The sequence below is a fragment of the Ctenocephalides felis genome, unplaced genomic scaffold, assembly GCF_003426905.1.
Source record: "Ctenocephalides felis isolate EL2017-DRISC unplaced genomic scaffold, ASM342690v1 CF-g0.4_SCAFFOLD_03571, whole genome shotgun sequence".
In the NCBI taxonomy this organism is placed as follows: domain Eukaryota; kingdom Metazoa; phylum Arthropoda; class Insecta; order Siphonaptera; family Pulicidae; genus Ctenocephalides; species Ctenocephalides felis.
This window is the reverse complement of record NW_020539725.1, coordinates 68,655,729-68,799,907: the sequence shown is the minus strand read 5'-3', so window position 1 is coordinate 68,799,907 and position 144,179 is coordinate 68,655,729. Positions and strand designations below refer to the sequence as shown.

General features: G+C 28.0%; 3 protein-coding genes across 3 annotated transcripts; 2 read left to right on the top strand and 1 right to left on the bottom strand.

Annotated features, from left to right (window-relative positions):
- The first annotated feature begins 18,344 nt into the window (after nt 1-18,344).
- LOC113386624 (myosin heavy chain 95F-like) lies at nt 18,345-28,391 on the top strand. The gene is made up of 20 exons (XM_026624392.1): nt 18,345-18,528; nt 19,540-19,613; nt 19,691-19,820; nt 19,896-20,060; nt 20,168-20,430; nt 20,506-20,655; nt 20,715-20,974; nt 21,073-21,230; nt 21,295-21,459; nt 21,823-22,046; nt 22,617-22,811; nt 23,308-23,532; nt 23,622-23,829; nt 23,900-24,141; nt 24,214-24,434; nt 25,674-25,764; nt 25,835-25,974; nt 26,038-26,158; nt 27,804-28,143; nt 28,237-28,391. The coding sequence occupies exons 1-20, from the start codon at nt 18,345-18,347 to the stop codon at nt 28,389-28,391; spliced, it is 3,711 nt and encodes a 1,236-aa protein (XP_026480177.1).
- Nucleotides 28,392-31,999: 3,608 nt separating this feature from the next.
- Nucleotides 32,000-45,374, top strand: LOC113385083 (mitogen-activated protein kinase kinase kinase 15). The gene is made up of 24 exons (XM_026622892.1): nt 32,000-32,224; nt 33,076-33,272; nt 33,365-33,559; nt 33,650-33,822; nt 35,550-35,828; nt 36,574-36,744; nt 36,823-36,935; nt 37,037-37,353; nt 37,431-37,600; nt 37,667-37,844; nt 37,908-38,108; nt 38,189-38,339; nt 38,497-38,711; nt 38,844-38,939; nt 39,055-39,194; nt 39,578-39,712; nt 40,864-40,956; nt 42,790-42,889; nt 42,976-43,179; nt 43,255-43,519; nt 44,142-44,286; nt 44,423-44,575; nt 44,699-44,905; nt 44,983-45,374. The coding sequence occupies exons 1-24, from the start codon at nt 32,188-32,190 to the stop codon at nt 45,200-45,202; spliced, it is 4,155 nt and encodes a 1,384-aa protein (XP_026478677.1). The 5' UTR covers nt 32,000-32,187; the 3' UTR covers nt 45,203-45,374.
- A 6,399-nt stretch (nt 45,375-51,773) lies between these two features.
- On the bottom strand, nt 51,774-112,645 carry LOC113386623. The gene is given in 27 exon segments (XM_026624391.1): nt 51,774-52,064; nt 52,137-52,293; nt 53,475-53,621; nt 53,732-53,881; nt 53,997-54,108; nt 55,020-55,173; nt 55,238-55,422; nt 55,619-55,861; nt 55,985-56,188; nt 56,299-56,475; nt 56,605-56,778; nt 56,956-57,050; nt 57,164-57,346; nt 57,553-57,688; nt 57,771-57,943; nt 58,125-58,277; nt 59,564-59,695; nt 59,959-60,209; nt 60,510-60,650; nt 62,052-62,128; nt 62,131-62,243; nt 64,555-64,681; nt 67,272-67,386; nt 69,862-70,037; nt 71,830-71,913; nt 71,985-72,202; nt 112,506-112,645. Coding segments are annotated over 27 exon segments (4,308 nt in total).
- Between the last annotated feature and the right edge of the window lie 31,534 nt (nt 112,646-144,179).

Genomic DNA, 144,179 nt, shown 5'->3' with positions numbered 1-144,179 from the left:
AGACATTTGAACTAACCGCATATATAATTCAAGAATAAATTTTAATAATGAAATTAAACAAATTTGATGAAAAGTTAAAGCAAAAGTTTGAAAATCAATACCTACACTTTTGGCTAATTTAGATTTCTGTAATGATGAAGAAAAGTAAATTTATTGAAGCATAATAAATAAAAATCTCAGTAAACTATTTTAAGCATCAGACGATGACTTGATGTATGGAATTCTTATTAAAACATAATTTTTCTACAACCGAAAAATCCAAAAAAATAAATATTAAAAAAAAACATTTTCTTTTTTCAATTATGTAATATGTATTGTAAATTTTAAGAGCACAGCTTAAAAAAATAATATTTTTCATTCAAAAATTTGTTAAAAATAGCTTTCCAAGTTTGTTCAATAATTTTGTTGTTACTACTATGTAATAAAACAAGTTTCTGGGAAATGGAACATATAATTATTTAATTAAAACCTATCAAGGCGTTAAATCTTATAAATAGTAATCATCATGTCGGAAGTCCAAACAGTTGTTGGTGATAAGAGAAAGTTAACAAAATTAAGAGAATTATATACATATTACACTTAGTGCAAACAGTAATAAAAATTTGATCCTATTTAAACCATTGGTATATGATTATAATGATATATCATTTTGAAATAATTTTAGTGATTCGTCGAAAATATGAGGTACAACAATTTGGGTTGTATTTTAATAGAGTTCAGAAGTGAATAAATAAATATCGCAATGAGTTTACTATTAGTTCAATAAACGACATAACCTCAAACATTGGTTAGTTAAAATTATACACATGATTGCGAGTATAGAATCAAGGACATCACGTGACAAGACAATTTCGACCAATCATATCAACGCGTTTCGAATGATCACATCGATGACCAATGACGAATCAGTATTCGTAGCGTAACGCATTTCCGTTGCATTTTCGTTGAGTCACCCTCTAGTCGCGCATAGAAAAACTTTATTATAATAATTAATTTCAACAAGTTTTGGGCAAACTAGAATAAAACCTAATAAATCCCAAACTAGATTTTATATCATTTATACAAAATGTTTTATCTATCCTGCATGCATCGTGATCGTGAGAGTTTGAAATTACAAACCAAGAAGAAGAGAGCAACTGTTAAGTAGTGTGTTACATTCGTCAACCGAAACGTTTTTGGTCTCTGAACACACGAATCGCTGAAATAAGGCACTTGTGCATAAAACAAATCTGTTTTCTTTTCTTACAAACATACAACTAAACTGTCTGTTCAGTAGTTTTTCGAAGCAACGGAGCAACTTTCTACCAGCGCACGAGAAAAAAGAAATTTCAACAGATTTCCGGCAAGTAAATGATAATGATAATGGTTGATTGGGTTAAAATTGGAAGACAAAATATATAGTAATTCTAATTTATGTTGCATTAATTGTTATCTTTGTAGTGGAGTCATGCTGGTACACCACTGATTTTTTATCCAAGATAATCCTTCCAACAATATCCAATTTAAAACCACTCCAGTTGCGATATTTTTTATTGTTCCATTGCATTATGTAAATAAAACACAATGGAAACAGTTGAACACATGTATTACATTTTCCAGTTCAAAATAGTTTGATGTCGAAATAACCATTGTACGTGCTCTTTCATCTGTGGACATATGTGGAGAACAGAACACAAACTACAAACTACTTCTACTGGGTAATATATTGCTTATTAGCAATAGTTTATATTAAACAAACTCAGATTGAGCAATTAGTTTTGATCAGATAGATAATGAGATGGTTAGTAGAATATAAATGTAAGTAAACAACAATGCCATCGTGCTTTAAGGCAAATTGCTGGAACTATACCCAAAATTATTTTTTTAAAAAAATGATTAAAAAAATTTTTTAAGATTTGAAAAAAGTAGATTTTTGAGAAATTTTAAATTTTTGAAAAAATGGCTTTTTTTAAAAAAAAGACTGAAAAAAATTACTTTTTTAAAAAAAATGAATTTTTGAAAAAAAGATTTTTTTTATATTTTGAAATATTTTAGAAATTTTGAACATTTTTTTCAAAGCAATCGCACTGTTTTAGCTGCATAGAGACGATATATCGAAGCGCGTAAGCGCCGCGTCGCAGTCTAACGGACAAATGATTTTACGGAACCCATAGAAATGTAAACAAAATTGATACACGATTTTAAAATCTCTATAAAATATTTGATTATTTGATGTTTAATGACCATTTTTAACCTCCAAATGGTATTTTTTTTTACTTTTTGTACTAGATTTTCAAAACCTCTAGACCTACCTTCCCAAAAATTTAATCATTTCTTTTAGTAAAATGTTTTTGAATTATTTAAATCGGACGCTCCGTTATCTCAAAAACTGAAATACAATTTTTGGCATTTTTTTCACATATCTCCGAAACGTTTAGAGCTGCCTTTGCCAAAAACTAATCAGCACGTCTCCTTATCAATACAAATCGAATGTTTTTTAATTATACAAATCGGTTGATCAGTGTTACCGAAATCTTCGACGAAAATTTGTATCCGCACACACACATACACATACATACACACACATACATTCATTTTTTCTAAGGTATGCCAAAATGTTCAGAAACCTCTAAAACGTAAAAATACATAAAAATTTTATAAATTTAATTTTATAAATTTTTGCGATTACTATAACTTACCCTATGGGAAGTTAATAAAATGAAGTAAAGTTGCTTAAGTCGTACCCCATAACAATATGACTTAGTGCAATTAAATTAAAAGAAAATCTTCGGTGCTTAAGAAATCTCTGTATTTAGTCAGATTATTATTGTCAATGGCCGATTTTTTTTGTTGAATTAGGTATTTCTGCAGTAGAATTCAGTCTGAGCTTAACTTCTAATCGAGTAGCACAAAATGCTCCAAAAATTAGTATTTTAATTTCCCTATGACCCTTTAAGTTTGAAATCTTTCAGCTCAATATTCAAACATATATGTTTAAACTGATAATAAAACATATATGTTTAAATATTGAGCTGTAAAAATATAAGATTCACTTATATTCTCCTTTTCATAAAAAAGTCAAAAGAATTTAGTCAAATCGTTCTTAGAATTATTACAGTCATCTCGTTCTGGCTTGATGTTGAGTTCTGGGATACTCTGTATTAGATATATTAATATTTATGTATTTAATATATGTATGTTTATCTTGTTGGTGTGAACTATACTTTATATATTCAAAAGGCGTTGATTTTATTGCAGCTTGCAATAAAAAACACACCTGTCCCATACTATGACTCACATGCAACAAAATAATAAAGTAAAAAATACAGACAGACGCCAAATAATTGTTTTTACCTTTTTCAACATTACTTATTTTTAAACATCTGTCTATACTAAAAACTGCTTGGCAGATCTTACATGCAACTCAACTACAAAATTTCAAATATAATATAGGAAGCGCAATTTTAAGAAGTTGCAGTCTAAAAAGGTCTATTTAATTTAATTGATTTCAAAAATGTAAAACTAATTTTGTATTTGAAATTCGCGGAGTTAAGTTAAGATTGCAATAAACTAACAATTCAAAGTTGCAATTTAATTTCTATACAAACTATAATGAAGGATTTTTATTACCATCTGATTATTATCAGGGCAAAGAATTCCCAGCTACCAGAACCAATCTTCGTATGTCATCTTGATAATAAAACTACAATTAATTAATCAAATTAATTACTTTAATAATCATATCCGATAATGATGTTTAATAAAAAAAATCTCTTCACAATCGATATAAGTACCGTTGTTGGTATTATTATTGCATTACTTGGAGTTACGGATAATTTGTTAGTTAATTATTGTATTAGGTTTACAGTTTTAATAATAAATTACTATCATCTTTTCTTTGTGGCATTTAATAACGACTGTACTTGTGTTTTATGCAAAAAAATTATAAATTATAAATTAATATTGGCGGTAATAGTAACAGATTTTTTTTGTATATTTCTTGTTTGATCATCTATATAAGACAGTAGTTAAAATTATTCAGAAATACTATAATTTTAATAATCTTTATATATTTATGCAACTAAGATGAATTACTAAAAATTCGTTTTACTTTTAGTTTTAGTTCCAAATGCTTCTAAAATCACATATATAGAGTTTTTCTTCCTTCATTTATAGATATGAAAGTTTAAATTTTCTTTTGTGAGATCATGCACTTGTATAGAAGATTTACTTTTCACACTTTCTTGTAAAACCTTTTAGCTTTTATTTTTATAGAATAACATCTTTATAATTGTTCTAAATTAATAAAATAAAACATTTCTAATTGTGTTCTCAGAACTGGTTATAAATAAGATACTAGGGCAATATTTTCTTCATCAGAAGCATAAATTTATTTTATATGCTGAAAATTGCTGCATAAAAATTGTTCAAATTGCACAAATATAATTCTATTTGAATTTATTATCAACAACTGTTATTTTTATTATTTTTGAATATTTATTGATACAAAAGTACCAAAACAATTCCCTAACTATTAATAATAATTTCTTTAGTATTCTTCGAAATTGAGAATATTTCATTTATTATTTATTGTGCAAATCATGTTTTTATAATTATTTTCTTCATGCACCAAACCGTTTATAATTCTTGTAAAGTGTTGTAAATCATAAAAACTTTCTTCTGTTTCCATAAATTTTGCTTTTCATATACATTAATAAATGCGTAAATTTATTATAAAAGCGTATATGATTCAGTAATAACAAAAAAGAAAGTTTGTAAAATAAGAATCAGATTTACTTTTGTTAGAAATATTATAAAAATGATTTGATTAATACGGTTCAATGTAATGAAAATAAACAAAAAAAATAATAATTTTGTTCCAAAATATATAAATTAGTTATAAAAGGAATTATGGAGAACTAAATCTCATATCATAACAGCAAAATTATTATATGCAGAATAAATTTATAATTTAATATTTTCCGACAACATTTTTATATACTTAAATATAGATAGAGAATCAATAATAAATAGTACATACTAACAATGAAACTGCAATACTTTCACAATTTAATTTGCAGCTATATAACTGTTTCAAAATTTCAAAACTTATCTCTTCCTTATATCGTCATTCGTCATGTTTGTGTTAAATAATAATTTTGAAGGTTATTTTAGAATCAGAGCACCTACTGATTTATTTTCAATTATTTTTTTGTATTTTTTTCTACCTTCATTTTTTCAGCCAGCTTGATATCAAGCAGTAGTAATATTTAATTTCACTGGAAAATTTTAATCACAATGTTTTAATAAAATATCAACACTATTAGAAAAGGGGCAACCATCGAATTTTCTTTTTCTAGAAAATATCATCATAATTAGAAAGAAAGTTTTTTGGGTTGCCTTTTTATGAAAAAAATCATATTGTAATATATTATAATTATTTATAATATATTATAATTATTATTATTATTTTAAAAATTGAAAATAGAGTTCTTTATTATGTTTTTTGTGATCCCACACTAAAGGGTAAATCTTAAAAAAAAATTAAATATCTAAAAGTATATGAAAAACGTAGTTTAAGCAATATACGTATATTTTCCTTCTATTTGAAGTATAATAATTTATTTATTAACCAATTTATTTTTAATTATTTTTGTATAAATTTTCCAAACTTTAAGATAATTTTGTTCTTTACTCAATTTCGGACAGCTTGATATCAAGTAGTAGTGATATTTATTTTTACTGGAAAATGTAGAATTATTGTCGTTTTTGTGATCCCACACTAAGGGCAAATCTGAGAAAAACAGATCTCTAAAAATATCTGAAAAATGAAGTTTAGGCATCATAAGTATATTTTCCTTCTATTTCTAACAATAAGTATATCAGCTGTTCCTGACCTTTAACAAGCTTAGCGAACGTTCAGAAACCATATTGATGCAATCTTATACTCTTTGCCGTTCAAGCCTTTCAAAAATATCGGTAAACCAGTATTACATTATTGCAAAACTACAAATATTAACAACATTACTCATTCACTCACTCAAATGTTAAATAATATTATCGTGATCATCTTTCCAAACTGACAGAAAAATGATTTAGTTGATACAGGGAAGGTTTATCCTTGACTTTTGCTCATTTCCATACGATAGTACTCATATATACATATTTTTATATATTTCTTGAGCTGCATTTAATTGTCATTTTTTGAACAACTTTGGTATGATAAGTTTTTTTTTAATTACTATATGCTACTAATAACTAGAAAGGTAATCCATTAGATGCACTTCTCTATATTTGATTAATTATTTTAAGAAGCCAACCAATAGATGTTTTTTCTTTCTTGTGATAATATTTTTATTTTAAATATTTTCAACTTTCTGCTCATATGTTAGAAGGGTCTATTTTTGTTTAAAAATATTTTTGAACTATATTTTCAAGTAAAAATGTTCATCACTACTTGCTTGATGCAAATTAATATAAGATTTCAACCTGAGCCATAACACTTTCCTTAACTTAACTTAATATTAAAGTTATTTAGGAGTAAAAGTATACAGTATCTTGTATTGTCATTTTTTACCATTTAGTACTTCAATTCCTAAATGAAAATGAATGAATTTTAAATTTAATAAGATGTCAAAATGCAAGTTCTTGTCTTTTTTCTTCTTTTCTTTTAAAATCAGGAAACATTAAATTAACTTCAGCTCCAAAATTTTGTCTCGTGAAATAGGATTATCTGTAAATTCGACAAAAGACTTGAAATTTTTGGTCTTATCATATAATTCTGATAATACTCTATGAAAATGGAATTCCATTTTTTTTTTGATTTTATAGATATAAAGTTCGAATTCTTTTGGACGTGGTATTAGCAATAAATATTTGTGTATCATTAAATTCAACTTAATGATATTATCTATTGGTAATAAAACATGAAAATATTTGTTATATTATATATTAAAAATTGATATTGGGATAGAACAGATTCAAAATTTCTGTAATATTTTTTATCGGTGCAGCAATTGTAAGCATTTTGGTATTTATATTTCTAAGTGAAAACCGATGTCAGTACTGCTCGACATCAGACTGTCCATCGAATCTGGAACTTTTGATTCAAACTCATAGTTTTAATAACTAATACACGGGAAAACCTCATTATGACATCAAATCAAAAAAAATATTTACCTATAAATTTAGTACTAATTTTACGAAATTAATTATAAATTAGGTGCTTCAAGTGAGGCGATTTCCACATAAATTTATTTATTATTATTGTTTTCAATTAATGAGCTGGTTTAATAAATATATATTAAGTGTGTACGTATGTGTGTGTGTGTGTTTGTGTGTGTATTTATAATTTACCTTATCAATTGTACTGGAAACGTCTGTCCAGATAAGGTGTTAATTTGAATTCAGTTTAGTATAGAGTACCGCAATATACGAGGTTGTTAAAAATTGGCAAAGTTTGCGATAAGATTGATAATATGATTCATGAATTATTCTACTCTATTGTAAAAATATTTATTGTTAATACTTGGGTAAATATATTATGTAACTTTACTTTAACTAATAAAAAATTAATTCAGGTAAATGTTACGTATGATAATTATTATTAAAAATCATTCAGCAACTTAAAGCAAATTTCAATTTAATTTTAGGTATGAGATGAACATTTCGAAAAATCGAAAAAAATATTCTATATATTTATATGAAATTTACATATTTTCAAATGGTTTATATTAATTAAAGAGAATAATATTAGACATACAAAAGCAACTTATTAAATTATCTTAACCGAGGCCAATTATTAAGAGAAGTCATCACATTTCTTTGGACTCGTTAATTTTTGATTATAGTTAAATTAAAAAAAAAAAATCTATTATTGTTTTATTATTCACCAGGATGTTTTTTTAGTTGTTACTATTACTTTCATTGCCGATAGTTATATAACCATAATTTATTGTTAATTTCACGGATTAATATTAAGATTCATGTTTTACCTTACAACCGGTACTTAGCATTTGCAGTTTCATTTCCATTGTTAAAATATTTTTTTGATATAAATAACATTTTTTGGTTAATAAGAACAGACAAATATTTCTACTTACCTTTTCCCAAAATTTCAAAAAGCTTATCATCATAATTCCAATTCGAGCATATTATTAGTTATACTGTAAATTAATTTGCCAAAAAAGCTTTGAGAAGACAAAAAATAAATTTCTGAACAATTGTTTGATAGTATTTTTTTAAATAAAAACTGTTATAAATAACATTTTTGGGTTAATAAGAATTAACAGATATTTCTACTTCCTCTTTCCTAAAATTTCGAAAGGCTTAACATCATAATTCCAATTCGACCAAATTTTTTATTATCGTTTATATTGTAAATTAATTTTCCAAAAAAGTATTTAGAATATAATAAATAGACTTCTGAATAAATTTTTGATAGTATTTTTTTTTTATTTTGCCCAAATATTTTTTTTTATATTTTACCTCGCCATAATACTGGAAGCTTCTTATTTTTGATTTCAACCGTTTATTCAAAATTTTATTTATACTTTGATACAATTTTAAATTCAACAATTTCTTTTGACAATTTTGACTGCAAAATAAAATAAATAGAAAATTATTTTATACCAATTAATTCTACAATGATACTACACAATGATATTAATTTATTTAAAAAAATATTGAAATATTACACACAATGATACAATGATAAAAAATTATACACAATGATACTGCACAATGATATTAATTTATTTAAAAAAATATTAAAATATTTATTACATTGTGTTAAGAATTAATGAATCTACTGAAGCACAAGTGTACTGCGTTTCAAAAAAAATATTCAAAATTTTGCATTAAATTGAAGCTCAATATTTTTATAGCTGACACAGATAAGCGTTTATTTTTAGTTAAAAAATAATACATTTCGTATATTGAAAAGTTTCAGAATTATTTATATAATGTGCCTAAAAATATTTGTTTTGAACTTTATTTGTTAAAATGTTAAAACTTTTATGTATCTCAAAGTAAAAGCTTACACAAGTAACATGTATTTACATTGACTTTAGAACTTTATTTCAAGTTTAGTTCAAACACACTTATCTAATTAATTAAGTGCTTCAAATTTTAGTACTGGGAATTGTTTGTTGTCATCACTTCAAATAGTCAAGTTGTAGATAATAATTTTGTAAAATTTTATGGCTTGGAAATAGAAATGGTTTTTTGGCGTAATTATTAGTAATTGCATATTACTCTTCATTGCATATTACTCTTTGGAACCAAAGTGGTAATTGAACTAGTAATTGGTTTTGGGAATTCTCTAATTATAATTAGATTTTCATGCTACTTTTATGATATAGTGATTCTTGTCTTGGTCTTGATCAATCCTATAAATATTTTTTTTTTTGCTTTGGTCCATAATGAATAATAAGAATTATCTGAATAATAGAACCCTCACAAAACAGAAATATATTACTTTTTGGATATTTCTTATTTTAAATATTTTTAATAGTAATTAATTAACGAGTATTATTCAGCGACTTTTTGAAAAAGTAGAGAATAAATATGTGATTTACAGTTGGTGGATATTTCCAAGATTCGATTTTCCAGGTGTTTTGGATTAGTTTATAGTTTAGTTAAGGTCAATTGAAATGTATGAAATTCGTCGTGGTTTGAGTTTGAGAGACATCATGGAAAATAGAGAAAATAAGAGTTCGTTGAACTGTTGTGTGTTCGTACCATGGAAGAATGGGTCCATATACCAATACAACACAAAACAACTTTTATAGAGGAGACTAGAGTCAGTTGTAACACAATTTTGGTGAACACTTTCTTTCCACAAACATACATATAAAAGTATTAAGAAAATTCAAATTATTATTAAAAAAATATAGACAGTATCTATGGAGTATTATAGTACAAGATGAAACCATTTTCTAGTATTTTTTGAATATTGAGCTCCAGATCATACAAAATTTAATAAAACGTGAATATTTCAGTAATTCAATAATTGATTTTTTTTGAAAAGTTGCTGTTTCTTATATACTTTACTATGTTTGAACATATTTTTGCACTAATTTATAATATTCTCATTAGATCACAGATAATGAAGTATGAGACAGTCAAATTTATTTTAATTGCTTTATCAATTTAATGCATTTTTTTGCTGATTATTTGTATTATGAATGTGTTCATTTTAACCCCAAATTCCCCTATTCTGATTCTGAATATCACGGCCCATGTAAAAGTTCATCGTTCAGCCTTTGCACATTTAAATCGCTGACATTTTATTGAAAAAGGCATCGCCATTATTTTTTCAAACATTCACTATTTATTACTTATTAATAATTTACTATTTTAATAAATGTCACTATAATAATCAACCGATTTTGAAGCATTATCTTTCATTACTATTACATATTTTTCCATGCAAAAATATATGTTTAAAATTTAAGATTATGCAAAATGATCTCAGCAATGCCAGAGTAATTTTTTTCTGAATAGTATTATTCATTATTTTATTTTTCTCAATTAAAAAACTTTCTTAGAGTCTATAGAACTTTCATTGCTATTACATATTTTTACATGCAAAAATTTATAGTTGAAATTTAAAATTATGTAAAATGATCTCAGCAATGCCAGAGTAAAGTTTTCTGAATAGTATTTTATTATTCTCAATTAAAATATTTTCTTAGAGTCAATTTGTGCTAATTAAACCTTAATTTAACATGAAATTTTATATTGGAGGCGTATTCAGAAAAAAATTAATTTAAATATTTATAAAAAGCAAAATATGTTATTACTTCATAAGTTTAAATTGTTACTAAAATTATAATTGTTTTAGCCCAATCATACTTTAGGAAAAAACATTCTACTAATAAAATATAATATTAGGTAAATTTAGAGTGAAAAAGCTTAAAATGCATTTTCTCTTTTAGGCAAATTACTTGAGGCACTTTGGGCCTTAAATTAAATAGATGAAATAGTTATCTAATACTTTATGATTTATGATTTTATTTATATTATTTATTGAGATTTTTATATTGAGAACTGATTGAGAATCATTTGATAGAATAGAGCGGTAATGCACAAGAAATATCTGAAGAGTTATGAAACGAATAAAAGATCAGAACTGTACTTATATATTCATATAGGATATATATATATATATATATATATATATATATATTTATATATATATATATATATACATATATAAAAATCTCTATCGTCAAATCTTTCCCATGAGCAATTGAAATTGTTTCTGAAATCAAATTTTGCTTTGAAAAATTCATATTCTAAATCAGTTTCTTGTCTTTGCCAAAAAATTACTAACTTTATTATTGATTAATATTGATTTTGATATAAATTGATGTATTTTTTAAAGTCTATTAAATTTAATAAAATAAATTAGATCAAAGTTTTAAGTAGTGCAACAAGATTTGATATTAAAATCCAGTCATAGAAGTTTTTGAGTCATTATTTGGTATGAGAGAAAAATAACTATACTTTAAGAATTATTTGGCAAATGCATTATAAATTCGGTCAAAGTAATAAAATAACTTAACTTATACCAAATTGATGTTTCATTAAATACTGGAAAATAGAAGGCATTTCAAGAAATATTAGATTGCACTAAGGGTATTTATAAACCTAGATTCTATAATAAATCTAAAGAACATTTAATTACTTATTATTTATTATTTAATGCACATTTCAAATCATCAATGGTATTATAAATTAAACACTATTTTTCCTATTGTCTTTATTAAATTAATTTTATTATTGGATTAATTTTTTTAAATCACATAGACGAAATGCCAAATTTATGCTTACATACTTTTTTCCAAATGTTGGTCTCAAAGAATTCAAAATGACTTGAAACGTCAAGAAAATAAATTTTTCTGGTGAAAGTATAACCTTGTCCAGAAAGTCCATAAGGATAAATTGAAAAATAACAAGTTCGAATCAATTGTATTCAGATACATATCATTATTTTTGCAAAAAAAAAAATTAATATAAAAACATTGTATTTTTGCAAGTTATATATAATATATATATATTTTTCTAAACACGTGTTTCTTTTTAGTTTCGTTGATATGATAAATATTATAAACAATAGTGAGAATTTTTCTATTCATAGTATACTCACGAGTCGATTATGCTAATGAAAAATTTGAATTTTAATTTCTTTAAGTTACGTGGCAGAATAAAAATAAGCACAGACCGGTTATATGAGACATCGATGAAAGTAAAATTAAAGAAAGCACATTTCTTTATAAATAGATTCAATGATTTTGTTTATAAATAAATCATAAAATTAATTTTATTCAGATATGCAGGAAATTTTTATAATAATAAATTGGTAAAAGAATGATGGTTATTTTGATAAATCACAGTAGGAAATTTATGGTTATTTCAAAAATTTATTAGCGACTAGATGACACGATAGACGTTGTCCTGTACTTATGTTTACAGTTCAAAAGTTCTAATTTCTTTTAATAACCTATACTGATATTTATCAATTAGTTAAAAATTATTGTTTTTTTACACTATAGTCTATACCGAAAAGAATATACATCCACCCATATGGATCCTAAATGTATGTACAACTGCTTTAAATAAAATGATGAGTATTTGCTTTTTTGAAAACAATATGAAACATTTTTCTCTTATAATTAATTCTTTCATCGATATCCGGCGTTATTTTGAAAAAAAAATGAAATTACACCACTGAGAGGGATGTCATCCCCCCAGGAAATGGCAAAGGAGTCTAAATTATTTTCACTTTTGATCTTGAGAGTGAGATAAACCTAATTTCAAAATTTCATACAAATTGGAGCACAGTAAAAAAAATCAGACCCAAAACGCTCCATTGACTTGAGTAAATATTCTGCATCCGATGGCAAAAATATGAAAATACTAACGTTTGTATGTGGAAAAGAAAAGGGCTGTTTTTAGGGTTTTCCCGGTAATTATTCGATTTTTTCTCGCCTTAAGAACCATCTTTGGACTTAAACGAACATTTCAAAAAAAGAATTGGCCAAATTGGTCCAGGCGTTGTTGAGTTATGCGCTTACCAACACATTTTGCGATTCATTTTTATATTATAGATGCCATATATTTTTAACTAAATTGTCTTGTATAGAAGTCATATATCATAAAATAAAAAATAATAATATATTTAACGATCCCAAAGTTATGTAACAATCCTTTCGAAGCTCGTACGCCCATATAAAGAAAAGATCGATTTTTCTCTTACTAACAAGATATCCTTGAAATCATCTTCCCATAAAGGGTTACTCAAAGTTGAATAGTCAATTTACTGACTGGTCTTGACCATGTATGAAACTTATATCTTTGACAGTTCCGATGAAATAATTACTTAATTGGCGTTCCTATACTTTTTATTTGAACTACTCAACCGTCGTTTTGTTTCTTACACGAACGGATATGCGTTGTTATAAATGCTAATATAATAATTTATATATTTGCACGCACAATAGAGATTAAGGAAATTTGAAGAGAATATGGAGAAAAAACTTGGGAAAGAAATTTTTACATCCGTAGATTAGTGGTTAAAGTTATGGAGTCAATAGACTTTTAAAAGCCTTATAAGACTGAGGCTGAAAAATGGTAGATTTTTGTTCTCGAAATCGTCGACAAAAAATTGTATCCGCACATACATGTACACACACGCACGCAAACACATACACACGCATATATCCATTTTTTCTAAGGTAAAAATGTTGCCAAAATGTTCTGAAACGTATAAAAATTTCCATTTTCGATTTTTTTGCAAAAAGTGGTTTTCTACCAAATCAGATATTTTTGACTTGGCTCATGAAGAACTTCTTACACACGACTGACATAGTAAATACCGTGTTGACCTTACAATATAGCAATATACTGTAAATTAGCTAACAATATATAGATAATTTCTCATAAATTATTCGATACTTTGTCCATGTATTAAGATTTATCTGTTATTCCGATGTGTCATACTTTTGTGTTTGAATCAAATCGGTCATAACTGTTTTTGACTTTGACTTCTGCACATTAACAGTTCGTTTTTATGAGCACTTGAAATATCCGTTAAATATATTATTATTTAAGATTAAATAGAAAACCGACGATTCTCAAAATTGAAGAATATACATTTTATTTCATTATTAAGTAAAAGAAAAAATTCAACTAGTGGTGCATCGTGCATTAAGGCAAATTGCTGGTACTTTCCGTACCGAAAACTAAATTTGAAAAAATAAAATTTTTGGGAAATTTTGAAATTTTTGTAAAAAAGTGACTTTTTTGAAAAAATGTTTTATGTTATATTTTGATTTTTTTAACTAAGTTATAGTAATCGCGAAAAATCGAAAATGAAAATTTTTATATATATCTTTACGTTTCAAAGGTTTCTGGATATTCTGGCATACCTTAGAAAAAATGGATGTATGTGTGTTTATGTGTGTGAGTGTGTACGGATACAATTTTTCGTTGACGATTAGACCTGGCTTCTCCAAAATTCAATAAATTTTTCATCTTGTCAATACAAGTAAAATGTTTTTTGGATTATTCAAATCGGTTGATCCTTGTTTCCGAAATCGACGGCGAAAATTTGTATCCGCACACACACACATATACTTATATTTTCATGAAATAAACTATGATTCATATGGAATTGAATTTATGCGCAATTGGTGTTATATTTACATATTTATATATATCGACATGCTATTAGGGTATTTAATTGCAATTATTTTATATTTGTGAACAGGTGAACAAAATAAACATTTCCGATTCTTATCGGAAATATATTCTTAGAATCCTATTTAAATGTTAGTTTATTATTATTATTTAGAAATTTCTCGTGTAGTTTTCCATATTAGCATTTGTCATTTTTATGTATTTAGTCATCGAATAGTGCGCAGTATTTACATTATGACGAGTATATTCGTCAACCACAGTTAACTGGTAAAGAGTAATATAAATTTAAAAAAAAAAATGATCAAAAATTTTTGTCAAAAGTCGCTTTTGTAATGTGATGAGTCAACATTTGAAAATCACAAATTCAAAAGCCATTTTTCGGATTTTTTTTTATTTTTAATTTTTTTCTTTATTTATTTATTAATTAATCTTATAAGCTATTGTGACACAAAGAAGACGAATCAAAAGAAAAATAGTAAAAATAATAATAGTAATAATAATAATAATAATAATGATAATGATAAGAAGAAAAAAAGAAAAAAAAGAAAGTAATAAGAAGAAAAAAAGAAAAAAAAGAAAAACAAAGAAGAAATAATTATCTAGAGTTCACTCCAATGAGTGAAGTCTAGTGTTTCATTTAAGGTCAATTTTTTTTCGGAATCAGCGGAAAAATAGGTTTCAAAACTTCTCTAGTTGGTTAAAAATATTACCACTTTATTATTTTGCGATTTCTTTCGACTACAGCTGATGGACGGTGTAAAAAAACTACTTCCAACAGTGTCCTAGTATATTATTAAAGTCAGTTGTTAATTGCCAAGTTGTCCCTAATTTTTAAGCTCATATGCACCTGTTAATAGCTCTTTTACAGTCATTTCTCTATGTAACATAAAAGACGTACCGTAATCTCGGTACGGTACAATACACCAACCGTACGAACCGTACCTATTTATTTTCATTATGATGTTTTGAAACGCAACAGGTTTTGTTTTAATCATAATAAAACGTTTGTGAACAGTTACTTGGCTCACTGAAATATATCTATATGGGACGAGGATTCAAAAAAAAAACTAGTTGGTATTGGTATTTTGCCTTGAGGCAAGTTACATGAACTTCCCGATATGTGTAAATAATCTTAATAATCGACTTAATCAATAATAAACAAATTAATTTATGAGTGATTAAAAGTGTTCCGAGTGGATTTATAGCACATAATTGAAAACGAACGAACACGTTAATTTGGAGTAATTTCTAGAAGCTTATTTTCAAAAATCAACAATTTTCATAATTGAACCAGTTTCCGCAGGAATGGTTTAGTATGTTCATTAAGACCAAGTATTCTATCGTTACACCAAGTAAATCGTCTAATTTTAATTTTAACAAACGTCCAAGTAAACGTTTAATTTTACTCATTTTCTCAAACTTTGATGAATTTTTAAAATTAAATAACTCATCGTAAAGCCGTAATATTTCAGTAAGTTCTATAAAACCATGATATATATCGCCAAAAAAAGTTCCATAAAAATCGGCTTGATTTTTTTTCAAACAGTTAATTACAAGAAAACGGCTCACCTAAAACTAATCAGTATCATTCCCGACTAATATCTTTCGAACAGTTTTTGATTTTTTAATATCAATTCGGTAGAATGAGCTTAAATGTGGACGAAAAGTTTAACACATTTTTGCAAATTACAAAGAAACGGCTGATCGTCGCACAAAACTGACAAACGATAGCCCTCATTGAGATACATTAAATGGCTTTTTTTGTGAAATCGGTTCAGGCGTTTTTGAGCAAACGTCGATGAAAGGTCTAATTTTGACAAACGCTAAAAAAACGATACCAATTTTTGCAAACTTTGACGAATTTTAAAGTTAAAGGAGGAAGACCATGATATCTTACACAAAAAAAAACATGAATATCGTTGAAAAAAAAAATTAACACTTTATCACAAGAAAACGGCCCGGCCGATCTCTACCAAAAATAATCAGCGAGATTCCCAACCAATATCTTACGAACGGTTTTTCAATTTTCATAATCGATTCAGAATTGTTGGCTAAAACGCGGACGAAAATTTTTCACTTTTTTGCTATTTATAAAGAAACGGCTTGGCTGATCGCCGCACAAAACTGACAAACGATAGTCCTCATCGAGATACTTCGAATGGCTTTCAAATTTATGAAATTGGTACAGCCATTTCTAAAAAAACGTCGATTTACGGCAAAAAATTTGTTCACATACACACACACGCATACTTTTTCCAAATTTGGTCTCATTCGATTCCGAATGGCTTGAAACGTCGAGAAAACATTAAATTAGCGAATTGGATTTTTTGATGAAATCAAAAACTTCTCCTTCGGGAAGTTAAAAAAAACTTAATCCAAGGTGTAGACGATTTTTGTCCGTTGTTTCCAGGATAGCGCTTGAAAATTTAATCTTTAAAAAATAAATATTAATTTATCAAAAATTAAGTAAAGATTCAAGTAAAACTTATTTGCTACTGTACAAGATGGCATTTAAGTAAAAATAAATACATCATACAACAATTTTGAATAATGTTTATTAGTAATATGGTAACACTCGTGATGTACATATTTATTAATGCCAACCAATATACACATTTATATATAGATAAATTATAAATTATATATTTATAATAGCATTAAAAATATGTAATATTTAAAAACAATAATGTAATTAAAGTCATACTTCAAGTATGACATGATCGGTTTGTCATTGTAATTAGCATTTAGAAATGAACGTTCATTAGAGAAATGAATTAAATGCTGATTAATAAATTCTATAATATTCGTTTACACCTAAACAAATATTGTTTTCGCAACTTCACTTATCATGTAATTGTGCTTGAAGAACTTCATGTAATTAAAATTAACATACATTCATTGACTGTTTGTGTTTTTTTTTACTTTTTCGCTGGCGATATAATCTCATTCAAAGAATGCTGTAATATCTGCCTTGCCTTAAATATTTTTCATTTTTTTATATTATTATTATTATTATTATTATTATTATTAAGTATTTTTACAATATAAGTATTTTCTCTTACAAATTTTTAGGTATTTTGATGAAAGAAATATTTTGTTTCACAATTTTTGTAGTGTTTTTAAATTTTAAGTTTTTAGTTAACTAATTAATAAGTCTTTTAACAATAACAATCATATAAAAATAATAATTATAAAAAATAGTAATTTAGAAGTATTTTTGCAACAGAAGTATTTAGTTTAGCGAATTATGTTATGACGAGCATTGTTTTATTATTTTTAAGGAACAGGTTAAAATATTCTTTCGATTCAGGCATTTTTCATTAAATCAAGATTTGTACTACGATGTAACTTTAAAATGTTTATTTATTTATGCCGATTTCCTTGTTGATATCGGTACGCATACAACGACAGATCTTCATTCACATACACGACGACTAATCACAATCGACCCGTATAGAAATGATCTCATCCAGAGCGAATGACGAACAGTTCGGACGTAACGGGCTTTCGTTGCATTTGTACGGATTTACACCCTAGTCGCGCCTAAAGAAGTTTTACTTCAAAAAAATTCACATAATAAAAGCAAAATTACTATGTTATAATGTACAATAATTTTTACATTTCTATTTTTTTCTTCCAGATTTTAAGAGCTAGCCACAATGCTGGACCGACAGCTGGTTTGGGCACGTGACCCGGAACACGGGTTCGTGCTCGGACAAATCAGCGAAATTTTGGCCCAAGGGGCCGAAATCAAACCCACAGACAGCAGACTGCAGAAACGAGTTGTGCCTTTTGAGGACACCTATCCTGCTCAGGATAAACAGGAGGATGTCGATGATAATTGTAATGATATAAATATATTTTATTTTATGTGAAATTTATATATATATATATATATATATATATATATTTATTTATATATATATATATATATAAATTATGGTGGTCCTTAACAAGAATTTCTTTGCTCACAAAGGCGCCAATGCTTCCAAAAGGATAAAAAATGAGTCTCTAATCGTATTAGCTCTTAATATAAACATTTAGATAGAGCGCACGTCAATTGAAAGTTTCTTATATTTGTTATTAACATACGCCATTAAGTAAATTCTTGCGCTATCTGTCGTGAACTCAAATATTATGACACATAAGAATATTTATAAACCACTTAACCTCTAATTAAATCCATGTGGGCTGTTCTATAATATTTATTTATCATGGAATCAAGATAATAATTTTGCTGCAAAATTAATCTTGATTCCATGATGAATAGAATTTAATTAATTTACATATAAACAAGCAAAAAAATATCTTATGATAACAGAATCTTTGAAGATGCACTTATCATAACATTCTTCTTTGCTTGATTATATGTAAAATACGCCGGATCGCACAGCAAAAATAGACTTCACAGAATAGAATAGATTTAACAGTTTTCATTACCAAGAAACAATAAAAAAGAAGCATAATATACCGTTGCCATGACAACGCTATGCTATAAGCTCTGTTACGGCAGAATTGCCTCCATCTTTGACCTCAAGTGTGTATTTCATATCATACTGTTTGATATTGAGCTGGCTTAAGTTGGAATTCCATGACTAATTTTTTCTTGCTCAAATTTTTGACTGATCATGATGGGTTCGGAAATCTAAATAAATCGCTATATTCATTTTAATTATATATTTCTAGTATGATTCCATATCATACTGCTTGATATTGAGCTGTCCGAGATTGGAATTTTGGGTTTATTTTATGCTAGCTCGCAAAGTTCATCTTGACGTTAGCTATTTTATTCTATCTTTCTTATTTTGATTATTTTATTTAATATTTTATGTTAATTTACGTCTTCCGTTTTAGGTGAGTTGATGTTCCTAAATGAGGCTACACTTTTACAAAATATAAAACAACGATATGGAAAAGATAAAATATACGTAAGTTTTACAAAAATTGATTCAAATTAAATTTAATATACTAATTTTGTTTTTGTTAATTTTATTTATCATTTTAGACATACGTAGCAAATATATTGATTGCAGTCAATCCCTATAAAGAAATTAAAAATTTATACTCCTCCGAAACTATAAGAAGTTATCAAGGAAAATCTTTAGGGAAAATGCCACCGCATGTTTTTGCTATCGGTAAGAAAAAATTTAATAAATCGCAATTAATTCATCACTACTATATTTAAAAAAAAATCCTATTTTCATTTTTAGCCGATAAAGCATTCCGAGACATGCAAGTATTGAAGCAATCACAATCAATTATTGTATCTGGAGAATCTGGTGCTGGCAAAACTGAGTCTACAAAATATCTTTTGAGATATTTATGTGATTTGTGGGCAAAAGCGGCTGGACCTATAGAGCAAAAAATATTGGACGGTAAGAAAAAATTTTTGGTTACGCGACGACCCGGTTGCGTTGGCGCCCGGGTCGTTGAGCCGATATTAAGTTTACTTTATGTATTACCTATATTTTTTATTTTTTAGCCAACCCGATTCTCGAAGCTTTCGGAAACGCCAAGACAACCCGCAACAATAACAGTTCGAGATTTGGTAAATTTATAGAAGTCCATTTTGATGCCAAATGCCAAGTCGTAGGCGGTCACATTTCTCATTATCTTCTGGAAAAATCGAGGATTTGTGTCCAGAGTCCGGAAGAAAGAAATTACCATGTATTTTATATGCTTTGTGCAGGTGCTCCTAAAGAACTGAGGCAGAAACTCAAATTGACTAAACCTGATGATTATAGAGTAGGACTTATGACATTGATTTATTTACGTACATAATTACAATTACATACTAATTGATGTTGTTGATTTTTGCAGTATTTGAAAGGTGGATGTACACAATATTTCACAAATGCAACTACTGAAAAACATTTGACACCTGAACAGAAGAGCAAGGCTATGATTGCTAATGGTGGTTTACGAGATCCTCTCTTGGATGATGTTAAAGATTTTCAATTGTTAGATCAGGTATTAGCATAATAATATTTATATATGATATATTAGGTATAATGTCATTTTTTTACCAGGCTCTCAAGCGAATCGGTCTATCAGACGCCGAATGTTTCGAAATTTATGCCCTGGTGGCAGCGGTTCTGCATTTGGGCAATGTTTGTTTTGAAGAGACTCCTGAAGACACCAGAGGCGGATGTAGGGTTGCCACATCTTCAGAAACATCTTTAACCATGGCTTCAGCACTTATTGGAGTTGATGCCTTTGAAATGAGACAGGCTCTGGTGTCCAGAGTTATGCAGAGTAGTCGAGGAGGTGTTAAGGGCACTGTTATAATGTAAGTAACCAGAATAAAAATTTAGGAACAAACAATAAAATTATATCAAATATTTGTAAATTTATCATACGGTTGTGTAAAAATATTTTACATTACAGGGTGCCTCTGAAAATAAATGAAGCCAGCAATGCAAGAGATGCCTTGGCAAAAGCTCTGTACAGCAATTTATTTGACCACATAGTAAACAGAATAAATCAAAGTATTCCTTTCAAAGCTTCTTGCTACTATATTGGTGTATTGGATATTGCTGGATTCGGTAATTAAATTTGGCAATTTTAACTTAAATGTTAATAATTAATGAGAATTATTATCATTTTCAGAGTACTTCACCGTTAACAGCTTTGAGCAGTTTTGCATAAATTACTGCAACGAAAAGTTGCAACAGTTCTTCAACGATAGGATTTTGAAATCCGAACAAGTTTTGTACAAGAAAGAGGGTTTGAATGTTCCGGAGATTAAGTTTACTGATAATCAAGATTGCATTGGTGAGTCGAAACTTAATATACTTATAACTCAAGGATAAATTTTAAACGAAATAAGATAGATAAAATTCAAAATTAATCGATAATAACAACGCAAACCGAAAATTTTTGATAGTACAATTTTATATTGCATGTCAAAAATGACGGACCTGCACACTTCTGTTTACTGCATCACCCTGCGGGAAGTATGCAGGACAGTTTACATGCCCAATCGAGATAAATAAAATATTTTAATATCGTTCAAGATTCTATTGAAAAACGCCCGCCTGATACAAATATCTCTTAGCTTCCCTATTTCTTCCTGGGAAAATATTTTCAAACGATTACTCTGACATTTTTTTTGTTATATATTAATATTTTTTTTAGATCTTATTGAGAGCAAGAATGGCGGCTTATTCAACCTGCTAGATGAGGAATCAAAATTGCCAAAATCAAATTCGGCGCATTTTACCGAAAGTATTTTTGCACGTTGGCCGTCGCATTTCCGACTGTGCAAACCTCGGACATCCCGTCTTAAGGCGCACAGAGAAATCAGGGATGACGAGGGATTTTTGATCAGACATTTTGCTGGAGCTGTATGCTATACTACGGTAATTAGATAAATAAATCTTTGTCTGCCAAAGGCAAATTCAACAAATCGATTTCTCTTTCCATACTTTTGCTTAAATGCTTGCTGCTTTTGTGCTTCGGCTTTCAGTTCCCTGTATTTTTTTTTCTTGCATAAGTCATTAACCACCTACATTTTTCTTCTTCCTATTTTTTTAGTCTTTCTAAATTTCTTCCGACGACGTCGTGCAGGAGGCACTATTTTTGCAGAAAAAGTCCGATCCAGTTTCCCTTCCTTTTTTCTTTTTGCCTATTTTCTAAGAACTTCTTCATTTGTTATCTTGTCTGTCCTCTTTATCTTCTCCATTATTCTCTAGCACCACATTTCAAAACTTTCCAGATAGTTTTTTTTGGCCTTTCTAAGAGTCCATGTCTCTGGTTCGTAAAGAACTTACTAAAATGAACAAATTATTTACATACTAACTACATGAAGAAGAAGTTTAGGTTTGCAGCAGAAATTCAATTTACTAATTATTCCTTGACATGTCAATTTATTCTGAATTTTTTGAGACCGAAATTGGATAATTTCTAATATTTATTCATTTATTTTTCAGAAACAATTTATAGAAAAGAACAACGATGCTCTCCATGGATCTTTAGAAGGTCTGGTACAAGAATGCAGTAATCCTTTGCTGAAAAGGATATTCCGTACATCAAATGCTACAACGAAAGGAAAACTTACTTTCATCAGCGTTGGATCCAAGTTTAAAACACAACTTAGCGAACTTATGGAGAAACTAAATAGTAATGTAAGTAAATTAATAATAATATAAATTAATAGATAGCAAACATAGATGCTTTGCCATTACTTCAATTTTAATTGTTTTCGCACTTCATAGAAGCACCACTAACTGTAGCACGTAAATTTACCCTTGGGTCTAATTGCAGATATAAATGTATGATGTGGAAAATACAAATCCGATTAATTATTATAGATTTTGTTTGAAAATAACTATGAATTTGGGCACCATAGACCCTCTGTTGAGTGCGGAAGCTACTAAAAACTGCTTAAACAAATTTATTCTTAACATTCTTCATTCCCAAAAAATATTTTCCTTGAATCTTTCAGCGTTGTAAAAATCAGTCTGATTCAAATTTTTACATTTTTTAAACTAAAACTCTTTAGGCGCCACTAGGGGGTAACTCCGTGAAAATGCAACGGAAATGCGTTACGCCATAAATACTGATTTGTCATTGGCCAAGATGGCATTGTCACGTGATATTCCATTTTTTTTTATTTTTTAGGGTACAAATTTCATAAGATGCATAAAGCCGAATAACAAAATGAACGACCATGAATTTGTGGGCAGTCTGATATTAACCCAACTAAAATGCTCAGGAATGACCAGTGTCTTAGAATTGATGGAACACGGATATCCATCGAGATGCCAGTTTGAAGATTTATACAAAATGTATGAAAAATATTTGCCACCTGAATTGAAAAAGTTGCACCCGAAAACATTCTGCGAGGTAAAAAATAATTGATAATTATAAAAATGATTGAATTTGAAAATTTTGCTTACTTCATATTTATTCTTTATTTTTTTTCGAATCTTTAGGCAATGCTGCATAGTTTAAATTTGTACGACAAAGACTACAAATTCGGCATAACACGCGTTTTCTTCCGACCTGGTAAATTTGCTGAATTCGATCGTATCATGAAATCTGATTCCAGCAATTTGCAAGAAGTCATCAAGAAGGTACAAAAGTGGTTGGTACGGTCCAGATGGTTGAAGGCTATTTTCTGCGCTTATGCTGTCATTAAAAGTAAGCTTAAAAATCTTTATTAAATAAAAAAAATATCTTAAATCAATCTACCAGTGTATTTTTTTTCTAGTGAAAAACCGAATGAATTATCGAAGCAAGTGTCTTGTAAAGGTGCAGAAGACAGTACGTGGTCACCTGGTTAGAAAACAGCACCAGCCTCGAATACAAGGTATCAAGAGAATTAAAGCACTACATTCGCGTTTGTTTGAAATGAAGAAAGTCATCAGCCAACTTAAGAAAGACAAGCCATCCAGAGAAGATGATGTTCAAAAATTACAAACCAGTATTGATACAGCTATAAGAACTATTAAGGTAAAAGAGTACCAAGAAAGTGGAAAAGTGGCCTTTAATCCATATCTCTTTAATTGTTTGTCTTTTTCCTAGGGTGATTCCAGTATAAAACCATCCACAGTAGATGACATGTATAATAAGTTAAAAACAACAGTGGATCAAGTAATGGGTCTGCTCCAAAAGCAAATGGTGGAGCAACGTAATGCTGAGGAGCAGGAACGTTTACGCAAGATACAAATGGAAATTGAAGCAGAAAATAGACGTAAGGAGGAAGAGCTCAAAAAGCAGAAGCAGGAAGAAGAAAATAGGAAAAAGTTAGTATCTACTTACGTTTTATAAATCTTGCAAACTAGTCCATTTTTACAAGTCCGATAGACGCTCTTTTTGGACAAGTTGTACTACTTAATAGATTTTTAGCGTCGTAATAAGTCTTGTTAACTTGCCGAAGGAGACGTTAATTTTATGTTTTCTCGACGTTTCAAGCCATTCTGAATCTAATGAGACCAAATTTGGAAAAAGTATGTGTGTGTGATCTGCAATTCTGAATCGATTTTGAAAATTCAAAAACCGTTCGAAAGATATTGGTTGGGAATCGTGCTGATTAGTTTTTGGTAGAGATCGGCCGGGCCTTTTTCTTGTGATAAAGTGTTAAAAAAAAAAATTCGACGATTCTTATGTTTTTTTTTGACGGTAGATACCATGGCCTTATAGATCATACTAAAATATTACGGTCCTACGACAACTCGTTTAACTTTAAAAATTCGTCAAAGTTCGCAAAAATTATAGTTTTTTTGGCTAAAATTAGACCTTTCATCGACGTTTTCTCAGAAACGCCTGTACCGATTTCAGAAATTTAAAAGTCATTTGATGTATCTCGATGAGGACTATCGTTTGTCAGTTTTGTGCAACGATCGGCCGAGCCGTTTCTTTGTAGTTTGGGAAAAAGTATTAAACTGTTCGTCTGTTCGTCTACATTTAAGCTCATACTACCGAATCGATTTAAAAAAATCAAAAACTGTTCGAAAGGTATAAGTTTTAGGTGAAAAAAATTTAAGCCGATTTTTATGAATTTTTTTTTGACTATATATATCATGGTCTTATAGAATTTACTGAAATATTATGGCCTTACGACAAGAAATTTAATTTTGAAAAATTCGTAAAAGTTTGAGAAAATGAGTAGTTTTTTTAGGTTTGTTAAAATTAAAATTAGACAATTAACTTTGTATAACAATTAGATTTTACTAATTTGTATACATTAGATTACTTGGTCCTAATGAACATAAAACCATTAAAACCCTACGGAAATTGGTTCATTTTTTAAATTATTTATTTGTGAAAATTTGCTTTTAGGAAATACTCCGAGTTAACGTGTTCGTTCGTTTTCAATGATGTGTAATAAATCCACTCGGAATACTTTTAATCATTCATAAATTAATTTATTTTTTATTGATTAAGTCGATTATTTACACATATCGGGAAGTTCATGTAACTTACCTCAATGCAAAATACTAATACGAACTATTTTGAATATAATTTTGAAATTATTTTTTCAGAAAAGCAGAAATCGAAGCTAGACGAAAACAGGAGGAAATCGAGCGCAAGAAACAAGAAGCTGCTGATAGAAAGGCTGCCGAGGCTTTACAGGTATTTTTTCGGGATTTTCTTACAAAATACCTTTATTATTCCATCTAATTTTTACAATTGTTTTTCCCAGGCTATGTTAGAGAAAGAAGCCGTAGAAGACAGACAATACAATGAGCAATTAGAACAAGAACGCCGAGACCACGAATTAGCAGTCCGACTCGCCCAAGAATCCAATGGCCAAGTTGATGACTCGCCACCATTAGCCAGAAGGTTGGTAAATATTGTACTATGAAAATCTAAGTAAAAATATTTTATGAATATGTTTTTTATCAGATCGGAGCAAGTTCGTGCCCAACAAGCACTGCAGGCCAAACAGAAGTACGATTTGTCTAAATGGAAATACTCTGAATTGCGGGATACTATCAATACCTCATGTGATATTGAGTTGTTAGAAGTAAGTCATAATGAAACTAGTTTTGAACCAAAAATGATCACCCCATTAGAAACTGATTCCATTTTTAACTTCCTGTAGGGTAGTCATAGTAATGGGCCGAAAATCGAAAATGAAAATTTATGCATTTCTCGACGTTTTGAAGGTTTCTGAACATGGGGCATACCTCAGAAACTAAATGGATGTGTGTGTATGTGTGTTTTGTATGTCCGCATTTTTCCGTTTACGTTTTCGGGCGCACGGATCAACCGATTTGAATGGTTAAAAAAACATTCGATCCCTATTGATAGGGAGAGCTGATTAGTCTTTGGCAAAGGCAGGTCGAGCCGTTACGGAGATACGGAGCAAAGAGTGCAGAAAATACAAATCGAGTTTTTGAGAGAACGGAGTATCGGATTTGAATGATCTAAAAAACATTCAATTTGTAATGATTGGGAGAAGAGGTGATTAGTTTTTAGCAAAGACCGGTTCCGCCATTTCGAAGATACAGAGCTAAATGTGCAAAAAATGGCAGTTTTTGAGTGAACTAAGCGTCCGATTTGAATGATCTAAAAAAATTTCTGCTTGCATTGACAAAACAATTGCTTTTGAGGATAAAAAATATTACGTCTTTTTTTATTTTGCATAAAATATTTTTGTAATTTTGGATTAAAAATTCAAAAAATTACCCAGGCTAAGCACAGCCTAAGCGCCACTGTGGTACAAATGATTACCCAAGTCCGTTTAGACTGTTTATGTACGAGAGCACTTTTCCAATTTTGTGAAAAAAACTATTGAAAAATGTGAAAATGCCGCCAATCTAAGCACAGTATAAGTGAAAATGTCGCCTAGAATTATTTGCAAATTATTTGCAAATTATTTAGACTGTGACTATACGGGAGCACTTTTTCAATTTTGTGTAAATTTATAAAAGCAACTATTTTTTTGAACTTGAATTCGAAATGAAATGACGATTGTTAATGTTCTGGAGATAAATTGATTTATGATTTACATTTGATTTGCTCAGGTATAACAAGATAGCAAAAATAATGAAAGTTACAGTATTTTTTATAATATATTTGAAAACGTTTAAAATTACCCGAATATTTTATTACGGTATGGGAAGTTCCAGCAATTTGCCTTAAAGCACGATGTTATACATCACAATAGTTTTATTTTGATTACTAATAAGGTGACCATACGTCCCGGATTTCCACCTTGTGTCCCGGGTTTTTCTTAAGGCAATATTTGTCCTGGATTTTGATTTTCTGTCGGGGATGTCCCGGTTTTTCGAAAATAAATAATTAAATTAACAAAAATTAAGAAAACTAACAGATGCTATTTTTTTCAAATTAATTATGAAGAAAATTGAATAGAACATATAGATCGAAAAATATAGGATATAATATCATAGATAAAGAAGTATTGCAAAAAATAGTCGAAGTATAAAGCTCTTACTAAAAGTAAGCGATTATGATAAAAAAAGATTCAATTAAAAAAAACTGTTTTTTTTATTGTATCCTTGAACAGCATTCAGTATATAAACGACTAACACCCCTCCCCCCCCCCGCTGACGTCTCGGATTGTCATAACTAAAAATTGCCGTCCCGGATTTGTCTTTAAAAAATATGGTCACCTTACTGTATTAATCTAATTCCTTTACCACCAGGCTTGTAAGCACGAGTTCCACCGTCGCCTAAAAGTCTACCACGCCTGGAAGGCAAAAAATCGCAAACGCAGCACCATGGACGAAAACGAGAGGGCTCCTCGTTCGATAATGGACGCTGCCAAAACTCCACCGAGGGTTGTCAACAGACCACAAGAAAATGGTGTCGCCAACGGTGTGACTACTCATAGGTACTTTAGAATTCCCTTCATGAGACCAGGACAGGCCAAGAATGGACAAAATGACGGGAAACGCGGTTGGTGGTACGCCCATTTCGATGGGCAGTATGTGGCCAGGCAGATGGAGATACATCCTGAGAAGACTCCTATACTTTTATCGGCAGGTAAAGAGATGATAGAAACTAGTTGATCATTTTTGACCTCCAGTAAAATTTTTAAATTTTTATTTTATAAATGATCATATTTCTATTATCAAGGGACGGATGATATGCAAATGTGTGAATTAAGTTTAGAAGAAACAGGATTAACAAGAAAACGAGGTGCAGAAATTTTGGAACACGAATTCAATCGTGAATGGGAACGCAACGGCGGTAAACCGTATCAGTGTGCAAGCAGCCGACTAAAAAGATGAATGAGTTGTATATATAAGATAAAGTATAAACATATTTAATTTTATTTAAAGAAAGTAAACTAATAGAAAAATCGTTATATTCAACACATATGCTTTTATTACACTGTAGGATAAAAAATTCAAATTATATATATTCTGTATAAAAATATTTATAAAAGTATATATTTATAAATAAAATTATTTTGGTTCGAGATTATAATGATGGAAATTTTAAAATAGGTGAATTTGCTATTTTTAATTTTAAGTTCTTGAAGTCTAAATTGGTTGACATCAAAATTGGAAAAGCCATTTCATGAAATTGAAAAATTATGATTATTTTTTATAATTAACATATAAGAGCAAATTTTTTTGTCAATGGCTTCCTCACAATTGATGATACAATTTTGGCAATTCAACTTTATGTAGTATGTTAGTGGGAATCGTAATTAACTTGATTTTTTTATGATTTTAATGAAACTTTGCATAGTGATAGATGATTTTAAAAATATTTTCATTATTGTTTATAAATATAATATATTCATTTTTGTAGAATCTTCAAATATGAGAATTATATATATTTTACCAATTATTAACATTATTAAAAATTAATCAAATTAGACAACGATTTAGTCGTATTGGAATCCAATTGGACTAAAATGTGAATCATAATGGATTGTTAGTAAGTGAGTAAAAAAATTATTAATTTGATCTCAATATAGTATTATAGGTAATTTTGTTATTTAGACTCAAAATTTATATTATTTAATTAAAACATGAATTCAAATGGGACAACGATTTAATCGTATTGGAATCATATTGGATGGAAATGTGAATATTGTTGGATTGCAGGTAAGTAGAAGAATTATAAGTTGAATTAAATGTAGTATTATAATTATTATAAATAATGTTGTTATTTATACTCATCATTTATATCATTTAATTACAACATAATTGATAATTATTCCTATCTATTTTAACAATTTTTTTTAAGAATTATTATAATAATTGGATGAGGATTTATTCATATTGGAATCCAATTGGATGGGAATGTAAATCATGATGGATTGCAAGTAAGTAGAAAAGACAAGTTTTTTTTTAAAGATGAATAATGATTGTAATATATTTTATACTTTACACTCACAGTTTCTTAATTATTTTTGTTGTAAAAAGAAACTTCAAGTGATTATTAAATTAATTAAAAATATGCGATAGATTTTTTTTTTAATCTGCTATGATTTTTTTTAATTATTAATAGAAGAAAAATAAATATAAATAAAACCAATAATAATATTATTCAAGTTTCAAATAGTATTCTAATGATTTTAATTTTTTTTTTTTTTTTTTTTTGCATACTTTTATTGTCAATCAAAATTAAATACACTTTTTAAGACAATGTGATGTTGGTTTTAATGCATGTAAGAGATTATCTCCTATGAGATATCTCTCTTTTATATTTTTATTTTTGACATTTATTTAAGGTCGAATGGCCATTTTTTTTCAATCTGCGTGTCGGATATTCCTCGCTTAACTCTTTTAAATAAGTGTTTGGGTGACCTGGTAGTTTTTCATGGTATCTTTTGCTCCTTTTTTTTAACATTTCATTAATAGTTTTTATTTTTAAGTCTTTATGTAGGGTGTCATTTGTAACATACCAGGGTGCGTTCACAATGCATCTTAAAATTTTTGATTGCGCTACTTGTATTTTTTTTATATTTGTATTGCTTGCGCATGCCCATAGCTCAATGCCGTATGTCCAGATTGGGATAATTATTGTTTTATATATAAGGAGTTTGTTTTCATAGCACATATTTGAACTCCTGCCAATTAGCCAATACAACTCTTTAAACTTCTTCTCTATCTGTTTTCTTTTCATTTTGATGTGCGTTGACCAGCTTAATTTTCTATCGAGATGAATCCCAAGGTATTTTACACTCTCATATTTCGGTATTTCTATGTTGTTTATTTTTACGCTTGGGCAGTCTAGGGTTCTTGTTGTGAAGGTTATATGGCTAGATTTTGTTTCATTTATTTTAATCTTCCACTTATTGAGCCACTTTTCAAATTCAGAGATATATTGTTGAACTTTTGACGTTGCGACGGATGCATTTGTATGAGTTCCCATGACAACTGTATCATCGGCAAAAGTTCCAATTATGACATTGCTGTCAGTTGGAATGTCGTGTGTATATATGAGGTATAAAAGTGGCCCTAAAACACTCCCTTGTGGAACCCCCGACTTGATGTTACATAATTCTGATGTTTCTGTTCCAACTCTAGTTCTGAATAATCTATTTGTTAAGTAACTTTTCAATAGTAAAAATATCTTGTGCGGCAAAGAATTTTTTATCTTGATGAGTAGGCCCTTTATCAAATGCCTGTTTGACATCGATAAAGATTGCTGAACAATATTCCTTTCTTTCTATTGCCTTTTGGATGCTATTTACTATCCTATGGCATTGTTGTATTGTGGGTTTTTAATTTGACACTCTTTTTTACTTTAATATTTTTTGACTAAATTTTTCTCAAGAAGTATTTGCTATAAAATGTTAAATTTGATCAAAAAGTCCATTACTCAAATTTAGGCATTTTATAAATTATACTCAAATTATTTAATAAATGAATGAATTAAATATGTTTCTATTACAATAGGAGTATTAAATATATGATTTTCCCCAAAAATTTTATTAATTTGGTTGAAAATAAAAATATTTTCCTTGAAGAATATATACAATTTATATATATATATATATATATATATATATATATATATTTATTTATTTTTATTTGTGCAGATACATAGTAATTGCAATATTACAAAAATTATATATGATACTATTATTACATAAACTTTGAGGCCAGTTTTTGTATTATTATTAAGGGCAACTTATTTATTAAAATATTGGCAAAATAATGATACTAGTTAATAATTAAAATTTAATTTAAATAAAATGACGTTTTCTTAAAAACTGAGTTAACGTTTTTGGCACTTTTTGCTCTGTATCTTCAAAATGGCTAGACCTGCCTTCGCCAAAAACTAATCAGCACGTCTCCTTATCAATAGTAATCGAATGTTTTTTGAATTATTCAAATCGGTTGATCGGTGTTCCCGAAATCTTTGACGAAAATTTGTATCCTTACACACACACATACACATACATGCACACACACACATATCCATATTTTCTAAGGTATGCCAAAATGTTCGGAAACCTTTGAAACGTAAAGATATATAAACATTTTCATTTTCGATTTTTTTGCGATTACTATAACTTACCATACGGAAAGTTAATTATTAATTTTATATTGATACATATTGATATATCATAATCTTGCATGCATCTTATGACACAATGTACTAATATATATTTTTCTCTATAAAATCTAATTTATATTTCACGATTTTCTTACATTTGAATTCCAACGGTCTTTTTGCTGGATTCTGATTGGTCGGCCATGTTAGGTTGTTTACGCCTACGGCCGCAACAAGAGACAAGAACGTAAATAGAAAACTCGCCTGTTTGTGGGCGACACTTCTACTTACAAAAAAATAACATTCCTTTCTATGGACTGGAATTAAGTACATATTTATTATTTTCAATTTCATACAACCTTTTCTAACGTTATACAACAATATGTCAACAGAATTTACTTTTATAATTGATACAAATGAATGTGAACAATGATTTCGAAGTCGTGAGATAGAGGATTCAGTAACAGTTGTCAAAATATTATAGTGGACTTAATAAAATAATACATAATGTAATGGAGTGATTGATTTGCAAAGGTTAATTTGGAGCTATTTAATGTATTAAGGACAATGAATAAAATGCCTAACCCACCTGAGGACTTTTCAGGTAATAAATGATAATTTATAATCAAGGTTATGTATGTGTTAATTAAAATTTGAGTATTGCATTCTGCATTATGTGCATTATATAGACATAAATTACATAATTATCTGTCACATTAACAAACTATTTAATTTTATTGAGATGTACTTTTTACTTATTGTTTATTCGACAGTGGCAGATTTGGTTTTTTGAACATTTACTCACTTTGTTGGAAAAAATTTAAAGTGGCAGATAAATCTCATCATCGAAAAGGTTCTTCTTATGATTGTTACATAGTAAGCAATGTGTGCTTCAAATATGTTCAAACAAAATATAATACACATAACCGTTAAATTGTTTTAGTTCTGGAGTTTTCATTGTCTTACATATTCATGTTTTAATTGTCATTGTCAAGCTTTACTTTAATCTATTTTAATATTTGCTTCAATTATAATTTATTCGTTATATGCAGTTATGTACATATTGCTTTTAATCTATATGTTTTATTATACTTGTTTATTTCTTTTAAAATTAACAGTGACATAGAATGCTTTCTTTGTTACTTGTAGCTCAATCATTTGATAATGGTTCACCATCCTCAAAGAGGTTCTTATGATTTTTACATAGTAAGCTATGTATGCTACAATTAATACACATAACCGTTAAAGTATTTTATTCTTGAAGCTTCTATTTTCTTACATATTTATGTCTTGATCTGCGTTTTGTAAGTAATTCATTATTTTAAATTATAGAAAGCATCTTAATACTTAATTTCATTTTTATATTTGCTTCAAATATATTTACAATATATTCACACAATAAAATTTTATGGTATGGATTATATTAATGAATTAATAATTCCTTTTTTTTTGTAGAATATCGGAGTGGCACAGACAGTATAAGCAGCCACAGCGATATTTCTGGAAGCACAGTCCAACCAATTAAACCGAGAATGGATGTCGCTTGTGTGATAGACCTGCATCAGACAGAGAACTTATTTCAGAGAAAAAGTGCTTTCGAAGATGTCAAGAGGGCCTGTTTGTCGGTCAATGCTAATTGCCATCATGTTCAGGTAATAAAAATAACAAAATAAAATTAAAACCTATAAGATAATGTATTGATTGATTTAATAATTAATTATTGTATTGTTTCTTTTATTCTTAGTTTGAGAAGTTGGACTTTGGTGAAACAAATGTGTTGGATTCCTTTTACAATGCTGATGTTGCTGTTGTCGACTTAAGTGTTCAAACACAGCAGAGTTCTATGTTTTACCATTTAGGCGTAAGAGAAAGTTTTGGGATGAAGGAGAATATTTTATTGTATAATGATACTGATAATGATTCAACAATTCGAGTAAAGGTAAAGAAATTTGACTCTTACCAACAATTAATCATTTTGTAACATTTATATTTTATGTGTTTTTGTTATTTTCAATTTTTATTGTTACAGTTATCATGTGGATCATATACAATTTTAACTTATAAAGTATTAGATTGTGGTACATGTGCCATAACGAATCCTGAAGCGATTGCTAAATTCACAGGAGATGATGCGACTGATCAAAGACTGAACCTTTCTTCCAAACTAAAAAGACTTTTGCAAGATGTTGAAGTACAATCCAAGTAAGTAGATACATAATTATCATAATAACATTTATATTGTAATCACTCTATTTTCCTGAAAATTGTACCAATAGTTTCTCCTAATTCTGTATACTATCAACCATTACCTAGTTCATAGCTAACTTCATAGTATTAAGTGCTATCACAGAGCCATCTATTGGCTCTGATGGCCGTTACGTATAAACTTATTACAAGCTTAATATTAGAATATGGAACCTTATTATATTCACACTTCTATTGTAATCACTCTATTTATCTTTTTGAAAATTGTACCAATAGCTTCTCCTAATTCTGTATACTATCAACCATTACATAGTTCATAGCTAACTTCATAGTATTAAGTGCTATCACAGAGCCATCTATTGGCTCTGATGGCCGTTACATATAAACTTATTACAAGCTTAATTTTAAAATATGGGACCTTAATATAATTACACTTCTATTGTAATCACTCTATTTATCTTTTTGATAATTGTATCAATAGCTTCTCCTAATTCTGTATACTATAAACCATTACCTAGTTCATAGCTAACTTCATAGTATTAAGTGCTATCACAGAGCCATCTATTGGCTCTGATGGTCGTTACGTATAAACTTATTACAAGCTTAATATTAAAATATGGGACCTTATTATAATTACACTTCTATTGTAATCACTCTATTTATTTTCTTGAAAATTGTATCAATATCTTTTCCTAATTATGTATTCTATCAACCATTACCAAGTTCATAGCTAACTTCATAGCATTAAGTGCTATTACAGAGCCATCTATTGGCACTGATGACTATTACATATAAACTTATTACAAGCCTAATATTACAATATGGGACCTTATTATAATTGCACTTCTATTGTAATCACTCTATTTATCTTTTTGAAAATTGTACCAATAACTTCTCCTGATTCTGTATACTATCAACCATTACCTAGATCATAGCTAACTTCATAGCATTAAGTGTTATCACAGAGCCATCTATTGGCTATGATGGCTACTACGTATAAACTTACTACAAGCTTAATTTTAAAATATGGGACCTTATTATATTCACACTTCTATTTTAATCACTCTATTTATTTTCTTGAAAATTGTATCAATATCTTATTCTAATTGTGTATTCTAGAAACCATTACCTAGTTCATAGCTAACTTCATAGTATTAAGTGCTATCACAGAGCCATCTATTGGCACTAATGACTATTACATTTAAACTTATTACGAGGTTAATATTAGACTATGGAATCTTATTATATTTACACTTCTATTTTAATCACTCTATTTATTTTCTTGAAAATTGTATCAATATCTTCTCCTAATTCTGTATTCTAGAAACCATTACCTAGTTCATAGCTAACTTCATAGCATTAAGTGCTATTACAGAGCCATCTATTGGCTCTGATGGCTACTACATATAAACTTATTACAAGCTTAATATTAGAATGTGGGACCTTATTATAATTACACTTTTATTGTAATCACTCTATTTATTTTCTTGAAAATTGTATCAATATCTTTTCCTAATTCTGTGTTCTATCCACCATTTCTTATTTCATAGCTAACTTCACAGCATGCCGTGCTATCCCAGAGCCATCTATTGGCACTGATGCTCATTGCATTATGTGCTGTTCCAGAGCCATCTATTGGCACTGATGCTCATTACATTCAAATTTACTACTAACTTCATATTAGAATATATTGTAATATAACATCTACTTAAATTTTATTGTAGAGCTCACTTGAAAGAAAAATTTCTATCCGACCTGAGAAAAGCAAGAGAGCAATATTCAGGTGCTGAATTATCACGAAAATTAAATAATATGCGCAAGAGGCTGGACGATCCGAATGTATTATGTGGAGAAGTTGTATTAAATATGTTGATATCATTTCGTGAAATTCAAGATTATGATGCCATGGTGCAATTGGTCGATGATATTAAGACTATACCGAATAAGAAAGATTATACTTTGAAACCTGCTGTGTGTTATCTGTATTCTTTCGCTTTGAATAGGTGAGTTATTAGTAATATTACAATAAAACAATATCAGATTATATAAATAAAAGTAAGTATATTTACTGAAAGCACTCATTAAATGTAATATTTTAGTCTTACCCTCTTATACTTTTTTTTTAATTTCAATAAGTATTACAACTGTTTAACATCTAGTAATATTGATAAATAATAACATAAATTTAAATAAATAAAAGTGCAAAGGATAAAATTTACATGAAAATAATATCCGTAATATGATTTAATATAAAATATATAAGCAAATAATAATGAAAATAAAATTAATAAATGATATAAATAAAATTTCTGAATAATAAAATAATACTAGAAAAATAATAAAATATAACAAAATAATAATAATAGAAATAGTAAGATAATAATAATAATAATAATAATAATAATAATAATGTTAGCGTTTACAAATTTATGAGACCATTGGGAATTTTTCGTTTTAGTCTTGTTGGGCGTTCTATTGATATAACATTAATTTTTATAATTTATTTCATTTATTTATTTATTTAACACCCATGGCAATAATTTATTATTCAATAATTTATATTTTGATCAAATATAAGAGAGTCATTTTTGAAAGGAGGATAATAATTTCAATTTTATAATTAAAGAACAAAAGAAATAAAAGTAATTTATTTATTACAATGTTTAGAAACTGGTTAATTTAATTTGTATAATTTTGTACCTTTTATTTTGTTATTTGTTAATGTGTTATGCTTTATTTTTATTTCAGGCGAAACAAAGAAGGTGATAGAGAAAACGCTCTAAAAGTTTGCGTCTCGGTGCTGGACAAAAAGGAGTATCAATTTCCTGATATGCTTTGTTTGTGTGGAAGAATATATAAAGATAAATTTGTTGAATCTAGCCATACCGATACAGATAGCTTGAAAAATGCTATCAAATGGTAATAAAATATACCATAAATATATAAAGGATATAATAGATTCTTTTATAAAATTTTAATTCAGTTGTAAATTCATAGGTATAGAAAAGGCTTTGAAGTTCAGCCTAATGAATATGCAGGGATTAATTTAGCTACACTTTTAGTTATTGATGGATGTGAATTTTTAAAGTCGGATGAATTACGAAGGATAGGTGAGTGATACGAGACAGCTTTATCAAATTAGTTAATTAAAATTTTTGATACAATTTTTTACATCCTAACTCTACTTTTGCTATATTTTTCTCTTTTCCAGGCATGGTTTTAAACAATCTCATTGGCAAAAAGGGCAGTTTAGCGTCTCTTGAAGATTACTGGGATGTTGCCACATTTTTTGAGATTTCTGTTCTAGCCGAAGATTATACAAAAGCAATTCAAGCAGCAGAATGCATGTTCAAACTGAAACCACCGAATTGGTATTTAAAATCCACCATTGGCAACATTAGACTGATCGATAGATTTCGGAGGAAAGACGAAGATGCTAAGGAGTCTCATGAGGAAAAAATCTTCAAATTTTGGATCGATTTTTTTGTAGAAGCCATTGAACCTACTGCTGATAGTATCAGATTTCCGGTAAGGGATAATAGATTCATGTAATAAAATTCATTTAAATTAAAGTTGAATTAAATTTTATTATTTTTCTATTATAGTTGGTGATTCTCGAGCCGACCAAAATTATAATGCCGAGTTATATTAATGTTAACTTAGGTGCAGAGGAAAAATCTTTGCAAATTTGGAATTATTGTTTGGACGCAATGAAAGGAAATTGCAGACAAGTGCATGAATGGCTTTTTACAGCGAATTCTATACGCAGCGTCAGGTAATTTAATGTAACTAACTTCTTAATATTTACAGATTTTGTAACTTTTATTTTTTTAAATTTTAGCTTGTACAAACGCGATGAAAGATGTATATTCTTATACGTAAAACAGAATTGTGACGATTTTCAAATCTATCTGCCGTCAGCGCAATGTAGAGAAAGATTTTACGATTTAATTTTACAAATGACTGAGGGAATTATACAAACGCCCCTGGATTCAGATTTGAGCACTGATCAAATTAAGGTAAGTTTAAATTTATTTTTGTTTACTATATATCTAAATATATATTATTTTTATTTATTTTAGTATGAATACGAAATGGACGATCAAGGCAAAAGGATAATGTTAGGCAAAGGTACTTACGGTGTAGTTTATGCAGCAAGAGATTTGAACACCCAAGTTCGTATTGCTGTTAAAGAAATTCCTGAAAAGAATCTCGGAGATGTTCAACCTTTGCATGAAGAGATCAAATTGCATTCTCAATTGAGGCATAGAAATATTGTTCAGGTAATGATAAAAATTATTATAATTCATATTTTTCAATAGTAAAGAATAAATTTTTGATCTTGATTATAATTTTATTCTAGTATTTGGGTTCAATCTCAGAAGACAATTATTTTAAAATTTTTATGGAACAAGTACCTGGAGGTTCTTTGTCTGCTTTGCTCGGTTCGAAATGGGGTTCCTTGAAGAAAAACGAATCGACAATTGCTTATTACACTAGGCAAATATTAGAAGGTAAATTAGAACAATCACAATTAACAAATGAACAATTACAACTAAAATCGAAAAATATCAACACAACACTTAATTTTAATGCTAGTATTTGTATTTTTTTTATATATATATTTAGAGTTAAGTTATTTTGATTTTTTTATTTTATTTATATTTTTAGGTTTGAAGTATCTCCATGACCAAAAAATTGTACACAGGGATATTAAAGGAGACAACGTTCTCGTTAACACATACAGTGGTGTAATTAAAATAGGTGATTTCGGTACATCAAAAAGATTGGCTGGTATTTGTAAGTCTACGAAAACATTTACTGGAACTCTTCAATATATGGCTCCTGAGGTTATTGATAAAGGGCAGCGTGGATATGGTGCTCCTGTGAGTAATAATTGAATAGTTATCTTCAATTGTATATATTTTATAATCAAATAAAAATCACTTTATATTTTTGATATGTAAAATACTGTATTAAAATTTAGGTTGATAATATTTTTTGTATTTCTCCTTTAGGCTGATATTTGGTCCCTTGGTTGTACGGTAGTTGAAATGGCTACAGGAAAACCACCATTCATAGAACTCGGTTCACCTCAAGCTGCTCTTTTTAAGGTGACAAATAATTAAATATTTTACATGAACTATATTTTTATTAATATTTTGTTTGTTATTTCAATTTTCTAACAAGATCGTGATGTATTATATTATCAAATTAATAATTTTTTAGGTTGGTTTTTATAAAACACATCCAGAAATACCAGCCGAGTTATCTGAAAGAGCTAAAAAGTTCATTTTACGATGTTTTGAACCTGATCCAGATAAAAGAGCAACGGCTATGGAACTTTTAGAAGATCCTTTCTTAAATGAGTGAGTGAATATTTTATTATTATGCTTTTATTATAACAGTTTTCCTAAGATGAAAATATGCAGATGAGAGAAAAATATAGTTTGTCACTTGTATAATTTAATAATATAATCTCATATTTAATCTTCTTTAATATAAAAGATTAAACATTCAATAATTTCAATAATATAAAAATCATATTTATAAATTGTTTGATGAAGTAAATTTTACAAAAGCATTATTTTAGAAAAATCTGCATTATTTATATTTTAACTTCAAAATAGTTAGAATAAAAATAAATTTGTATTGAACAAATGGTTGTTAGGTAAAGAATAGTATTTTTATTTAATTTTAATATCTTAAGCAGTTACTTATAAATCTATTATTCTTTTCTTGTCAATTTTAGAAAGAAGAAAAACAGATTAGGGCCATCAAGCGAATTAAATAGAAGCATCTCAGTTCCAGCAGATAAAATTTTGAAACAAAATTCATCGCCTCAGTACACACCGAGTTGCAATACTCCAACGACACCAGAAATTGAGTAAGTTTTTTTTAAAAAAATAAGACTAATTCATATTAATTTTAGAAATTTCACAAAATTCATGTTTTTGCAATTCTATGTAGATAGCAATCATGCTTTATAATAAATCATTTAGAGTAGTTTGCTTGTAAATAGGCTTTGGTCTTTAGAATTTGTTGTTAATTCATTGCATAATTTTCATTTTTTTAAACCATAACTATAAAAAATGTTATACATAACGACGTCTTGCTTTTTTTATTTATAATTTGAACTAATTACGTGGATTTTATACTCAAGTTTTTAACAAAAAAAGATTTATGTTTTTAATATTCTTAATTTATCATTTTATACTAAGATTGATTTGTTTTTAAGATAATTATTATGCTAATAACTTAAATATAGGGGTCAATACTTATCTTTATATCTTGGTACTAAAAACTGTGAAAAACAGGCTTAAATGAAATGAAATAAGATATCGTTGCCATAACGCTTTAAATTGGCCCCATAATTTAATAAAAACTTTGATATTTAATTAATAACAACAAGTTAGCGAAAAGCACTTTACTAAAACCATTATATTAAATCTACTTTAATTAATATTAAAAGTTGTAAATAATGTTGTGTTTGTTCTGATATTTTATTAAACAAACAAAAATTTTAAAGGTTCTAGTTGATATTTGTTTTCTATTTTTAATATTAAGCAATTTATAATTTTGCCAAAAGTTTTGGATCATGATTTTCTTTCTTTCTTTTTTTATTTTTTAATTTAATTTGTTTTTTTTTTCTTTTTTATTTTTTGTTTTTTATTATTTTTTTTTTTTTTAATTCTTTATTTTTTTTAATATGTTTTTATTTTTCCTTTTTTTTTTTTTCTTTGTTTTTTTTATTCTTTCTTTTTTTTGTTTTATATTATTTTTTTTTCTTTTTAGTTATTTTATCTTTTCTTTTTTTCTTTTTTTATTTTTTTTTTATTTTTTGAAAAATAATGGATCCTATTCAACAATCATTTCATTTTATACATTTATACATGGGGTAGTTTTTATGTTTCCTCATGGATAATTTTTCGTTCTATTATGGAGAAAACAATATCGACCAGTGTACCACTATCATTGTTTTAAGTTGTTTTGTTGCTTATTTGTGTATGTTTTGTTTTTTCTGCTACTTCTGAGCAGTTTTGCAACAACCAGATCGAATCCTGACACCACAGTCAGATCGGCAGTCTTACTCACACCAATATCAATGCCTGCCACTGTCACTTATAGCAGGTAATATTAAATGAGGAATAAAAATTGAATTTTTGATTCAAAACTCATTTTAGTAGGAAGGCTGGTATATTAATATAGATTTATGATTATCATATCGTAGATTTTTAGTTCAATTAGTGTATCGAGGTCTTTATAATCCTTTGAACAATAAATTGGGATTTTTTTTTTAATTTCATATAGGTATATGTTTTATTTAAAAATTACAATTAGAGATTTTGTAGAAAATTTCACATTTCTTAATATACACATTTTATTTTTTTTAGATTGCATTTTATTTAATAAGTTCCATTACATAATAGTTCTTATTATTTATTTAGTATAATAATATTTATTGTTTTACCGTAGGGTAAGTTTAGTTATAGTAATCGCAAAAAAATAGAAAATGAAAATTTTCATATATCTTTACGGTATGTGTGTGTGTCTGTGTGTGTTCGGATACAAATTTTCGTCGACGATTTCGGGAGCACGATAAGGAGACGTGCTGATTAGTTTTTCTATCCGTTAGACTGCGATACGACGCTTACGCGCTTCGATATTTCTTCGAGATTGCTTTGAAAAAAAGTTCAAAATTTTCAGAAAAATTCAAAGTATAAAAAAATTTTAGATATAAAAAACATTCAAATTTTTCAAGAAGGTTAAGTATTTCTCAAAAAATCTCAATTTCAAAGTTTTCAAAAAAATTTAAAGGTTTTTTAAAAAAATTAATATTTGGTACGGGAAGTTCAAATTTAAAAAATTTAAGTTTTTAAAAAAAGTCAAATATTGTCAAAAATTTAAAAATTCTCAAAAATCTTAATTTCAAAGTTTTGAAAGAATTTTAAAGGTTTTCTAAAAATTTTAAAAATTTTCATATTTGGTACGGCAAGTTCAAAAGTTCAAATTATTCAAAAAAGTCAAATATTTTCAAAAATTTTAAAATTCTCAAAAATATCAATTTCAAAGTTTTCAAAAAATTTTAAAGGTTTTTTAAAAATTATGAAAGTTTTTTAATATTTGGTACGGAAAGTTTCAGCAATTTATCTCAAATCCGCGATGCCATGCACCATTAGTGTTAAATATCTTCGAAGATAATATACGAGGTCTGTTCAAAAAGTACCCGGAATTTTCGTTTTTTCAAAAAAATATTTATTTATTTGTCTACATTAATGTGGTCCCCTTCAAAGTAGTCCCCCCCAGATATAATACACTTATGCCAGCGTTTTTTCCAATTTTCGAAGCACCCTTGATATTCACTTTTTGATATGTCCTTGAGCACTCTCAGCGATTTTCTTCAATCGAGGAAAACCGCCGTCCTTTCATGGGTCTCTTCAACTTTGGGAATAGGAAAAAGTCACACGGAGCCATATCTGGTGAATTTTTGCACTTTGCAACACTTTATTTCATTTTTTACGCAAAATTTAATACAAATTCTTTGACTTTTCAATTCTTCCATTGTAAAAATCGCCGAGCTCAGAAAAACACGTCGAACCTTAGCGACTACCACAGACAAAGTAAACAGTGAATATAGCTGAAAATTTCATCATACTTTAGGGGCATGTATACCAACACAATAAAAAAAAAAATTTGACAATCAGACACTCCAGACCCGCGAAATTTAATTATTAGTAATTCCGGGTACTTTTTGAACACACCTCGTAGTTTCAGCAAAATAATGAGAACTTTTAAAATTGTTTTTTTTTTATTTCAAACTAATTTTGGTCTAAAAAATCTTACATGTAATACAATTTTTTTATCTGTTAATCTAAGCATTTTTGTTGGGCTTTATTACATTTAGATTAAACTCATCTAATCCCTTTGTTCGATATCTAATTAATAATATAAAAATAATTTTAGCGTGATGAGCACACCATCAATAGAGATAGACTTAGAAAATGATACAGTTGATAGTACGAATGCCCGAAGGAGTTCATCAGGAGCTCTGCTCTCTCCAGAAGTATGTACAATTAGAAAGTGAATTATATAAATCACATCAGACATAATTAAATAAGATAAGTTATTCTAAAAATTTATTTTTTTCAGGTTGAGTTAGGTTCAGGACGAAGCTCATCATCCGGTGCACCAGGCTTGGGCGAAGCACAAGAACAAGATGGGTTTTATATGCTGAAGAAGGATTCTCAAAGACGAACTACATTGACCGGTATTTTAAGAAACGATGAAGCAAAAATATGTGACGAATGGTACATCAGGATTAAAAAAGACAGACCTGATACTGTACTAAAATTGGTCAGTATAACTAACAGATAATATAATTTTTCGTGCTGTTTTTTTAATAATTAATATTTTTTATTATCTTTACAGTCGCATTTAGAGCTTCTAGTTCGTTGCTTGCGTTCTTTCATCATGGACCAAAATCGAGAAGTTATCGAAACAACAATGACCAAGTTGAAGGAAGATCTCGATTACGACGCCACTGCAATTAATCAATTGCAATTGTCGATTTATTTGTTTCAAGAATCCGTGAATGAAGTTTTGCGGTCTTTGAGTATCAAACCTCATTGGATGTTCGCTCTGGATAATTTAGTTAGAACGGCGGTGCAGGAAGCTATCACCGTTTTATTGCCAGGTAACAATTATAATAAATAAATAAATATTTATATATATATATATATACGAGATATATATATATATACTAGCTGACCCGGTAAGCGTTGTTTAGCCCTAAAAAATTTACCCACTGCAACGCATTTCTTGTATAAATATCCTTGGGGTTTATTAATAATTATTGCAAATGCTGCCTTATCTGAAACTGATCATATTTAAATTGAACTACCGCGCTTTTTAATAATTCATTAATTTTACGAAGCAAAATCTAAGCATCTGAACATTTTTGATGGTACAATCCTGTGAATCAGATTATACAAGATTTGGTCGATAATTTGAATTTGATCTGTTGTCAATATCTAAGAATTGTTTTGAAAACGTTTGAGTGGATAAATTTTTGGTTTTCAAAATTTTTATCAAAATACTATTACAAACTTTATGACTTCGCCATTTAAAAATTTTATTTTGTACCAGTACAATGAAATTACGATTAGTAGATAATAATGAAAAATATTTTATTAAATTTATTTATTAATGGGACTATATGAAACAAAATTCCCGATTTTTTTAGGATATTTTATCATTGAAACTTTTTTTTTCGAGATATTGATTCACTCTAAACTTAACATTCTTTATTCCATTAGAATTGGGTGCAAATTTAGCCGAACACGAAGATTTAAATTCAGGCATCAGCACTGTAAACTCTGTAAAATCGAGCAAAACTGTAGATGCTTTCACTGATAGAAAATATAAAGTTCTTTGTCAGGAGCAGGATGAAGAAAATACAAGGTAAATTTTATTGGTTACGATTATATACAGTTATTAATAAAATTGTACAAAATTTATATTATTTTCCATAATTTCTCATATTTTTTATCTCAATTATTTTATCTTAGCTACATAACTCATAAATATTTTATTCTAGATTATTGCAAGAGCTGTTAGAGTGTAAAAGAAATTATGGAATTTTGCTAAAACAGGGTATAGCTGAAATGAAACTACAAACACAGCTTCTGCAGCAGGATGTCGAGCACATTAGTATCAGTGGACCAAATATTAGAAGGAGTCACTCACAGGGGTACGAGGGATTTAAAACGGATTTTTTAATTGATATATTTATTATTAATAATTATTTTGATCATTTTTTCTGTAAATAAATTATGAATCATCACTCGATATTTAATTTGTGTTTTTTTATCAGATATGAGAGTATGGTGTCAGATTCTTCATCAGGAGTCCCTCACATAAGCATAACACCAGACGCTCTGCCCGAATCAAAAATTGGAGATTGGTTACGGACTATAGGAGTTGATTTTCATCTAGCAGAGCGATTTTTGTGTGAAGATTATACTTTAGATGATGTTTTGCATCATATGGGACGATGTGATCTCAGGAGGCTAAATCTCAAGTAATATCATATATCAAAATATCGAGATTCAATTATAAAATATCAGCAGCTTTTTCACCTTTGTTTTATCATTTTAGGGGAGGTGTTGAACTACGAATTTGGCGAGCAATACAGGATCACCGCCAAAACAGTCGTGATCCTGTACCTGCGCCGCCTATCAGGTTGTCCAGGTTGAACTCACAAACTAACAATCAACCTGGTAAAGTCAGGCACATGCCATATGCGGCAAATTGCCATTGTGAGACTTGTGTGAACCAGAATGGTGTAAACGGAGAAGATAATGAGGATGTCTTATGACAAGATGATGGAATTTTTTCAACGTGGTGTCAATTGCTGTGAAATAAAGAGTCTGTTTATATTTACTGGGGATACTTAAATATGCAGATACTAAAGGTGAGTTGAATTAATCTCGAATTTAAATCAAAATCAATATTTTGATGGTAATATGTACGTAGAGTTTCAATCGCTGCGTGTAATTTCTTTAAAAGTATTTTTATGCTAACTAAAATTATAGTTTAGAAACTAGACTTGCATAAAATCTCTTCATACTATTGTACAAATTCTTAATGTTTTATTTATTTTATAAAATTCATAAAACAATATACAAAAACTACTCAAATTTTCAACCAGTGAAATAAAACATTTATTCTGTAAATTAAATAGCAATTATGTAATATATAAAATTAAATAGTTTATTGACTATCATCAATATTGGCCATATATCATGACGTAATGAATGTTCATCATCATAATAAAGAATATTCTTTGTTAAATGAGTCCTTGTATTGTTAAATAGTATGTGAAATGAATAATGAATGATTGAAAGTGTGTGAAATATAAGTAAAGCAATGTCTTTTGTTAAAATCGCTTTAAAATTTGTTTCAAAAACTTTTATTAATAAATATTTGCTGATATACGTATTGATTTGATGTATTCACATTGGATTTACTATCTTAAATTAGCTATATTTTAAATATAGTTAATTTATAATAGTAAATCTTTCCAATATCTAAATTTACAATTTCTAAATAGTTAAACTTTCAAATATTGTGCGTGAGTTTGTTCATAGTTAATTTTTACCATATATAAATACTTTAAATAATGTTAAACTAAAAATCAAGTTTATATTTGGTGAAATTTCATACAAAAGTTATTTTGATCAGTAAATATAAATTTATTATATATGAGCTTTAAAATACGTATTTAAATATAGTCGTACTACAATTTCTTTTGAATAAAAACTAAACAAAATTAACTACTTCTAATAATAATAGTGCATTAATTATTTTTATTGTGCGAATAAGTCAGAGCTTAAAAAAAGTACAAATCGTTCACAAAGTCACACACACACATATATATATATATATATATATACGTTGAAGGTGTTTAAATTTGATGTTGAAATGTATGATTAATTTTTTGAAGGGCGTAACATTAAGTAAAAAATAAATAAAGTAAAGATTTTTAAAGCATTTTCATTGTTTCATATTTTTCGAAATAAAATTTTACGTCATCGTCAGTGGTTCGACAATTTTGAAAAAAAAAAACAGAAAAAGTAACGTTAAAAACTAAATATAAACAGGGTAAGAATAAAAAAGAGAGAGATTTAACTAAATAGACAGACTAATAATATCTAAATCTTAACACTTATACTTATAAATAATAAATAAGTTTAATTTTTTTGAACTTTGTAAACATTCTTTTAGATACTGTAAAGAATTTCAAAAAGGGTTGCAGAATGATGACACACAACCGTGTCGAAACGTATAAATAAATTATTTGTTATTGATTTGTTTTTTTTTATTTTGACGATTGGCTGAAAATCAACTTTCAAGAATATGTTTCAACATCAAACAAAAAAATCTAAAATTAATATATATATATATATATATATATATATATATATATATATATATATATATATTAATGCAACTTTTATCATTAAAATGAATATTTATGCTCAGAGTCAGTACAAAATGTGTAATTGCATATAAGAGTCTTCCCAAGACTAATATCTTGTTAAAAAAAATAAAATATAGTACCTTATTAAGATGCCTTTAAACTCAAACAGATTAAATATAGATATATTTTATAAAATACTATATCATAAGCACAATATATATTTTATATGAATCAGTCTGTTGTAAAAGTGATAAACGTAAAAGTTATTATCTACAAGTTATTATTATTAGATTCAAATCATATAAAATCAATATATTTGCAAGTTTTATTTAGACCTAAAGAAATGTTTTGTAAGTGAAAATAGTATTGAGTACAACTTATTACTTATAGTTATAAAATATTACAATATTGTTAGTTGTGTTATTTTATAGTTTATTTCAATAACAACTAAAACTGTTGTTTTAATACATCTAGCTCTTTTCGTGTGATGATATTAAAACAAATTTATTACTAATAATTAATCTCTAAATATAGATTATATTATATTAGAATTATGGAGTTTAATATTTAAGATTTTCAAAAATTATCTCTCGATGATTTTGAAATGCTCTAACAAAAATGAACTGATCATAAATTCTAAAAGTATTTTTTGTTTTGTTTTGACTGTTGTGTGATATATATTTTAGATGTTTATGAAAATGTATGATTATGCAAATATTTTGCAAACCTATATGTTTTTAAAGTTGACTGTTTTTCTTTGAGTATATAATACAAGCATTTAACCGAAGTAATGTATTTTTATTGAAAAGATTGTGAGATTCTTTCAGTTTTAAAAATATGTTGCAGATAAGATAATAAGAGTAAATATTTGAAAATCAATTATTAACTAGTGGTGCATGGCACCATGTCTTAAGGCAAATTGCTGGAACTTTCCGTTTTGTAATAAAATATTTGAAGAATATTAAATGTTTTCATATGTGTTATGATGAATACTGTAACTTTCATTAATAGAATAGCTTATAAAATGAATGATTACGTTTATAAAGGTTTACATGAAAAGTGAATAAGCCAAACTATCCTTGCATTTAAATATTTTAGGATTAAAATAATGGTGTTCGATTTATTTTTTATTTAAAATTGGGCGCGCACCCTTAGACTTTTTTTTCTTTATGTTATCAACCTGATCTGTCAAATTTTAGTTCATCAATTAAAGTGAAGTTTGCACAACGTGCTTTGTTGAGGTTAAGACAAGTCTAGAATAACGATTCAGGAAAAGTATTATTATCGAATAGTTCATTCTATTTTAATATAGTGCAGTAGTGTAGTGTTTTATTTAATTCCATGTGGTTTGTTGTGAAATATAATCATTTTATTTTAATGTGTGAATTATGAGAAGAATTGGATGCATAACACATGACAACAAATGCGGATGTCTCAGGTTAGTGAATACAAATATATGTATATATGTCTTTTTATACAGGCCTTAATTTGTTTCTTTTGGTTGAAAAATGTCTACCAGCATGTAAATTTTATAAAACGTAGGTATACGTGATTTTTATGGTGTAAACGTAGATACTTTATGATTAATGAACATTATGTGAAATATCCGAAATGGCTGCCTCATTTTGTACAAATATTATAAAAATAGTATTAACAGGTTTGCGGACAGTAAAAGTTTTCAGCAAGGTAAAAAATTTACCGTCATTTTATTTTTAGATAGTTGTGTTCGAAATTTGATTAAACACTTTTTATAAGGTCAATCAGATTATCATATTTTAATCGTTGTATACTAGATGAATGCTATAGCATCCACGTCAAGTTTTACGCTTGTATTTTACGCAATGTACTTGCCCATGGTATTTAGTGACTACGGAAAATAATAGGATAATTCGAAAATACTAATATCATATTTTATTCGTTATATACTAGATGAATGCTATAGCATCTACGTCAAGTTTTACATTTGTATTTTACGCACTGTACTTGCCCATCGTATTTAGTGACTACGGGAAAAGATAAGATAATACAAAAATACTATTATCATAATTTGACCGTTATATACTAGATGAATGCTATAGCATCCACATCAAGTTTTACGCTTGTATTTTACGCAATGTATTTGCCCATATGGTATTTAGTGACTACGAAGAGGTAAGGTATTACGAGAATACCTAAAGAATCAGTCATTAAAAGTTATGTGAAATTATATCCAAAATAATTTGACTTTAAAATTTGAATGCTATGGCATTCACAGCCGCGAAAGCGTTAACTTCTCTTCAGAATCGAATTGGAGTTAAATTCATTTATTAAGCCCTGAAATGAAACGCGATATTTAAAGTTACAAAATAAATTTTATTGTGACATAATAATATCTTATAAATAAAATAGTACAAGATTACATAATATATATTACAACAATACAAGCTTATTTATTCTTAACAAGCACTTAACACTTAAAGACTATCTTTTGCAAACTATAAAACTAAACATAATTATAAATATACAACTTTATATATACAGACTTACACATGGCATTCTTATCAAATATATCATAATTATAAAAAAATATCATAGAATTAAATTATTACATTAAGTAAATAATGCCTTTTTATAACAACTCTGTTATTTACTGTGTGCCACTCAATAATTATAATTAATAATTATAATAATATTTTATCAGCAATTTTTCATATTGACTTTTTTAGGCACAAATATTGATTAATTAATATAAAAGTGATTATAATTTATAAAGTGTATTTACAACATCTTAAAATCTAAATGGTAATACGTATATAATAATCAAATGCAAAAATCTTTTGGAGATGATGTCAGAAAAAAATATATTATAGAAGATACAAAATTTAGATGAAGACTTTTAATAGGCATTGATAATTTTGCATTGTAAAAAATATACTTCAAATAAAGTTTGAGTAAATGTTTTTTAGAATTTTTTGTATGTATATAAATTTAACAAAAATGAACAAGCAAAGTATCTGTTTGTTTTAATTTCATATTTTCTTCATCAATATTGGATTTATAAAATTTCCTTTAGCAAATAATGATTTTAAGTGACATCATCTCATATTATACATTAACAAAACATTTTGTTAGTATTTATTTATCTTTTTGGAAAAGACATATTTTTCACCTAATGTTCAAACATAATTTATACAGATATCTAGACAAAAATTCTAAAAATTTGAATTTACTTTGATTTATTATTAGAAAATAATAAAGGTAAAATAAAAGGTAATATACATTTTAGTCGAATACGTTTGAGGCAGTGTAGATTTTATAAAAAGTTCAAAAAACTTACATTGTTTTATCTTTAAATTTGAGATATCTTAAATTAAGGTCTTTTCAATAATAAAAAAAAATATATTCGATGATTTCACACCACAAATTTCCATTAAAACTAATTTTACTAGTCAAAATGATTTAAAAAAATATTGGCTATTTAAGTACAATTTATTAAAACATTCTCACTATCGCCAAGGTTTTTTTTGAATTTAATTCATTTATAGTAAAACCCCGCTAAGACGATTTTTCAGAAACCAGACCAAAAATTTTCAATACTCCGGGAAATTATATTAAAAACAATCGTCTTAACGGGATTATACAGTATCCTTTTTTTTTACTCAACTTAAATCTTTGAGACTCAAATATTTAGGGGCCAATTTTCAGTATAAAATAGTTAAATCTATGTTTCAAAATGCACTGCAAAAGACCGGCAAAAGCGTATTAAGCCAGAAATTATATTAAACACGATCGTCTTAACGGGGTTCTACGGTATCATTTTTACTTAACACAACTTTAAACTTTGAAGCTCAAATATTTATGGACCAATTTTTGGTATAAAATATTTAAAACAACGTTTTAAGCGGGAAATTATATCGGCAATAATCGTCTTAACGGGGTTCTACATTATTTCTTTTACTTTCTTTAACTTAAATCTTTGAGACTCGAATATTTAGGGGTCAATTTGCGGTAAAAAATAGTTAAATCTATGTCCTTACGCGTTTTACACATGAAACCTAACCTCCAAATGGCACCAACGTCAGAAAATTAATTTTAGTTCGACTTCAGGCATGTGCTATCAAAGTGACAACAGAAAGTCGCATTTATGATAACATTGTTATTTGATATTTGTTACATTTGGAGGTTAGTTTTTAGGTAGAAAATGCTCGATCGAACAGCAAAGACATAGATAGAAAATTCGTCAGAAATAGCAAAGACAATAGTTTCTTAATACTACTCATTTGATTAAAGTTGAATTTTCCTGAAATATGTCCATATCTAGGGGCCAATTTTAGGGATAAAATAGTTACAGCTATGTCTTTACTCGTTTTACACATAAAAGCTAACCTTCAAATGGCACCAACGTCAGAAAATTAATTTTAGTTTGCCTTCATACATGTGTTATCGAAGTGAAAACAGAAAGTCGCACTTATGATAACATTGTTATTTGTCATTTGCGCCATTTGGAGGTTAGTTTTTATGTGGAAAACGCTGAATCGAACACCAAAGACATAGATTTTGACAGAAGAGAATTGTCAATTTTCGGGATAAAATAGCTAAAATAGCAAAATCTATCTTTACGTGTTTTACGCTTAAAACCAAACCTCCAAATGGCACCAATATCAGAAAACTAATTTTAGTTCGCCTTCACACATGTTGTCAAAGTGACACCAGAAGGTTGTACTTATGATAACATTGTTATTTGTCATTTGTGCCACTTGGAAGTTAGTTTTTATGTGGAAAACTCTGGATCGAACACTAAAGACATAGCTTTTGAGGGTAGAAAGTTGGCCACTCCAATAGTTATAAAACTGATCACGTTTTTGTCAGAAAAAACAAAAAAAAAAACAGTTTCTTAATACCACTCAATTGATAAAAGTTAACTTGGTACTTTTTTAAAAATTTAATTATCACCTCATCCATTTGACTTCTATCCATCTATTATCAATTATCCTATAAATGGTGACAAATCAGGCAACTTGAATCCTTGGAAGTTGATCGGTGCGAATTGTCTCTGGTTTCTCGGATGTCTTGGAGCTGGTGGAACCAGTCCAGGTATCTGCACCTGTCTCAAATTATTCTGACTCCTTCCTGGTTGGAAATTGTTATTTCTGCTAGGCGTTGAAGCCAAAACTAAACCGCATTGGGCACTGCAAACGTCATCGGCCAGGATTTGTTCGCGGCTCCATTCTCTCGCCAATTGGGCGCAGTCGGTGATTCGGAGGGAAGCACATTGAGCCTAGGGGGTAAAGGATATATGGTATTATATAGGGTTAAATAAATATGTTTTTTTGTTTTTTTTTTAACTTACCCCTTCGTTGGAACAAACACATGATGTACAAGGCGACGGGAATGCTGATTCTCCCAAACCAATTGTTCTTCCAGCAATTTGGCAGCTGTGGCCAACGTTGTCTCGCCAAAATGCCAAGTTGATTTGTTGCATTGAATTGCATGGTACACGAGGGTTTCTGCAATTTAAAAATCAAAACATTAGATTATTATGTATGAAAAAATTATTGTCTTAAAAATATTTCATAACTAGCTGACCCGGTAACCGTTGTTTTGCTAAGTAAGGTATATTCTAAACAATTTCTAGAGAAATATATAAACGAATTCTAGAGAATATCTAGAGCAAATATAAACTATATTGTGATCACCATAACAATTATATCACGCCAACTACTTCATCATTGTAGAAATGTGCTTTTTTGATGTCTTTCAAAAATTTGTTATCTATACCTTTTCACCCTATAGATGGGTGTCTTGAAACGGCCAGGTGGCAAACAGGTTTAATGTCTTATTTTAATTTTAAAGGTATTTTACAAAATAATTACATTTTTAACTAATGCTAAAAAACTACCAACAGAAGAAAATACTTTTATTATGGATTTTCAAAGATTACCGTTTATCTACCGATAGCAAAGTCATAAGAATCAAGGTTATAGCTGGTTCTACATCTTTTTCCCTCTACTTTCAAATATTGTTGTTAATGAGTGTATAATTATACAAATGAGATCTTTCAGAGCACCGTGTTTGAGAAAAATATGATTTGCAAAAAAAGAGTGCTACAACGCCAAAAACTGCATTTTCATATTAACATTTCAAAAAAGTTGATATTTTGAGTTTCTAATAACACTTGCGATCCGTGTAATAACGTTTTTGTGTATAAATATAACTACGAACAAAACTATTTACTACAATTTAATCATAATTAAATAATATTCGCGTAATACATCCTATTAAACGTAATTGAACATCATCTGTAAAAACTATTGGACATTTGACGTATTAGCTACCACCGTCCATTGTTTTATTCAAATTACGCTTCTACAAAAATGTTTAAATTAAAAATGTTAAGGTTTTACGCGATTTTGAAATAATATCTCACCTTTCCGACAATCTCTGGATTGGCACAAATTTTGCAAGACTAAGACTGGCCAAATCGGTTTAGCCGTTTTCGAGTTTTAGCGGATCATTTTATCGAGAGCTCCATTTTTATATATAAGGTGAACGTTTGCTTCTTGAAAATTTCGTAAACTTTTTTTTGAAGATTACTAGATCGATGGGTGAATTTTTAGGGTTGATGATAATAATAGCAATGTGCAAAGTTTTTCAAGAAAAAATCATGGCTGTGGAATTATTTACTTACAAGAAGTTGCTGGGTAAATCAAAAGCAGCCCTTTGCATATCGCCAGGAACATCCATGTTCTCACAAAGAATCTTTGATAATGTCGTTTTCCTAATTTCTGCCAATTGAGCTTCACTAAATCTTACAACTGGATCTTCGTTTTCGTACCTAAAAATGTAAAAAATCTCTTATTCAAAAATACCTTTGGCTAACAAAAATTGAAATTTCAATTAAATGTGGACGAAATATTCTGATGGTTGATGGTATTTTTAACTCACCAAAATCTGTCGCATTTTCTCAACTGTCTAAATTGTATGGCGATGATGCAGGCAAATGTAGGTCCTACAAGACCTCCTTGCAATGGTCTTTCTGACATTCCACCAGGGAATAGATCGATGTCATCGACTGTGGCGTAGATTCTCTTCAATCTGAAATAAATAAAATATAATCACATTCATTACTTCTATTAGAAATTTTGTTAGTTTAAAGATTTTGATTCTACACTACGTTACTGAAAGAATTTTGTCTACATATTTTTCCTACCTCGTGATAACTTCTGGTGGGATCTCCCTGGTCAAATCTTCAAAAGTTCTGGCTTTCTTTAAATTGCAAAGTGCTCTGTAGTTGTTGTAAGATGGAATTCCGTGGTCACGTCCTGAAATTTAACATGAGCATCAAGAATCCACTTTCAAAAAGGACTCTACTGACGAGCAAATTAAATGAGAACATGAAAGTTACAAAAGAGGATTCTACTGACGAGCAATTTAAATAAGGACATGAAAAATACAAGAAAAGACTCTACTGACGAGCATATTAAATAAGGACAAGAGAACTACAAAAAAGGACCTTACTAACAAGCAAATTAAATGAGAACATGAAAGTTACAAAAAAGGATTCTAGTGATAAGCAATTTATATAAGAACATGAAAAATACAGGAAAGGACTCTACTGAAGAGCGTATTATATAAGAACAAGAAAAATAAAAATAAGGACTCTACTAACAAGCAAATTAAATGAAAACATGAAAGTTACAAAAGAGGATTCTACTGACGAGCAATTTAAATAAGGACATGAAAAATACAAAAAAGGACTCTACTAACAAGCAAATTAAATGAGAACATGAAAGTTACAAAAAAGAATTCTACTGATGAGCAAATTAAATAGGAACTTGAATATATACAAGAGGACTATACTGATGAGCAAATTAATTAAGGACACGAAAAACACAAAAAAGGACTCTACTGACGAGCAAATTAAGGGGGCAATTCTGTCGTAACAGAGCTCACAAAATACCGTTGTCATGGCAACGCTCTTTCATGCTTGTTTTAGGTATTAAATTATGAAAATGCTGTGCGATCAGGCGAATTTTACATATAAACAAGCAAAGAATAATCTTATGATAACAGAATTTTAGGAAGGATTTTAGCAAGGAATTTCTTGCTTGTTTATATGTAAAATGCGCCTGATCGCACGACAAATAGATAGACTTTTATCTGCTCTGTTACGGTAGAATTGCCCCAACAGTTTTGTTTCTATTACTAATTTTTTCAAATATCATTCCCTTACCTCTTTGCAAATTCAAAGCTACTAAATCCACTCCAGAAAATGGTATTTTACGATCTTCAAACAAATGATTTGTGACTTCTCCAGTGATGAATTGATCTAAGGCTTCCATGGGAGTTGCCACTAAACCTCTGGCCATTTCGTCAATCATGAAGGGCTAGGAAAATAAGATATAGGGTATAATAGAACAACTCATTTTTATTCAAAAATTGTATATTTACCTGCATCAGCATGTCTGTTTTGAAGAAACCATCCCTGAGCAATATTGGTGGGTCGACAGGTTGATGTGTTGGGCTCAATCTAGGCAAATGAGGTCTTAATAAGGAATGGCCAATTCGGAAAGCGGCTGAGGCAAACTCTGTCAGGATTGTTGGATTGCAAGATGGATTGTATTCTTTATAATAACCTGAAACAGAAAAGAAACAATTATAACATTAACCAACTAATTACAATTGACCAATCGCCAATGGTAATTGGTAAACAATTGAGGCTACAGTGCAGTCTTAATTATCCCATCATTATAATTATAATATATAAGTTGAGTTGTGTAGGAGATAAATATTGGGAAAAATCGAAGAATGATTTTTTTGTCTTTTGCTTACCTTGAGGTAATAGTTTAAGTCCATACAAATTAACAGCGTTCCAACTCAACAATCTAGGCAACAATTCATTATATGTGATATGTTGGTTTTGAGCAATCAAAATTCTTCTGGCATGTTCGAAGATCAAATCTTCACTCCAATGTGGATTTACTTGACGAAGACCTTCTGCTATGCGATTGTGCTCTCTTAAGAATATTGTGTGGATCACTGTTAAACCTGGCTGTTCTGATGCTCTTCCATCACCTGGGGAAAAGGATAAAGTCATCAATTACATATCTATAACTATTCTTCAAAAGAACAAAAAACTTGACAGTATAATACATAAGATGAATACCATATAACATTTGTTTATGATAATTATTTTACCTGCTATAAAACAGTATCCACTAGCAGCTCTACATTCAGGATGAACTGGACTCCTAGGTAAAAGTTCTTTGCCTCTTCTAGGATGTGCTGTAGAGTTCATACGACCACCATATCCTCTCAGATCACGGAATACACAAACATTTTCACCATAAACTTGAGATGCATCCAAGAAATGAGTGTTTTGATTGACTTGCTGACGAGGACCTTAAGAATTAAAAAATACTTATAGAAGATCACAAAATAGAAAAACTTGGCATTGAAATGTTGAAATCAATTTCAGTCTGTCATTGTCCTTGTAATTTCATTCTTAATACCTAGTTGCTGTTGTCCAGGTAAAGATCTCATGAATGGGAAACACATTCTTTCACCACTCGTCACATTGATTTCAGGATAATAATGATCTCCTGGTGGAACTGGGAAAGGATTGCATTCAGGATGCACAGTTCTAGGTGAATCACAACGTCTGCAATCTGGTACGGATTCGTGGAAACCTGAAATGATAAAACACACACGTTGAATATATTATAGTACCAACTCAATAGAAATATTATATTTCTGAATTCAATATAAGTAGAACTATTAGAATGCAGAAATTTAAAAATTTTTGTGTCAATTTTTACCTTTGTGGATGGGAGTCATGGTAAGATCATGATCTAAGAATTGAGCATATTGCATGACCATCATTGAGTATCTGGTGTGAAGATTTGAGATATCTGGATGGATCAATGTTGAGACTACTCGAGGTGATGGTAAAGGTGCTCCTGATTCTCCAGTGATTTTAGGCTGGGACAAACCTTGAAACGAAATTTTGTGGTAAATCTATGAATTATTTTGTCGAATTGAAAAGTATGTATTTTTAGGACAACGAAAATTGAAGAAATTCAAATGATAATCAGTTTATTATGTCTGGTACTTCTGATTTTGAATTTATTAAACGTATGCAATAAAAGGAGAATGTTTTTATATCATACCATCCTCATATTGAGCTGGCAGTAACCGAGAGAATACTGTCAAACTTTTTCCAAGTGTTGGATTTCTCAAATTGTTGCAGTGACCACTGAATGTTCTGAAATAATAGCATTTTATTTAAAATACACATAACATGGAAGTTGACTATGACTAGTTTACTATGCAATGTGTGTCATCATTGAGACAAAAACACAAATTTTTATTATGTACCTGAATGGTGTGCTAATATCACAAGTGGTTCCAAATTCTTCACATTCAGTCTCCAATGTGGGAGCTACAGAACCCAAAAGTGAACTAACATCAACACTTTGCAAACTGTCGGTGAATTCTTCTCGTGTAAAAGCACTGTTGAAGCCTAGATTGTTGTCGTTGAAGATTTGGCGTTTACGCCTCCTAAAAAATAAATAGTGGTAATAAATATCAACTACCATCAGAAATCAAAGAAAGAGAAAAATTTGATTGGAGAAACCTTCCTAAAGCCAAAAAGCATCAGCTTATAGGTTTATTGGATGATGAAATATTCTGCTAAACAATGAAGATGAAATTTTGCTTTCAGTAATCTCATACAGAGGAATTTCGATAGACATAAATAATATTACCTGTTCAGGGAGTTCAAAATTTCGTTAGAAGTAAATTCCAAAAAGTGTGAAGAATTAGCCAAAGCCAAAGCTTGTCTATTTGCTTTGCTGAAAGCTGCAGCTGTACCAGCTGGTGATTTTGGATCCAGACCACCCACTAAAACAAGTAATAGAAAATTATGTAAACTCCTTCAGCTGATGAACTGGTGACATATCCTAATTAATGCAAAATTTCTTACTTCGTTCCCAGTTTTCATACTCTTGTTTTCTTCTGTTGATCATGTCTTGTTTGGCTTTTTCTAAGGCATCCATTAACAAATCTTCAGGAATATCACTTAAAGACATGTGGTCGGCGTCCATCCAGGCAGACAATTGTAAATGAGGTAGTTGGTTGCATAGGAGACCGGCATTCCTTAAAAATAATAATATAATATAAATGGAAATTGATTATACATCATTTGATTTTAATTTCCAAAATACTGGACAACTTAGATTTAGACCAAACCAAAATAGTATTATTACAATCAATTTAGGTACTTTTTTAGGAAATGCTTTATAACTCAAAACTTAAGATTTTTTGTATTTTTACTTACAAGTAGGGATCTTCTGTGATGAAAGCTTTGGGTTGAATCCTTTGTTTTCTTTCTCCTTGTGAACACAAAAGTCCTGCTAAAGTTACAGTTCTTATAGCTTGCAATTGCTCATTTGTCAGTGAAGATGGAGGTAAATCATTTTCGTACCAGAATCTAAGGAAAAATAAATTTTATATAAAAATACAAGGTAAAACAATTATATTCAATTTAATAACATATGGTATACATGAAGAAGTTGGAGGCTTTTTCGACTTATGCAACTAAACTAATACCTCGTAGGCCATTATAAATTTACCATACATCAAGTCTAAGTAATAGTGAATTTGATAAAATCCATCTGTTTTGTGATTTATCGATAGCATCATTTAGAATGGCAATTTTCCTGTATGTTACTTAACATTCAATATAAAGTAAAAGTAAAGCAGTACAGACAGACTGAATTGCTTATATAACATACTAGCATTTCATGTTATGCGAAAACCACTTTTGATATCAATTTATGCAGTTATAGAATTAATTCTAAAACGACTGAAGAACTGCATTTTATATATGAATAACAGAATTTTCACTAATCAATTGTAATAGAACTCATCACTTCTCTCCATGGAATGAAATCTAAGTTTGTATTTCAACTTTATTTTTTTTTGCTCGCGTAAAACAGCTTTTGATATATCTCTGTATCATGATTGCTTAAAATAATATTTATCTTTAATATTTATTATTAATAATTTTGTATGTCGGATTTAAATTATGATTTGACGTTACATTCTGCTAGAATTTACTAGACTTACTAATTCTTACTTATTATTCACCAGAATTGATATATGTTACTTAGGGTGGTCCTTAATATGAACATTTTTGAATTTTATTGCTCCCATGGGCTTAAATGCTTTCAGATTGATAAAAATCAATTCTCTGAAAGTTTTAGCTCTTAATATTGTCTTTTAGACAGAGCCCAATTCAATCAAAGTTTTGTATGAAAATAGCATGAAATTTTTTTGCAGATTTAATTTTTTTTTTCAATTTTCAATAAAAAATGACACGAATTTTCATTTTTTATTCATTTGTCGCTAAGTTATACCTAAAAAAATTTTTTTTTAGTTTTCAAATTTTTTTTCATGCTATTTCCATACGAAGTTTGATCGAATTGCGCACTATCTAAAAGACAATATTAAGAACTTAAACTTAAAGAGAATTGTTTTTTATCAATTTGGAACCATTTAAGCCTTTCGGAGCAAGGAAATTCGAAAATGTCCATTTTAAGGACCACCCTAATGTTCATACTTAAAAATACTTTACTTGAAAAGAAAAAAGGTGGTCCATTTTTCACCAGAATTCATATATGTTCATACTTAAAAATACTTTACTCGAAGAGCAAAAATATGGTAAATTTTTTAAGAACCAAGAAAATATTCCAATTGTTTCTATTAATTTATTACCTGTCGCTGTTTCTGGATTTCTGGAACTGCAAATCTAACAAACATGATAGAGTTGGACCAAAAATAGCTCCTTCTACTGGAGTTTCCAAAATTGCTCCTACAATCAAATCGATGTCGTCGACGTTTCTGAAAATTGAAAATTGTAAGGTCAATAAATTGGTAATATATTGTCAATGTATGTTGCTGAGGAATGGCAATATTTAGTCTGACAAAAATTTACACCAAATTGAGTTATCGATAAAATTAAATAGTTAGCCAATTGAAGTAATTATGATGTCTACCCATTCTGAATTTATGTTGATAAAAAAAACTATAATATAACTTTTGTGATGCCCCAAATTGATTTCGATTTCTTTTTGTCTTCTAAAACGACTAATTATGTCAATTTTTCCTACCCATATGCCAACTTAAGATTCTCAATGACATCCTTCTTAAGTCCAGCCGATTCCAATTGATTCCAAGTAGCATTTTGTGGAACTCTATTTCCACATAAGTTCAATGCATTGGTGTACGATGGAATTCCATGATCCCTGGCTTTGTGTATCAACAAATAATTCATTACTGAACTGCTGTCGTCAGTTGCAAAAAGAGTTGCTTCTTGGGCAGAAGTTGCCAGGAGAGATTTTATGGTGGAATCTTCATTTTTCTGAAAAAGAAAATAGATTAATGATTATATTTTACGAAGCCAATAAATCATATTTAATTTAATAAATATAATTTGTGATTCTTTCTCAAATTTAAATACCTAGAATAAATCATCTTCAATAGTTATTACACTTATAAAAACATTTTAACCAAAAAAGTGTGACCTTACCAATTGACCCACTGCAATATCTTGCATATCCCATAAATAAAATGTTAAATAATTTTGTATGATTGCGTTTATTAATGTACTAAATTAATTAGTGTTTCTTAATTTTTTTTATTATTTATTTTTACTACTTACCAAGGCAACTGATATCATGGTCGAAAAAATAGGCAAAGCTGCCAGAGCAACTTCGTTAAATGTTCCAGCCCTGTTATTACTGGAATAACCATTGTAGTATCCTGATTGTTGCAGACGAAGTTCTGGTTTGCTCACCGCCAGCTATAATTTAAAAAAATAAAATATTAATTATTTTTTAAGAATCAGGTCAAACATGTTGTATCTCACAAAGGGCGTCCATTGATCACGTGATACTATTAAGGGGAGAGGGTGTGTTCTGACAAAAAATCACGAAAACTCTTCTGGGGGAGGGCGGAGAATAGTAAGATATAATGTGCAAATGTAAAATTTTTACATTTTTTTTCTCCCCCTTAGGGGATGTTCATTAATGACGTGAGATTTTTAGGGGGAGGGGGGTCTGACAAAAAATCACGAAATATCACGTGGGGAAGGGAGGGGTCTAGAGAGATATCACTTATATTTATTTTTCACAAGATTTTTTAAAAAATCCAAACATTTTTTAAAAAATGTACAAATTTTACAATTTTTTTTCCAAACTAAAAATACACGTGATGTTGGTGGGGAGAGGTGTTGTATTTTTAAACATCACAACGTATCACCAAGGGGAAAGGGGGTCCAAAAATTTCTAAAAAATCGGTCACATGATAAATGGAAGCCCCCTTAGAGGTATGGTAAGATATCACGTGTATTTATTTTTTACTTGTTTTTTTTTTTAATCCAAACATTTTTAAAAAAATCAAAAATTTTACCATTTTTTTCTCGTAACTAAAAATACACGTAATGTTTGGTTGGGAATGGGGTTAATTTTGAATATCACCAAGGGGAGGGGGTCCAAAAATCCTTTAAAAAATCGATCACGTGATTAATGGACGCTCCCCAAAGAGAACCTCGAGTTTTTTTCTTCTGGGATTTTGATGAAACTTTGCATAGCGATAGAGTTGATGGTCAAATCGAACTGTTTAAAATATTATAGGCCTGTGAGAAGTGGTTTATAAAATTATGGTTGCCCTTCCGCATGTAATATTTCGAGATTTTTTGCCAAACTCTTGAATCTATTTGGAAAATTCGCAGGTTCTTGAGTATTAAACACAAGAATAAAACACTGTTTAAAACTTTTTAAGCCAATCACAAAAACAGACATAATTCACTTCCTGTAATAATGAATTTGAATTCAATCACTTAAATTCACTAATTATTAAAACAAGTGTTAATGAAAATAATATTTCATTTATAATTTTGTTCTTTCAAGTTCAAGATCGCAATTACTGCCAACATTGAATTACGAACTTGATCGATCAATCTTGACTAATGATCGATGGTAAATTATAATATCATTAATGATTGCAATATAAATCGTGCATGTGTAATTTCATACATTTTCTCTTTCATTACGAATTGTAATAATGTTAATGTTGATTGATAATGATATGGGTAATTAGAAAAACTTATTATAGTAATTGTAATAGGAAAAATCTGATAGTGACAAGACTATAATCTAAAGTAAAAGATATTTTAAGTAAAATATATGTTATATTTCTTTACCTCTCCTAATATTGTTGGTAGAAATTCGTTGTACGTGATATGTTGCATCTGAGCGATCAAAATTCTCCTTGATTCCAAAATAAATCGTCATCGTTCCAATGTTGGTTCAATCTGGATAATTCAAAGGCCAAACTGTTGTGTTCCTTCAGCAAAGATTTAATTAGTACGGAAATTGGAGATTTGTCGTCACATCTGTAAAGAATTAATTAGAACAAAAATTATTAATTAGCATCAGAATTTGTTAACTTTTTTGCCAAAATTTTGAACAGAGTTTGGAAATTTAAATACTTTTTGTCAGTTGGGAATGCCTTGATTAGATTTTGGCATAGATGGATTGGGATTGATTTGTTTGACGATTTTGATGAAACACTTTTTCATGGTGATGAAAATTTAATGAAGTAGTAAATATAAGCATTAAACCTAAATTTATACGAATAATGAGCGAGCAGTAGGTCTTAAGCCAAATTTAAATATCAACAAATGACTAAGAAAATCTTCAGTCTTCTTTTCTGAAAGTATTTTTTTACTAAATTGTTGCTATATTATTTTGCCCTTTACATAAAAAAATGACATTATATGAAATTTTCAGAATATTCTAAGAAATTTGTATTTTAGTCACTATTTTGCGTAAAAATGGTATCGTTAATAAAAACGACTCCAAAATTTATTCCTAGTGAAAATTCTCACAAACTTTTAATTTATTTGTAATTTAGTTACTCTTTTTTCACACTAAAACAATTAATATATGAAATATTTACAACATTCTAAATTATTTGTATTTAGTTATTATTAAATAGCAGTATTTATATTTTTTTAATATTTTTTGCCCTTATGTAGAATTAGATTATATCTTTCAATAAAAAAAAATGTAAAACTATATGAAATTTTTAAAAAATTCTAAAATATTTGTTTCTGCTCTAATACGCTATCGTTAATAAAAATGATAGCTAATGAAATTTTCACAAAATTCTAATTTTTTTGTAATTTGGTCACTCCTTTTTTTACATTGAAACAAGACATATATGAAATGTTTCCAATTTTCTTTTTTTGTATTTTAGTTATTCAATTATGGTAGCTCTCAAATAGCTTGTTAAAAAAAGACAGTATTTGGAATTTTAACAACATTTAAAATTTTTTGTATTTTAGCCATTCAATTATTGTAGGTTTAAATGTAAATTTAAATTAAAATACTATAGTATTTTGAAGACTTTTTTCTGAGAAGTATTTTATACAAAATTGTTCACATAAAATCAGCTTTGTCTTTCAAGAAGAAAAAAATGTAAAAAAAATAATATTAAATGATATTTTCAGAAAATTCTAAAAGCTTTGTATTTTAGTCTCTTTTTTCGCATAAAAATGGTCTTGCTTATAAAAATTAAATTTTAATTTGTTTGTAATTTAATCTCTCTTCATTAAGCAATACATATATAAAATGTTCACAGAATTCTTAATTTTTGTATTTTAGTATTTAATTACAGTGACCTTAAAATAGCATGTTAATAAAAAAGACAGTATTTGGAATTTTCACATTTTTTTGTATTTTAGTCAATTATTGTATATTTAAAAAAAACTTCTCCAAAAATGACATATTCTCATTAATATTCTTGGACAATGTTGGTTTAGAAAACGTCAAATACTATTTTGCTTTTGCAAACTCACTAATTGAGACATGAGTGAAAATTATCGAACACTTCGACTTCAGTATAAATCAATAGACTCTTATATAAGATAAGATTTATTTTTTCTAAATTTAAATAAGTTGCAGTAGTACTCAGATCTTTTGTCTTGCAATCACAGACTTACATTATATTCACGTATCATATTGCTTGATATCGAGCTTGTTATTTTGAAACACGACTAAATTCCAAATATCCTATCTAATAATAATATCACATAAAGAATGAACAAATACTGGATTATATTCTAATAAGGAATTAGGAATTAGGAATTATGATGGTCTTCCAATAGGAATCTAATTAGACTAAATATAATACACCTAATCTTTGCATATGATACAATTAACAAATCTAATAATTTATTTATTTTATTACACGATTTAACTTCATACTCTCAGTCGTTATTAAATAAATCTATTACATAATATTTTCCTTATTGATTTTTCTCATTAAAAAAATGAAAGCCATTTGATCAGTTATGAGCAATTGAATCATCTGGAGCAGAAAGTTAAGGCTACACAATCAGATCGGCTAACACGATTTTATATCACGATATGAAAAAACAATGGACAATCGATCATGTTAATCATTCATTTTATTTAATTGAATTTATGCTATAACTCGATTAAATTTAAAGTGGTTCATAGTACCATTTAACATAAACATTTAACCGATAATAGCCTATGTATGAGGATTAGCAGTCCATGTGTAAGATAAGGTCAATGAAATAAGCCTAATAATCTGTATTCTTTAATTTAACTTACTCAAAGCTATTACTAAAGCTAAATTAAAAAATCATTTGTCCATTTGTTACTATTTTTACTTACTTTGTACATCTTTTCAAGTCCACCAGACCGCCGTCGTATTTTCTCAATCTGCTAACTTCTTCATTTGTTCCATACACAGATGATCCATCAATAAAACCACTTGCAGAATTTAATTGCTCTCGATGACCTGTAAATTAAAAAAATATATAAATTAAAATACATTGATAAATATAATTATATTTACTTATTTGTCTCTTGACGTTCCGAGTTTTTCTGCGTGACTCGAAAATTGAGATACAAAAATACATATATTCGTCGGAGAATGTTTCACTTGAAAATGTCTCAAGTGAATATCTGATATCGTACTGCTTGATAACAGGCTGGCGTTAGTGTTTCTTAGTATACATTAATAGTAGAGTTTCACTACGATATTTAGTTTCTTTTTCCATTGAATATTTTTGTGAAATGTGAAAATGTGATCTTAATGCAAATGCTGTTGGCTCCCGACTTTTAGTACTGCTCATAATATTTCCTTGTTTTTTATATGTAAATTACGCCTGATCGTACAGCAAATGATAGAATTTTCATAAAATCACTACCTATCATATTTATAATCATACTTATTTATCTATGCTATCTTTATTGATAAAGACATTGTAATGGCAACGCATACTATGAGGCAGAATTGCTTCATAAGAGCTTAACACATTTCTGTTAGCTCGCGCATTATTGTACAGCTCGATTTTACTTATGCCAATAAAAAATTTCGCTGTTAACTATATTAATTTTATATAGTTCACATGAATTAGTATATAAGGTATTCTTATATACAATTTTTGGAACCCCATATCCTTTGATGGTAGGGGTTAATGAACATATCAAAATTAAAAAACACTATTAAATTCCCGAAGGGAAATTTATGTTTTTACTAGAAAATCCGACTCGGTAATAAACACATATATATACTCTATATTTTTTCTCAGTTCGGTGTCAAACCACATGGGATTTTCTGGCGAAAAATATAAATTTTCGGTAAAATAATTATTTGTTCCTAATTAAAATCATATATCAAAGTACCTATAACTGTAACACTTTTTATTCGTTCTTGATACAATGTTCATAATGTTTTAATAGATATTTAACGGTACATTGTTGTAAAGGTGAAATTTCTCTTCTCAATGTAATATGACGTTGTCAAACATAATAAAGTATGTGTCGTTAAAATGATTGATGCTTCATCTATAATACTCCGACTTTGTGATAGTGACAACTTTTCAAGAATACTTGTTAAACATCTTGTGATAATAAACTGTTTTGAATAATAAACATTTATTCTAGTGGTAATATAAATTATTTGAAGGGTAGGTCGACCACCGATATCTCAAAAACAAGTAAAGTTAAGAATTTTTTAACCACAATATTTGAAAGTAGGGGGCAAAAAATGTACAACCAGTCTCCACCTTGATTCTTACGACATACTATCAGAAGATAATAGAACATGTTGAAATCTTTTAAATTTCTTCCTTGTTAGTTTTTTTAGTTATGAGCATTTTTAAGTATTAATTTTAAAGATTTAAAAAGTTAAAAAAAATTATTTTACAAGAGATAGATTAATATGTGGGGCGCATGGCATCGCGCCTTAAGGCAATTGCTGGAACTTCCCGTACCGTAATTAAACATTCGAAAAATTAAAATAATCAATAATTGTTTTGAATAATTTCGAGTAGATTATTTTAAAAAAACATACTGCAAAACTTATAAGTACTTTTAAATTAGGCGAAGAGCGTATTCTACAAACAACTTTGTGTATGTTTATAAGAAATTTGTTCTTTTTTTAATTTGATTTTTTTTTTGATAATTTAGAAATTTTTTCGAAATTTTGAAATTTTTTTAGAAGTTTGAAATTTTTTGGAATTTTTTAAAGAAAACGTATTTTTTAAATTTTTGAAAATTTTGAATTTTTTGAAAATATTATGAAAACACATTACTACAATATGATAATTTATCTGCGCTTTACATTTATGATGTAAATATTAAATTCTTAATAACAACTGTACTTATATTAAATATTCTTAGCATAAAAATTTATACACTAATATTTATTTTCGAAGAAAAATTTAAAAACTTATTTCCTTTTATTTGAACAAAAAAAAAGTATTTCTTTTTGAAATATTTCTGATTTCGAATAGTTTTTTAAACGTGAGAAAAAATTAACTGTAAAAAAATTGATGTAGGTGGGAGTTTTACTGAACATAGTTAGATAGTTGTTTGCTTGATTTGTGGTATTTTGTTTTTTTTCATTAATTGCTCAAAGTCGAATTGGATCTTTGTGCCCCGCTCCACTCCCTAATTTTTATGATTTTCAATCTTTCAAATTAACTAAATTAACAAGAATGAAGAATTTTTGAAAATATGTTAGAACTAAAAATAAACATAGCTAACATGACTTTATATACGTTATTTTTACTACTTTTTGGTCTAGCCGTGCTCGTGGTGCAGAAGTTCAAGCTTTGGTCTTGCAATCACAGGGTTCCTAGTTTAATCCCCATAGTAAAAAATAGTGTTTAAAATATCAAAAATATCAGATTATATTTTTCTCCGGATTTTTATGAAATTATATGCAATAAATACCAAAAGAGTTGATAAGTAAAATCTATTATATTAATAAACGAAATGGACGTTGTCTCTCTTGTTACATTATCGTGTCGGTTTTTGCAGTTTAGGAATAAATTAGATATTATAATAAAATGTGCTTGGAATTTTAAAATTTCACTTACTGTATTTGCAAGAATCCTGATTTTGTGCTGGTGCTGATCTTATATAATCGATACAAACTCCATCCACCCTATGGTAGCATTCAGGATGTGCAGTCTGCACTTTGCAACAAGTTGTCTGAAAAATAATAAGAAAAACATAAAATTTGTTGAAAAAATTAAATTGAAATTAAATAAATTTATAAACTTAAGGGGTATTGCAATATTTTTGTTAAATCAGGTGAAGCATTAACCTAAGAATTGAGATGGGTATCTGTAAGTGAATGAAAAAAAAATCAATACAATTTACAATTTGCAATCCAAATCCATAAAAAAATAATCAGAATTCCTAATATACTATACCGCAGTATAAAGACTTTTGTATTCTTTTGTATTAAATATTTAAAAAATAAAGTGTATATATTTTCTCATTGAACAAAATTCCTTATTATTATTTTGTTGTGGATGAGAAAGTAATGAAGAAAATTATGATATTTTCTTCATGTCAGAGACTTAAGAGATAAGTCATTGCAAATTAGTAAGAGAAAATCATTCTTTCCATGATAGTCGACAATGATATGCAAATTGTAGTAATTTAGGTAGAATTATTGTACATTTGAATGGAGAAATGATGATTTACTTGTACTAAAATGTAATGGAAAGAATATAGTAAACTTGGAAATCATAGTTATACTAAAATGTAAAACATTATCCATTTGATCGAAAAAAAACAGAATCAAATTTATTTTTTATTAGTAAAGCTTAAAATATTTACTATTGTTACTAATTATTTTAAATGGGACTATAAGTCAAAAAAACACGAAATATTCACGTGGGTAAAAGTATAATAAGATATCAAGTGTGTTTTCTTGAATTTAAAAAAAAATCCAAAAAATCCCAAAATTCAAAATTTTCAAAAATTTTATGAATTTTCCTAGGTACTAAAAATACATGTGATTTTGAGTAGAAGCAGGGGTGTTATTTTCAAATATCACCAAGGATAAAAAAGACGTGTTAAGAAAAATTCTTTAAAATGTGATCACGTGATTAATAAACCCAAAATTATTTATACCTGCACTAATGCAAAACTAATGAAAATCCAAACCATTTCAAACCATTTTAAAAAACTGTTTAAAATTCGCGCAAACTCCATTAAAATGCAAATATAAAGTCTACCGTAGGTGCCATTAATTATCTACTTGATTCGACCGAACAAAAACTAAACACCTAATTATAGTAAATTTTTTTTGCATCATTGTTAATTATGATAAACAATGGATTGTTGTTTTCAATAAATGTGTCATTGCCAAAATGTGGGCAGAAAAAAACTCGTAAGTTACGACAGCGGGTAACACGCCAAACATGGTTTGTAAAATTAAAAAAGACGTCATTAAAAGATTAAAAGATATTTAAGGACTTTGTGGTTATTTTGATTCATTACGTGTGAAGGTAATAGAATTACACTTATGATAAAATTTCTTGAGAAATTTGAGATTTAAGATGATGAGTTGATGTTCCTATTATATTATTAGGACACTTGTATTTGAATTTCATACGTGGGATTTTTCTCTGGGCCAAAAACGCGTCTTATGCGAGAAAGTTTATTTTATTGAGCATAATTGTTATTGTTTCAATTACTTGGGGTAAGGCGGGGCTAGTTTAGCAAATTTTTACTTAAACGGATGTAGCTCCTCAATGAAAAGTCTCAATTAATTGCTATACGGCTTAATAGATTTGTTGTTTATCGCTTAACAAAAGTGTTATTACTAGTTTTTGGTAATAAGTAAAACTTACTGTTATTACTAGTTTTTGGCAAAAGTAAAGCTGTTCAAATGCAATCTATGCTCAATGTACCCCATAGGTGGGGCAAGTTAAGCACTAAGAAAGTATAATAAAATAACAGATTCAATGTCGATTAGTGATGAAATAAATAAGTTTTTAATAACCAGTTCTATATTTATTGTCTTTATTGACAGAGAAAACAATACTTATAGTAATTTGCTTCGAATAATTAACGAAAAGTAGAATCAACAAAACAATATCGTATCTTAGGAATTATTTTACCATTATATTCAGTATTTTTGTTTAAAATCATTATTTCTTTGTATTATTACTCATAGACTTAGCTTAAATCTTAAAAGTAATAATTAATTTCTGGACGTTAATGGTGATTGTCTTAGTGACAGAACAAGTTTAGCAACTATGCCCAACTAACCCCAACTCGGAAATTCAAAATAAAAGTGAGTTTATAAATAAACCGCGAGAATTATACCCAGAATTTCTGTGCATATTAAAAGTACTATAATTTTTGGAACAATAACATTTACCTGATTAAAAATAAATAACATTTGACTAAACCAGACGAAAACTTGTGATGAATGACTTTTTTACTTTTGGTCTCAAAATAAACAAAACGCCCGTGAGCCTCACTCATTTGTCCAGCGGCCACTAGCGATCGCGGGATGTTTATTTCACCCAAACCTCTATCTTTCCGCCATATAATGCCTAAACGGACGGTGAATAGTTTTCGAGATATTTCGATTGCTCAACTTGCCCCTATGCTTAACTAGCCCCGCTCTACCCTACATGTAAATTTGCATTTACATTGACTTACATTTTGTAATTGTTGAGTTGGTTCAGCCAATTCTCTATGTAACAATTCACCCCATACTGCGACTAATGACGTCACATGTGGGTGAGGTGTTGGTGTCACGTGTCTGAACAATGACGTCAGCTGTCGCGGACCAGGCAAGGCATGTGACGTCACGGACACTCTTGGGGATGAGATACCTGGAAATAAAATACCTATATGAGAATTTTTTCTGTAATTTCGAAATCAAGAAAAACATTACATCGGCTAATTACTTATTAATGTATCAAAAAAGAAAAAAATGACAAGAAAATTTGCCACTATTTTTTATGTCACACATATATGACCAGAAATTTTTAGGGTTAGACACATATAATAGGGTTATACACATATGACTGATATGGCAATTAACGTGTTAAAAAATCTAGAAAAATTGTTTTTATTTAATTTGATATGCATTTATATAGGGTTTGTCGGAAAATGATTCTGTTTGCTTTAAACATTGAAATTATGCTCTTTGAGAAGATATCTTAGTCTTGAATATTTCGATTTCGAAATTTGTTATGACCTAAATATATCCATTGACTTCTTTTGTATTACTCTTATTATGTACTCTTATATTTTTGTAAAGGAGAAGTGTGAAAACTCCCAACACCTAATACAATATTTATTTGTCTACTTCCAATTTTATACATTTTTCTTTTCCCAGTGAAGTTTGCAGTTGCTAACATAAATTTTTGCCAATTTTACCGTAAAATAGACTAATGTTATGGCGAACATATTATTAACTTACGTTCTATTCTATACGTAATAATTAACAAGGACATCAAAAATAAAATATTTTAAAAAAAAGGGCCTGTAAGGTTCACCCGCGATTGAAGTAAAACTTTTTTGCTTTTGTACGAGATGGCATTTAAGTTAAAATAAATACATCATATAACAATTTTGAATAATGTTTATTAGTAATATGGTAACACTCGTGGTGCACACATTTATTAGAGCTATTTATTATACACATTTATATAATAATAAATTATAAATTATATATTTATAATAACATTAAAAATATTTATAATATTTCAAAGCAATAATGTAATTAAAATCACACTTTAAATACGATATGATCGGTTTGTCATTGTAATTAGCATTTAGAAATGAACCTTTGAAGTAATTGCTGATTAATAAATTCTATAATATTCGTTCACACAGTGGATTATGTTAAACAACGCCTAAACAAATATCGTTTTTGCAACTTCAATCATCATGTAATAATTGTGTTTGAAGAACTTCATGTGATTAAATTAACATGCATTCATTGACTGCTTGTATTTTTTTTTTTACTTTTTTGCTGGCGATATAATCTCATTCTTTGAGCAGCTGTAATATCTGTCTTGTCTGAAAAATATTTTCTATTCTAATAACTTCAAAAATTTATAGAAGCTACGAATAATATAGAAACTATTTCAATAAACTTTCGTTTAGTGCACGGCACAAATGATTAATTTGTTTTATTATTTTCAAGGAAACAGGGTAAAATATTGTTCTGTTTCAGGCATTGTTCATTGAATCAAGATTTTTACTACCATGTAACCTTAAAATGTTTATGCTGATTTCCTTGTTGATATCGGCACGCATACGACGACAGATCTCTATCTACGTGATACGACGACTAATCACAATCAACCCGTACAGAAAAGATTTCATCGAAAGCGAATGACGTACAGCTCTGGCGTAACGCTATTTCCGTTGCATTCTAACAGATTTACACCCTAGTAGCTCCTAAAGAAGTTTTACTTCAAAATCGAGTACTTTAAGATCCGAAGAAGCTAACTAAGCTATATTAATAATAAACTATTCACTTAAATGACTTCATTATATATTTGATCAATTTTACCTAATATTTTTGAGCTTATGTCGTTGCCCAATTTAAGTAATATTTTAATAAATTAGGTGATTTAGGTGTTTAGTGTGAATATTAATATTTAAATTTACCATTGGCATAATCTGGTTTGAGTAATCTGAGGAATATATCTCCACTAGCTCCCCAATGCCTGTGTCTGACATTGTTGCATTCACCTGTAAAAAAATTTAAAGGTTAATTTTCAATTACCAAAGTAATTTTTTATCATCTTTTATTTATTACTTACCAGAATCTGTCCTATATTTGCTGGGCGGACAAGGTTCTTCTTCTTTGTCGAATTGGCATGGTGTGGTGTTTGTGGAAAACTGTAAATTTGCTCTTTGCGTCCTATTGTTGTGAAATGCATTTTGAATCATACTCATCAGTTCAGCCGAGTAACCTGGACCGCCTGATGTGCTCAGGGAATCGCTGGTCGTACATATTGTCAGCAATGTTACCAGGGTACTGGAAATAGAAACAGAAAAATTTGTTAAAATGGGAATAATATAATAATCAAATATTTTGCCAAAGAATAACATCTTATATATAAAAATGAATCGCAAAATGTTTTGGTAAGCGCATAACTGAGCAACGCCTGGACCAATTTGGCAAATTCTGTTTTTAAAATGTTCGTTGATGTCCACGGATCGTTCTTACGGCGAGAAAAAATCGAATAATTGCCGGGAAAACTCTAAAAACAACCCTTTTCTTTTTCTCATACAAACGTAGAATCAATTTGAGCTTTATTGCTATTATATAAAGTTCATATAAATTACAAGCACTCACTGTATACTCCTCCTAAACGATTATTCGGATTTTGATAAATCTTTCTGACGTTTGAAGGAAATTTTCTAGGATGTATGTGATTATAAAGTACTGCGATGTATGTGCAATATTGTAGAAATAAATGGAAAAAAATGCAAAAAACGACATGTCATTGTTTGCATTGAAAACAAATGAAAACTATCATCTGCCACAAATTTCAATTTACTTATGAACCTAGACAATATTAGAATATGTATAGTAAATTTATGATTATGAATAAGAAAAATGAAATGTCTACATTATTATTGCCGAAAAGCAGCTGAGATGTGCCAGAAATTAAAATAATATAAATTACAGTATATATATGGCTTATTGAATGATATACATATGACAAATTAATTTTATTTATTTATTTATTTATTTATTTTACAAGCCGTCGGTATAATATTTAATATTATAATAAGGCTTAAGTCAATATTTTATAGGTTTAATATAATTTAATTAATTATTAGCTATTTTCTTACTTAATTTATTTACTATAAACCTATTTATATTTACTTAATTAAAATTTTTTTGTTCAATCCAATAGTTTGGTTTGTTACAAGTTTGTTTTTAAAAATTTAATAAGTAAGTTTTAATAAGCTTTCAACCTCATACTTTTACAAAATTAACCAATTTAGGTATAATTTTAGATATTTTTAATAACAAATTTTTGATCTTATATTATTGTATTTATATTATTATAATTTATCATTATCATTTTTATTGTTATTGTTAAATATTTTTCCAATTTTTTTTTTTTTATTATTTTACAAATTTTTAGGTATTTTGATGAAGGAATATTTTGTTTCACAATTTTTTAAGGTTTTTTAAATCTAAGTTTTTGGTTAACTAATTATTAAGTATTTTAACAATAACAGTCAAAATAAAAAAAAATTAAAATTTTGTTTTTCACAATTTTGTTAAAGTGTTTTGAATTATAAGTTTTTAGTTAACTAATTTTAAGTATTTTTAACATAACAGTCTTATGAAAATAATAATTAGAAAAAAAAAAAAAAAAAAAAAAAAAAAATGTTTTCTCAAAATTTTTTGTTTTTTAAAATTGTAAGTGTTTATTAACTAATTATTAAGTATTATAACAATATAACAAAATAACAGTTATATAAAAAACAAAAAAAAAGAAAAAAATAACAACAGACAGAAATAATAATAAATAATAGTAATTTAGAAGTATTTAGTTTAACGAACGAATTATGTTGTCACGAGCATAGTAGACATAGACATGGCTGGTAGGTGACATCAGTTAGTTTGGTTTAATTCACTTATAATATGAAATTAAGTATTAACCAGGGCCGGTCCTACTAGCGCACGCCTTAGGGGGCGCCAACACAAGATTCGGATATTAAATTTTTTATAGTTTTTTTTTTCAAATATATAATTTCTTTGCATCTTTTACTAATCTTAACACAATATTTTTGAAATTGTAAAAAAATCACAACAAATGGGAAAGTAAAGATGAACACATACAATTCGGCCCTCACGATATTGATTAGGAGAAGTTTAAGATGCAATTTTAAATCTTAAATAATAAAAAATTAAATTAATTCAATCCAACATGAAGTACCAGTGTTATGTTATGGTTATGGTTATATTATACCGTTTAAAAGACCTCTATTTCCAATATAGTGACGGAATTGAGACTCATCATTTTATTTAAAGCAGTTAAGAACATTGAACATCGCTCATATTATAAATGTATATGCATTTTGGCGTGAAGAGTAATTTGAAAAACAATAATTATTATTTTTAGGTAAACGGTAAATATTAGTATATTATATTAAAAAATTGTAGACATGGGTACAGGACAACGTCTGTCGGGTCATCTAGAATACGACAAAACTGGGTATTAAATTTTTGTTTAGTAAAGAAAAATCAACTAGTCACCCAAGTCATCAAGAAAAATTCTTTTTTATCTCAAAGAGATATTAGTTATTAATTTATTTAAATCTAATGCATAATGATTAATATATCATCCTCTGCATGTTATCATCTTATTTTTGTTTTGGACTTCGAAAATTAACACACGCGTGCGTTGACTGACATTGATCTGATGTTGATTAGATAATGTTTCTTCTTGGTCTTCATGAATAATTATTTGACCGCGTGTGCGCCGTTTTTTTCGATACTTTTTTTTAAAACTCTGTTTGTTATTATATTATGCAACCGTAATAATAATATTTATATGTATTTCCTGATTCATTTTACAAGGAAGTCGTACGTAGGGTAAAAAAGGGTTGACCAGGATGAAAAACTTTTGATCCTAATTTTATTATTTCTGCATGCATTGTAAGATGAAAAATAGCTTACAGTTACTAAAATTTTGGGTGAAATCTAATTTATATTGGAAATTGTTTGACGTAAAAACCACAAGGGACGAAGTTTAAATTTCGTAAGATAAGGATATCCATTGTTCATAAATTTAGTATCAGATATGAATATCAAATTGTCAGTTAGATGTAGTTGTGTACGTTAAGAATGTTAATGATACTACTAGTATTAATTACTAATTTTTTGCACCAAGATAATTAAAGAGAAGACTAATGAACTTCCTGAATTGCATTGAAGGCAATTGATTCTAAAATTTCTTCGTAATTAAATTGTTTTTGTTGTCTTGTTAATTATGATTCTAGCTTATAATTACCATCAATCATTCGAATAGATAAAGACTGTGCTTATATCTCAAATTTATTAAAATTAAAAGTTTCTGAATATTTTGGCATACCATAGAAAAAATTGATGCATGTTTGTGTGTATGTGCGGATACAAATTTTTGTCGACGATTTCGGGCACACCGATTCAACCGATTTGAATATTTAAAAAAACCTTCGATTTGTATTGATGATGTGGAGACATACTGATTAGTTTTTGGCAGAGGCAGGTCTAGCCGTTTTGAAGATACAGAGCAAAAAGTGCAGAAATTCCGATTAGATTCTAGACATCCGCTCATAGCGTTGTGCGTGAGCATGTTGTTATAGCTGAGTTGGTTGGCGCGTCAATGCAATTTTTTCATTTTTTTTAATATTTTTAATGTTTGTATAGTTGATACTGCATGAACTATTTAAAATTGTTAACTCAGTGCATATATTTCGCGAACGAAAAATTGATGCATTTGAAATAAAATATGTTCATTCTAAGAATAAGTCCGCTTAATTAGATCTTGTTTATATATATTTCATTCAAACATATATAAACAACGTCGTCTAATCTAATGAGTTTTCACATTTTGTCTACAAGGAACAAATAATGAAAATTCTAGTTTTTATAATATTTATTCATATACATTTTGTTGACTGATTATTTTCATTCTTCGAATGTTTAATTACTGTACGAGAAGTATCAGCAATTTGCCTTAAATTTCTTGTATTTATTCCCTACCAGCATCATACTAAAATAATAAATAAATAATAAAAATAAATATATTTCATTGAATATATATGTGTACATAATATTTCTCATTTCGGATTTTTACCCGTAGGTATATCATCCTTCATATTTGTTCTATCAATACAATAATAAGTATTTCAGATATACAAGTTGTGACATAATTCTGTGACAAAAAAGAGGAAAGAAAATTTATTCCCCAAAAAAAATCACTTAGCACTATTTATAATAACAAATAATAACTCAAAAAGGAGAAAAACCAAAATAAAAGATTTATTCACTTTATGGGAGAATATTTGCGTCGAACCAAGCTTCATTTACCGCTATGGGTCAATCAGTATATATTTTGGCATGGCGTGATTGCCATACCAAATATCGTCTTTTGTGTATTGGCCGAGGCCCGCGATGTTAACATTAGGATGATCCCCACATTTTAGATAAAAATTCTCAGTGAGCTTTTTTATAAAGTCTATTATGGTCGGTAAGTCAGTCTGTTTGTGTATGTATTTTGAAGAGTAGTAATGTCTAGTCAGTGGGTCCCTTATTTTGTTGAGTACGAGTCGTAGTGTCTTATTTTGTAATGTCTGTAGTTTTCGTAAGTTAGTCTTAGTTGTCGCGTTCCATGCCGGAGCGGCGTATGTCAGTATCGGTCTTATTAGTGTCAAGTAAAGTGTTCGCTTGTTCTTCACGCTTAGCGGGCTGTTGTGGTTCAAGAGAGGTCTCAGTAGATTTAACATCCCGTAAGCTTGTCCAATTTTTGTATTAACATGTTTTGTGAAGCTGAGTCTGTGGTCCAGGGTCACACCAAGATATTTGACATCCTTGGACCACTCAACTTCACAGTCCAATACTTTAATTTTGTCCAAGTCAGTCAGTCTAGTCGTGGCATTTCGGCTCTTTGTGAAAAGAATAGCCTCCGTCTTTTGCGGATTGATTTTAATTTGCCATTTGTCAGTATATTCAGTTAGTTTGTCTATGTGTGTCTGTATCTTTGTAGTCAGTAGTGTAGGTGAGCGTGATGATTTGTATATGGCAGTGTCGTCAGCAAACGTCAGTAACGTTGTGTCGGTGTCAGTGGGTATGTCGTGAATGTAGACGTTAAACAGTGACGGTCCCAGGATTGAGCCCTGCGGTACTCCCGCCGTCACTTGTTTAACCGTCGAAAGTCCGTTGTCTACTTGTACAGTGAAGTTGCGGTCTGAGAGGTATGAGTGTAAAGTTCTCGTTATGTACGGTGGAAAGTTTAGTTGGATAAGTTTATGTATAAGTCCGTCCATCCAGATGGTGTCAAACGCCTTCTCGAAGTCGAGTAACACCAGTCCGGTATGGTTTCGTCTGTTGAAATTGAGAACAGTATTTTCTATGAGTTTTGTCAGTGGGTGTATTGTGGAGTGTCGTTCTTTGAAGCCGTATTGTGTGTCAGGTATGATTTTGTTGTGTCTTATGTGTTTGTTAAGTCTTTTGAGTAGTACCTTTTCGGCTACCTTACTCATTGTGTTGAGGAGGCTGATCGGTCTGTAGTTCTGTGGTATGTCTGGCTGTTTCCTTGGCTTCACTATTGGAAATATGGTGGAGGTTTTCCAAGAAGTGGGAAAGCAGCCTTTTGTCATTATTCTATTTATTATCCTGGTAAGTAAAATGTAGGCGTTCGTCGGCAGTTGTTTAAGTATTATGTTTTGTAGTCCGTCCGGTCCCGGTGCTTTTCTGTTCGGTAATTTTTTAACTATTGTCTTTATTTCGGAAACTGTGGCAGGGTCTATTCGTAATTCTTTGTCCCTGTGGAGGTCAGTGAAGTCTTGAATTGTCTCGTGTACGTTTTGTTTTAGGTCTGCGTTTGACATATTGGCATTTTGTTTATGTATGTTTTCAAAGTTTTTTGCCAATATTTCCGCTTTGTCTGCTGGTGTCGTTGCGTAATTGTTGTCAGTTAATTTGAGTGGAGGTATGGATGCTGGTTTCCGCGTCAGTCTTTTTGCTGTCTGCCAAATTTTGTGTGGGTCAGTATTTATGTTCTCGAGTCTTTTGGTCCAAGTGTTATTTCGGTGGTCACGTATATCATTGGAAATAATTTTTGTCAGTCTGTTCACATGTTCCTTGAGTAGTCTGTCACCGGTACGTTGCCACAGTTTCTTTGTATGATTTTTAAGTTGTATTTTCAATAAAATGTGTTCTGGCAAGTCGTTGGCTGGTGTAGCATCATACTAAAATTTATTCATGAATTTAATCATTATCTCGTATCATGATCATCTGTATATCATATCAAATTATATTTACTCGAATGTGTTTTTTTTATCGTTTTTTGAATTCATTTAAACCTATCATCTTCTGTCATGTGTAAAAATAACTCATCTGAATGTAGATTGAAATTATGACAGGTTTTATATTAGTTTTTTTTTCTCATCTAATTTTCATTTGCAAGACATAAATGATACTTATAACAGCTAAGTTATCAGTGAATAGGACAATTTTGTTGTTGTTATTTAATAACTAAAATTTACTAATAATGATATTTACTAATAAACAGGAAACCCAATAGCTTGTCTATATTTGATAATATTTGTACTTTATATATAATTATAAACACATGGCGATCATAATATTACTGTTAAGTTAGTGAAAGTGTGATATCACAATTGTAGAATCGTGATTTGCAGACAAATTATTATTATCAATTGTCCTACGGGCAAGTGTCATATTATGAAGTGGATTTTGCAATACTTGGCACTTCGAATGAACAATAGTCAAATAATAATTATTAGTTAGAAACATTATGGCAACTCGCATTAAACTTTAAGGTCGAATTCTCCCATAGATAGAAATATTATGGTAACGCTATGTTATGGGTCTATATTCATATGAATTAGTAGTAAAATCTGTGAAAAAGCTATGGATTTCATTTTATTGACTTCCCGTAGGGTAAGTTATAGTAATAGGCAGAAAAAACGAAAATGAAATTTTTTATATATCTTTACGTTTCAAAACGTTTCTGAACATTTCCGCATACCTTAAAAAAAATGGATGTGTGTGTGCGGATACAAATTTCCGTCGACGATTTGAATAATTTAAAAACATTCGATTTGTATTGAAAGGAGACGTTCTGGTTAGTTTTTGGCATAAGTTGGTCTAGCCGCAAGATACAAGGCAAAAAGTTCTAAAAACGGTAACTCAGAGAATGGAGCGTCGGATTTTATTAATTAAAAAAACATTTTACTTGTATTCACAAGATGAAGGACTGGTTAATTTTTTGAAAAGGCAGGTCGAGCGGTTTCGAAGATTTGGCGGTTAAAAATGATCATTAGACATATGTACATCAAATTATTAGATTTCATTCAGTTTATGGAGATTTTAAGAATGTATATGTATTTTCATTTGTCTGTTAGACGGAAGCGCGGCGCTTGCGCGCTTTGATATTACGTCTTTATGCAGCTAAAGCAGTGCAATTGCTTTGAAAAAAAGTTCCAAATTTGTAAAATAGAAAAAACATTTTTTTCAAGAGTTTTTTTTTCCAAAAAAACTATTTTTTCAAGAATTTAAAATTTCTCAAAGTTTAAAAAAATTGAATCTTTTCTAAAAAAAGCAATTTTTAGTACGAGAAGTTCCAGCATTTTGCCTAAAGGCACGATGCCATACACCACTAGTTTTTTTAAAAAGTCGAAGATTTAGAAATCATTCTCTATTATGGTAAATGCCTCTCAATTGTCCATTTTATCTCTATCTAAATTTTCCATATCTAAATGTCGATGGCGTGCCCAAGGAGGATCTCGCCATCGCACCATCATCATCATCAGCATCTGGTACATCAACACTTCCGCAATCGTAATAACTTCTTTTCCGATTGCATAACTATATTGATATGGATGGTTACTTATTCATCTCCAGATGCGATTTCAATAAAGATTGCGCCGAGCGAACACCACTTTATGGGCACAAATCAATTATTGTCTGTCATAATAGAAAAAGTACCGCAGGAAATAAAAATATAGAAACATGTTGGATAAAAAGTAATGGATGCATGGCATCGTGCCTTAACGCAAATTGCTGGAACTCTATGTAATTCTGTGTAATTCAATTTTGAGAATTTTGCAGCTCAATTTTTTCAACGATGAGCTAACCATGGCCTCGTAGGAAGAAACGGCGACTAGCAATCCCTAGGACTTACTGGTTTCTAGCCCAACCTCGTTCAGCTAGATATCAAGCAGCATGATATCAGATTTTCATTCGTCAAATATTTTTTTGCTAACATTTGCCAATGCCCAATACAATACACCAGTAATTATTTTATTTTACCTTCTATAAACCGACATAGTTGTATTTTCTTATTATTCTAACATTTAAGAAATGACAAAAAATAATTTACGTTTTTTATATTTTATTGTTCATTCAATTTGAAGAGAAAAATATTTGTTTAAGCGAAGGCCATTGATGATGATTATTTTCTTTGTATCACTTTCCTAGAATAATTCATTATCAAATATTATTGAAATTAAATAAATATGTTTTTGACTTTTTGGCCATGGGTTTGATTATACGTTTTTATTACAATATATTCGATGAAACTTTAAGATTTTTATAGACCTTTGCTGTAATTTCTCTATCTCTTAATAATTAGAAAAAAAAATCGAAACTTGTGATCTTTATGATACCAAAATCATTTTCTTTTTTGAAGATTTTTTTGAACATTTAATAAGTCAACTAGCTAGTATAGATAATCCTGAGCTTTGCATTAATTAGTAACATATAATATTTCCGCCAAACAATTTTTTTTTCCAAAATCTTCCATCCGGGAACCAAATACTATACCAGGATGATGATAGCACAACTTTGTATATAGATGATTCAGTAGAAAAATACTCGACAGAAGTTCTTTATATTTATTTATTTATTTATCTATAATAACATTAAGAAGATTGTTGGTTTTAGCGTTAATCACTTATTAATATTCCGTGATAATATTTCACAAGGCCGTTTTATATTGAATTCAAGGACCAATCTAATGGTACCGGTATACCAGAGTTACCGGCTCTGCTAATGAACGCGAAGAATCATTATTGAAATATCACTCTTGTGTCAAACTAGTTTCTTAGAGATAAACTTATGGAAGGAAGATTTATTTGTCGATATGTCGAATGGTAGAAATATAATAAATACTATTTTGCACAAATAGTTCTTGCTCTGAAAAAAAATTATTTATGATTTTTCTTAAGCTCGTTTTTTTATTATCGATTTACTATAATTTGTTCTCCAAATTGTCTCAGAAAATGTCGATATATAGCTTTCGTTTATTAATTAAAGGTATTGCAACAAAATAAAAAAAATCATAAAGATTTCAATTTTGAAATTTGAGATGTTAAATTGAGAAGTTCATGGAACTTGTCTTAAGGCAAAATGCCATTTACGCCAAAGAATTTAAACAATACCGTTTTATTTGTATACCTATTTGTCTGATATGAATATTTCAAATTGCTTCGACAGCATCATGTGAGATTGAAATTTCTTTGTAATTTCAAAATAATTGCGGCAAGTTCAAGGTTGCAGCAAATCTTCAAAGTGTTCTCGAAGACAATGCAATGACTTACTTATTTAGGTTATTGGAACGTCACAAATTATTCATCATTTGTCATTTCATGACTAGTATGGTACATACCAGAAGATACTTATCTTAAAAAATAATAATAAATAATTTGTTAGCTATAGAACTTTTTTGTATCACAAACGTCAACTCTGCCATTGTAATAAACTTAACTGGTTTAGTTATTTAGGAAGATCAAATTATAAATTGATTACTAAAATGTGTTTTTTGTTTCAGGCAACAAAATCGAAGCAACTTCCAAAAACTTCTGTGAACTGTCCATAAAATCCATGGTGCAAACTATGAAGGTAAGTTCGATTTTTACTTCTAAGCTTGATATTGTTTTCTTCTGCTGATTTGAACAAATTAGCAAAATATTGTATGTACATATACTTGGAAAATTAATTGTTGCGGAACTAATAATTACCTTGATGACAGACAATTCTCTGTAATATATGCTTCAAGAAATGATAGATGACGCCGTGTGGTTAAGACTTAAGAAATTATCAAAAGGTTTCTTAGAAAGTGACCGCAAAAGTGAAAGATTTGCCTACGTAGATCGATGTGCAAAAAAATTAATAAAAGATTAATTTAAAGGGTAGAGTAGTTGAACCGGATACTCCGATTAAAAAGGATTTCAGAAATAGCAAAATATTTTAATTATCGTGTATGATTGTTTTTCGCAATTTTTTGTGATTGCTCATGTCTATATTTCAAGATTTTTTATTATTTTTCTCCGCTTTTTTTTTATTGTCCCCACGTTAGGCATTACTTTATGGGGGGAGGATCTAGAATGCGATGGTTGTCTATATTAAATATACTTCACTTCTAAATAGTGCCATTTATTCTATTTCTTTCTATGTGATGCAAATTTATAAAAGAAAGTCCATTAATCACGTGATCGATTTTTAAGGATTTTTGGACTCCCCCTCCCCCTTGGTGATACGTGGTGATATTCAAAATTACACACCCTCGCCCACCAAACATTACGTGATTTTGTAAAATTTTTGAATTTTTTAAAATAAAAAAAACAGATAAAAAATTAATTCACGTGATATCTCACTATACCCTTCCCTCCCACACGTGATATTTCGTGATTTTTTGTCGTTTCCTAAATGTTAATTATACTATAAATGAGTATTATGCTCCATATAAGAAATCCAATTGCAAACATGGTCGCTTTTTCATTACTTCAATTTTAATTCCATTCGTTCTCCGTAGAGGCGCCACCAACTGTAGCACGTAAATTTACCTCTAGGTTTAATTCTAGATAAGATTTATATGAATATATAATAAAGAACAGATAAACCTGATTAATTTGGATAAATGAAATGTGAACAAACCCAGGCAAAGCGCATTTGTTCTAAGTTTACCCCACATAGATATATTCATATAGTAATTACAGCTAATTTATTAATAATTTAATTTTCAGAAAATCCGACTGAAGTGTGTTAATGAAAATACATAAAGTTAATAATTAAATTAAAAATACATTCTATTCTAAATTTTATTATACCTCTATTTAAAATAATTTCATATCATCATGACTATAAAGGACATACTACTATTTCAATTGCATATATTTTACCTTAAATGTAAGAGTATTCATAATTAATTTGAAAAATGCTAATTGCTTTATTATATCTTTATCGTTGCAATAAAACTTTCATTCTATATTTATATATTAATACAGTCTATAAAGCATAAGACAATGTGAAGTAAACAGTTCATAAAAAATGGTATTAAATTACTTCCGAACACCATTAAAATTATTCAAATAGTTGTTTGCTTAATATTTTAAATGAGTTACTTTTATAATTATCATTAATATATGTAAGTAGCACCATCCGAAAAATGAGAAGACAATGGTTTTGTACAGAAATTGGTACATCAATGATTTAGTTGAAATTGAGATATAAACAAAAGAAAAAAGTGAGGTGTTTTGGATATGTATGGGTAGTTTTAAAAATACCATGAAATAGCTTCAAGTTTAAATTTTTTCCACGTTAAGTAATACCATTACAATTATGATTCTATTTTTGCCCCCAGGTTCAATATTGATAATTGTACAAAAGAATGCTGTAAAGAATCCAGTATTTACGTATCCGTCTTTGTCGAATGTCGAATTCATCGTTCATCGTGTATTGTATTTGTATCACGTAGCGATCTGAAGATGACAGCAAAGTGACGTCGAAAAGGAGAAAGTGTTCTTTGTTGTTTGTTTCGAAATTGCCGCCGGATTGACGCGCGACGAGTAAGTGAGTGATTGAGGCGTGATTTGAATTTTTGGCGCGAATTAAATATGTTGTAATACTTTTTAATATCCGTGTTAAAAAATAAAAACTTAATATTTTATTTACAAAAATCATATTTTACATTATTATATTATATAATTAAACCATATCAAAGTGGTGCTTTAAATTATGCCTTGAAGCAAAATGCTGAAACTTTCCCTACCCTTATTTAAAATTTTTGAAAACTTCAAACTTTTTTGGAAATTTTGAAAAAAAATTGTTTTTATGAAAAATTTGAAATTTTTTGAAAAAATTGAAAATATAGATATTTTTGAAAATCTAGATTTTTTTGGAAAAATTGCCATTTTATCACTTTTTGATCCGTATTTGAATCTTCGATATCGAATATTTCCTTGAATCATTATTGATTCGTGCTCTCGTAATCGTCGACAAAAAATTGTATCCGCACACCCACACACACATTTTCGATTTTTTGTGATTACTACAACTTACCCTAATAGAAATTAATTAAATTAACAATTTTCCAACACACCACTATAATAAAATTACAAATACAATTAGGAATGTTTCATATTATGTTTTCATTTTAACCCTTTTCGCTTGAATGCAACAAAATTCATATTAATGTCGCAATTCGCGAGTGGAAAAGATTTCTTCAAAATATGAAGTTATGTTTTTCAATTTCTTATATTTCTCAAATATTCTATACATTTCTGGAAAATAAAAACAAACGAAGTATAATTTAAATATATAACTTAAGTCAATAACTGAATTAAAGTTTAAAATGCATACTATTTTAGTATCCTATACTTATCTTATGTTATTTTTAGAAATAATTTTTATTTTGGCAAAATTCTATACAAATCTTCAAGGCAGGAGGTTTTAACTAATACTTCATTCATTTTTAACTAATAATTCAATTTAAAATTTTCCAGTTTTTATTAGGGTTTATACAAAAACCGACTGAAAATTCAGTTTTTGGCTGAAATTATTTACTCTTTGGTACTTTAAATTATTATTTTATTAATAATACATTTTTCACACAATTGAGTAGAACAATAAAACAATAATTTAGCAGGAATAAATAAATTTAAAAAATCATTCAATTATTTGTTGGTTATGCATAATTTGTGGATATAAGGTTGTAAAATGTTTTATAATAGTAAAACCATGCACGGCTATCGATTTGCAAATTGTTCTATCAATTTCATACATTTGGCTACAATAAATAATCAATTTTTGTATATCACTATTTTTTCTAAAACCCGACAAACACTAGATTTTATATTAGTCAGGTATATCGCTAAGAAATAAAATCGTATAAATCTAATATAAAATGGGAGGGACATGAATATTATAAATATAGAAATAATCGGGATTACTCGTGGTTTAGTGTTTAGAGCTGTGGGCTTCTGTGACAATATATAAAATATATAAAATATATGGCTTTACCCACAAATAGTGGACCACAATTGATGCATCAATGTAAAGCATATTAGAGTCAAAATTATTAAAGAAATTCTATTGATATAACAAATGACTCTATAATTTAAATTAGGAAATTTATTAGGTTGTCTTTTAGAAAAAAGCTGCATACTTAGGAAGTTCATAGATATCACAGGATTGATAGAAGTTCATAAGAAGAATCTAGAGAAAATTTTGCACAGGGTATTGATTTAATAATTATACTATCTTAGATTTATTTTCATTTTCTACCGTACGTGTTTGTTGAAATAATAGTATTCAAATTATTCCCAATCTCATTATCAAAATACAATGTTCGAAGCGGATTTACGAGTAAACCAACGTGGGCGTCTAAAGTCTGAATCTAATATTCTCTATTTTAAAATCGAATCAGGTGTTTGTTCGCTTTCGTCAGATTGCTCAAAGCGCTTTCAATTTACAAGTAAGTGCTTCTCGTTGGTCGATCGGTCGGTAAAACCGAGTGTAATACATAGTTACACTTAAATAACGTAATAACAAAACAAATAAATAAACATTCTTGTTTGTTGTTATTCAACAAACCAATATAATGGATATCACCCACTGGCAAAGTCGGACTAACACAACTTCTGGCAAACGGCCAAATCTCGAGTGCAATTCATGCGCTAACACGATTGCGAAATTACCTGTATTATGCAGAGGCAAATAGTTGAAATGTATGTCAAAGAATTGATAAGAATAAATGTTGATAAATAATATATACCACACAAACTTTTTCATAAAATGTTGTATTATTTTACCCAACAAAGTATAAACTGTTACATATACGTGGATGAAAAATTTTTAGCTGAAATGCTGACTTTACTATTTCGATAATTTGCAATAAATGGATTTAGAACATTTTTTTAATTTAAATTTATGATTTTAGGATTTAGAACATAACTTTTAATTTTCACTGCGAACATTAAAATTTAATTGCATTATTAAACACTAGATAAAATTTACTAAAGTCTAGTAAAAATTGTGAGATACACGTGGATGTTGAAATTATTAATAATTTGTGGTTGAAATATGAACTTTACTGAAATATACCAGATTTTTTTTAGAATTTGTATTACATGGTATAAATAAACTTTTCTCAAACGACTTCAATTTATGAAAAAAATGAACTAAAAAGCTTATAAAGTTACACATATTTATTTTACTAAAATTTTAGTGTTCAATTTTTTCATAAATAAAGCCTTCAGACTTTCCTGAAATAGATACCACATTTTTATCATATGAGAGATTTGTGAGAATTTTTCAAGCTTTTATCACCAAATACACTTCTTATATACGTTTAAAATAAATTCTCTCAAATTTAATATTATTATAGGATATTTAATGGAGCATTAGTAGTTTGCAATTTTATTTATTTTTTATAATTTTAAATATTAGCTAGATCAATTTATTTTAAGTAACTGATGCTATCATCTAGGCATATACTATCTTATTTATTTAGTTTGAAATAATAAAATTGATAAATTAATAAAGAATTAGTTAATGAAAAATTTTAAATTATTTTTAAACTATTTTGTTATAATTTTTCTGATCAGGCTGCTCTTTTAACGAGTACTTTGATTTTAATTGAAAGTTATTAATTTATTTTTTGAATGATTTTTTTACTTATAATCAATCTTTCTAAAGGCCGTTTTTGAAGCATTTTTTTTTTTCAACCAAAACTAAAATTTTTGTAGGACTTCTTCAATACTTGACAACCAAGATACCTAATATTGCCTTTTTTATAACATTTACCTGCATTAAATTATTTTAGTAAAACATTAAACGGGGAGTGATGTGGCAACGCAAGTTGATCATGATTCCGGAGTTGGAGGGAAAAAAATAAAATACGTGTCATGACATTTTGGAATTTGTAAAATGATCAGAGATTTTAACTCATTTTGATACTCTAATAAATTTATTCATTTGGTAAAACTATTTTCCGACTCTGTTCATTTTCTACAAAATCGCATTGAAAAGTTATTGCGTAACAACAAATGTTTGTATTAGATTTATATATTTATTTTCGATTATTTATTTTAATTATTGTTTGCCAATCATCGATGATCTGTGATGTTCAATAATTTAGTATATTGTATTTTTCAAGGTAAAACGATGCATTGAGATGCCATTTCTTGCGAAATTATAATACATCGACAGAAATATTGTATTGATAAAATTTATATTTATGTAGAAGCAAAAAATACCAAATAATATTTATTTACTTTAATTGTAAAAAATACGACTTTGATGGCTTGTGGCCTTTAGAATAAAAAAGCAATAGCATGTAACAATTATATCTTTTATGATGCATTATCGATTACAAATCGATATTTTATAAGAGTCTTGTAATATTGTAACTTCAATAATAAATAATCGATGTGTTCCGGTGAGTGTATTATATAGTATTACGCACAGCGAAAGTAATACATTTTTTTCTATAAGACAGTTTTGCATTATTACTTCAGACATTTACTTCCTTCAATATCGAGCAAAATAATATCCAATGTCTTCTACATAGACGTTTTTGTAATTAAACTTGCATGTTACGATAAATAAATTTACCTCGGGCAATGTTAACAGCTTCTGTTTTGACTTTTTTATTGCAATCTAGTAGATATAGTGTTTTTTGGAATAACAAAACTTAAGAGTTCTATGTACTTGTTGTGAAGATACTTCCTACATTTTTAGAAGGTTTTTGATAGAGATAGGATAATAAACATTTACTAATATTTCGTTAAATCTATTATACCGTATTTCATACATACAACAAACAGTTTCATCATTAATTACAAACCTTTCGCCTCAAAGAGAAATTTTGATTTTCATTCAAATGCCATGACACAGCATCAATTATACTGCGCATACCACAAATGTTAATTCATACAAAAATAATATACATCTGGCGACAGTTGAATAACTATTTTTTTTCATGAGTTGTAAATGAAATGAATGCATGAATCTTAAAATTTCTCTTAATTCACAAACTAATAAATTATAATCACTTATCGAATTCTGGCGCCAACGGTTTAGGTTTTCTCTTTGGTAATAGAAAAAAAAACACAAAAAGATTTTGTTGTGCTCTTAGTATTTTGATTTGCTATATTGAAAGCTACAAATCAAAGTGAAATATTTACAATGAAATAACCATGTAGCAAAAAACTAAGGAGTTTTAAGAAATAAATAAAATTAACTCCAAAAACATTGTTTTGTTGCTCTTGTCTATTTGGACTAAAATATTCTTAAATAAAACGTATACGGATCTTGTTGACAAAATAAAATAGATTTTTTAAAAAAATAGAAAAAGTGTTTAACAATATTCTGTATTAAGTTATCGAATTCTCCCACGGTTCTTTCTTACAAAAAGCTCCTTTTACGTATTGGAACAAATATATTACTTGTCTTACTAAAAACTTTCATTTGAGTAAAAGTGACAATTAATCTTTGTTAATGGCTTTGACTTCCTGGCCGAAAAGGGAAATACAATACCTACGTGTTTTTTTTTGTTTTGGACAAATTGAAATGCTAAATGACTACTAATTTGGCTGGTTTGGAATATTTATGAACATAGTCAGAATATTGAAACAGCACTATTAGAGAAATTCTAATAATAAAAATGTATAAAATCGAGCTAAGCCAACAATTGGGTTGGGTTGCCTCCTGAAAAGCTCTTCATTTTTTCATTACTAGAATTTCTGGTACTCTGAAAAATGGTTGATAAAATTGTTGGTTCATTCGATTAATCTTACTACTGGTCGTAATTTCTTATTACCTATTTCCATTTATATTGATATTATCTTAAATCAATTACACGTAAATATCTCTATAAGCGAATAAGATCGTAAATAACTTTCCAGTACAAGTATTCAATAATCGGTAAAATAATATTATTATTATCAAATAATCAGCGTTAATAATCGGTTAGTAAGCATAAAATAAATCATAGTTATTGAGTAAAGATATACGATGATGATGTATATTGTATAATATACGTGAAGAATTATAAGTGGGTATACATAATTATATCAATTAATCTCAAAAGTACACGTAATGATGTTAAGGTAGGTCAGATGTTTGATGAAGAATCTTTTTTCCTTGGATACTTGGTTTTCTTATAATTTAAATTTTACTACAAAATGTATACTATTTTTACTTACTTTATTAATCTTATGAATGAGAAATTTGTTTTCGGCAAAAAAATCCAAAATTAATATGTTCTATAGACGTGTCAAAGTTCTATTAGTCGTTTGGCATCAAAATTTGAAAATGAGTAAAGCTTAAAATTTGGCCTTTCGTCAATTTTTTTCTGGTATATCTATTTAAAAAAATTAAGGCTTTTGATGAAACTCTATCGGTTGGGACGTTTCTTTACAATTGTGGATATACTAATAAGTCATTTTGAACCAAAGATATTCTTTTAGATATTCTTAGTTGATCACTTTTACAGTATTATTTATTAAAAAAAAATATAACAAAAAAAATTTATAATTATTATAATTTATTATAGATCTACCAAATTGGTGACCCCGTAATTTACAAGAAAATTTGAGCAAAATACTTAGTTGCAAAGATTGGATAGTTTAATGATTCTACACAAACGTTTCAAGAAAAGCTTGTATAGATTTTAAAATGAAATTTAGACTTGTGGTGCTTGGCATCGTGCCTTAAGGCAAATTGCTAGAACTTGCCGTACCGTAATTTACAATTTTTAAAAGCTCGCAACAAAACAGATTTGTTTTGACAATTTTTAATTTTGTCGAACGTTCTTGACAATTTTGAAAAAATTTGAAAAATTTGAATAAATTTTTTTTATAATTACGAATGTTTTAAAAAATTTGAAAAAATTAATGTTTTTTAAATTTGGAAATTTTTGGAAAACTATTTATTTTTTCAATATTTTCATTATATTTTGAAATTTCTTAAAAGTTTTTGATACCGATTGATGTCGATTGTTCCATACTATCGAAAATATCTTATTTTTGACCAATAAATTGAATTTTTTTTCTTTTTCCTGGCTCTCGGAAACTGTTGGACCTGCCTTTGCCAAAAAATTACAATACAATTGGAATATTTTTAAAAACATTCAAATTGGATGCTCTGTTTTTTCTAAAACTTCATTTCTAATATCTGCACTCTTTGCTTTGTATCTCGGAAACGACTGGACCTACCTTTGCAAAAACTAATCGGGACGTCTCTCCATCAGTTGGAAACGAATGTCTTTTGAATCATTCGAATCGGTTGAGCGGTGCTCCCGAATACGTCGACCCGAATACACAAATTTGTCTGATACATACACAGATACATACACACACATACATCAATTTTTTTAAGATATGCCAAAATGTCCAAAAGTCATTTTTAAGATATGCCAAAATGTCTAAGAAATCTCCAAAACGTAAATACTAAACGTAAAATATTAAACGTAAAAATTTCATTTTCGATTTTTGGACCTTTGCTATAACTTATCCTAAGAGATTATGTCTCCCCGCCTATACAAATCGAATTCTTTATAAATTCGACGAAATATTTTATCTGCACATACATACACACATAAATCAATTTTTTCATTTTTTCTTAAGTATCTCAAAATGTTAAAAAAACCTCTGAAATGTTTGATTTCATTTCTGAAGATGTTTTGTTTTTTTTGCGATTAATATAACTTACCCTAATAAATATAAATATAAAATATATTTTAATAATAAATGTAATTTTTTCTCATATTTTTAGTATAAATATGATCACTCTTAAACTGTTTGTCGATATGAACAAGTATTTGGTAATTTTACTAGTAAATACTTGATATATGACTTTATATATATATATATATATATATATATATATATATATAAATTTAATGATGAATTAAATGTTATGGCACGATGATGATGATGGTCGAAGTCTTCTTCAGAGGAAACGGTAACCTAAAACAATTATTGCTATTATTATATGGCGATTTCTCTTTTCTTGTTGTTGGCATATATACGCACGTTTTATGTGCATATTTGTTTAAACAACCAACAATAACAACATATATATATATATATATATATATATATATATATATATATATATATTGTGGCGTTCATTGATTCTTTTAATATTGTGTGTTATGTGCAATCAAGATATTTCATTGTATAAATAACGTAGTGGATATTGTTAAGACATTACTGATGTCATCATTTATAATCACTATTATTTAATTATTTTAATTATTTTTCTATAATATTGAAAACGCAAATCAACGTACGTGAATTTGCCATGACTTATAAGAATATTATTTTAATATTTTTTCACTCTGCTTTTTTATTTCATATAATTATTATAACACCATACGCACGTAGTTGTATTTTTTTACAAAAACATGTTTCACATGGTTATGTTTCTTCTAAAATGATTTGGCGTTTTCTAAGATTCTGTCGATTTGCATAATCTTATAAATATTTGAATATTCATGTCAAATTCATCAGCGGTCAATATAATATTTGTTTCCGTCGAATTTGCAAAAAAGCTTTGAACTTTTTCTGAACACCTGTCTAAGAGTTCAGCTTTTTTATGTCGGTGCTAAATTTGAATTTTGCATATAAAGTATTAGCGATAAATTGAGGTATTATACACGTTTTCTGAGAATTTTTGGTAATGATATTTAAGATTACATAACTAATACAGCAAAAATTGTATATATCTGAAAATCCTAAAAATTAATTTCGCTAAAATTGTTATGGACTTTTTTACTTTGGATCGTTTACTGTAATATAACCATCGACCTATTACCTAAGGTCAGTCCTAACACTTTTCGTACTATTAGCCAATTTTCGCGGGCTTTCAATAGCAATTTACCAATTAAAGTGTTGCAAATCGTCTCAAATAATTACGAAAATCTTTATAAAAAACGTCTAATAGTCTTTTATTACGTTAAAAGGGAATTTCACAAAGTTAGTCATGGCATTGAAGGAGGCATTCCCATTAAGTGACGCCGGCAAAGTGACGCAATTGGCGTTAGAGATATAAATGACGCAATTTTTGTTTGGATCAACAAACGATTTCTATACATAGGGATATAAATTCGATTTACTTCACTTTTATGTGGGTTAAAAACGAGAAATGGAAAACTAGTTTAATATAGATATCCTGCAGTAGATCATCAGATTAAAATATTTATAGAAAATTCTTACAAAAAATTAGAAAAATTAAAATAATTGTTTATCTATTATCAAGCCCTTTGTGATTTTATATTATCAACGTGGGCGGGCACAAATTATTATCGCGTTCCAACCCAACATCGGTCAGCTCGATATCAAGCAGTATGAAATCAAATTTGCATTTCGAGTTATAGGTTTAAAAAACATTTCAATATACAAATTATATGTACATATCATACATTATATAGTCTACACATGATAAAGAAGAGTGACTGAGTTGCTCTTCTAACAAAATACTAGGTTTACTGACTTATAATATTCTCATATTTACTGATATAAAATTTGTTATTAAAATGTAGCAGAAACAAAATGATGAATAAAAATATATTGTCAAGTTTTATTAATAAGACCTATTTTGCTCAAGCTGAGTTTTGATTCAGAATGAAAGTCAAAAAATATTCTGTAAGCAAAAAAGCTTCCAGATAAATGTGTGCAAAATTTGAGCTTTTAGATCCAGAAACTAAATGAGAAACTAAATTAGTACCACAAATTTTTCAAATTATTCAATGAAAACCTTGGTACAATAAAGACAATAAGGACTTACTGACTTAATATATAATAGCTCAAATTATAAAAATCGACGGTTTTCAACGTTTTTTTTTTTTCAATCGGCTAATGTTATCTTAAATATGTTTCCATTTCATCGTTTATTCAAAACATTTTAATTTATTAATCATTTTGTTGATCTGATCGTACCTGTCACATTTTGGCACATGGTAATCAAACATTTCCAAAAGTGCGTTGAACTTGTACATATATATGACCACCTATGTTTAAATTATAATATATATATATATATATATATATATATAATCTTGTTGAAAGTTTTCTACATAGTACATTAATAAAAGCGCCTATAAAAACATTTAATGATATGTTGAAGATGGAAGTTCGATAGACTCTTAAAAAATAAAATTATAAATCATCGCACGAATATAGTCAGAGAGCTGGTTTCACTTTTTAATTTCCAAAAAATACATGTTACATGTAATAATAAAAATTATATAGACATTATAATAAAATATAATTTGTCGTAATAATATAGATAATATATAAAATATAAATATACTACTTTATTTTCATACAACTTTTTAACTTCCCGTAGGGCAAGTTATAGTAATCGCAAAAAAATCGAAAATGAAAATTTTTATATATCTTTACGTTTCAGAGGTTTCTGAACATTTTGGCATACCTTAGAAAAAATGGATGTATGTGTGTGTGTGTGTGTGTGTGTATGTGTGTGTGTATGTATGTATGTATGTGTGTGTATGTATGTGCGGATACAAATTTTCGTCGACGATTTCGGGAACACGGATCAACCGATTTGAATAATTCAAAAAACATTCGATCCGTATTGATAAGGAGACGTGCTGATTAGTTTTTGGCAAAGGCAGGTCAAGCCGTTCCGAAGATACGGGGCAAAAAGTTCCGAAAACGGTAACTCAGTTTTTAAGAGAACGGAGCGTCCGATTTTAATGATTCAAAAAACATTTTATTTGTATTGACAAGATGAAGAATCGATACAACTTTCATGAAGGTAGGTCCAGCGGTTTCGGAGATATAGAGGAAAAAGTAAAAAAATGAGCCATTTGGCGGTCAAAAATGATCATTAGACATAGACATTATCAGACATTTTATAGAGATTTTAACAATAAGTATACATTTTGTTAACATTCCTATCGGTTCCGTACCAATGCTTATGCGTTAGACAGCGACGCGGCGCTTACGCGCTTTATATTTTGTCCCCATGTAGTTAAAGCGGTACGATTGCTTTGAAAAAAAAGTTCAGATCTTCTACAATATGTCAAAATAAAGAAAAAAAAATTTTTTTTCAAAAAAAAAAAAAATTTAAAAAAAAAATTTTTTTTTCAAAAAAAACTAATTTTTTGTCCAATTTATAGTTTCTCAAAAATCTTATTTTTTAAAAGTAATTTTTTTTCAAAAATGTTAATTGTTTTAAAAAAAAATAATAATTTTTGGTACGGGAAGTTCCAGCAATTTGCCTTAAGGCACGATGCCCTAATTGCCTTAAGACAGAATTCCACTTACAGCTAGTTTATATATAGATAATAGATAGTCAAATATTCATTTATAACATTATCTTTTATTTATAAATTATAATTGTTATTTTTTTTTCATAAAATTATTTAGTAAAATGTGATGAACATTGCTGATTTTTTAAGATAATTATTTAAAAAAATTAAACCAGTTTCAATCCAATTTAATTTTTTTTTTCTCTATATTTGGCACACTAAGGCAACTAGGCTCATATCGAACTTTTATGTTTATGAAATTTTTGTAAAATAGTAATTCAGTAAAATAATTGCTATTTAGAAAAATAATTGCAAAATGCGAAAAATTGTATTCTTCGATATGAAAGATCTAATATTTTTAAATAAACTGTTCGTGAAAGAAATAACTTAATATTTAATATCGATATTAGTTACACACTATATGCATTTTAGCATTGAAAATGACAAAATTGAGGAAGGGAATAATATAATATTTATATAAGGTATATAAAATTGAATTAAAATTTTTATTCATCAGCTACTTGACTATACTAAGAATAACTGAGAATAATCTACTCCAGTATAAATATTATAATACAATTTACTCGTATATAATTTGTGTGGGCTACGCACTTTTGTATGATGAATCGTTAATGTAGAATTAATCCATTATATTATTATAGATAGATGGATGATTTAGGAACAAGAAAAATAACGGTTACCGAAAATTATCCACTCGGAATTTGATTTGTATCGTGTGAGAGTTTTGAAGTAAATACTTTCATTCTTGTATTGGACTTTCGATTTTAGAAAAATAAATCTTGGTTTACTATATAAATGAGATGTAAAATTTTGGATATAATAAAGGACGGAGAGAAAATGTGCGAAATTTGTAGAATTATATATAAAAACTGGGCAAACAGTGTAAGCTATTAAATTTGATGATTCATGGTTATATCATAATTTACTTCATCTTTCTTCTTTGGACCCTATCATAAAATCAGTATCCAGTTTTCCCTAATCATTCTACTTCTAATTCTCTATCATTAACCGACATATAGTTTCGAATCATCAAATATAAAACAACTGACACAATATCTGACTTAATTGCTTTATTACTTGCAAAATTCCATTCAAATTGTTTTCCGCCAACAGAAAACATCGATCATGATCTCACTTATCGATAATTATCGATATCCGCGGGCATTGTCCATCGGGCACTTTTTTAGTATCGATATACTATAAAAAATATATAATTATGTATATCCACAAGTTTCTTTTATGGCGACACATAAAATATAAGCTATAAATCTTTTTTGCACCATGACAAATTATTTGCAAAAAAATTGAGAAGTTTCACTAATTAATGAAAATGTTATTTTTTATCTATGTTTGAAATATTGCTTGCAAAAAATGATTTATTTTATAGAATGCATAACATTTTCTACTCTAGAAAATATGCTTTTTTATTGGTTATTTGGACTATAAGTAGATACTAATTACTTAAATTATTTTTTATCTCAACTGAAAAATTTTCTATTATCAGTTTTAACAATTATCCATTTTTTTGGCAATAAAGACAAATATTTAATTTTTTATTGATTTTTAACTTTAATAAAAGTTAAGCACAATAAGCAAAAAATGGCCAAAATTTCATCAAAGATCTAGGTTGCACTTAAAAGTTCATAATTTCAGTGAGAGAAATATTTTTTATAAAATTTTCAGGAAGTTTCGGTTAAAATATCACCCTGTTTGGATTTGACGTTGAGTTCTGGGACACTCGGTAAGTTATAGTAATGGGCTGAAAATCGAAAATAAAAATTTTAGCATATCTTCACATTTTTAAGGATCCTGAACATTTGGAAAAAAATTTTGTTTCAATTTTTTTTTCAAAAAAAAAATTTAAAAATAAATCATATAGGGTAGGGCAGGGCAGGGCACGAAGGTCCAATCTAACTTTAGCAATTTTATTGTGGAAACCAAACCAATTATATCACAACTAATACACGTATCAAACAAACAACTGTCTGACTATGTTCAGTAAAACTCCCAGCTGAATCATTATTGTAGAAATGTGCTTTTTTTGCTGATTTTCAAAAATTTGTCACCTGGTCCTTTATACCCCATAGACGAGGTAAAATAGGCCAACCAGGAGGCAAACTGGTCCAATGTCATATTTTTAATTTCAATTTTAATTACAAAATACTAGCTACATTATTTACCTAATGCAAATTATAAACTTAATGGGTGCATTTTTTACAGAAATAACACAGTATATAACCTTGATCTGGTATTTTGTCAGAAATAATCATCAGCAGAATTGGAATTACTATTTGTTCAATTTATCTCTTGTAAACCAGCTTTTTTTAATTTAGTTTACATTTTTATGTCCTATTTTTTTGATTTTCTACACATTTGCCAGGGTAAAGATTTAGTTGGTTCTTTTTAACCCATCTGCATGTAAGTTTTTAGAGAGGTTATATGAAAAAAATTTTTGAATCTTACTTAAAATTAACAATACATCTTATAAAACAATTAAATCTCGTATACATAAAAATTATATTAAGGTCTCGTAAACTAAACAACAGAGCTCACAACCAAAAAAAACCAACAAGGAAATAAAATACTTTTGTTGTAGATTTTCAAAAAATACCATTTTTCTCACGATATCAACGTCGTAGGAATCAAGGTGATAACGGGTTATACATTTTTTGCCCTCTACTTTCAAATATTATTATCAAAAAAATTCATAACTCTACTTCTTTTAGAAATACCGATGGTGGAGCTTTAAGTGTATTTATTTGTTCACATTTTTTAGTCATCTCTTGGCCTTAAATTAGAACATGATAAAACCCAGCACGACACATATCTTTAAATATATTAAATCGGATTCAACATTCATACATAAATCAGCATAAAGCAAGAATTCGCTTCGAAATGAGATCTTGAACCTTAAACTTTACCGAATTCAAATTAAAAGATTCAAAAGATCTCGTTTGCAAAAAGAGGTCCAACGGATCAGGTTTTAAGAAAAAGTGCATTCGTATCTGAATGCATTTATTATAATTTATACATGACGCGATTGGTGGTTTCTTTTGAGGTCAGGATTATTAATTATGCTGAAAGATTACTGATGTTATTTTAAGAGATCGATTTATGCATATTTTAAGGCAAAGTAGTAAATAATTTATAATAGTAATTAATCAGTATTATATTAACATCATTGGTCATTTTACCCTGGGGCAAGTTGGATGAACCTTGTCAATCCTTTTTCCAACAGTTGTAGAATTTTTAAAATTGTTCAGGATTTTTTGCAAAAACGTGGTTCAACCATGTAACTTTATGCTAAATATTTAAATCAAAAAAATTTATTACCTCATATGGTAAAATATAACCAAAACCAGTGTTACAAGATACCGATAACAAGATTAATTATATTGCTGATTGAATTTCGGCGATGCTATGTCCATTTTTATCTATAATCATTATGGAATTTGCCCAAAAACACATTCGAAAATGAGACAAATACATTAAACATCCGACATTTATTGCACTGACAAGCCAGTTTTCGCATTAAAGATATAAATATTTCATTATAAATATATTTACCTATTAATATTGAACAGGTTAATTGCTGACATTAAGAAAATTTATTAGCCACTAAAGTAAATGACTCATGAGGTAAAAATGATATATATGTCTGATTTTTATGGAACTTAAAATTTACCTACAATTAGTATCATATTGAACGTGATTTGCTTCAACAAAAAATATTATAAAAATTTCAAACTTAAGTTTATTAAAACGCAATAATTTACTGCGATGTCTACAACTCTGATACTGATTTTAATTTTTTTTATCTGTTCTATTAATTGTTGCCTTATAAGGAAAACATTAAAAATATTTATATAAATAGTCGATTAGTTTATACACATAATCTCTTGCATTAATTTTACTTTCATTTAGATATCAATCTTGAATCAGCACATAAATGAACAAAAAATGTAAGCATTTAAGAAATAAAAAAATTGGGAAAGTTGACAGACTGAAGGTCATTAACATCTTGTGCACACATATAATATTGTATAATACACACATTAATTTTAATTAATTATATCTTTATACTTTTTACGAATTTTGGCAACTAATGTGCACATTTGCGATTGGTCATTCAAGATTTTGGGTAAAATTTAACTTTTATATAAATAAATAATAGTGAAACTGCAAAGTATTTAGGCAGGTATTCAAAAAACAAGACTGAGTCAGTTTAATTTTTTTTCCAATAAATCTAGCAAACGTTTCGAACTCCTATTTGACTCATCTCGCCGTACATTTATCATTATAAAGAAAAATCTTTTTTCTTCTTTTTAAAATTTAAATTGAATATTAGCAATAGACTTTGGCATATTTGTTTAAAATTAAACAATTAACAATATTCTGTAACAATATTGCATTTTAGATTACATTTAAAAGGGTACAACTTTGCTTCCGCCTTTATTTTGAGGAATTCGTATTGTAAAAACGGCGGACGCAAAGTTGTACCCTGAATTCTTATAAAATGTTGCAATAATAATATATATTTACCCATAATTCTAAAACCATTCGTTTAATATGAATGATGTATTCAGCGAATTTGTTTAAAATTAATCAATCTATAAACGTTTCCAACAATCTAAATGATCTTGGTATATTCAAAAAAATGCAATTGAAACAAAATACATAAATAATTTGAGCATAAAGTATACTAGTTTCCATACAAACTGATGTTTTTCAAAGATTTTCTACATAGTGTTTGAGGTGATATCTTGCTTTGAAATTCGGTATACCAAATGCAAATTTTATAAAAGACAATTAGATAGAATAATGTGTAAAACATTATTCTGCTTTTTGTTTTCCTCGTGAGATTTATTATCAAATTTTAAACTTCTTAGACTTTTTTTTGAAAAATGGCTACCCGAATGAAAACTTTTTTGGGATACCATTTACAATTTCATTACACCTAAAATTATATAAAATACATTTTCAATGATGATCATATCATTCAGCAATGAAATTAAAAATTGCATAATTAAATATAAAAAATATATAAAAAAATCGCTTAGCCTTGACAATTATGGGAAACAAATTTTATAAGGACTACTTTATATAGTTTGTTTTAACAAAGGTGAATCATCATTTTAAAAAATCAATGAATTAATAATTTATTCATTGAAATTTTATTTTATTTGTATTTAGTGTCCCAATATAAGATACAGACGTATACCTTTGATTTTTTCTGTAGTCTTATCAAAAATTGTACCTCAGTATATTTATACCTATTTTATACTGAAATTTAAATTTGAATAGCTAACTTTGTCAAATTTAGTGACAACATATTAAAATTAAATAATTTAGGATATCAGACAAATGTTTGTAAATTAATTGTGACTAATTTTTTGTATCAAGTTTTTATTTCTTTAAAAATATTTCAGACAGTTCAGAAAGTAAGAGTAACGAGCTGTAGGAATAAATATCTCTTTATCTCGCACATATATGGTTAATATATAAAACTTGTTCGTTTTCTTTATATTACAAATTTATATATTTATAAAACATAAAGCTGCTTTCGGTGATGATCGTGACGTCATGTGAAAGTCACATCTTTTTGCATTTACTGCGTTCAAATAAACGAGTTTAAATTGAAGTGAAACTGAAAAGTTCAGTTTAAGGATCAATATGGAACATAGTTGATGTTTTTGAAAATTTGGATGAAGTATAATGCCTTGCTAAAAAATCTTTTTTTAATAATCTGCGCCTATTTCATTATGGAACTTCAGCCCCACTTGGTGGTACTTAGACTGCCTAAATAGAATGCAAATCCAGTGATTGGACATCAGGATAATAATTCCTCAAATATAATAAATATAATAATTACTACATCAACCAATGAGTAACTCTCAAAGTACATCACCATCTGCTGAGTCACACATTTTCTATATATAATTTCCAATAAAAAAATCCAAACAGTTACAATAATTACATTGACGATTTATGCAAGTAGGTGATTTTCAAGATCAACTGGTCAATTTAGTGAAAATGAAATGAGAGTCGAGTCAAATGAGTGGAACTTTCACCTTTATCCGAGAGACTCATTCAGTGTCTCATTCTCATTGTCAGTAGCCGGAGAGCACTTTTGCCTGGAGGGAGCGATTTTGCTGAACTTGGCCCTGATTTTATCATAATGATATTGTTGCAATTTCTGGGACGAAGAAAATATATGAGCACATAATTAGGTACGAGTTTGGAGTTATTAGAAGCGCAAACTGATTTTGGATGAGACACCGATGAAAAGCAAAAATAAGTTCCGCATGGCTTTAAGTTATAGTAATTATTGCCAGATTTTTTTTATTCAACTTTATATTTTTCAACTTTCCGTAGGGTAGTTATAGTAATGGGCCGAAAATCGAAAATGAAAATGAAAATTTTTGCTATCCTCACGTTTTGAAGGTTTCTGAACATTTTGGCATACCTCAGAAAAAATGGATGTGTGTGTCTCTGTGTGTGTATGTATGTTTGGATACAATTTTTCAGCTACGATTTCGGGCGCACGAATCAGCGATCGATTTGAATGGTTCAAAAAACATTCGATTCCTGATAGGGAGGTGTGCTGATTAGTTTTTGGCAAATACAGGTTCAGCCGCTACGGAGATACGGAGCAAAGAGTGCAGAAAATAGTAATCGATGTTTTGAGAGAATGGAGAATTCGATTTGAATGATCCAAAAAATATTCAGTTCGTATGGTGGTGTTTAGTTTTTGGCAAAGGCAGGTTCTGCTGTTTTGGAAATACCGAGCTAATTGTGCAAAAAATGGCAGATTTTGAGAGAATTAGGCATCTGATTTTTGAATGATTCAAAAAACTTTCTGCTTGTTTTGACAAAATAATTACTTTTGGAAAGAGAATTTTTTTTTTAAATTTTTTATATATCGAAAATACTTCAGATTTCAATTTCAGTTCTGGCTAAAGTTTTAATGCTCACTTATGTGTAAATAAATGAATTAAATAAGTAATTATGGCAATAAGGATGGATGTACCAGATTCCAAGATAATAAATTAATAAAAAAAAAAGATTTTACCTTTGTAATTCATTCATGTAATTGTTATATAATTTTTATAAATATAAGACCGTGTTATAGTATTTATAATAATCTATTTCAGAACATTTAATATTCCTCGAACAATACGTTAGGGCACGGGAAGTTCCAGCAATTTTCCCTAAGGCACGATGCCATACACAACTAGTTTAACATTTAAAATCATTCTGAATAGTTTGATACAAGTTGAACTTGGATTTTGAAACTTTGAGAAATATTAGTTAACAATTGTACTTACTGAATATTTTTTTGTGAACAGCACCCAGGCTTGTCTTTTTCGTATTGTGCACAGATGCAAAAATTGCTAAAAAAATTAGCATAAATATTTTACAAAAAAATCACGTAAAACCTGCATTATACCTCAATCTATAACATAATACCTTTACCTAGCAAATATTTTATTTTAAATGGTAGTTCCATTTCTTGTTGAGTAAGTCTCTATTAATATTTTTAAATATTACAAGTTATTAAGTGACAGCAATAAAATAAGTATGGAATGCTATCTATGTGATATTTATCTGATGTCTTGCATGATCATTGTATAATTATCAGTTTGTAACATATCAACATCACTGGATTTACACGTGTTTTTCTAGTCAAGAATAAATATATACATATACTAATGATAAACATGCACAGTTTGTTTAAAAAAAGCTTCACGACTAAAAATATGTTTTATTAATAAATTACAAAAATCTTGATAAAATAGATGAGGAGATCAAATATTATTTCGCCAAGTAATTGACACATTTTTTTATCGATATCTTTGAAGATGCAAACGATCTTTATTCATAATGTTATGGTAAATTACGGACGCGTTGAGGCGTATAAATTATTTGCTAGAAATAACATCTATATATGTAATGAATATATTACTTTCAGGGCATTTTATGCAATTCTGCTATGATTTTAACTGCTAATTACCATCGATCACGGAAGCCAATTTAAAATAATAAGTGAGCACGTAAAGTCTGTCCATAGAATTCTGTGCCAATGAAAGCAAGACGAATGAGAGATGTTATATAAACAATTAGCAAAAGAAGGAAATTAGTTCTACTTAATGGGTTGCATAATTACTTTCATGAAATCATGATTTACTTACCAGGCTCATAAAGGACGAATTGACTTAGACACAAATCCTAATGACAAACTATTTTAGTGTCTGATATTAATTACCAAATCGTCTCTAATGTTCATCAAAAGATTTTTACACATGCTCCATATATTTATACGAAATCAGTCATGCTTTCTTATCAAAGAAAGAAAGTACACAATCATTATTAAAAAATAAATAAACCGACTGTATACTATTTGGTGTAACCTAATGAAATATCACTTCCATAGATCATATCTGAAATAAGTTCAACAATGCATAACCATAATGAATTATTGAAAGCTGTCGGATAAAATTTAGATGGCTAAATTATTAATGTTCTGACTACTATAAAATGCTTTTAATAAATTACAGGTAATTTGGGTAGTTAATTTTTTGGATGATAAACAAGGTACTGTAAGTACTTAAGAATTGCTGTCAATTCTTTACAAATATTTCTATAAAGTAAAGTATGGATATTTTCGAATTTCTTTGCTCCCAGGGACTCAAATATTCACCAATTAATAAAAAAACATTATCTAAAATTTTTAGCTCTTAATATTAACTTTAAGATAGTCCGCACTCCAACCAAAGTTTTTCAGTTCTTCCTAAGTGAATACTTATTTTATAAAATATATCAAATTTTTGTTGTAAATTTTAAAATAAGCAAATATAAAGTTATTCTCAAAATTTTGATTCACTTGTCGCTAAGTTATGAAATTCTAAAAAACAAATGAATTTTACCCATGTTATTTCTATTAAATTTAATATTAAGAGCTGAAACTTTCAGAACATTTTTGTTTATCATTTTGGAAGTATTTGAGCCCTTGGGAGCAAAAAAATTCTAAAGCATCCATATTTAATAAGGTTTTTTCAAGTCGAAACCGGGATGGTAGTTTTTAGTTATGGTAATCCAGGACGGGGAGGGGGAGGGGTAACGCTAAAAAGTCTAATAAAAATAAAAATAAAAATAATTTTAAAATATCAAATACTATTCAAATTTTGTAATAAAAATCTGTCTTTTTAAATGAGGATTTTTTTATCGTTATTACTGACTAAAATTTATTATATAAACTTTATATTATTATATAAAAACTTTATTATATTTTATCTTATTTTTGGATTGGAATTTTATTATTACATTATATGTTATATTTTATCTTATATTTTTTTCAGACTTATAAAATTGTAATCAATTTTCTTTAATTATTTAAAGATAATTAGTATTTATTCCAGCCAGCAAGTAGTTCATTTTCATAATTTTTGTTAATTTTCATGAAATTGAAAATAAAAGTTCGAAATTATGAATGTGAGAGTCTATTTTAATCTGCCTTTTTCATATAAGCATACTAGTTGTACATAGCATTTTCAGATATTTAATTTTATCATTAAGTAAGAGCGAAAATTCAATTGAGACCCAAATTTTTTGGAAAACCGGGACAATTCGGGACAAAAGCTCTAAATCCGGGACAAATATTGCTTTTAGAAAAACCTCAGTCCCAGATTTCCACCTTATGACCTCGGGTCAAACCAAGCCATATATGGTATACATGTAAATATATATATATAAACATAAATCATTGTACCATCAATTACTATGATCAGCGTGATACCGATGCAAATCTCATTTTCATAATGAGCTTTTATAATCAACTAAATAGAAAAATTATACAGCGCATGGCGATTTACATATAATGCTTAAATAATGCCAATAATTATCATCCGAAGAATGTCGACAATGCCATTTTAACAACTTAACAAATCATCGCACCCGGCGACGGCGACGGCTACACCTCGATCGAATATATATAAATATAATTATAAATATATATATATATATATATATATATATATAATGTATATATATATAATGTATATATTGTTTTAGTTATATAGGTTCAATGTTAAATTACAGTCGGTGGTACTAAACACGTGGGCGCACCCCATGTCCTCGCTAGTTGCACAATTATTATCATCTCATTATAATAATATAATAATGAGCTGAATCGCTGAAATAATTGACTGCTAATAATGTAATTGAACGTTTGCAACTAGTTAGTTACTAGTTAGATTCTGTGTCATTCACTCCTTGTTGATATCATACTAGAGACTTCATAGAGGTTTGTGCTATAACTGTGACTTTACTTATATCGGCGAAACCGGACAAAACCTCATCAATAGTCCAGTCATTACTGTAAGTTTACCTCGGAATTCGAGATACCCAGCTGTAAGTCTGTAAATACTTGTATATTGACATCAAAAAGTTGTCTCAAAACCAACATATGATAGGGTGTCAATACCATATGTAGGTTTTGAGACAACTAATACAAGTATTTACAGATTTACAGCTGGGTATCTCAAATTCCTAGATTCTTACCTAATTTAAGCTTAAATGACGGGACTACAAGCGCCTAAAACAGCAAGAAAATTAAAAATAAAGCGCAAAATAATCACACTTTTAATTTCTATGACACAATAGTTCTTCTTCGCAAATCGAGTATCCCACAAAGACGCTTTTTTATTTTATTTCACAACTAAATAGCAATCAGAATTTGAATATTATATTAGCTATTAGGATCTACTTGAACTCAAAATTGTTTGAGTTTGTGAACATGATGGCTTGTTTAAGAAACTCTCCAATGAGAGCCCTAATTATTTATAATAAATCAATTGGTTGTTTTTTTCTTAAATCTCCTCCTGGTATTCTATTTGTCGGCGATTGAAATTACTACAGCATATCCCTGGTTTTTGAGACGATCAAAATAGGATATGCTTTTACTCTTTTAATTTCGTGTACTGACCAAGACGTTTCACAGAGTCGGTTTTCATTCTACTTGATAGGAATATCCTTAATAAACGGAATGATACTAGTTCCACCTGCGAAAATTATCAAAATGTACTTGACAATGTATCTTATTTATGTCGAAAATCTAATATTGCGTTTGTGTTGACACTAACTACACACTTTTACACAGATCCTTCCGTTATTAAAAAAATTTTATACAAATTAAATTGGCCTCGGAATGCTGCATTTCCTTGCATTTATTTTAATTAAATATTTTTTAAAATAGTGACTGATTGTATACTGATGTGTATACTGATTAAAATTGAGCATTTTATAATTACTTGTTATTTGTCATTATTATGTGTTAGCGTTATTCTAGTTTACTCAAAATAATTTAACTCATTTTCGACAATTGAAAATTGACATTGAAATTTATCCGATTGTGCATACATTATTACATGTATGCACATTCATGTAAAATGCTTTCTCTCAGAATAAATGAACTTCAACTTTGAATTCTTTCGGAACAATAATTTTTGAATCAAACAGATTAAGTTAACCTTTTGTAGGTTAAAAAAATATTTCATATTTTTGCCGTAATAAACGTTGGCAAATATTTCCTATAGCTTGGAATCGAACTCAACTTCGGCTAGCTGGGTATCTAGCAGTATTATATGAAATTTTCACAATAGAGATTAAATTTTAAGCTTGGCGTATTATCATCATATGTTTCATAAACTTATCAAACAAGGATAATGAAAAGGACATTTATTTTGCATAAATAGTTTTTATTTCAAGCTTTCTTGAGTATTGTGATTAAAAAGTTATGTTCTCATCATGTTTACGTGCTTGTTGAAAAAGTACATCGAAGTTTGGGATTGAACCAGAACTCGGTCAACTCGGTATCGAGCAGTATGAAATCAGATTTTCATTAGACAAATTATAGTTTTTGCCAGAGTAAGCTTAAGGTGTATTATTATGCAATGATTGTAAAAAGGGCATTTGTTGTAAATAAATAGTTTTTATTTGGAGCTTTTTTAAACAAAGAAATCAAAAAGCTGTATTCTCATCATATGTGATGAAAAAATAATTAGATAATTGAAGGTATGGAGATGTGTTGACAGTACATCAATGTTAACTATTAGCAAAATCTCAGTTTGGTAAATTTTATATCAAATTTTTACCCCATTTTGGCTTGTTGGAAAAAAGCTGGCTAATGAATGTGGAGGACTCAAAAATTTACAAGTTTACGAGTAATAGGACAAAGCTTGTAAAGAAGTCTAAATGTATCATTTTCGCTTTCTTTTACAAAAAGGTTGCCAACTCCTGGTTGCGTTTTAATTTCTTATCGACCTCTGATTCTTTGACTCTTGACTCTTCATGATTCTTGATTCTTGAAGTAATTCAATAACCGTGTAATTGATAGGAGGTGATGTGATTTCAATCCAAAGAGTGAAATGCGGATAAAAAAAATGATACTGAAAATATTTTTATTGTTCTCGAAAGAGAATGTTTAGAAACGGTAAAAGATCAAGTACCTTTAGATTTATATATATGTATACTTCAACCAATTGTTTATTTGTGGGCTTTGATAATTTTATCTACCAAAATATATGATCAATTTCCAGAATTTACTTATAAAATATTTTTAGTTAATTACTTCCATTACCCAGTGACACTATTTTTAAATTTATGTAGAAGTAAATAAAGCTATATATGTCAATACTTCAGAAGAAATAATTTGAAGAAAGTTGTTAATTTAAATAAAATATTAAGCTCAATTCAACGTGGGCTTAGCTTGAGGCTAATCTCAAACATTTGAATTTACATTTCGAACTTAATGTCTCATAAATTTAAATTGATCCATTTTCTAAACTTATTTCCATTGTCATGTGTCGAAAGTTCTCTCGAGATCGAGATTATAAATTATACAGGTATATATATATATATATATATATATATATATATTTCAATCTCAGTACAAATGTTTATTTCATTTATTTTCATTTTATTTTATACTCTCTGGGAATTAAATTTTACATCATAAAACAAATATTGAGCAAGCACCAGCTCACTAGATTTTTTTATTAGCAATAAAATCTTAGATTAATATTTTTTAAATGTATTAACAAAATCCGCGTTGTTTCCATATTTAGCAATATTCTAAGATCAATGAAACAATTAATGCAAAGTATGCGGTATAAAAATTCTTCAGAAATGATTGTTTCAAAATGTGTGGTAACAAATATGTATCACGAACAAGTTTTTTCATTGAACAAATCATCATGAAAATATTTTAGAGTAAATTATGCAAATTGTCTTTCACCTTTTTGGGATAAACCGAGAAGGAGGAAATACATCCAGATTTGATTCACATTTGAAAAAAATAGTATTTTTGTAATAAACTCTATATTTCTCTGCAAAATAGTACAGAAAGCCGACATTTAATTTTTACAAAAAAACTAACTCGATCGTTACGTAAAAATAGTGATTTTTCAAATAGCAAAATATTTTGAAATTATAAAAAAATGAAATTTTTTTCATAGACCTTTTCCTCCGACTGTGTATATTTATACAATTATTTTATTTCAAATATACTTTTTACTTATATGTTTCACATTTATTAAAATGCATCGATTGACACAAAACATTTAACATTCATATGAATGACCTCAATATGAGTGAAAAAATGGAAAGTAATCGCCTTATTTATGACAAATATATTATATCGTGACCGTTATTCAGTTTAATGCATTTTAAATAATGCACTTTGTAAGAGAACGATTTTATGTACTGTCATTTGTAATATATTATTATCAGGTTAATCGCCGTGTCAGTCATATGTATTTGGCGGTATGCAATTTAATATAGTCATATATGTAGGGCTTAAAAAAATAGTGGTTTTCCAGGAATTTTGGCAAACATTTTTTTTCTTTTGTCCATGAAGTTTTCTTGATACATTTTTAACTAAATTATATAATAAAGTTACCACAGTCCATGAAAAAAGTGGCGATTGAAGATTATTCTGTAAAAATTGTATTCAAGGGCTAAATGACCCCCAGGTCAAAGGCCTAAATTAATACATAAAAAAAAAGATTATTGCACTTCTTTGCTGCGCATAAAAATTGCATATTCTTTGCTATTTTTTATTAATTATTAAAGTAAGAAGTAAAACTAATGGTGCATGGCATTATGCCTTAATGCAAATTGCTGGAACTTTCCGTGACATGAATTAATTATATAATAATTTCTAAAAATCATTTAAATTTTTTTTGAAAACACTGAAAAAGTGAGATTTTTCAGTGAACATTTTTGAAAAAAAAAAACTTTTTTGGAAAATTTAATTTTTTTTAAATATTTCGAAGATTATTTATACTTTGAATTTTTCTAAAAAATTTTAACGTTTTACCTTCCCGTAGGTTAAGTTATAGTAATCGCAAAAAAATCGAAAATGAAAATTTTTACATATCTTTACGTTTCAGAAACTTCTGAACATTTTGGCATACTTTAGAAAAAATGGATGTATGTGTGTGTGCGGATACAAATTTTCGTCGACGATTTCGGGAACACCGATCAGCCAATTTGAATTATTAAAAAAAACATTCGATTCGTATTAATGCATAGACGTGCTGATTAGTTTTTGGTAAAGGCAGGTCGAGCCGCTTTGAAGATACGGAGCAAAAATTGCCAAAAATGGTAATTGATTTTTTGAGAAGAACAGGTTAAATTTTTAGAAGACAGGCCTAGCGGTTTCGGAGATTAAATGAAATATTTTTTTTAAATGCTCTTTGGCGGTCAAATGTCATCATTAGATTATAGAGAAAAAAATTTTGTTTATATTTCTATGAATTTCGTGAATTTAGTGCCACACATCTATCTTTTCTAAGGTATGCTAACATGTTCAGAAACCTCTGAAACGTAAAGATGTATAAAAAAATTCATTTTCGATTTTTTTGCGATTACTATAGCCCCATGGTAAGTTAATAAAGTTAAAGTATGCATTTTCGTTACCCTCATAATCACTCTTTATGGCAATTTTTATAGAAATTGAATAGCAAGTCCAGTCATGATAAAATTATATTCTATGACAGAAATTATATTTGTTATATTAGTGATTGATATTTATGTATCTTGAAAAATAATAAAATCCGTTACAAGGATTATCATTTCATAACATTTATTCAGTATATAAAACCGTTATGATATCTAAATCGTTCCTAACTAACCAATTTAATATCAAATGTTACACGATTATAGCCTGAGTAATCTAGTTAAAGTATCAACTTAATATTAGTAATAAGCCCTCATAATCTAGAGAAAGTAAAAGATAATTCCATGTCTTATATATGAAAATTCACTGAAGATCTTAAAAATCAGTCTTATAGAAATAAAAATATCCATTATCTCTTCTGAATGATCTATATGAATAAATTACAAATCATTGTGAGTACTGGTAAGAATATAAAGTAGGACTATTTGAACAAATGCTGTTTTAGATACCGTAAGAAGTAGTAAATTATTTATAAATGTGTTTTTGAAATTAAATTTTAATATGATATTTGTGTCAACTATTTTACAAACTAAATCCAATTTGCAAATAGTGGTTTTAATATGTATTTGATATGAAAATCTTTTTCCTCGTCTTCTTATTATTACCATCTCTCTAACTTTGCTTCATGAATAATTCATTTTCCTACACAAAACACGATTTTATTATGCAGATATCTAACCTTCCTCATTATTTTATTATGAGAAGAATCGTTAACTCGATTGTCTACTATTAGAGTCTATGATTAATTTTTTTTTCAGACTTATAATATAATATCATTTAACACGTCATTTGAAGTAAAGATAGAATGTTCATTTCTCAGAAATCGAAAGCGTTTACCACGCGTTTTATGAAAAAAATACACAGTGATTGTAACTTTTATTTTGCTAATTGATAATTAATTGTTATGCGATTGTGGATTTTGATTTAATAGCAAATGATGTTATGTAGTTGTTTAAAATATTGATAGAGTAAATGGTGGTTAATAAAATTATTTTAACTGGTTTTGTAGAACACCCACGTCAGATGCTGTTTGAGGAAATTACATAAGTATCAATTTTTTAGAGGTTATCGAAAACTTGCTTTTTAAATTTATAAGATTATCTTACATTTTATACACAATTATTATGAAGAATTCTTTATATTTCCATATTCATATTCCATTATTTGCTGTTTACTAACTTAAAACAATCAAATTGTAAAATTATTATTATGAGCGTAATTAATTGTACAATTAAATGAGAATTTTAAAAGTTTTTAGAGTCAGTTGCAAAATTTGTACTTAAAAGCATTCGAGCTTTGTTGACAGATTTGCATAATAATAATATTAGTAATAAGTGAAAAAGAATTATTTTCCAGACCAATTATCGAAATAAAAAACTAGAATCGAAACAAAAATTTTATAGTCGTATTTTTATTTGTGAAGGAAATTGGCCCAAAAGAAAATATTTAGACAAAAAATATTTATTACATAAATTTTCTTGAAAAAATAAGAACGGAGCATCCGATTTGAATGATTCAGAAAACACTTGTATTGGTATAATGAAGAATTAGTTAAATTTTTGGACTGGCAGAGATTTGGCTATCGATTTCAGAGATCAAATGAAAGAATTTAAAAAAAAAATGCCATTTGGCAGTCAATAAAATCTAGAGAAACAAATTTTGTTTACATTTCTATGAATTTCCTGGATTTCGTGGAGTTATAATTTCGATATCGCACTAAAATCAATTAATAAATTGAAATTTATCTTTTTTGTATATATAGTAAAATATGTTGATAAGATTTTTGTTAAATTCATTGCAATAAAAAGAATTGAAACAATCACATATTTTTGAAATATGCGTTAAAAATTTTCGATAAAAATAATATGAACTTTTTTAGCAATTATCTACAACAAATTTGACAAATTAGCAAATAAAACAAAATACAACAGAATCATAATTTTTGTTTAAATAAAATAACTGATTTAAAATTTTTAAATATAATAAAGATTGAATATATATTGAATACATACGTATATAAATATATATATATATATATATATACATATATACACTGGATGTCCCAGAACTCAACGTCAGATTTTTATTTTTTACTAAAATATTTCTATAATAAAATTATCAAGTATTCTATCATTTTAAAATCCTGTTTTTTTTTAAAACAGCTTCTCAAATTCGACCAATTTTTGAAAATTTTGAATTCATAGAACTTAATTCTTGAAAATTAGAGCAATTGTATCTTTATTTTGACTGTGGTCCTAGAAATGTTATTTACGATTACGGATCCAAAGTTTTTAAATAAACAAAATTTACAAAAATTAACAGCAATAACCGAAAAATGGTTGCAATTTACCAACGTTGTATGTTGCACTTAAAAGCTCACAATTTTTAAACATAAAATAAACATTTTTTCTAATTCTTTTCATGATGTTTTTGATCAGTATCATCACCCTATTTCGGCTTGATGTTGAGTTCCGGGACACCTTGTACACACATTCCTTATAAAACAATATAGATTCAGTTCTTTATCCAAATATTACGATTCAGAACAATTAAAAATTTCATCAGACCAAATCGCTATTTATAAAAACGCACTCACCAAAATTTAACGGTAGCGAAACACATGTTTTCTCTAAAAAGCGTTTCTTCCGCGTTCCCACTTGAAAAAAACTGCACTTATTAGAAACAAATCTAAAACACTGGAGAAAAAATCATCACTTTATTTTATTTCTGCTCTGTTCGATAGATTGTTAAATATTTTAACTGGTCCAGAATAAAAATCCAATAGCAAAACTTTAAGGCACTATTTTATTAACACATGAGCACTTTTTGGCAACTGTGAGTTGCCGATTTTTATTAACCGAAATATCGCGCGGGGGGGTTGGTTTAAAAACAAATATACACGATTTTGGACTTATTAAATCAATATATTTAGTTTTTAGCTACAATTTTGCCAAGTTAATTATTAATTTCACATCCAATGTTACCTTGTCCGCGACGGAACGTCTTCTGAACGCGCTGGAGAAAGTGAGCTGTGATTTAACCATATAGAACCGCGGTTCAAATCGTCGGCAACAGTAGGAGAAGCCGATGCTGATGATGAATAAATATGTGCAGATTTACTCATTTTTAATCAATTTTTATATATAATAAATAAATAAAGTATTTTGTCACCAGGCATGACTTGAAAAGTTTGTGCAACGCGAATGAATATTTGATATATTATTTATAGTATTTTTTCAAGATTTCCAAATTTGGCATCCACACTGATAGTTTTCATATGTGTCTGACACTGAAAAGTTGTACATAAGTGGTGTCAGACATATGCGCCTAACGCAATTTAGTAGAAGGAGAAAAAAGTTTTAATATAAGATCCTATCAGTCACATATGCGTGACAAAAAATAGTGTTTTTCTAGAAATTTTGTCAATATTTTTCTTTGATGCATCAAGTTTAGGTGATACATTTTTAACTAAATTATCTAATAAAGTTACCATTGCCCATGTGAATTTTTTTCTGATATTATTGTAGCGAATAACGTGTCGAATATAACAAATCTATGATTTTGCATTTTTTCCTTAAAAATTTCAAGCCTCTTTCAAAAAAAGTTTCTAAAATTTTGTTCAAAGTGTGTGTGTATTTATCTTATAAATCGTTCTACTGAATTATAAACTTCCCGTAGGGTAGTAATAGTAATCGTCCATTATATATTCCTTCACGTTTTGAAGGTTTCTGAACATTTTGGCATACCTCAGAAAAAATTGATGTGTGTGTGTATGTATGTATGGATACAATTTTTCGTCCATGTTTTCGGGCGCATCAGTTTGAATGGTTCAAAAAACATTCGATTCCTATTGATAGGGTGATGTGCTGATTTGTTTTTGGTGAAGGCAGGTCCAGCCGTTTCGGAGATACGGAGCAAGGAGTGCAGAAAATAGAAATTGAGTTTTATCAATTGAGTTTTAACGGAGCATAAGATTCAAATGATTAAAAAAAAACATTCAATTCGTAATGACGGGGAGAAGTGGTGAGTAGTTTTTGGCAAAGGCAGGTCCAGCCATTTCCAAGATACAGAGCTAAATGTAAAAAAATGGCAATTTTTGAGAGAACTAAGCGTCCGATTTGAATGATTCAAAGAACTTTCTGCGTGTGTTGACGAAACAAATGATTTTGTTTTTTTTTTTTTGAATATTGAAAATAATTCGAATTTTATTTTATTTCTAGCTAAAGTTCTAAAGCTTCCAGCAATTTGTGGTTTTTAAAGGTACTGTTATTTTATTCTCACTAAATTGTCGGCATTTGTATGCTTAGTTGCTCTCAGCCAATTGTTTACATTTCAACTTTATGGTATTAATATTCAATTTGAAACGACTTTCATGTAATTTATGCATTTTTAATAATTAGTAGTTTTTTTCTTATATATATATATATATATATATATTTATTTATTTATTTATATAGCTTCTACTACATCCTGATTAAAAATTATTCTAGTTAAATATTATGTTAAAAATATTATATTTTTCATTACATTACAAAATTACCCATACATGATTAATATGGCTATATTAATATTTTACAGGCTAAAATATACAAAGTATACATTTTATTACATTGATATTACGTCATTTTGGATATTTTGCAGAACGTCATTTAAAAATTCCAAGTATGATTTTTTTGCAAATAAATTGTATTATTTAATTATTTTTGCAAATATTTAGTTGCATTTTTGTCGATGGGTTTTTCGAAAGTGATTAATATTTAAATTGTTCATAATTTTTAATAAGAATATTACATCCGTGTTAACTTATAAAGCAAGTAGCAAACAAAAATAAAAGAAATTAAGTTGATATAACTTTTTGAAATTATGTGTGTTTGCTTTGAGTACAAAACTCAGTTCAGTTCATAAAAAATCTCGTCACTTCAATGATTCTTTATAAGGATATTTTTTAGTTTCGTATTATTTTTTATTTTGCCTATTTACATATTCAAACAGCTTTAAACAGAATTTATAAATACTATTTATATGTAATTCAATGAAAATTATACTTTTTAGCCAAATTGCAGCACACCATGTTTATGGTTTCATATTCAGTATTAAAATTTGACCTTCTGAACTTCTGAACTTCTAATTGAATTCTCATAGCTCTAACCACTAATTTTATAATTCATATAATGCTCCCTTGTTATGCAATAATACAGTTTTTAAAAATAAACAATTAATTTTCTACTAGAATCATCGCCAATCTTTTAAGAATTAGAAGATTCTTGAGAATCAACTACAAATTAAAAAAACTTTCACTTAGCATGTCCATCGATGCAAAAAAATATGATTGAATTAAATATTTTTATTTATGGACTCGGAGTTAATTGAAACTCGTTCCTGAATGATTTTGTTACATCCAATGATAGTTAGTCAATTGTGATCATAAACCAGTTATTAAAGAAAGAATACTTTTTAATTAACGACTTGCTTTGAAATTTATTAGGAAAATCTGTAAAATTGTCACTGGTTGTAAAAATAATTTATTTGATATCTTTTGTTCTATTTTGTTAAAATTCACTACATGAAAATATAATTTGGACTTGGAGAAATTTTTCGTTTTTCGTTTTAATTTCGAACTTGCAAAGCCTTTTACCTATCTTTGCTAAGAGTATAACTAATATTTTCCAAATGCCCGATTTTTATCATTATTTTTTTGACGGTAGATACCATAGTCTTATAGACCATACTGAAATATTACGGCTCTACGACTACTCGTTTAACTTTAAAAAATCAAAATTTGCAAAAAAAAAAGTTTGCAATAATTAGTATCGTTTTTTTGGCATTTATCAAAATTAGACTTTTCATCGACGTTAGCTCAAAAACGCCTGAACCGATTTCAGAAGTTTAAAAGCCATTCGATGTATTTCGATGAGGATTAATTATATATTAATTCTGGATATTTTTATCAAGACTTTGGCCAAAAATAAAGTTTTTATCACTAAATTTTTTAAATCGATGTCAGGAACGATCGAGGAGTGAATGAATGGCTTTAGGAGAAAACATCCTTGATAATAACTACAATTATTATATATGCAAAAAAGCATTATGTATCCTATTTATCATTTCTTTCAGACCGTTTCACGTTCTTATTAGAAAGTGAAAAATATAACGGAACAATTTTAACAAAACGCTAATTGGAGTAAATTCGTTTAGCAAATTTACGTAACATATTATGCTGATTTGAATAACTATATGATCTGATTGATAGTTCGCTCTTGAATGCTCTCCTTATTGGCTCATTATTTATTACCACCAACTTTCACTATTTTCAATTTTACTTTTTTTTTGCATAATTCCCAAATTTTGCATTCGTGATGAAATACCACGCAATTTTTGATCGTATTTGAATATGCAAATTGGGAGTCGATCGATTGTATGCATAAGGAGCGGTTTGGTAATATTTTGGGATTCATGTTTGTATTGAAATGGAGATTTTTTTTAAGAAATTTGAAAATGGAAATTATATTTTTACATATCATAATTTGAGTTCAAACAAGCGTCACCAACTTCTTTTTGGCTTTATGGTAAGACCTTTGGCCTCGCAATCCGGTGTAATTAAAGATTTGATACACACCTCAGCCAGTCTGATATCAAGCAGTAGTGATATCAGTTTTTTACTTGGAAATATAGATCTAAAATATATTGTGTTAACTTCGTAATTCTCTAATCACTCATTTATTGTCTCTAAATACACTCTCTACAATATTCATCCCTATAAGTGAAAATAATCCTCCCTGGATATAGCTGCATATAATTTAAAATATGTCCTTAGTTTTAGTGGAATATCGTGTACAATCATCAGGTTGCCTTCTAAAAAGCAAGAAATATCATTACTACAGCTAAAACCTTTGCTAAGTTCAAAAAATAATATTAAAATGATCAGTAAAGGTCAAAAAAGTATTATCATTAATAAGATTTTTTTTTAATTCAGGAAATAATTAAATAAAATCAGGTCGATTCACCCAATTTTCAAAAGTTATTTCCTGAAAAATTAGATTTTAAAAAATATTTTTATGTAAAAGCTTTGCGAAGTTGCTGGTAATTTTTCTTATTAAATTTTTTTAAGTTTTGAAAAACAATTCATCAACCTTTTTCATGTTAGTTTTTACAAGCATTTTCATATATTTTTTTAAATACGTGATTTATATAAAATAAATTACATTTATTTTATTTTTTACCTCCATGATATTTGAGCTGGTCATAGTCTCGTGGTAAAAACTTGGTCTAGCAAACTTAATATCAAGCAGTAGTGATATCAGATTTTCATTTGTAGATCTGAAATATAATATAAAGTGAAAATCGCTTCTTGGGACTTTGCTGCAAAAATAATAAATATTGACTCATAATAATCATCTGTTAAATTAATATAGCAATTGTTAATGTCTTAATATAATATTAGAAAAATATATAATGATTGAAATTAGAATCATAGTTTAATTACAAATAGAAATGCAGCCAGACTTTTTAGTTGACTTTGGATAGATCCCTAGTAGAAATGTATCGTGGCTAGAGGGGTAAAATATCGTGGCGCAATATTCGAATCTTGTCTTTAAATGGACCGGACAATATTTGTTTTCAAAATTATGGAAAACTTGGAAAATTCATCGGAAAAGTGTTTTATATGGTTTATTACAAATAATAAACATGTTTTCCATCTGATTTACGCCTCTAATTCTATATTTACACGAATTATACATAATTTTTAAATGTGGGCGAAATCCAAGTTTTTTGTGGCCGACCAAGATTCATTTCTTCAGTATTATCGAACTTGGGAAATATGTGGTATTTATAAGGGTCACGAAAAAAATTAACTTTAGATAATTAATTAGCACAAAAATCATGATTAAAGCTTTTAAAAAGTCATATGCTCGATCGCAATTGCTAGTTTGATACATTTTTCTTACAAATTCAATATAAATTTTAAATGTGGGGGTTATGCATTTTTTTTCTGGGCAACCACGATTCGTTTCTTCAGTATTATCGAACTTGGGAAATATGTGGTATTTATAAGGGTTACGAAAAAAAATAACTTTAGATAATTAATTAACACAAAAATCATGATTAAAGCTTTTAAAAAGTCATATGCTCGATCGCAATTGCTAGTTTGATACATTTTTCTTACAAATTCAATATAAATTTTAAATGTGGGGGTTATGCATTTTTTTTCTGGGCAACCACGATTCGTTTCTTCAGTATTATCGAACTTGGGAAATATGTGGTATTTATAAGGGTTACGAAAAAAAATAACTTTAGATAATTAATTAACACAAAAATCATGATTAAAGCTTTTAAAAAGTCATATGCTCGATCGCAATTGCTAGTTTGATACATTTTTCTTACAAATTCAATATAAATTTTAAATGTGGGGGTTATGCATTTTTTTTCTGGGCAACCACGATTCGTTTCTTCAGTATTATCGAACTTGGGAAATATGTGGTATTTATAAGGGTCACGAAAAAAATTAACTTTAGATAATTAATCAACACAAAAATCATGATTAAAGCTTTTAAAAAGTCATATGCTCGATCGCAATTGCTAGTTTGATACATTTTTCTTACAAATTCAATATAAATTTTAAATGTGGGGGTTATGCATTTTTTTCTGGGCAACCACGATTCGTTTCTTCAGTATTATCGAACTTGGGAAATATGTGGTCTTTATAAAGGTCACGAAAAAAATTAATTTTAGATAATTAATTAGCACCAAAGTAATGATTAAAGCTTTTAAAAAGTCATGTCCTCGATCGCAATTACAAGTTTGATACATTTTTCTTATAAATTCAACCAACCACGATTCGTTTCTTCAGTATTATCGAATTTGGGAAATGTGTGGTCTTTATAAGGGTTACGAAAAAAATCAACTTTAAATAATTAATTAGCACCAAAATCATGATTAAAGTTTTTAAAAAGTCATATGCTCGATTGCAATTAATAGTTTGATATATTTTTGTTATAAATTCAATATGAATTTTAAATGTGGGGGTGATACATTTTTTTTCTGAAATTATATTGAAAACCAATATAAGATTAATATAAATAAACAATATTTACCCCAAATTCAAAATTATTATTTTAACCCATATTTAAAAATATTATTTAATTCATATAGAAAACAGAATTTAACTCATTGATAATATCTTAGGTAATACATAGCTCGATCAGCTCGATCGTAATTAATAGTTTGATATAAATTTTATATGAATTCAATATAAATTGTAAATATTATATTCACATTTATTTTTTCTTTATTATCGAACATTTACATTGGGAAATAAGTAACATTTACATTGGTCAAGAAAATAATCAATTTTAAATCATAAATTAGCGCCAAAAACATCTATGGTGACTCTTAAAAAACATATTTTTGAGAATTAATTAATTAATAGCTAAATTAATTAAATCCATTATTAAACGTGAAGATATGCAAAAATTTTCATTTTCGATATTCGTCTCATTACTATAACTACCCTAGGGGAAGTTAAAAAAGCAATAAATAATTTAACTATATTGTATTTATTTATTAACTATATTATTTAACGATATTTTAAGTATGGCCATCATTCAATAAACAAAACAAAAACAAAATTATACAAGATTATAATAGTGCAAAAGTATCAGAATATATATATATTAAATTTAAATAATGTGAGTAAACGAGAAAAAAATGTAAACAAAATGTTTGATAAAAAAACAAAACTTCGAATAAAATAAAAGTTAAATAATAAAATTTTGTGATTAGTCACATGCCTTGCTTAAATTTGTTTTACCCTGGTTTGGTATGTATTAATATTATTTAAATCTGTTATATCTGCTAGTAATATATCGATTTATATTTATAAATTTAGACGTTTTATATTTATTCATAGAATAAAAATTTCTGAAATTGCATCATATATACATGTATGTATGACCATACCATATATATGTACGAACATCTGTTTTTGAGAAACTACTCAAGAGTGTCTCTTCTTTCTTTCATATAACCGATGTTTGTATAAGACTATCTCACTTCGTGTACGATGCGAGTCCTTTCTTCTATGCGTGTCCTTTGTCCTACGACGAAATATTCTACCTGACTGTGTCAGTTGTGGCCAAAATTATTTTATACGTATTTTATGAACAAATATTATGTCATTGCACTTTTGTTTTATCTTTTTGATAGCAATTATTATTTATATTACTATACTAGTTTATTATTTATATTAATGTTATTTAAGAGTAAAAGTTTAATTAAAAAATTAACTTAAATTCAAACGAAGATTTTTTTAAATTTATTATTGTGTACATAGAAAAGAGTGTGATTATAAAAAATGTTTGTTGGTTAGTTCTTGAAGAAGGAAAGAATCCATAAGCCCAAAACGTAGAATAAAATAAGTGAAATATTAATTTTGTTTTGTGAAGATAAAATTTATTTTATATAATTCAGAAAAAAAATCAATAATAAATCTAAATATTTAAAATTTTATAAATATAAACATATTTGATATAATAATAATTAATGGCGTTTTTATTAATTTCGTTTTGAACATTTTCTAACTAACGTTTCACAGATTATGTAATTTACTAACTATCTCATATTGAAATGAATGAAAAAAGAGTTATATATAAACTTTGTTATATATAAAGTTTTTTTTAATGACTACTACACTGAATAAACTAATAACGACAAATTAATGAGCGTATACTTCGTAACATAAAATACAAAAACATAAAAACCGCCCTTTGATTAACAATGCTACACCTACACCATCAAACAAAGCGCAAGCCAAGCAGAGTTTCGTAATTTTCAGTAGACTGAAATTTGTTACGCAGTGCGTTTAGCAATTTTTGTTGAATTTAGAATTTGTTATAATATTAAAAAATATTCATAAAATATAGTAAGTCTTAGTTCGTGAATTTTGAGTGAATATTTAGTGAATAATAAAATGATCTATGATATCAAATATATAATAATTTGCTAAAAACTTATTTTGTGAACAGTTTATAATTAAAATTAAGCGGTTAAATAACGTAATTTTGAGTTTTATATTTAAAGCACGTAAGTATATTTATTACTTATATAAATCAACATACATATTTAGTAAACAATGATGTATTTTATATATTCTAGATTGACTAAATTGAAATGGATATAAAATCAGCTGTAATATAAAAACTATCACATAGCAAGAATGGATTTGGTAAAAGGTAATAAAAATATTAACAAACTTATTAAATGAAGACTTTTCAATAACTTATTATCGCTTTTGAATATTTGGTATTCGTATTTCCAACAATAGTTTTTTTGTTTTAATTTGAAACTATAATTGAGCTGTTTTAAATTAATGTTAAAATTTTCTATTTACTGTATTTTTAATTATTTCAGATTTGACTGTGATAGAGTTCTAGAAAATATGAGTTTTAGATAAACTACAATTATATTTACTGCAAAATAATGCCTGAAATGTTTTTTTTGCTAAAAGCTAAGTAATTGAATTTATGAGTTTATAAAATCAATATATTTCGAAAATATTGCTATAAAATATTAATAAATTTTATCTTATTTCAGGTGTAATCATGATCGAATTCAAGAAAATGTTAAAACATGTGTGAAAATAAAAAAAACATCGAAATAATAATTAAGTCTGCAAATTGTTTGAATGGCTTGGTCTTTGTACAATTACGGCGATAGGATTAACAAAAATTATGATTATAATTTATCATTAAAATCCTCTAAATTATTATAATGACTGAAAATATTTTGATTGTTTTGTATCTTGTTATCATAAAATAATGTGTAAATTGTTAATAAAGATATCAAGATTCAATACATAAACTATTTAAAAATGTATGTATTCATTTAGAATAAATAAACTTTTATTATCAATGAGTTAAATACTGTTTTTCTATATAAATTAAATAATATTTTTAAATGTGGGTTAAATAATAATTATGAATTTGGGGTAAATATTGTTTATTTATATTGAGCTTATATTGGTTTTTTATATAGGGTAAATATTGTTTATTTATATTAATCTTATATTGGTTCTCAATATTGAGCTTATATTGGTTTTGAATGGGATTTTAATATTGTTTATCAATATTGGTTTTATATGGGGCCTTTATTGGTTTTAATATTGGATTTATATGGGAAAATGTTAACAGAATAATATTATAGCAATATTGGTAAACAATATAGAGCCCATAAAAAGTACAATATTGCGCCACGATTCATTTCTACTAGGGATGTATCATATAAAAAATAGTCATGGCATTTTGTATGTTATAAATACAGTTTTAAAATAATTGTAAAGGGTTAATTTGTAATAAATAAATGTCTATATTGGTGACCCCGACATAATGAGTTTATTTAACAAATAAATATAATATCTACAGAAAAATATTATTTTTGGTCATATACCTAAAAAAAATATTTTTGAATTTAGGATAATTTAAACTTTTTTTAAATATATATCTATATTGGTGACCCCGATGCGATGAGTTTTTTAATAAATAAATATCTACAAAACAATTGTATTAATTTCTATTATATACTTGAAGCAAAATTACTTATTGCTGTATTTAGAACAATTTGAATTTAGATAATTTACCTATCATATAGCTTAACTTAAATTTGAAAAATCATATAAAAAAGTGAAAATAAGTATAATAAAAGTAAATGAGTTCTGGTTTTTTTATTAAATTATTTAGCAGACACAATAACTAATTTGTAAATCAATTTTTGATCGATAGCCTCTTGAGTCTGAAATAATATTTGCATTCAAAGCTTTTGTTATTTCAAAATAAGGAAATTTTGAAAACAAAAACCAAAACCATTGCAAAAACGATTGAAATTGGAAAAAAAGATTTAAAAACATTATTTCATCATATGGTTAAAAATCTACATCAAATCTACAAAATCTAAATTAACATACAATATCTTTGAGCTTTAGCAATGCAATACGAATTAAAAATCATGAAATCAGAGTTTTTTGTTTTTATAAAATATTTTTGTGGTATGTTTGTAAACTTTGAAGATAAAGTGAGAATTGAAAAAAATAAAAATTTGCGGTAAAATCATTCATATTGAATTGAAGCTGTATAATAAATCTGTGTATCGTTAGATTTTTTAAACAAGATTGCGACGCAAGTAGAATCAGTAAATGCACATACAATTTATCTTATTGTTTTAAATTTCAAAACAATATATTATCATATTACCAGGAACTTTTCTTAAAAATTTTCTATTAATATTTATATGGGTCAATAGGATACAAGAGATGTCTCCGAGTGATTAGACTGGTGTGTTTCTAATTTATTCAGTACTTGTTGTATTTAACATTTTTCTCGTTGTTTGTTGTAAAAACTAAAGTCACACTATTTATTAGTGTTGGCGATGGCGTGACAAAACACATTTGAGATTAAGAGAAAAATAAATACAAACAACAGAATTGTGTTAAGGCTAAAAATAGCTGAAAGAGAGGCCATCGAGCCAAAGTTTATCTCGATAGAGAGAAGGGCCAACGAATTGCGAAAAGAATTGCAAAAGAATAAAAATCATTAGGAAAGTGAAAATTCAACTCGTGTCTTTGAGCACAAAAAATTACAAAAAATACCTAAAAGGGGCGTCCATTAATCACGTGAGGGTAGGAAGGGTGATTTATTTTCAAAAAAATCAAAAATTTTACATTTTCAAAAAAATCAAAAATTTTACATTTTTGTCTTGTAACTAAAATCACACGTGATGTTTGTTGGCGGAGGGGGTGGGGGGTTAATTTTGAATATCAACAAGGGGAGGGGGGATAATTTTGAATATCACATGAATCCAAAATATCAAATGGGTCCAAAAATCCTTAAAAAGTCGATCATGTGATTAATGCACAAATATTTTCAGACATTGCATAATAATAAGGGTGCATTTTTGGAACAAATTAGGTTAATGTGTATTTTACATCAGCGGTCATGAATTAAATTAGTAGGTTAATGTTCCAATTAATTACTTATGGAATGAAAATAAATTTGAATAATTTCTGATGTGAAAATTCAAATGACCTTTTTTCGCACGCTTTAGTAGTTGACCTTTTCCTGTAGAATTTTAGTGGGTTTGATCTAATTAGCATGATTGTGTGAAAATGTCAATGAAAATGATGTAATTTTCTAGAGATTATTTTTTGTTCTTATTATTATCATAAGTTACCACATTGTCACTAGCATTGTTATAGATCTTGATAATTTGAAACATATTTAACAAAATTAATTAAATATTCCTAATATACTATTTTTACGTTTCTACCCTACATGTGTGTCATGATTTAGCTAAGCGGATAACGGGTCTTCTAAACTTTTTTTTTGAAAATGGCGATGCTAAAAAGTACTTACTTTAGTACAAATTGTTTCAAGATACGTAAAGCCTATTAGTTTTCCTTAAACATGTATTTTAATTTTTAATTTTTAAATTCATTTCTTAGTCAATAATATTTGTTTAATGAATCGATTCGAAAATATTTTTGCATATTCAATTGAAACCGAGTCAAGGCCCACTCTCGAAGATTGGTTTATGTTTTCTCTATTATTTGTCTTTTCTATTAGGTACAAAAATTTGGCAAATATTAAATTTACTAACTTATTGAGACAACATGACATACATCCAAAAGTAACGAGGGCGATTGTTTTAGATATTTGATCTAAATACTGTTTAGTTTTCAACAACGAAATAGATATTTATTTAAAAATGACAAATATTGGGATAAGCAAAAATTTGAATATGACTTTAAAATGTATATAAATTAAAACAATTTTATACTGTATTCTATATTAAGGTAATTTTTGTAAGTTCGAAACTCTAGTTCCCAATAGAAATTGACAAAATCCACGAAATTTAAATTAATTATCCACTTTATTTATTGCCATGTTTTATCAATTCTCGCCATCGCAATAAAATGTTATCGGTCCAAAGAATTAATTTCAATTTTATTCAAATAAATACAGCAAAATGTATATGTAAACTTAAACATTAAAGCCATCGATGTATTTGATGATACCTTATTAACGGAGAAAGTGAAATTTTTGTACAAAATAAGAGACGTGATCTTTTGGAGTCGATTCGAGAAATTTTCTCATGATCAATTTGGCATTTGTAAATAAATACTGAATTAATATCATGAGACTTTTAGGATGTGAAAATTGTAAATGAAATATAATATGCCGCCCAATGTTATATCAAAGATTTAGTAGCAATATAAAAAATGATGCTGGTAATTAACTACAAATGCTCATTTAAAAGAATTCGGACAAAAAAATGTTTTTTGACTTTTTAAAAGCAATGCGGTCTATAGATCATGTTAATGTAGGGCACTGACTCAATGCAATAATGGAAACTTCTTCGGACAAACATACTTCATGTGTCTCTATTTGGACCCTATCTCAAAATCAGTATTGTTTAGCTGCTACTGTCACTAACATACCCTGGCACAACCGTACCCAGTCACCCCTAATCAATAAAAATTGATAACCTCATTTTAAATATTTTCAAATACATTATTATAAATACCTACTATCAATTTTATTATTCATTTTATATTGCAATGACCTTACCAAAGTATGTTTACAAGAGATGTGAACACAGAATATACACAGAACCTAATTGAGCTCAGTTTGAATAAATTAAAAAATAAAAGTGAATATTTTGAAAAAAAAATTTTGCAACTTTATTGTTTATATTAGTGTAATAAAAAATAGTTTGTTACTCTATCTTTTACCCAAGTGCTATTTTTTCTCACGATAAAACTTTGGTGACCGTTAAAACTTTACATGCAACAATAAATGTAATGTTAACACGTTCTTCGATGTTAAAATGTATGTCACCTCATTGGACATTGATCTTCTTCAGAGCCAACAGCCAACACATTGTACATACATACATACTTTCATTTTCTCCAACCGATTCGTACTGTTTGCTTTTCAATTTCAAAATTTGGAATATTTTAATTTCTAGCTGAACTGCAGCAATGGAAGAAAATTGCTACTTTTGCTTGAGATTTATAATCTCAAATGAGAATCTGTTATCATACTGCTTGATATCGAGCAAGGTTTTTCTTACAATTTTGTAATCCTGCACAACTTTTAATACTGTTCATTTTTACCGTCTAATTTTATCATCATCCATTATATAATGATGAAACGAATGATTATCCGTTAGAGGAAAATAAATTGAAATTGCTGTTAGATAACATGTTAGTAGGTACTCATATAGTTTCCATATAAATCAGTGGGATGGATTTTGCTTAAACATGTATTTATTTATGGCTCTAGACTTCTATACAAAATGCAGGACTTTCCTAACTATTTGAATGATTATTCAGTTATATAGCAAGCCACGTGCATTTAAATATTACTGCCATGTTTAATGGAGTTATCTAACTTTGATCGAAGGATGTTGCACAACAGGGTTTATTATGATAAATAATAGGTAATTGTGTGAGTACATGGGTTTTGCCGTGGTTCTGTGGTAAGAGCTTTGGTCTTGCAATCCAAAGTTCCAAGTTTAATACCTACCGAGTAGTGATATCGGCTTTGATTTGAAAATATTGGACTAAATATTGGTATTGCTGCATTAAAATGTATCAACAGTATTTAAAAAATATTACATTTATATAATAATTATATATTACGTTTATATAATTCACATATATATTTTATTAATATGTTATTTGCCTCATGAGTGTTACACATATATCTGGCACTTCTACTAATGATTTCCACTATAGCAAGTTCTATCACATTTTAATGTTTTTATTACATTAGCAATATCTATATATTTCTTGCATTTGAATGAAATGTAATTAAATCAATGTTTAATATCTATAATATATATTTTAATGTTCATCATAAGAAACTTGCCGATGTGTATTTATGCATTAACAATCATCTATATTTGTCACGGGAGATAAAATATTGAATCGATTCTACATTTGTTTATTATTTACTGATTCTAGTAGTGAAAATATTTTTAGAGAGAAGATGATTTAACAAGAAATTATATTTTGTTATAGTTAGTTATACTTTGCCATTACTTCGATTTTAATTCTTTCCCCACTTCATAGAGACACCACCAACTGTAGCACGTAAATTTACCTTTGGGTTCGATTCTAAATAAGGTTTATATAAATATACATATAATATAGAACAAAGAAATTTGATTAATTTGATATGTTTTGCTGTTTTTTATTTATAGTAGTGTGAATATTTTTTTGATACAAGATGATTTAACAATATATTAAATTTTGTTATATATAATTATACTTTGCCAAAATTCAGCTTTAATTATTATCCCACTCCATAGGGGCGCCACCTACTGTAATACGTAAATTTACCTTTGGGTTTGATTCTAGATTAGGTTTATATAAATATATAATATAAAACTGAGAAACTTGATGAATCTGAATAAATGAAGTGAGGACAATATATAAAATTTATTTATAGACGTATAAAATAAATTTTCAATTATATCATCAATTTGTTTTCATGTTTGAAGAGAATCAGTACTTTAAAAAGAGTAATTTATCCTTCACTGCAACAAGGAACAATTTTTTAATAAAGATTTATACCAGTAGTAAAAAGAGTATTTATTTTTATTTTTAGAATAACAAAACTTGTAACCTATCGATATTGTAAAAGTGTCTTTAAAATTATTCATTAGTACTTTTGCAAATTCATTTCGCTCCGAACTCTATAAACAATAATGACATTATTGCTAAACAATAATGACATTAATGATAAACATTTTTAAATAATAGATTACAAGTGATATTTTAAACTACTTACATGAACCGAATTTCTAATGTTATGACATAGACCTGCGTAATTTTTCGATAAACTTACAAATTACATTAATAAAAAAAAACTATTTGAAAATAGTCAGAAGTTGACTACAATGAACGTTATTGAGTTTTGTCTGAACGTTTAGTAATAAATGAAAAATAATTAACATTATTAAAATTTAGACAAGAAAATGAAAAATACTTATCTGGGCATTTATATTGATAGTGAAAATTTATAAGCAGTTTTGGATGAATTTTATTAATAAAAATAGGCTCTAAAAAGTAGTCTAATGAAGATGTTCTGGTACAATAGCTCGTAGAACAAAAGTAAAAAGTCAAATAAAAATGAAACAAAATTTATAAAAATCGTGTAATATTTAATACAATTCATTTTCTTAACTATTGGAATCTAAACAAAAATTTATTTGAACTGTTATTATTTAGGCTTTGCTAGAAACCACTTAAGTGGTTAAAAGCACTATATATTATTTTCTGCTTTTCTATATATTATTTATAGTACACTTTTTGTTTCTCGAAATTCTGCAAGATTTGTATTTATCATAAATAAATAATAATAAAATTTCAATCTTGCTATAATAATTCTAACTAAACTTTTACCAGTCCAAAATTTTTGTACCTCAAACCCAAAACGTTACACTTGAGCATCTACGGGAGCGTCCATTAATCACGTGATCAATTTTTTAGGTATTTTTAGTTAACTACGCAAAATCTTCCGAACGAATTTTTTGAATTTACGATTTTTTTTGATAATGAGGTAAAAAACAAATACAAGTGATATCTAACTCGACCCCTCCCTCTCCCACGTGATTTTTTATGATTTTTTGTGAAAGCTCCTCTCGCCCTAAAAACCTCACAAGAATAAAAGACGTCTCCTCAAAAAGTTGTACTAGTGATAGAATTGATATTTGACATTTGTGCGTTTTGTAGGTTAGGTTTTATGTGGTAGATCGTTACCAACAACTCATACGAAACATTATCATAACATGTATATTTTATTAGGGAATGGACCTCTTAATTTCATTGAACTATGACTTTGACTGGAAATTTACTAGATCTGTTATTATTATCATTTTTTATGATGGCGGAGGACAGATTCCTACGATTAGTGTAAAAGGATGATATATTATTTGCTACTCTATGACCTTGTTTTTAGTGGTTCACTCTTTACTTCTTCAACAAGATTTCAATTTAGTCATTTAGTCAATTTCACATAGCTTATTCCAGTCCAAAATTTTTGTAGCTCAAATAAAAAAAGTCACAATAGGAAAGCGACTTTGATAGATTTACAGCTGGAAATCTTGGTCTATTATCTTTTATCGAAGTTTTTCAATCCCTGTCACAAATTCATCAGACCATGTCAAAACACTGAAAATGTGGTGACAAAGCTGAAAAAAAAAATGTCTCGGACGTCCAACTAACTTTTAACAGAGAGTTCTGTGTCAAAGTACTCCGTGACATTATGCGGGCCATATCTAGACTGTGACGAATTGAATTTATGCAATATTGAAAAATCAATCGTTTTAGTAATGTAATAGTTTAAAAGCCATATAAACATAGTATATGGTATATGGTATATGATATGGGCCGGTAATAAATTATTTAAATATTGAAATGCAAACTTGTGAAATCAGAGCAGATTGTAAGTATATGTTACATATGGTGTTTGCACGTAGTATTTCAAATAGATGATAAAAGTTTTATGATAGAGCAAAACTTAAGTACGATTTATATGTATATATAGATAAAAATCATACAAGATATTAGTTAAATGCAGTAACAACAAAAATTCATAAAATGAATAAAGCAGTGTACGCCTTTCAATAGAAAACAACAAAATCCAAACTCATGAAATATACTCATCAATACACTAAATTTTGTCACTTCTTCATTACAAGTATATACATTTCTGGTTAATTTAATTTATTTAATCAGGTACTTCAAATACACAATAAGTTTTGCTACAAAAAATTTCTGAAAAAATTCGAAATAATTCTAATAATATCAAATAAGTCAATTAATTCGTTCGATGATATTTAAGATGTGTTATTTTTCAATTCATAAAATCGAATCATCATCAGGAAGCTATTAGTTCTGAATCTGAATGTGATTTTAAACAATTGACTTGAGGTCGACTGTAGGCGATTTAAATTTAAATCAAATAAATATAATATATTGGCCGGTATTAAAAATATAATCAAAATATGCGGAATTTTAGAAAAGGTCACACACCAGAAACTGCTGAAAAATGATAGTATTCTAGTTTTTGGTGTATTTCTTTATAAAATCACACTATAAATCATTGGCAAATTTTGAAGCTTTAGTTTGAATAAATCTCAATCTTGCCTTTATAAGAATTTATTTAATTGCGTTAGGTAACGATTAGATAAACAAATTTGTAGATATATAAATTTTCTATAAATCTTTCATACAACTTAAATTTGTAACATAAGTATTTACAGTTTCAAAAATTTATTACAATCAAACAGTACGCACGGATATCAGAAGTAGAAATTAATAAATTCTAGCTTGCTTTTTTTTACATTTTTCGCTATGGCACTCAAAATAGCTAAAATAGATAACTATATAATTTGACAAATTTGAAGATATATGCATTCTCTATAAATCTTTCATACAACTTAAATTTGTACGATAGGTATTTGCATTTTTATAAATTTATTGCAATCAAACAGTAGGTAGACTAGAAGTACAATTTAGTAAAACCTAGTGTGTCTTTTAAATTTTTTACTATATCTCTCAAAGTATCTGAAATAGATAATTATGTTATTTAACAAATTTGCAGATAGATAAATAAACTACAAATTTCTTATACAAAAAATGTACCACCAGTGTTTATAAACATTTATTTAAACGAAAATGGGTGTCTACATATTACTTTATTACATATTACAGAATCTAGTGCGTTTTTCTGCTTTTTTTAGCTCCTGCTTCTAAACTAGCTATCGCAATAGCTAGAATAAAAAAGATTTTTGTAGCTAGGTATATTTTCTGCAAGTCTTTCATACAAATTAATGTTGTATAACTAGTAATTGTAATTATAAAAATTTGAACAAAATGAATCTCATGAAATCCATTTGTCAAGCAAATACAATCGTGACCATTTGCTATTTAAATTTGAATTTTTGAGTCTGGGTGGGCCAGAACTTAACGTCAAACCCAATTTTTGTGAACTTATTTTTTAAAATATAAATTTTATAATAGTCATCAGTATATAATTTGGCAGACAATTATAAATGCAAAAGTGCGTACTGTGCGCCTCGAAATTATTTTTAACGAACTCGTTAGAAAGTGATGACCAGTTTCACTGTGCACTCGAAAATACAGGGCTGAACTAGTAATTGATACACATGTTTAATATATTTCACATTTTATATTTGAAATACATGAATCCTAAATTACATTAATATGTAAATATTTTTGAAATAGCTGAAAATTATCTCTAATTATACAAATGTGTGAAAATTTGATCAGGGTTATAAAATAGTGCAAATGTACTTGATAGATTTATAACAAGAAAAAATGAAAGGTAAAAATAAAAGAACTAGGTTTGGCGTTGAGTTCTGGGACACCCTGTGTAGGTTTGTAGATATGGCAGATCAATACATTTAGAGCAACGAGCTCATATATTTTTTCATTGTTTTTATATAAAATTATTTTTTTGGTTATCAATTATTGATATAAATAATGAGTGGTATCAAATTCAACTAATTTCAAATATTGGAAATAACAAATTTGTTATTTTTAAAAATGCTACTATACTTTAGTCTTCATTATTTATAACTCAATTTTGCTATTTTATTTTACTTGATTTTTCTTTAAATTTCTTATTGGAAGTTACCCAAATTTTCCATCAAGTTTTTGTATTTCATCCATAAACAGCAAGTATACCATATTTAATTTAAAGCAGTATTTTTCTCAAATTTTGTATTAACTTACTTATTAACACAATTTGTTATCAAATGGAGACAAATTCTTGGCAAAATTTGGCGAGAATCTCTTGCACGATGAACCTATATTTTATTTGAAGGATTTACCAATTTTTAAATGGCCAATATCTTTTAGTTCTTGGTTTTCCGCTGATATTAACTTGAAGGGTTTCTCTACTTTTGATCAATTGATATTTCTATCAACCAAATAATTATGTACTCTTTCTATATATTTATCAAAACCGTACTCTTTACCGAGGATTCGTAAATAATAAGAAGATGTCAGCAAACTTACAGATGAATTACAGTTATATAGAGTCGATCAGTAATTCATTCACAATTTGTATAATTTTTATGAAAGTGCCTACCTGTGCTTAAAAATGTATGGTCACCTATTATTGTTAACGCATGACCAATGAATGCTTATTTGATTAACACTAATGAAAGTTTCTGCTTGTTCGTGTACTATTTATCTGTGAAACATTGTCAACAACTCACTTAAAATGGAAAAAAAAATCGCTTGATCTCATCTCATGTTTAAGATAATGAGTATAAAAATTAACTATAAATTTGTTCAAAAGTTGCATCATTTATACCAAGAATCAAGGCAAATTTTGTCACTTTCCAATGAATTTTGGTCAGTGATAATTAAAAAATTATCGATCACCCAGTCAATATCCAAGACTAAGTTTAGCGAACTCCATATTTTCCCCAAATTTGAATTACTTGAATAATTTATATAAATTTTCCAATATATGTCAACTTTACCAAATTATGTCAACATTTATATTACAAATTACTAAAATGATTCTGTACCCAGTGTTAAAAATTTTTTAAAAAATCTTAAGTCATCGCACGCGATATCGCCATCGGTTTCACTTTCAGAACGTACTTCCCGGAACTAGCAAATTACTCGGACGACAGTGTATAATAAAAAAGTAAACATTGACACTTAAAATCTCTTGCAAATCGAGTGTTCAGTAATGATATTACTATTAAAATGACACTTGTTCGATACGAATCATTAATTTCCGAAGATAAGTCATTACTGACACCTTTTCCGTGGTACGTGCTTGGCATTCTGATGAGGACGGTTGAGTAGTTGACCTACATGGAAATTGGAATTTGTTTGACAATAGACTGAGGATTACTAAAACGCACTTGAAGGCATTGTTATCGAATTGCAGTAAAATTGTAATTTTAGCTTTTACGTTTAAAACTCTTGAACTCGCAGTGGTTGACAATTCTCATTGAATCACATATTTGCCAGAAGCCTAAATCCCAAATCATGTCCGCGATCTTAAAATCTAATCTTACTACTGCTTGATATCAAGCTGGCCAAGATGGTTATGAGACTAGTGATTGCTAGACCACGTTCTTACCACGGAAACATGGCCAAATCAGACTTAAAACTAAATTTTGTGAACTTAGTTCGTTACAAAATAGATTTAGGCTATTACATTATAAGAAGGTATGGGGAGTTCAATTTACCTAATTTTTGTTTGTGGCAAATTTGCTATCAAAAACTAAATGTTGAATCATATCAAATAAATTGGTAAAAATAGAGACCTAAATCATATTACATCTGTTCAATCTCTTCTTAGTCTCATGCAAATACTTGATACTATGTTACGAAGAAAACGCAAAAATCTTGGAATTTATCACTTTTTGCGTCATTGCACATTCCTTAATAACGCGAATTCAGTACAAATTATAATCAAGAAAATCATCAAGAATCTATTGAACGGTTATTGGAAATATTGTTTGATGAAATGAACATCCATCTATTGTTATAAATATTCATCATTATTGAATATTCAATATGTAATGAGAAATGCGAGAGAGAATTTAGAAAATTCAAACAATTCTTGGGATGAAATTTTATTTTTAGCACAACTTGTTAGATATTTTATTTATTAATTAAGAAATAGTTAAATATTTAACAATTTAAATTAATTGCTTGATCAATTACCATTTAGTATGGACAAAATATACATACGTTGTGGGCCGTCCATTAATCGTGGTAATATTCAAATTATCTCCCCTCTCCCACTAAACATCACATGTATTTTTAGTTACGAGAAAAAACGGTCAAATTATTAATTTTTTTGAAATTGTTTGGATTTTTAAAAAAATATATATATTTATTATACTATACCCCTCCTTCCCCCACGTGATATTTCGTGATTTTTGTCAACCATTCCCCTACCACCTAAAAACCTCACGTGTTTAATGGACGCTCCCTTGCTAAAATTTTTGGAAAAATATAAAAAATATGGTCATTTTTTGTTTTGCTCTTCCAAATTTTTAAAATGATGATGCCAATAATCACAAGTTTCAGAGTTTAAATCTAGCGTAAGGAGCAACTCGATATCAAGCAGTATTGATGTCCATTTTCATTTGAAATTAATTATCATAAATATGTCCCCAAGTGAAAATAGCTATAAAATGTTGAAATTCTTTACAGTTAGAAAAGGATAACCATTGAATTGCCTTATAATAAAGACAATAAAGATGGAACAGGATATTTATTTATTTATTTATTTATTTTACAAGCCGTCAGTATAATGATATTATAATAAGGCTTAAGTCAATAATTTGCAGATTTAGTATAATTTAATTAACCATTAACTATTTCATTACTTATTCATTTATTACTTAATTTATTTTCTATAAACTTATTTATATTTAGTTAATTTTATTTTTTTTAAAATATAACTATTTTGTTTGTTGCAAGTATTTTTAAAAATTTAATAAGTATTTGATTGATTGCCTTCAATTATAGAATTCCAATTTTTTTTCGGTTTCAAAAAAGCTTATCTTATAACTTTTTCGCAAACAATTTATAAATGATATTATTAGGAAAAATTAAGTTTGGTATAATGTTAGGAACATGTTCTAGCACAAATTAGTCCCAGGTTCGATTTCAACATTGTCCAGCTCGATATCAAGCAGTATGGCATATAGTTCTGATATCTGCAGAAAAAACTGAAAAAAATCAATTTATGTCAGTTTCCATGATACCTAGTTTCTAATAATATTTCTGATAAAAAAATAAATCAATTACCCTAATATGGTAAAAAATAATTGTAACTTGGTCTTGGATTGGTTAATTCAATCTGCAAAAATTTCTGTTTTCTACCATGACGACCAATATATAATTCAAATAGGATCTTCTGAGAATTAGTAGATAGAACTATGGGATTTGAATCAGAAGTTCCAGATTTGATGCCAGTCTCGGACAGCTCGATGTCAAGCAGCAGAGACATTGGTTTCCTAAAATTTGGAAATATAGATAGTAATATGTTTCCAAACAAAATTAGTTCTCCCGCTGATGCATTGATGAAAAAACCATCAGTATTGCAAAAATTGTAATATTATATAAATATATAAAAAAGTCAAGTCCTTTATGAAAGCACGTACAACTCATTAAGTACAAAATACACAAAATTATTAAGTTCTGATTGCTGTTGAGAAAAGTGATATGAATAAAAAGATCACTTATTCTATTGGTGGATTCTCAAATATTATAATATATATATATTATAATATATCTTTGGTACAAAATGTAACTAGTGGTGTATGGCATCGTGCCTTATAGCAAATTGCTGTACTTCCACTACCGTAACGAAATGTTCGAGGAATATCAAATGTTTTCAAATAGATTATTATAAGAATGTTACATTGTCTAATATTTATTTATAGGAATTATATAAACTGAATTGCAAAGTTAAAATTATTTATTTTTAAACCTCTGAAACCTGAAGATATGCAAAAATTTTAATTTTCGATTTTTGGCCCATTACTATAACTTACTCTACGGGAAGTTAAAGAATATATCAAATTAGTTACCTTATTTTCTTTATCGAAATTCCAAACGCGAAATATTTATCTCGAATTATTTATTACTTAACCAGTTTACGGCTTATGCAAAAATTTTCGAATTCGTATCCGAACAGCACCGCACAATGTCTTGTCTTCTAAATCTAAATTGATAGTATGATAGTATGTATTGTCCCCAGTGTACCGGGAGCTGCGTCTTGTGATTTATGGCCCGGATTCTGGCCTACCTTCCCGTGATGATGTCATATCGCCGTAAAACTGTGACTGCCCGATCGAGAATTTATAATAAAATCATCATTCAGCTGGGGAATATAGAAACAAGTAAAATTGAAAGATAAATTATTTTATAATATTTTTAGATTGTTTAGAAAATCATATGGCATTTTGGGTAAGAAGTCTGATTCATAAATTGATGCCTTTTCAAATATGAGCACTGAAACTGATTAATAGTGAACAAATCACAAATTTACTTGTATTGACAAGATGTAAAATTGATCAAATTTTCATGAAGGCAGGTTTAGCGGTTTCGGAGATCTAATGAAAAAAGTAAAAAAAAAATGCCATTCGGCGGTCAAAAATGATCATTAGACATATGCACATCAAATTATCAGATATTTTATAGAGATTTTAACAATAAGTATAATTTTTTTTTACATTTCTATGGGTTCCGTACCAATGCTTATGCGTTAGACGGCGGCGCGGCACTTGCGAGATTTGACATTTCCTCTCTATGCAGTTCAAGCAATGCGATTGCTTTGAAAAAAAGTTCAGAATTTCCAAAATATGTCAAAATGAAGAAAACATTTTTTTTCAAAAAAAAGTAATTTTTTTGTCAAATTTAGAGTTTCTCAAAAATCTATTTTTTTCGAAGTAAAATTTTTTCAAAAATGTTAATCGTTTTTAAAAAAATAATAATTTTTGGTACGGGAAGTTCCAGCAATTTGCCTTAAGGCACGATGCCCTAATTGCCTTAAGACAGGATTCCACTTACAGCTAGTATTTTCATGTTTTGGACTTGAATAAATATTACAATGTAAGCAAAAAATATATTTTAATTAGAATTATGCCAACAGTTTGTCAAAATATTTATGAATAAGCCTAAACCACTTTTAATATATAAAACATTATTGGGCACTTACTTAAAACATATTTTCACACAAAACACACTTTAACTTTAAATCTATTTAAATTTGTGATTTGTAAATTTATTATTATTATTAAGAAACTTGTCCAAGCAAGTCTCAGCACAGACTGAATAATTTATTTTAATTATTCTTACCCAAAAATTAAACATAGGTTATAAAATATATATTTATAGACTGGTAACATAGTTGTTATAATAATAAAACCAATAAATAATTTTCAATATTTGTGTGTATTCTATTTTTAAAAATATACATCTATAAATATATATATATATATATATATATATATATATATATTATAAATAAATTCAATTTAATTTAAAAACCCTTCAGCATCATTAATAATGTTGTAATTATTCTTTATTACTTTCATCAATATTTTTATATTACTGCACATATAAAATATATAAAATTTATACATATATAAAATATTTGCACTGTATACTACAATATAATAAAAATCTTTCAAACACTTTTTTACAATCTCAATAAATAAATAAATAAATAAACATATATCTACTACCCAGTTCTTTTCCTCTTACCGCCAATTTTCTTATACAATCTATCTTCCTTCAATTTTTTTATACAATCGAAATGGTGCTGTATATGAAACCTGTATAAATTTTTACTCATCTCTACAGGATCGATAAAATTATCATCCATGAATTGCAATTTATGCTTCGTAAACAAATGTATTTTTTGAAAAGGCTCCAAAGCTGCAATTGCTAAAGCTGCTAAATTATCTGCAGCCTTTTTGTTGTTGGCTTTTAACATCTTTTGATGATTAGAAAGGACTTCTTCAGGTTTACTTGTTGAAAGGATATCATTTGATGGTGATATGTAGGGATCGTTTGGACCAGGTTGTTGGTGGTTGAAGTATGATGTAAGGGAATCTAAATTGAAATCACTCGTGCTGCTGATTTTTACCAGGACGTCAATATTCATGATATGAAATAAAAATAAAAGAAATTAATCTTTTTCAACTTTTTTCTGAAGCTTACTGTAACATTTAGTTCAACATTTGACTATAGTTACCTTTTATGATATTTCTCCTGATTTAAGTAAATTGTCTTTTAATATTAGAATATGATTTATTTGCATTTGCAGTGTGTACCTTTCATCATCCTTATGGCAAAATTATATTGTCGAGTATAAATAGATCTATTCGAGGCCCGAGTAATCCAAATATCTGCACAAATACTCAACTAAAGCCTGAATAATAGTAATAAATTATAAATTCTGTGTAGTTCTTAATTAATAATTATGCTTGAATAGAAAACCCTATTTTTATACTTAAATTATATTAAATGTTAAGATTAAAAATAAATAGTAGTCTGCCCAAAGTTTAAAATACAAATACTTGATAAACAAAATATATTTTTTATCAAGTATGTGCCATGAAATAAGGATAAAGGAAACTTTTGTAAAGAAAATAGCACAGATTCACACGACATTGAATTTGAAGCAAAAATGCATTTTTTAATCACACACATATATATATATATATATATATATATATATATATATACTAGCTGACCCGGCAAACGTTGTTTTGCTAAGTAAGGTATATTCTAAACAACTTCTAGAGAATCAAAAATATTAATACTTCTAGTGTATAAGGATGTGTTGTTTGAATGCTATATACAATGAGGTATTCTAACTCCATTAGTTTGTCTATATTTTGTCTGGAAGCTTTATACACTTTGTATAGAAAACATGGTATAATCCAATCCAAGTCTTTTTTGGTCTTTCGACTTATTGATTACATTTTAAGATTTTCATATTCTTTTTGGATTCTGGATTTTGTGTATAATCGTAAAAAAATACTATTGAGCTTATACAAAATTTTTAAATTTCGGCGAGGACACATAAAAAATGAATTAATAATTTCTTCTTTTTAAACAGTTTCAAGTAACATTCGATGAATTAAAATAAATTTAATAAAAAGTATATATGTAGAGCAGGCTCAAAGGTCCAATTTAACTTTGATCAAATATTAATTATATTATAAAAATCAAACCAATTATATCACAACAAATAACACATTTCAAATGAACAATTATCTGACTACATTCAGTAAAATTATCAGCTACTTCATCATTGTATAAATGTGCTTTCTTGATGTCTTTCAAAAATTTGTTACCTAGACCTTTTTACCCCATAGTCGGAGTAACTTGGAACGGCCAGATGGCAAATAGGTTTAATGTCTTATTTTAATTTTAAAGGTATTTTACAAAATAATTACATTTTTAACTAATGCTAAAAAACTACCGACGGAAAAAAATACTTTTATTATGGATTTTCAAAGATTACCGTTTATCTCTCGATAGCAAAGTCATAAGAATCAAGGTTGTAGCTGGTTATACATCCTTTTCCCTCTGCATTCAAATATTATTGTTAAACAATGCTTAACTTTACTTTTTTGGCACATCGGTGGTGGACCTTTTTAATCCCGGACCTCCATATATTACCATTTATTTTTAAATAAATAGTGGAAATTATAACTGGGGAAAAGTTATTCGTCAAAATGTCCCTTTCGAGAAAATATAGGTTCTGAATTTAAATAACATAAATAAAAATTAATATAACCTCGAAATATATTTTATAAATACCAATGAGTATATAATTATACAAATAAGATCTTTCAGAGCACCGTGTTTGAGAAAAATATGCCAAAAAGTGCATTTTTATATTAACATTTCAAAAAAATTGATAATTTGAGTTTTTTGTAACACTGCGGCCCGTTTAATAACGTTTTTATGTATGAATATAACTACGAACAAAACTACTTACTACAATTTAATCATAATTAAATAATATTTACGTAAAACATCCTATTAAAAGTAATTGAACATCATCTGTCAAAAACATGTGACATTTGACGTATTAGCCACCGTCCATTGTTTTATTTAAATTACGCTTCTACAAAAATTTTCAAATTGAAAATGTAAAGTTTCTACGCGAAATTTGAAATAATATCTCACCTTTCCAAACACCTCTGGATTGGCACAAATTTTTCAAGACTAAGACTGGCCAAATCGGTTTAGCTGTTTTAAGTAATCCAAATATCTGCACAAATCCTCAACTAAAGCCTGAATAATAAATTAATTATAAATTCAGTATAAAAATGTATAAATTATATTAAATGTTAGGATTTCAAATCTCTTGATAATATAATAATAATAATAATAATATATAGTATTTTGCTTGAATGCAGCTACATGGTATGAGACAACCATGTCTAAATAATTCTCTTACCTTTTTCCCATTTTATACACAAATTTCTGTGTCTGTGCTTTGACTTTCAGTTCCCTGTATTTTTTCTATCTGCATTCTTCTTCTTCCCAATCCTTTCGGTCCTTCTATTTTCAGTCCTTCGTGTAGGAGGTACTCGTTTTGCAGAATGGGCCCAGGCTAGTTTCCTTTACTTTTTAGGATCGAGCTCAGTAGAATTCTTTCTTTGTTTAGAGTCGACTTCATAATATAAGTACACTATCTAGCCTAGCGTGCCATGATCACCTCGCTAGAAGCTTGATTGAGTAAGGTTCAAAACAACAAATTTACAATTTTTCTCATAACTAAAAATACATGTGATATTTGTTGGGGAGAGGAAGGGTAATTTTGAATATCACTATGTATCACCGAGGTCCCAGAATCCTTAAAAAAACGAACACGTGATTAATGGACAACCCCTTGGATGTTTTTTTTGTCTCTCGCAGATCTTGTGTAACCAGTGTGATTAGGTGTAACATCTAATTTGGTACATATTTGCATGCTTCAACTTGCTTTAGAATGAGCCTTCTCTGTATCACTATAATTGACCCATAATTTTAACCGATGGACCAGATAGCCTCGATTAGTTCTTGAAACTTGTGACCCAGCCGATAAGCAAGTACAACTGTCTGCGAGATCTGTAAGAATAACAAAGAATTTGTGTTTATGGATTCAGCAGTGTAATAATATAAAAAAATATATGTTTAGAAGACAATAAGTCCATGATTTATTTCATAGGAACGCTTGTACAGCCAGATAACCTCACAAACAACACTAGAACTTGTACAAGCCCATTTTTAGCAACAAATACATTTATTTTAGAATTTTCTACATTAATTATCATACGAGAATATTAAATTCATTCAGAATTTACGTACATGCAGCAAAATACAGCAAAAAAAGCACTTATAACAAAAGTGTTATTTTGACGTTTATGACATTTTAGGGTTATGTTTTGCAAAATTGTAAAAATTGTAATAACACACCAAAGACATAATTTTATAACAATTTGTGACTATCAACTCATACAGCAATAATAAAATAACATAATATTTCATGTTTTACCCGAAATTGGCGTCTAAATCCATAAATCCCCATGATTAATCCGTTACACTTGCCCATGTAATTTTTAATTTTTGAACAAATAGTGAGTACTGAGTAATGTTTTTAATTATTATTAGCATATTTATCGTGGCAAAAACAGTTTTTCACCTATATAATTTGATTTAAATCGAAATTTCTTATTTCAGGGGATTTTTTTACAACATCCGGGTCCGCCATCTTGGATCCGGGTATAAAAGGCGGGGCTAATTGACAAAGAGCTCATTAGTGTTTCAGATTTCGAAGGGTAAACATTGAAGTGAAAAGTGAAATAAGTAGTGAAATAAGTAGTGAAATAAATAGTGAAATAAATAGTGAAATAAGTAGTGAAGTGAAGTAATAAGTGTATTTTAATATGATCCAGTGTGCAGCATGTAAGCAGAAAAAGTAAGTGGTTTATTTTTCAAAAATACTTAATTGTAAAATTAAATAAGTAAAGAAATGCAGTTAATATTTTTAAGATTAATGGCTTTGTCTAAATTTTGGAATAGTTCTTATTGAAAAAATTTAATGATAAAAATATTTTATTATTAGAATAAGTAAATAATTTTATACTCATTTTTTATTTTTTGAGTTCATCACCCACCAAAAAAAATTGCAGCCCCAAACAATGACCAAGGAAAAAAAAACATTGACTTTTCGAGATTTGTAAATTGAAGGAACTATTATTGTTGGAGAGGAGGAGTCGAGTAACCCACTATGATTCATATTTATTTTTCTATATTTCACCATTGTATTAATTAAACTGTTTTAATAAAAAAAAAGCTCTGTTATAACTGATTTTTATTTCAACCATTCAATTAAAATGAATCTTAACTTATATATTAAATTTGTATTTTTCTATATTTCAGGCTTGCATTTATTGAATTTTTTTTTCTTAACAATAATCATAGAAAAACTAACTTGATTAGAATTTCAATTTAGGAAAATAAAGGGCAGCACAGGTATAAAATGTGAATTGAAACCCCTGGAACTACATCTTGGAAGGTTTGTATGAGTAGTACAGTAAACAAAATCTGCATAATTTTTAATATTGCAAATAAAATCAAAACATGCAGAAGATACATTTTCAAATATATTACAAACATATTTTTATAAAATAATGAAAATTATAACTGATTTTATGATAAATATTAATTAATATATTTCCACAATTATGCATAAATGACCGACTAATGTTATTTACTCAATGACTTAATTATAAAATATTAGAAACTTTGAAACTAAGAAGAAAAAAGCATAGGAGTCTTGACGAATAAATAACAAATTAATAGATCTTAAAAAATTAAATATATATTAATATCAAAACTGAGAGAAAACTAAATTCCTAGGATTCATTTATGAGGCATTCTTCTTTAATTAATTTTTTAATAAATTTGTATTTTTCAATATTTCTGCCTTAAGGGGAAATTCTAGTGTAGAAATTCAAAAAAATCGATCTTTTTATGTCATATGTTCAAAGTTTAACTATCTAAGAATATAGGTACGGGAAGGTTTTTAAAAATTTGAATTATTTTCGGAGATATAGGCATAAATGCGTTTTTCTCAGAACAGAATTTTTCAGTACCAAAGTTTTAATCGACCGATTCTCTTGAAATGTTCAGAGAGTCTTGTTTATAGACCTATCTATAGCTAGGATTATCACCAAATTCCAATTTTTTCTATTTTTAAATAATTTTTTATTTTTAAACTCAAAAAAAAAACAGAAATTCGCCTGACTCCGCATGGCTTTTGTCAATATTAGTATGGAAAGTTCTTCATCAAATGAAATTGTCATAACATTTTGCAACTTTTATTTGAAGAAACACTAACTCTCAATCAAAATACATTAAAATATTAGGTATGGTATAAATAAATAAATTTGTTTTGCAATCAACAATATGAGATTCAATCTAATCTTATGTGAATTTATAAAACCAGATGGTACAAGTGTTTTCTCAATTTATATTTTAAACATGTGCTGCAAATCTATTATCATAAATTCAAATTTTAATCAAGGTAACGTCAAATCGAAAGTCATAGAGATCTATTTTGCTTATTTATCTATGGCCAAAAAAGTGAAACGCGCGTTTGTTCGGAGATAACTCCCCATGGTTGTGGCCTAGAGTAGTGTGAATTTATAAAACCAGATGGTACTAGTGTTTTCTCAATTTACATTTTATATATGTGCTACAAATCTATTTTCATAAATTCAAATTTAAATCTAAGTAACGTCAAATCGCCAGGCATAGCAATCTATTTATCCTTATTTATCTATGGCCAAAAAGGTGAAACGCGCGTTTGTTCGGAGATTAGTTACATGGTTATGGTCTAGAGCAGGCATCGGCAACCTACGGCACGCGTGCCAGGCTTGGCACGCGATGAGGTTCTGAATGGCACTCTACAAAGTAAGCAGGAAAATCGCAAATATATCGAGACGAAGTGATTTTTAAATAGAAAAAATGTTTAATTATGATTATTTATAATTTATATTTATTATTTATAATGTAGCTCGCTAATGTAATTCAACCTACGTTGAAGCACTTGAAGATGAATTTTCCAGATGCAAAGACTTTGAAGCTTATTCCTTCCTCATAAAACCAGATTTCATAGATCCATCAATTATACCGTTTGATTTTTCAATTTTTGAAGGGATGAGTGTTGATGATTTTGAAATGGAAATTATCGAACTAATATCCTCAGAATTATGGAAAACAAAATTTAAGGAATTACGAAAAAATCAGAAAGATGACTCCATGGAAAATTAAATTGTTGGATGACTTTGCCGGAAATATTTAATTGTTTAAAGAAAATTTAATGCGCTCTCCTTTCAACTTTTGGTTTCACATATCTCTGTGAACAATTTTTTTCTCACATGAAACATATTTTGAGTTCACAAAGAAGACGTTTAACAACTAAACATTCAGAATCTTGTGTGTTACAAATTATACTCCGGATATTGTAATGTTAAGCAAAAATGTACAGGGACAAGGTTCGCATTAAAATTGTTTAGTTTATTTTAGAATTTCATGTTATTTGTTAACTTCCCGTGGGGTAAGTTATAGTAATCGCAAAAAAATCGAAAATGAAAATTTTCATATATCTATCAAATTCAAAAAACATTCGATTCGTATTGATAAGAAGACGTGCTGATTAGTTTTTGGCGAAAGCAGGTCTAGCCGTTCCGGAAATATGAAGCAAAAAGTGCCAAAAACGGTAGCTCAGTTTTTAAGAGAACGGAGCGTACGATTTGAATAATTCAAAAAATATTTTACTTGTATTAAAATGAAGAAGAACTGTTCAAATTTTCATGAAGGCAAGTCTACTGGTTTCAAAGATCTAATAGTAGTAGTAAAAAAAGTTAAAAAAAATGCCATCTGGCGGTCAAAAATGATCATTAGACATAGGCACATCAAATTATCAGATACTTTATAGACATAAGTATAAATTTTGTTTACATTCCTATGGGTTCCGTACCAATGTTTATCCGTTAGACGGCGACGCGGCGCTTAG

Bases quoted from the DNA above. Each gene is read 5' to 3' on its own strand.
- LOC113386624 (XM_026624392.1), top strand. From the start codon at position 18,345: ATGCTGGACCGACAGCTGGTTTGGGCACGTGACCCGGAACACGGGTTC. The intron at 18,529-19,539 runs GTAATGATATAA...CTTCCGTTTTAG, and splicing joins GGAGGATGTCGATGATAATT to GTGAGTTGATGTTCCTAAAT. The intron at 22,047-22,616 runs GTAATTAGATAA...TTTATTTTTCAG, and splicing joins GAGCTGTATGCTATACTACG to AAACAATTTATAGAAAAGAA.
- LOC113385083 (XM_026622892.1), top strand. From the start codon at position 32,188: ATGAATAAAATGCCTAACCCACCTGAGGACTTTTCAG. The intron at 33,823-35,549 runs GTAAGTAGATAC...ATTTTATTGTAG, and splicing joins GATGTTGAAGTACAATCCAA to AGCTCACTTGAAAGAAAAAT. The intron at 37,354-37,430 runs GTAAGGGATAAT...TTTCTATTATAG, and splicing joins CTGATAGTATCAGATTTCCG to TTGGTGATTCTCGAGCCGAC.